Source organism: Phodopus roborovskii, unplaced genomic scaffold (assembly GCF_943737965.1).
Source record: "Phodopus roborovskii unplaced genomic scaffold, PHOROB, whole genome shotgun sequence".
Taxonomy (NCBI): Eukaryota; Metazoa; Chordata; class Mammalia; order Rodentia; family Cricetidae; genus Phodopus; species Phodopus roborovskii.
In genome coordinates, this window is record NW_026126611.1 from 8,875,450 (window position 1) to 9,019,628 (window position 144,179).

The following is a 144,179-nucleotide window of genomic DNA, read 5'->3' on the forward strand; positions in this document are numbered from 1 at the left end:
TCCTAATTTTATTGATATTCTGAAGGGGGGATCTCAAAAGCTTTGTGTATCCACAAAGAAATATACAATGCTTGGGTCTTTGGGTTCTCCTGTAACATGAAACAAATCCCAAAGACCTCTATGATCCTTTTAGAGGAAGGTTATTCAACTATTACAGCCAGCAGAGGAGAACAAAGCATATCTTGGGGAGAGCTGGTGCCGCGGAATAATCCTTCCGTAGACTGTGTGAACATACATCACTATGATTGGCTTAAGAAACAAGCTGACTGGCCAATAGCTGAACAGGATAAAGTTAGGCGGGAAAGACAAACTTTTGAATGCTGGGATGAAAAAGGGCGGAGTCAGAGAAGTCGCCAGTCAATGGCTGAGGAAGCAGGACATGCAGAAAATGAGGTAACAAGAACAGATAAGAAATATGGGTTAATTTAAGTATAAGAGTTAGGTAGTAATAAGCCTGAGCTATCAGCCACACATTGATAATTTATATTAAGTCTCTCAGTCGGTTGTTTAGGAAGTGGCTGCTGGATTTTTGGGAGGAGGCAGTCAGGACAGAAGAACTCTGCCTACAAGGTAATGCTCTGGTTTCATTCTGTGTGTAAAAACAGCATGAGCAAGAGCAATGTATGAGGGGAAGTGGTTTATTCAGCATAGAGGTCACATGTCCATCACACCAGGAAAGGAACTTGGAGGAAGAAATCATGGAGGAGCTCCATGCTGATTGGCTCACAAGCTCAACTTTAGCTAGTTTTCTTGTACCGACCCAACCCACCAATCCAGGGAATGGTTTTACCCACAGCGAGCTGGAGCCTCCCGCAAGCATCAACCATTAAGACAATCCCTCCAGACATGCCCACAGGCTAATCTTAACCAGGAAGTCCTTGGGAGACTCCTTTCTCTTGACTCTAAGAAATGTCAAGTTGACAGATAAAGCTAACAAAGCAGGGCCAACTGAACTCTCTTCCCACGGCCTGATTTCTCTCTCCAAGGTGGTCTTACACTGTGCGAGATGCAAAGTGCCTCTTAGAAAAATGAAAATTGCTTCAGGTCCCACATCTTAAATGGGGTCACGGGAAAATGTACCTATCCAAATTTACTGTGGTGCAAAACGCTGCATGTGCCTTCTTATCAGAAGGGAGTTGTCTTGCCGGGCCCCATAAGTTGATTTCGTGAGTTACAATGGGATTCAAGAACAGAAATAGTGGAAACGCTTAACACAAAATCAATGGGGAAGTTACCTCCATCAAGTGAAAGTTTCAGAACTTTCAGAGATGAATATGAATTGCCAGAATAGAATTGTTTCTAAAGGCTTGGGTTTTATGTACTTGGATGTGATGTCCCTGGGAGACTTCTGGAGGCTGGTGATTACCTGCTCCTTGGCTGTGACACATTGACAGCTACACTATAGCTACATGCCTCCTCTATGCACCCCGATCTCTACACTAGAGGGCTGCAGAAGTAAAGTCATGTGTCCCACCCCTGAATTTTATATCTCCCAGCAATGTCAAGGAGAATTGTTAGCATGGGCACTTTGCAGCTGTCTGGGGTATCCACTTGATTTGACAGGTCCTTCAACTGCTGGTAGGTATGACACGTACCCCACTAATCCCATCTGCATCCCCTGTGACCAGATGACAACCCTCTCAAGAGCAGAAGCATAGGGTAGTCTTCATTTCCTCATTCACACAACCACGTGTCTCACATGCAAGGCCACGTGGCTTGTGCTCTGTAGGCAGGCAGAATAATGAAGCCACCAGACACTTGACTAAGCTGTTTCTAGCAAATCATATTTCCCCCCATTTCCCCCCCCCTCAACTGAGGCCTAAGGTGGGAGCTCATAAGATTTGGTACAAAATAAAAAAGGATCCTAAGTGGGAGGTTTGAGTAGCTGGGGGTGGGGGGTGCAGTTCCAGCCAGCCATGGCCACAGGCAATCAAAGAGCATTGCTGTGAGATGTGGAACTGGGAATAGTTTATCACCTAGTGAAACAGGGGGAAATGAGCGCAAATGCTTTTGTTCCTTACCGTACAGAGTGGAAAGAAATTGAATAAATACCCTGGTTGCCCAAATCACTAGGCTTCATACTTGAAATGACTGAGTGAAAGATAAAAAAAAAAAAAGAGTTGTCAGAAAACCTCTTCTCTAAAATGGGCTGTTTAAGCAGCTCCTTTCCTCAAGCAAAAATACAACTTTCTGATTTATAAAGTGTATGTTGCGGTGGGAGTGTCATGGAAAAGGTTCTTTAGACTCTTCAAGGCAAGGGAGTGATAACGTCAGCTGGCTACATTTGTGGAGAAAGAGCTAAGCCCAGCGCCTTGGGCTTGACGCTTCTGCCTTCTTTCTGCCTATCCCAGAGAAGAATGATCTAGACAGTGAGGGAGCTTATTGCAGAGGGGCTGGGATGTGACAATGTGAGAGTCCTCTCGTCATGCACTTTTCCAGTGGTTATTGTGATGTGACCACACTAGCTGACTGTCACTCCCCGCCCTCCTGAGGCGATGCACCCAACAATTTTACCCCTGCTTCGTGTCTGCAGCACAGACAAGGACAGGCTGTCTTTTCTACGAGTGTAGCCGTAGCTTTTCCTGTACTTCTTCACTTGGCTTGCAACGTCCATCAGTTTCTTCTATAGACACAGCTCAGGTCCATTTCCAAGGCCAAAGTGGCCAGCAAGCTGTTTACATCAGAAGGTGTGGATGACTGGCTTTCTTTTTTTCTTACTTTACACACACTCACACTCACACACACACACACACACACAAACACACACACACACACACACACACACACACACACACACCCTATTTTACATGTTTTTCCTAGTTTCTCTAAAAAATTCCCCCAAAGATGGTTGTAGAGATGACTCCGTGGTTAAGAGCTCATACCGTTCTTGCAGAGGACCTGGGTTTTATTCCTAGGACCCCTGTTAGGTAGCTCACAACCACCTGTAACTTCAGCTACAGGTGATTCTGGCTTCATGGGGGCGCCTATGTGCACACACATGCACACATCATCATCATCGTCGTCGTCGTCAACATCATATGAATCTTTTTAAAAAATATCCTAAAAAATATTTTTGTTAAATTGTCTTGTAAATGAGAAAACAGCAACAAAAATTCCTGTGTGTAATTAAAGCTCAACCTAATGAAGAACAAATCAATGATTGTAGAAAATCTTAGCCTACCTTAAACATCTCCGTCTTGAGCAAAATCTATAGCTTTTAAAAGTCATTTAGCCTGACAGCTCTTTACCGTAAATAATTAAGAATTGGAGCGTGATGTTTAAAGGGGGGAGGGGAGTTATTTTTTCACAGGTGGGGATAAATTTCTAAGGCAAACACCATCTACTCACACCGAAATCCCACAAGAATTTCATATGGGCAGATTCACTGCTGTGGAATAAAGAAGGAATTGGTAACGCTTACTCCCATGAAGGATTTTCTGATACAGGCAATGCCACCTGCTCTAAACAAACAGGAAATTGGCAAGGCACTGGGGATGAGTGTGCAAATAGTGGGGAACAAGTCTAGGCTAGTGATTCCAAGAGAATAGGGAGGTGATACATGCCCTCTAGACCCCACTTGCCACCTAGAAGCAGTTGCAGTTAAATAAAGGCAAAAAGGCTGGAACTCCCCCTGTGGTGAACAGGTAAGTACTGTTGTTTGGAGAGATCAGAGTTCCAGAATCTACACAACACAATACTGGAGACAGGGACTGCTCAAAGAGACAACCTGACACCCACAGAAGTGTCCACCTCAAATGACTGCCCGAATACTGCTCTACACCTGTGAGAGGTAAGATTCCAGAACGCCCGGGCAAAGACAGAAAACAGCACGGTGAAAACTTAATTAAGAAAATGCAGGGTGTGTGTGGGGGTGCAGCAGACACAAACAGATGACAACTAACAAGATGTATAGGCTTAAACCAAAACATATGGGTAACTGAAATTAATATAAATGGCCCATGTGCCTGCTGTATCCAGCTCACAGCCTGTGGAGCTGCCTGTGGTGCAGGACAGCAGCAAGCCAGACTCAACACCAAATCCTAACTGACTTTAAGCTATGGTATTTGTTGCTATGTCTTCATATACGATGCATGATCCTCCAGTACCTACATTGTAGATGGCAATGGCATGTCGCCATGTCAAAGGCTTGAACATGCCTGACTCCAGTAAGGAGGCAGAAAGAACTGTATTATAAAAATAAAACCACACTATATGTTCACTCTAACAAACTTCAATGAAAGAGTTAACTTACATGTCTTTTTTCTTATTATATTTTTATTACAGTTTTTTAGCCAGGTGGTACACACACCTTTAATCCCAGCACTCGGGAGGCAGAGACAGGCGGATTTCTGTGAGTTCAAGGCCAGCCTGGTCTGCAGAGTGAGTTCCAGGACTGACTCCATAGTTACTGACAAACCCTGACTTGAAAAAAAATTAAATTATATTTTGATCACATTCTTCTCCTCCTCCAAATCCTTCCGGATCCTCTCCCCCTCCCTGACCATCCAACTTTAAGTTCTTTCTCAAAAGACAAACAAAACAATTGCAACAAAAGCCCTCCAAACCAAGTAAACACAAAGTAAACCCCCCAAAAGAAACAAACAAACAAAACCCTGCAACTAAAGAAAAGCACACACAGAAAGAGAAAAGAGAAAACCTGTGGAGTGAATTGTAAGTTGGTTAACTAAGGAACATGCTCCTGAGGCCTGCCCTGGAGTAGTTAATATACCCAGCTTCACTCCACTACAGAAAACTGACTTTCCCTCTCTCAGCAGGTGTAAGTGACAGATCAGTTGTTAACTTTTAACCTAATGGCTAGGTTTCCATTCATTCATTTTAAAACAAATACAGCAAAGCAAGATAAAGTAAAGTTAAAATGAAATACAACAAAGCAAAATAATCACCTACGCAGATAATCCATAAAAGTGTAGAAAAGCCACTAAAACTTATAAGTGCATTTACCAAATACGCAAGACACCCTATCGTTATGAAGAGATCAATTATATTTCTACATGTTAACAACAAACAACTGGAAATTTATTTTTTAAAGAAACAATAACATGATTTTATCAAAGTTGAAATATAGGAGAATAAATTCACTATGAAGTAACATCGAATTACTAAAAACTACAAAATCTTGCTAAGGGCGACTTAACAGAGAGAAAGGCCACATTGATGGGCCAAACTACAATAGTGTTGAGATGCAACCTCTCCCTAAACTAAATTCAACACACTCAGAATCTCATCAGAACATGAATGAACTGGGTAGTTTCATGTCAACCTGACAAAAGCTAGAGTCATTTGAGAGGAGGGGACCTTAATTAAGAAATCTCTCCATATGACTGGGCTTTAGGCAAACCTGCAGAGCATTTTTGTAATTAGTGACTGATGGGGGAGGGTACAGCCCATCATGGGTGATGTCATCCTGGGTTCTAAAAGAAAGCAGGCTGAACAAGCAAGCCACAGGGAGCAAGCCAGTTAGCAGAAATCCTCCATGGCCTCTGCATCGGCTCCTGCCTCCAGCTTCCTGTCCTGTTTGAGTTCCTGTCCTGACTTCCTTCCATGATGAACAGTGCTGTGTGAGGTGCAATCTGAATGACCCCTATCCTTCCCGATGGCCATGGTATTTCATGGAAGCAATAGAAACCCTAAGGTACTCCATGAGGTTGCCCTGGGTCTGTCCACCTTTTCTAGCTCTGACTCAGAAAGGAATGCTTTTCTTTCTTTCTCTCTCTCTCTCTCTCTCTCTCTCTCTCTCTCTCTCTCTCTCTCTCTCTCTCTCTCTCTTTCTAGTGCTGCCTGAAGCCTGGGTGTATTTTTTTGTCTCAGGCACCCTTATTCTTTCCACAGAGCTTCCCCATCGTACCCTGTGGCTGCCTGTCTGCACGGCTGACCTCCATGCCAGCCTCCCTTAAATTCCATCCTCTCTCTCTCTCTCTCTCTCTCTCTCTCTCTCTCTCTCTCTCTCTTTCTCTTTCTCTCCTCTCTGGCTCTCTTCCTTCCTTCCTCCCCCTCCCCCCTTTTCTCTTCCACTCTCCTTTACTGGCCAGCTGCTGAGATTTATAGCTTGCCTACCCTGGGATTCTTCTTTTAAACGTTAATAAAATTGTCTTCTTAGACTAAAAGCACAAAACAAAACAAGCCATTAAACTCTCAGTAGGCTTTTGGGTAATGATGACAAATTGACTCTATGGAACTGAAAAAGTCAGACTATTCAAATGTATTTTTAGAAAGAACTAGAAACTAATAAAGAACTTGCTAATTAATTTCAGGACAGAGATATAGCTCAGTGATGGACTACATACATGCCTGGCTGACATCAGGCCCTCAGTCCAAGCTCTCTTGAGAAAGAAAAGAAAAAAGAAAAAAACAAACAAAACAACAACAAACAAACAAAAAAACCTCACTACTTTTAAAACTTTCTAGAAAATTATAGTAATCATCAAATGAATCTTGATTGTCAGACATACATAACCAGGGAATAACTTAAATCCAAAAGTATAGCTCATGATCACCCAAATGACTTTCCACACAAGCACCAAGATGCCTCAAGGGGATAATGACTTGCCCGTCAATAAATGGTGTTAGACCTGTGTGCAACGATCAGAAGCTTTAAATAAAACTTTATTCAAAAGTAAAGCATACACCTGCACGTATTTTTGGAAGAGTTCACAATAGAAAGCTTTTACGACCTCAGGTCATGTGGAGATTTTCTAGAAAACAAAAACCACAATTGAAAAAGAAAACAGCCCAGCCCCAGTGTGAGACAAGCCCCTCTGCTTCTGGGCTGCTGGCAGAATGTCTCAGTCTCCCAATGCCCACGTGGCCCCCATACTTTCCTTCAACTGTGCCTTCCCTGACAGGATAGGCTGCACTATTGAAATTATGAGCCAAAACAAATTTTTCCTTCTTGTTTTCCCTCTGAACAGCTGGGCCACCTCTCAAATCCTCTGAAACTTACTTTTAAAACAGAAAGTCAGATAAATGTAATTAAATGAAACCACCATTATTTATTAAAACATGAGCATAAAAACATATGCCTCTTGCTTCCTATCACTACACACCAGGGTGTAAGAGTTGTAATTTTGCAAATGTAGCTGAAGGTGACCTACAACTCCACACCCTCCAGTGCAGGTACACTGTGCATGGCTATGCAGTAAATAATGAGATTTTAACCAATGGTTATATTTTAGAATGCAAAGAATACATGTAACTGCAGCTCCATTGTGGAACTCGTAGTTTGCTCTGGCAGGGTTTATTACTTTAGTACCTTATCTGAATTATCATTTCATTCAAGTTTTCTAACTTTTTAATCAGTGTCACTCATTTTCAATAGATTGTATTGAAAGTAACACTGGGAATAATATGATGTCCACCCTCTTGAAGTTTCACTTCCAAACTGTTTTGTCAAAACTTGAAAAACAAACGCGTTGACTAGAAGAGGTTCTCCCAGCTTTGCTTCCACACGTGTTGTAATATATCTTGTAACACTGAGCACATTTCCTCATCAATATGAAAATTAAACTTCAGGGAATGACCTCATAAATAGGTCCAAGGAGGAGAAGGATGCTGAGAACAAGTTAAAGACATTTTCAGGTGATCAGAGCCTGTTAAAATGCACTATTTAAATGTGTGACGTTCAGAATGAATCAACATCCAAGGCTGTAAAGGAGCTACGCCGTATAAGAAGGGTATACTGGCAAGTGCAGATCTCAATCACCTTGAAGTGGGCGTGTGTGTGTGTGTGTGTGTGTGTGTGTGTGTGTGTGTGTGTGTGTTCTGTAGGTTTAAATATTGAACATAAAGACTCATGAACAGACATGCATGCACACACACACACACACACACACACCATTTCATTATCAAATCAATCAGGACAGTATTGAATTAAACCAAACAAAACTGCTTTCCCTGCCAGGACTCCTCAGAATCCTCCATGTGCAGATCTACACTGTGATTCTAAGCAGAGAGAGGTCCATGCTAAACACAGTGTCCTCGGATTATTAGTCAGTGAGACATTTTATCACAGATAAGTGACCAGCAGTTGTATTTGAAAAAATAAACCCTGGATTATATGACTTGAAGCATAATGTATTGTCCCTCAGAAGGCTTTTCCTTTTGTTTTAGGTATGGGAGCACAGCTCTCCAAGCCATGTCTCAACCTTTGGATGGGGGCTCCTTTCATTAGTTCTGCTTCGTAAAGGTTAAAAGCAATTATTGTCTTGTTTGTTTTCTAATAGTTTCTTGGAACATGCCAGTGCACACAGCAGGACAGGAAGTGGGCATGGAAAACAGACCCTCCTAAAAGGACCTGTTCCCAGATACATACATACACACACACAAGCACACGTTTGTCTTCCATAAGTAATTATAAAGTATGCACAGGAAATTTAGCTTATCTTAAATGATTGAAATTTATTCTATAAACCTAGGAGAGTTGCTCCAGTTCATATCAGACAGACGTTCCTTTTCCCACTTATTTGATAATTTTTTTTATTTTTTTTTATTTTACATGTTGATCCCAGTTCCCTCTCCCTCCCACCCTCCCTCCCTCTTAGCCTTTCTGCCCCCTCACATGAACCCTCCCATCCCATCCCCCCCACACACACTCCACATGTAGGGCTATGCCATCCAGGTGGGGTCATGTAAATCTGTCAAGTCATTTGAAGTAGGGACTAGGACTTCTGTCTCTAGGTTAAGGGAGTATCCTTCCATGGGGGATGTGTCCGCAAGGTCCTTTTGTGCACCAGGGATAAATCCTGGTTCCACTGTCTGAGGTCCCTTAGACTGCTCAGTCCTTCTAGCTGAGACCCATATTCAGGGTGCCTGAGTCAGTCCCATGCTAGATTCCTAGCTATCAGTCGGGAGGCTGTTAGCTCCTCCTTGTTCAGGTCAGCTGTCTCTATGTGTTTCTGCAACCTGTTCTTGTCCTCTCTATATATATCTGGATTCTAGTTCAAGTCAGTGTTTAGTTATGGGTGATTGCTTCTGTTTCCAACAGTTATAGACTATCTTTGTATCTATTATTTGACAAGGCCACAAATATAAACAATGTATCCTGGGGGGCTGGAGAGATGGCTCAATGGTTACCAGCTCCTCTTGTAGAGCACCCTTCCCAGCACCCACACAGTGGCTCATGGCCACCTATAACTCCTGTACCAGGAGATCTGATACCCTCTGACCTCCACAGGGACCATGCATACACATGGTGAAAAACATACATGAAGTGAATAAAGATATAAAAAGTTAAACAATAAATAATCAATCTTACTACACGTGCCTCCAACACCCCCTCCAGATCCCCAGACAGGCACTCAACACAGCCCGCTCTTCCCCAAACATATTTTCACACGCTCCCTCTTCATTGAGTCCTAGTAAGGCCGCCGACTAGACTGGAGACTCACATGGGTGGATTGCTCTTGTGCAGCTAACCATAGCTGCCATGAGTTCATGAATGTGATAGCCATGTCCAGGAGACAGCACTTCACAGCTCTCCTCCCCATCATCTAGCTCTTCGTGCCTTTCTCCCCTCTTCCATCATGTTAGCTAAGCCTCCATGGGGGACAGGAGGATGGGAAGATGGGGGATGGGAGGGAGGGAGGATGGATGAGAGGTAGGATGTGAGAACAGGAAGATGGGACAGGAAGGGAAAGAGAATTGTTCATGCCTCTCTGACATTTCTATATGTCTTAGGATAAAAAGTAAGAGCAACTTCACTTGGTACATGTTTTGAAGGCGGTTTCTGCAGTAAAAGCCTTAGAAAACACAGTGGTTTCTTCTCCTGAGCAGGGCATATTTGCTTGTAGTTCAAAACACAAAGACACCGCCTTCTATTTTTTTTAAGGTGAAGGTAGGGCTGGTTTGTTACCAGCCCCACTTAAAAGAATGGTCCTTGCACATTTTCAAACATCAAGGCTCCTGGTACCCACATCAGGCAACTCACATCTACCCATAACTCAGCTCCAAGGACAACTGATGCCTCTCTGGCCTCTTCAAGCACCAACACATGCATGTACATACCCACACACATACAAACATAATTAACATGGAGTACATCTTAACATGGCAAGGCTACTTTGCCTTGACCTTAACCCACTTGCATTTATCAATTAATTTGGTACCACTGTGACCACTCTTATTTCAAAAGAAAAAAATAAGTTGGAACCATGTATTTAGTTGCATGGTTTCTGTCCACTGCATTGGGGAAGGTCTGGTGGAGCAGATCATGTCACAGTGGCTGCAGCAAATGGAGGGAGTTTGTGCACATCATGGGAGACACCAGGAGTCGGAGAGTAAAGAAAAACCAGAGGCCAGATAACACTGTCATAGATCCTACTCTCAGTCACCTTCCTGGACCACCTATGCTTCACCTCTTGAGGGATCTACAGCATCCCAGAACAATGCCACCACTTTGGGAACACACAGGGAACATGAGCCACTATGCAACATTTCCAATTCAAATCATAACCCTGCTGCACACGGAATGTGATAGTGTGGATGTCACACTCCTGGTTCTCAGGGTGACTGGGGAACATTGTCTACACGGAGTTTATGCTTCTTCCTAGACTATGAGTAATAACATCCTTTGTCTATGACCCAGGAGTCGTGCATCTTTCTGAAGGCAGTCACGAAACTCTAACACACGCTCTTATTAGCTTGCAAAAAGGAAAAATCTCAGGCCCCTCATATTTCCTTGACAGCTGTAACATTTACACTTGGATGACATTTTCAGGTAAATATCTTCCCATGTAGCAAGAAAGGTTTGAAGATGTCAGCAGAGGATTGAGTGACACAAAATGGAGATTGGAAGGAGCCTTGGCCCGTGCTCATATAGACAAACACTTAGTATGGGTCCCTAGAGGCTGCCCCTGTAAGGTACGACCGAAAAGTCAAAAGAATATGAGAGAGGTACAGTTTCTGAACATAGTACTTTGACTTCATGACCATGCTGTGCTCTCTTACACTAGTGACTCCAGGTCTTATAAGAAGTTGGCAGGGAGTAACTGGGAGAGTTAGTATGAGTATATTCTCCTGACCCGGGCAAACATAACAAAAAAAGAAGGAAGGTAGGGGAGAGAAGAATGGGAGGAGGGAGGGAGGGAGGAAGGGAGACAGGAAGGAAAGAAGGAAGGGAGGGAGGAAGAGAGGGAGGGAGGGAGGGAGGGAGGGAGACAGGAAGGAAAGAAGGAAGGGAGGGAGGAAGAGAGGGAGGGAGGGACGGAGGGAGGGAAGAACAGTGTTCAAACTTCAGTAGCTCTATTTGTAATGAAATAATCAAAGTGCCTGCAACATATCTGCAATTCTAGAATGGAAGGGAGGATTAGAAAGGTACTTTATAGGGACAAATTGCAAAGCACAAAGTTCTGAAAAAATAAATTCTTATGAAATTGGAGAAGTACATGCAGAATGTCGTTTATTCTTTAAAAGAGAAACAAACAAGCAAAAAACCCAAACAAACAGCTTCTGCTTTGTTCTTTAATGCAGAATAGTGCGTAGTTCCATAAAGTGGCCATGTTTTAATTCTCAGTGACTAAAAAGTGAGGAAAACGTGGTAGCGAAAAAAAAAAGATAACTTAGCAGGTTTAACTAAGATTACAGCCTTTAACATGGGGTAATTCTCCTGAATTATCTGGGTGAGATTCACCTAAATACAGGAACCCTTAAAACGGGGCAGAGATACATCACAGGGAAGGCAGAAAGATTCATAGCAGGAGAGGGAGGCCACCCCCACCATGGCAACAAGAGAAGGACATAGCCTGCCTTTGTTGGGGGCCCTGGTGCAGTCCATGACACAGAGCCTGTAAGAGCAAAGACTGGCTCCCAGGTGACGGTCATCAAGGAAAGGGAGACCCCAGCCCTACAATTACCTGGAACAGTATGTGTGAACAAAGGCAGTAAACTCATCTCTAGGGTCTCCAGAAAGGGTCAGCACAGGAAACTAGACAGTGTATCCAGCTTGTCTTCGGGTCTCCTTGGACTTGTGACCCACAGAAATATAAGACTAAATACTGGAAATGACCTAAGTACTAACAGCATGGCTATTAGTTATAGAAAAAAAATTTAAAGAATAACATAGATCCTATATTCACTCTATTAACACAGGGGTGTAATTTGTATGAATATATATATATATATATGTGTGTGTGTGTGTGTGTGTGTATACATATAGATAGAGAGAGAGAGAGAGAGAGAGAGATAGATGTAGATGTAGGTATAGATATAGATAGGTATCTTGAGGGTTGCAGCAAACATGACCCAATAATCAAGCTATGGGGATGTTGCCAGTTTTTAATTCAGGTGTCAGTTTTTGGCCTACAGACATTAGCCCAGTAAATAAAACAACTTGATAAATAATTGAAACTTTGCTATCTGATAACTTTTCAATTATTCAATGACAAAAGATAATAGAAGCCTCGTTGCCACAGAGTTTGACTAACTACTCTCTAGAGGATTTACTTAACTCTTAGAGGGTGACCATGATTTCAAGGCTACAACAACAGGCAGGGTTGAGAAGTCCTCGTTTGGATTAATCTTCAGTCACTGAACAGGAGGCCACCGTGGGTTAGTGGAGTGGCTAGGTTAACATTTGCATCTTGCCCAGCCAATGACCTCGCCCTCTGAAAGAATCTTTCTTGCTACTTAGAGTGATTGGTGCTGACTCCTCGTTGAGAACACAGCCTCTTGACTAGTCGAAACTTCAGATTTGAGTATTGTAATTCATGCTTTGGAAAAGTGGTAATATAATAATATAAATGACCATTCGATAGCTCACTGTAAGGATGTGAAGAAACTCTAAGACTGTCAATAAAGAAACAGGAACAGGGGGAGAGACCCTGTGGGGCATAATGAGTGACACAGAATGACTGTATCCCACGACAGCTCTGAATCAACACTAATAATGCCGAGGTCATTATGGGAGAATAACTCTTCACACAACTTCTTAGGACCTCTCTCACCTAACGTAACACACGGAGGCTGGTTATAGATTACAGATCGCACTGTCCCAAATGTCTCTATCTCAGGAGCAAAAGATTCTCTAGAGTCAACATTTTTACAGCCTGGTCATCCTCAGCAATGACATCAAAACCAAGATAGAAAAATGGGCTGGCAAGATGTCTAGGACTGGCAAGATGGCTCCATGGGAAAAAGCACTTGCCTGACAATCTCTGCCCAAAGGTCTGACAACCTGAACTAGATCTTGGGAACCCTGCAAAGATGGTAGGAGAGGACACGTACTATGTCATTCCCTTCTGGTTCCCATATGCACACAGTGGCACACAAGATCACGATGAATAAAAACAAGGTCTAAAAGAAATAAATAATACCGTACCATAGGTAAAATGATGCCAATAAAGGGACAGCAAAAAAATTTCAGAGGGGAAAAAAAGTCATTTTCTTACTGAGTTTGGCGTTTAGTTTTTAAAGTGCACCCAGTGGCCATAAAGGGCAAACTCAGAGCGGAGTTTCCAGGCTAAATGTCATGCAGTCTTTCTTGCTGTTTCAAAGAAGGACAACAGCAAATTCACCTCAGATATTTAAAAAAAAAAGAGAAAAAGAGTTTCTTATTTGAAAAAGACCCCAGAAAATGGGAATTACACATGTCCTATGCAACTCAAAGCAATACCTGTTTTCATAATATTTCCTTTTATACATATTTTTCTTCTGAAAATGACTCTTTGAAAATTCAATAAATGTTCATTTAGTACCTACTATGGGCTCATTTTATTTTATTTTTATTTATTTATTTTTTTGGGGGGGACAGGGTTTCTCTGTGTATCCCTGGCTGTTTTGGAACTCACTCTATAGACCAGGCTGGCCTCAAACTCAGAGATCCACCTGCCTCCACCCCTCCAAGTGCTGGGATTAAAGGTGTATGCCACTACCACCTGCTCCTTTTTTTTTTAAATAGCTTGATTTTGATATGATTCTGTTTTCTAGTATAATCCTCAAGATGAGGATCACTCCTTTAATAATTAGAAGAAATACACAATAGAAACAAAGGTTATATTACTCATAGGCTCTGGGGTACACCCCAGACTTGAGAGCCAAACACAGTAGTCAGAGGCAAATGGAGAGCCAGGAAATGGGGCCCTAAGACCGATAGCGTCATTGCGTCTAGCAGGTGTGAGGGAGTTTTAATTAGGACTTGGAGTGAGCAGGCACAAATTTCAGGAGTTCACTGAGTGACTACAAAGTCATTACTGTGCAATGTGTGCACAGCCTTGGGGATCATAAAGACCAGTGATCCCAGCCACACAGGGTCCATCTAGCTTCCCTTGAAGGAAGTAGTACCAGGGAGTAGGTACATAGCAGGCATCCACATGGACAGCACAGCCGATGAGCAAGGGAGATGTAAGGACCATCGGCATGTGTGATGCTGAGACCAGGACCTGTGTCAGCTGTGACACTGAGCCCAGCTTCCAGATGAAAGACAAACATTTGCTACAGAATCACATATCAAACCCTCACAAGGGGGCCTCACAGTTCTCTAGGCTCTATCCTACCTGCTCCCCGGGAGCTAAGAATCCTCACTGTGCCCACCCAGTTCCATCCCGCCCATGCCTTTTCCTTCCAGGTAGAGCCTATTGTGAGAAGCACCTAGCACCACGATCTCTTCCTCCACCTTCAAGTCCCTTGTGGGCAAGGAAGGACCCAAGCGTCTACAGAGCCTTCCATCTGGTAGACCAATAACTCAGTGTCAAACTCGCTGATGATTCCAGTGTCACAGATCCTGAAAAGCACCTTCATGTGTTGTCAGTGAAGAACTACCAAGCCTGGAGCTCAGCTATGGACAACTGTCCACAGTCAAGATGAACAGTTGCCACAAGAAGGACCCCAAGCATTTTCGTGACCCCTGAACCCTTTCCACTCACTTTTCCAGTGTTGACCCATAGCTGCACATCCACAATATGGACTTCCACTTCACTCAGTACAACTTATTGAAGACTATTGTTTTCACATTGTATTCATATTGGTAACTTTCTGCAAAATCAGTTAAATGCATAGGCCAATGTCTGATATTCTGTTGCTTTGGCCAATACATTTACCTTCTGGCCAGTACCACACTACCGTAACTATTTCAACTTTGTGGTAAACTTTGAAATTGGGACTTGAAGAATTTTGGGAAAGTGTGTCCTCAAACATTGCTTTTCATTTTCAAGACAGTTTAGACACTTTCTAGTTCCTTACTATTTCATATGAATTTTAAGATCACCTTGTAAGTTTCTAAAAAAGGAAATACACAGATGTGGTGATAGCTTCTTTGTACAAATAAAATAAAGCCTGTCGGAGGGTCAGAGAATGGAGATTGCCACTAGCTAACCATAGAGGTCTGGAGGACTGTACAGACAGACAGGAAGTGAGGTAGCTGGGCAGAAACAGGAAATAAGCAGGAACAAACAGGAAGTTGTTCTCTTCTCTACAGAGACTCTAAGGAGATAAGGTGTGCTGTGGCTTTCTTTTTCTCTTTGGTCTCTCAGCATTTCTCTCTATATCTGACTGGCTTTTTATTATCTATGCCAATTAATAACTCTATTTACACACAGACAATTGATTATCCCTTCATGTAATAACCACCTAAATGGTCAGTACCATAACTTTTGGCCAATCTCCATACTTGACCAAAGATTCTTAATGCGTAGGTATGAAAATTCTTTAAAGACAGAATGTCTTGGTTTTTCTATTGACCTCATTCTCTATGTATAAATAAATTACAAGGTTCTCTGTGGAAAATAAGCTGATAAATTTTGGGCAAACAATTCTTTTGCTAAGAACTTATTCATTGTCTTGGAGTTAGATGTTGAACTTGGAAATTAAGACAATGTGCTGAATGACAGAGAGAGGGGTTAACCATTTCAGGGTTATTTGGTGAAGACAAAATACATAGTCTGTGACTTATAAATGGCCTTTGGAGAGATACCTGATTCTATTTCATGGGTTTCTTTACGCCCTTCTGAAACCATTCACCCATGATGGTCAAGGACTTAGGCCAAAGAATCCATTTTACTCGAAAACAGGGACTAGTAAGCTTTCCTATGGAGAAGAACTGGCATACTGTATCATTTATCCGGCTTCTATTATGGCTACTCAACTCTGCCCCTGTAGCATTGAAGCAGCCATTGCCTAACATCAACCTATAATGACTATGTTCTAGTCTTTAAAATCTTTAAAGACATAACAACTTGGGTTTTTTTTTTTTTTCTATCTTTTAAACCTGTAAATTCCATGCTTTCTGGAATAGACGTCAATAAGAAAGGACAAGATGTTTATGTATTTGAAGATTTGGGTCATGAATCGGGTGAGCATATAGATTTGGCCACTATACAGTAGTTAATAATCTCTCTTCTACTGTTCTACTATATTGTATATGAAACACAATGCTGCCCTCTTACACATAGTGATGTAAACATTGAGGACAGGATGTTTCCAAGACCAATGTCCCCCATAGTATAAGCTAGAGTCTCAAGTACATCTCCAGACATTAAGCCAATCTGAAAATTGATGGGACCTTCCAATTGCTTGTCAGCATCTCATTTTGAAGGGGAAGGATTGCAAGAAAAGAGTGAGATTTTTTTCAGCCTGAGTTAGCTGCCACAACAACCCAAGACTTCTTCTCTAATCTGTTTCATTTGCTATAACAAAATGTCATAGACCAAGAGGCATAAGCAGCAGAAATTTATTTTCTTAAAGTAATGTGATCTACAGGGAGAATATAATTATTACCAGGACTCTCTTCTTGGTTTGTGAGAGATCTCTTCTCCTGCATCTCCATAGGGAATTTCCTTTGGGCCTCTCTGACTCTATTTCTAGTTCTAATAAGCAAGGACATCATTCATTCTGAGTTATAGTTCACCTGACTTTAACAGTCTGTTTAAAGACTGTTACCAAATGAGATCTCATATGGTGGAACTTCAATGTGCACATTTGGGAGAGAGGACACAATAGAGCCCCTAGTAGCTTCTCTCAGAAGAAACCCAACAAAACTCATTCTAAAAGCAATGCCTACAGCTGCCTTTCCTTTCCCATTACTAGTCTCTCTAAGCTTTACTGTCCACTCCATTTCCCCTCAAAGTTCACCCCAAACTGGTAAACCTCCCAGCTGAACCCCCATTCCTCTAGCCCAAAAAGCATTACATGTGCAGGTTTAAAACATAGCAGACAATATTCCTTCCCCCTTTCAGAACCTAGACTTTGTCCAGAAAGACAGAGCTACTCTCAGAGAAGTCATCATCGTGCAGATGATGGGCCAGATGTTAGCAACAGGAGCTAACATTTACACAAGACTTTACTACCAAGAAATACATATACACACATATGTACACATACACATATACTATGCCATGGCTTTGCCACTATAGTTTAGATGAGGAAAACAGGAAATCTATAAATTAAATGCAAACAATCTAGGCTTCAGCAAGTTTTGGGCTTCTCAACTCAAATACCCAGTGCTCTGATTGACTAAGTCATAGTTGGTACCAGGTACTGTTCATAAAGTTCTAGCTGCTGCCTCCCTGTTTTGAATTTTAAAAATGCTATGAAATACAGATTTGGCTCCTGCTTTCAAACATCCCTTGACCTTGGGCCTGGTGCAAAGCTGAATATCATAGAACTGTTTGAAGAGGAAGATGGCTGCCTTCTGGAGTCAGATTCAGGGGGTAAGGGAGAGACTGAGACCCAGATACCACCTCTAAAGAAAACCCAATCTACCCTCCTCCATCAGGGAAGTATCTACAAAGGTTTTTTTTAACCTCTCGAAATAACCATTATCGAAATAACCATGCTTTAAATATGTTGTCTTGATAGTTTTACTTCTGAGAAGTCTGCTATCATTCTCATCTTTTTACCTCCATACAGACATCATTCTACCTTTTTATTTTCTTTTTTTTTTTCTCTTTTTCTTATTTCCCCCTTTTTTTCTTTTTCTTTCTTTCTTTCTTTAGGTTTTTTTTTTGTTTTTTTTTTTTTGTTTGTTTGTTTTTTTTTTATTGTTGTGACAGAGTATGCCTATATAGATCCAGTTGTCCTGGAACCCCGGAACTCTCTGTAAACCAGTTTGTCCTTGAACTCCTAAAATCCCTCTGTGTCAGCCTCCTGAGTTCTAGAATTAAAGAACAAATATCTACCACCATGCCCGGCTTATAACACTGTTTTTAAAACAGATATTTTAAAGTTTATCATATGTATGTCTGTGTGTTAGCTTGCACATGTATACAGAAGGATGTAGGTACCCACGGAGGTCAGAGGAGGGTGCTAGATTCCACTAGTAGCACCCTATGTGGGTACTGGAAACCTAACTCCAGAATCCTGGAAGAGCAGCAAGCATTCTTAACCACAAGAGCCTGGAACAAGACCATTTTATATCCAAATGTAAGTTCCCCAAGGTCTGAAAAGCAGATCTGGTTCCAGTTATAAGGGAGAGAAGACAGGCCAATGGGATGAATACACAGGAAAAGCTAAACTCCAATCAAGTCTAGAAGGACCACAATTCCCTGTGTGTAGTTTAAATATAACTGGCCCCCATAAGCATATAAAAAGCGGCACTATTAAGAGGCATGGCATTGTTGGAGTAGGTACTGCTTTGTTGAAAGAAATGTATCACTGTGTAGGCAGACTTTGGGGTCTCACATATGCTCAAGTCAAGCCTAGTGTCTCAGACTACTTCCTGTTGACTACCGATCAAGACCTAGGACTCTCAACTCTAGTAACATGTCTGCCTGTTCCAACATGACGACAGTGGACTAAACCTCTGCAACTTAACTGAGCCAACCCATTAAATGTTTTCCTTTATAAGAGTTGCCATGGTCATGGTGCCTTTTCACAGCAATAGAAATCCTAAGACAGCCTGATTATTCTTGCCTCTACCGGTGTGATGAACACTAGGCAAAAGTTCAAAGTACCAACTTATAGGAAGAGGTGATGGAAACAATATAGAGGTACCCACACTTCCCCAAAACCAGTTTCCAAAAGGAAAATGGACTGGAGATGATCCCAAGAAATGGCTGGAGTCATCCCCATGGGAGACAGGCTTTGAGAGCCATTTCAGACATGCCCAGTAGACTTTTCTTAATATACTGTGTGTGACAGGCATTAGTAAGCTTGATCTGCCGGCAGCCTGTTTTATAGACACAATAGTCTGTAGGGGATAAAGCTTAGGAAAAATCCTCCCATCAAAATATTTTGTGTTGAAAAGAAATTGTCCAATCCTTCCCCTGCTGTCCTCTAGAAAAGCCTTTTATTTTCTAAAGGGCATGTTGCTTAAATCATCTCAACCAAGGCTGTGCAAAGCTCTTCAAAGGCCCTTCTCTAGCTGCCCTTGGGAGAGAATGCCAAAACACATTAGGTTATAGAGCTCCAATTTGAAAAAATGTTTCTAATTCAGACCCCAGTTTCCTTGACTAAATTCCATGGCATTGCTTCTCATCATATTTCCTCTTGGCAATATATATATATATATATCCATCCCTACCCTTCTTCTTACCCTTTGGATAGCAGTGAAGAGTTATTGTATCTCTCCAATTCATCACTTAGCTAAGACATATACAGTGTATTGAGTTATGTCCGCCTCTTTCTTCAGGCTCAAGTCCTTAATGTGATCTCTTTATCGTCACCAGCATTCTTCTGAGTAAAGATCTCAAAGTTAGGAGGCATTTTAAAAAGTCACTTAATCCAGCCACACAAGTGATATCCAAATCTTACCTACCCAGGAGACCCACAGACAAAGCTCCAAATGGTTCCTCAGCCTTCAAGAGACTCTTTTAATTTGAGGAGCAAAATTTAGTTTCTTATTATTTTGGGGGGTTGTTTCGTCTATTTGTGCTTCCATGAAGAAAAAAAGTGTGACTTCCAACTCCTTTTTTATACTCTAACAATCAAATGGAAAGCCTTCATATTGCATATATTTCTAATAAAATATTGGGAACGACTTATAAAGTCACTGAGGAGCCCTGAGACCCAGCTGATGTCAGGAAGTAAAGATGTTCTTAAGTATGGAGTGAGCAACTAGTTTAAGTGCCTGGATAAGGCATTGGGGAGGGAGACAAAGAAACGGGGTTTAAATATACAGGAGTCCAAGGGTATGAGAGAAACAACTTTGAATATCCTATAGTACAGTACGGTAATTATTGTTGACAACAATGAATTATACATTTCAAAATGGCTAGTGGAGAGGAATTTGAATGTTCCCAACACAGAGAACCAACAAATTCTTGAGGTGATGGATATATCAATTAACCTGACCTAGTTGTTATACCTGTACACAGGGCACGTATTGAAATGTCACACTGTACTCCATAAATACACAATTATTATCAGTTAAAATTGTAAGTCTATAGATAGAGCACCCACTGTGTCTAACATTGAGAATAATAGCAATATGCCTGTGGTTCTGAAATAAAGCTACTACACTTCAGAAATCACGTCTGCTGTTTGTTTTCAGAAGATGACTCAACATGTTTGGCTGACTCCGCAATCAGCTCCAGGAAACTTCATTTGTTGCTGGAAAGTAGCATCCCGCCATAAGCACTGTCCCACGAGTCCGTGAATTCTCAAGGACAGGAAACACTTGGCTAATTCTTTGTACGTGCTTCTCGAAAACCTTGTATCATATGGTTGGGAAAGGACCCCACCCGCTGACTATCAAGACCGGAAGGACCCCACCTCCACCGCCGATGGCACTGCTTCCCTCTTATATTTCTACCTCGTCCTCTTAGTGGTTTGGGGATGGCTGCAAAAAAAAAAAAAAAAAAAAAAAAAAATGCCATTATGTTGTATAGCTGGAGACAAAGGGGGCAGAAGAAAACGCAAAGAAACAATTCTACCCTTCGAACACCCTCACTGTTGTGAGGACAACAGTGGCCGGGCGAGTTTCCAGGGGCTAACGACAGGGCCGCTGTGCAGGATGGCAATAATTGAGTTTTAATGTCCTCAAGTGTTGCTTGCCATAAATCCTCTATATGTAAAACTTGAGTTTCCACTAGGCGAGATTAATGGTTAGCAGTGTGCATAATATTTATTAAACTTCTTTTTATGTTGCTTGGCAATCTGTGCTACCATCAAACAAGTTGAAGTAATTGACATTTAGCGCATCAACCCGCGTTTGACGGAGAAGCATGACATTCATGTAGATAGTAAACATTTGTCAATTGCTGTAAATGTCTCCAAATTTAACGTTATGACCTTTTCTCAGGTAAATGTTTTTGGATAAAATGTAAATAATGATTCACTGGATGTCAAATACCACAGGATGTCAGACACTGGGCAATGTCAAGTTTACTATCTTGTCGCCCTCCAGAGGTTCATAGATTGCTTGGCCTATTGCATCCTCCATGGTATCAAAACTCACTTGCTGCTACTTATTACAATTCCCTACCCCCTAACCCCACATAGACACTCTATTTCTGATTAAGAAATGTGGCTTCGTTTCCTTGTGTAATTAAATGGAACTTGGCATTTTAAAAAGCCATACTCCAGCATGGTAAAAACTGATTCTGTTACAGAGGTCTCTGAGATCCAGGACAGGAAATATGCCACAGAATCTGTGTAAGGACAAACCTTCAATTGGAAAGTAGAAAGTGGGAAGTAGGACAAACAGACTCAAAGGGTCCACCCTTCCATCTTCCAACATCTCTAACTCTTTTCCAAACACACAACGAATGCTAATGTTAGCCAAAGCATAAGGTAAGAGCCTCTAACCAGGCCACACTGTAGAAATCCACCTCACTCATCAACATGGGAAGGAAGGGTCTACCCAGTAAACATCACAGTCATTCTTTTACCCCCGTGACTGTGTTTAAAGATTTCTCCCCGACAGTTTGCCTTTCCGCAATCGTTCCCTTAGTATACAGCGAGAACAAGGAATTTTGTTGTGAACCATCCACTTGTTTCATTTTATCACTGTTGTAATTGTCGTTTGCGTTCCAGGGAAGAAGTGCTGTTTGATGGGTGGAGGGGATTTTGTTTTGTTTTTTTGAATCAGGATTTCACAGTGTAGCTCAGGTTAACTTCGACCGCCCCCCCCCCCCCACAAATCCTCCTGCCCTGACTTCTGGGCACTGGCTGTACAGGTGTATATAGATGGCTCATCCTTTTACTTTTAAAAGCATCCTAAATCGAATATTTGAAAACTGTTGACAGATTCAATAAGAGTATTATCATATTGCAAGAGAAACAGGCACACGCTGACACACTAAACAGTAAGTTTAAATCTATATAAAATGGCTTCTGAGATTCAAGGGCAACCAGGCACCTTGGTCAGAGTCCTGGAGAGGAATCTGGACAGAAGTGAGATGATGAGTTACAAAATAAGAGTCTGCAGGCCCATGATGTACTCTTGAGTTACAAAATAAGAGTCTGCAGGCCCATGATGCACTCTTGCCTTTGCGTCACTCCAGATGGGTGGCGTGACTCTGAGGGGAGCAGGGAGACCCTTCCCACATAGTGCTTAAGCTCTGAGGGAAACAATATTGTGCGCTCTTTCTTCTAGTGTCCATGGTGCCTCATCATTGAGGCTATGGAACTCTTAGAGGTGACAATTCTCTGTACCTTCACCGTAGATGTGGAGAAGCTCTGTCTCCACACATTTACAAGACCTGTTCAAAGTCACACCCGCCCCATGCCCTGGGGAAGTCAGGGCTTCCCTCACTTTCTAGGGGACTTTTCTAGACTCAGCCTCATTCACTCTCCTGTCCACTTGAGTTGTAAAACACTAAAGGTCTCCAAAAACCATCTGATCCTCACCCAGCCATCAGGATCTGAATGCAGTCTGTAATATCCCTCAGGAGTGCTGCTGGATTGCGTTCAAAATAATGGCAATGACAGTGATCCAACCTGCGTTATAATGTCTGTTACCTTCCAGACATATTACTAAGCTCTTTGCATATATTAACACGCTCAATCCTCACAACAACCCGGAGTTGAGATTATTATCCGCACTTAGAAGATTAAAATAAATAAATGGCGCAGGGAAGAGCGGGGATAGGTTGTAAATAAAATGTTCTTGGAGTTAAAGAGTAAAGTCACATTTTGATGCTTTGGAATTTCCATGGTATGAAAACCATGTTTCTATACATGTATGAAAATATATACACATATGTGCATACATGCACGTGTTGCTTTTGTTTGCATTCTTTTACAAAACACAACATGCAAAGTCTTATCCCTGACCTATCAAGTCAGAATATCCCTGACTGAAGTGTGCCCCTCTGTATTCAGATTATTCTGATGGGCACCGTACTGTTGGTTGAGATTGCCTGTCCTCTGCTGATGTATTCTGGGAGAGGGAGGAAATCATGGCCTTGTATTCTCCCTTCTGAGCCTACCAGGCTCCAACAGATAGCTCCAAACCCATGATCGTACAGACGGTCTTGGTTTATCTTGGTCCATCACGAAGCAAAACTAATAGAGATGGAGACGAACGTGAGAGAGGCTTGTTAAATGAATGTGAGAGAGGGGAAGTTGGATAGGAACAATAAGAAGGTGGTAGATAAGAGTGTTCAGTGTGCAAGGTCATGGGTGAAGTTATAAAAATAATACAATACTAATAATTAAAGTTAAAAATTATTAACTGTCGGTATACAACCAGATTTGGCAAGGAAAGTGCACTAAATATCTTACAAGATTAAAGCCTATACTTAGTTATAAAGGGATAATTTTTAAATCCTCAAGACATATTTAGATGACTTAAAAAAGAACAGAAACATTTAATACAAAATGCAGGAAAAACTCCCTGAATCTCAGAAGAAGTAGTAGTTTGTAGGCCTTGCTAACCCTAAACCTTCATACACTCCCTCCTTTTACCATCTGCTAGGAAAAAAATCAGAGTTGAGAACTTAAACTGTTAATCCCCGGCTAAGACCACTGAACCCAGTACCCTTTCAGGCTGAAGGAAACTTTAAATTCATTTCACTTGAAGGAGTTCATTGGTGACCTTTGAGAAATCAATTGCATGGTATACCAGGATAGAAGATGATCTAACTTGCCTATAAATTGACAATCTCAAAAAAAAAAATGTTATCCCTATCAAACACTGGGGAACACATCCCTGATCAAAGTTCATTGGTGGCCGGTTACTTGCTAATGGGAAGCTCTGACTCATTAATGTGAATGCAGCTGAAGAAATGAACACTGAGAACTAGGTCTCTGTACAAATACACAGTGATTTTTATAAGCTTTCTCTGGGGCTTGTTCTTTGTTTTGACTACTTGAATAAATTGCAATCTTCATTTTTTTTTTAAAGCAGTCCACTTCCTTTCCTCTGGAAAAGTGAAGGTGGCTTTTACATAAACAAAACATTACAGTTAGTCATGCAAACAAAATCTTCCTACGGTACACTTGGGGAATGTCACAACTGACTAATGAATCTACATCTCTGGATTCATGCACTCTCTCTGTGAGGAAGACACAGACACTGAACATCAAGGTTCAAAACCCATTGGCTGAACTTGGCTTCCTTATTTCTTATCAGTGCTAGTAGACGGGTCCAGGTAACCTGCAACTCCCCTCTCTCAAGATTACATCCCAGCACACCGTATCCTCAAAGCAAGTACATCACATACATGTGACTCCAATACATCACCAGTTAACAAGACAGCAGTAGCTCCTTCAAATTACTTGTTAACTGTCACTGCCAATTTCTAATGTTGGTGACATTTACTATTTGTCTTAGTTACCGAGGCAGCTTACAAAAAAAGAAAGCATGTAATTGGGGACTCACAGGTCTTCCAGAGGGTTGGCATCCATGACCATCATGGCAGATAGCACGGCCACAGGCATAAAGCCACAGCACCAGAGCAGTAGCTTGGAATTCACATCTTAAGGCACAACCCCAAGGCAGGTTTGGAAAACCTCAAAGCCCATTCCCAGTGACACGCCTCCTGCAACAAAGCCACAGCTCCTAATCCTTCATAAACAGTGCCACCAACTGGGGACCAACCATTCAAATATATGACCCCATGGGGACCACTCTCGTTTGAACCACCCCACTAACTTAAGGGATCCACCAATGGAGTGAACAATCAAATTCAGAGGTTAGATCAAAAGATACTAACAGTCCTTGTTTGGTTAAGATCCGCATAAACTTAGGAAACTACCGAAAACTGAAAAATGGGTTTGGCAGTTAATGACAGGGAGGTTTCGTAGCTTTTGGGAAGCGCTTCCATTTGTTTGTGGATTACCCTCAGACTTGGTAAACAGCCACTCAAGCCCCATCTCCTGTCCGCCGAGCCATGGGTTAAACACTGCTTCACAGGGCAGTTTGTATAAATAAGTTATGGACAATCCATTGTGAGCTTCCATCACCTAATAACATCATGCATTTTTTATGGATTGTTGGAATTTGCAGGTTGGAGGCACAGCCATTGAGATGGATAATAGTTGTGTGCTTTTATTTTATGCACTTAGCCTTCTCATTGAGGACTGCATTAATCTTGTGTTTTACAATGGTAAACGCCAAAGATGTGTCTACTCCTGTCTGGGGGAAAAAAAAAAAAAAGATCCTGTTTTGGCTTATAATGTACTTGCTTCTCCTGCTTATCTTGTGCTTAGACATTTTTATTAGTATAATTGTTTCTGGAAGCATAAACCAAGCTCTAGAATCTAAGGAACAGAAGTTCCACGCAGAAGATTTATGACCCAATATGAAATTTTCTTGCACTATGAAGCTCAGCCTCCAAAGTCAAGAAGAATTTGATATCAGAATGTTTTAAATCATTTTCTAGAAAAGATCTCTTGCATGCAAGTGCCTGGAAACACTAAGCTCCCCATAAACAGAGTTAAATTTCAGATTAATATGCATGGGTATCAGGCAGTATTGGGTGATTTAACCATCATTAGTTTCCAATTGTTACACAGATTAAATAGCTATTTTATTCTAAATGCAAACACAAGAGCACAACACAGACTTATCATTTAATTGTTTTAAATAGACTATAGTTTTGAATATTTCTATTAGGACAGTTTTCCTTAAACCCACTGCAAAAAAAAAAAAAAACCCAAAAACCAAAAATCTAGTCCATGCCAGACACCATTACACTAAAGAAAAAATATCCAACACAACAAGAGGTTTTGGGGTTTAGATGTTGACACTTTAGCAATTTCCCTGCTTATATGGGGGGTGGAGGGGACCTGAGAAGTAATATAACCCAACCAATGTATTTTACATAGGACAATCTGAATGGGTGAGTGAGGAAAAGACTAAGGCAGACAGCAAACTCTTGGTTTCTACTATGATTCACTTTTCTCCCACGCTGCATCACATGTGTAGGAAACCAAATTCAGTAGCAACTGAATCCATCGGTGTATTCTAGGAAGCTCTGTTTAGCTTGAAACCACAGACAGTATCAAATCTCTATATACAGTATGTTGGTTTTCCTCTGGACCCTATAAATTTGGTTGTGTGGTGACAGATTTAATCTTCAGTGTTTTAAAATCTGGTACCCCCCTCTGCATTGCAACTCTGGGTTACTTGAACACAGGCATAGTGATTGCTAGACAGTCAAAGTGGCAAGTGTTAGGCAGCTGGATACCATCTACAGGGTAGATATGCTGGCTAAAGGACTTATTTACTTACTTGGAGGGACAGTATTTTAATTGTGATATACAAAGCAGTGTATCGTTTCATACTTATAAACTGTATATCTTTTGAAATTTCAGTTTAGTATTTTTGGACTACTGTCGACTGCAGGAATTGATTCCTCAAAAAGCAAAGCCATGGGGGGAAGAAAGTAGTATGTTATATTATTATTATTATTATTATGTTTTATTATTATTATATTATTATATCCTTCAGTGATACATTTAATGATTCCATGATCATCATAAGAAAATGCATCTTGAATATTTTTTCAATGAAACCAATCAGCTGAAATTCAAATTGCATTGTGATGAAAGTATTAAACATTTTCTTCTCCTTTTTTTAATCATTCATGGCACTTATTTTTCCAGCTTCTCCTTCCCCAGAATTACCTTTTGAAAGTGCTGTTTCTGGAAGTTTGTCTGTTGTTTTCACTCAAGGTAAAAATCATGAATGCTTTGCTAAACTTGCTTTAAAGCTGCTCTTTCTGACCTGTGCAAATAACAACTGAGATTTGAAAGGTCTTGTTCGGATACCCCAAATCAATTGATTCCAATGTCTTATGTAAATGAATGTACAGATATCTAAATGCCAACTCACAGCAGAGAGGAAGACCTGATAAATCCTTAATGAATGCAACCCTTATTAACAGTCGATGGTCCCAATGAGAACTCTTCTTGTAATTTAAAGCAGCGCTGTAATTATCCCACTTCCCATAAGTAGCTACCGTAACGACACCGAGCTTGCAGTTCGTCATACGGGTGGCGACCCAAGTACATACATAGCTGTTCGCTTTTAATAAGTCAAATAGCATAATGGGTGTTCTCCAGTAATAATAATAATACAGGCTGTATTTATGAATGCCCAGGAATATTTACTTATAATAGCACACATTAAATAAGAAGCAAATTCGGGAGACAATGAAATGTTGCATCTAGATAAACAAAATGATCTTAGGCAGTTTGCAATTCTTGCCCTGCCACCACTATTATCGTGCAGTTGAGCCCCGGTTTTGTCAGATCATGACACCATGATCTACACTGTGAACAGAGTCACTCCCATTCATGTAGAAGAACCCTCTTGTTATAAAAGCAAGACTGGCAAATCCAAAACTGATCAGTATGTGTGCATCTGGAAACGCTATAGAGTTCTGTCTATTAGGCAGTATGACACACCAAGCGGTGGCTTAATTATGCAGTGTCCTTGCTTTAGGTAAAGTTTCCAATACCTCATGTCAAAGCCTGAAGTATCGATAATGAGGTGATTTGTAGAGAGTGATGACGGTAACCTTTTACCTTTGCCGTATCTCCAAAGGTCATTTGGTTTTATGGACTTTTACAGGCACCCATTTCAAGTAATTGTGTACTATATTTCAGTGGAATCAGATGTATAATGTCAGAAGAAGAAAAGATGCCCCAGCTGAATTTGCCCTTCGTCTTCTAGACTGAAGGTCACCCCAATACGTTCTTCACATGGACAGTGTACTCCAAGAATTATATCCTGAATACATGTTGAATGACAGGAAACTGAATAAATCTGGTTAGTGGCCCTCACGTTGGCCCTATAACACAGCATGTTTTTCTATTAATCTACTCTACAGTTGTCTGTTTATTGACCTGAATCCTCCTCTAGAATGAGCAGCTTGAGACCATGACAGTGACGTATTCCTTATGATCCCTTCATCTTCCTATTTAGATTTCCAATTGGACATAGTGCCTTGCACGTAGTAGGCATGAGATGCACATTTGTGGGTTTAGGGTCCAGTCAGGAGGACATACTCAGAGTGGAAGGAGGGAACAAAGAAGGAAGACAAGAAAAAGTTCTTCCCTTCACTCCTTTTTAAAATTTTAACCATTTATTTTATTACTTTTTAATTATGTATATATATGTGCATTTGTGTACAGTGGTCCTCAACCTTCCTGATGCTATGACCCTTTAATACAGTTCCTTCTGTTGTGATGATCCCCCAACCATAAAATGTTTTTAAAATGTTTTTGTTGCTACTTCATAAATGTAATTTTGCTACTGTTATGAATTGTACTGTAGATATCTGTGTTTTCCAATGGTCTCAGGTGACCCCTGTGAGAGGGATGTTCAACCCCCCTCAAAGGGTCTCTACCCATGGAGCCTGTCCAATGGACATGCATATGTGAGTACTGTGTCTTCAGAGTCCAGAAGAGGGAATTAGATCTCTGTGGAGCTAGATGGTAGCAAGTAGTTTTGAGCTCCCCAACGCGGGTTCTGGAAACAGAATCTGGTTCTTCTCCAATAGCAATGTGTATTCTACAGCACTGAAACACCTCTCGAGCACCCATAACCTCTTGACAAGCTATGCCATTTAATCCTTGTGGCATTAGCAGAGGTGCACAGGCGAAGGAAACCGCAACATCTAGATGCTTATGTTCACTCCGAAAGTAACGGTGTCAAGAAAAGATGCCAATTTAGAGAAACTTCCTCTGGTTACAGTATATTTGGAGTTCCATTGAATTAAGTTAATCAAGCACTCGACCATACACATCATTTTTTAATAATTTTGAAACACTAAAGTAATGTTTATGAAGTGCCTGGTGCAGATCTGATAATATGCTACCCACCAGAAGAAATGCAAAGGAAGCTAACAACCATCCATTCGCTCAGCATTTATTGAGGATTTAGTAATGTGCCAGATGTGCTGGATGCTTTCCCTGCCCTTGAGATAATTACATTGTTTCTGCAAAGCCAAAGCATACAAGTATGAAAAATGCCATGAGAACAGGAGATAAATAGAGACATTTTGCAAAGAAGGTGATGTTACCCAACATCTGATAAGTGCTTCCTGGCAGTCAGGCAAGGTACTAAGAATTGTACTTGTATTTTATTTAATGTTCACTACTTTATACTTACTGAGTTCCCCACATTACAGCTGGAAAAAAAAAAAAACTTAGCTCAAAACAGTTAATTAGCAAACTGTCTCCATTCAATCACACTGCTAGTACAAAAGATCATGGCCCAGGAGTTTACAAGCAATAGTAATATATCTCTTACTCTTCTGAAGGCTGGGATGTCAACAAAACAAGACCCCAAGAGATTGCACATTTAGTGAGAGCCTTCCCTGCATGGATTCCAAGGGAGCTCTCTAAGGTCTCTCTTATAAGGGCTCTCATCCCACTCATGAAAACTCCACTTCCTTGAGCTGATCAGTGCTCAAAGGCCCTACTTTCTAAGGCCATCACTGGGACTCAGGAGGAGGCGCGTGGCCATTCAGACCAAAACATTGCCCAAGTCATCCGATGGTCTCCAGTGAATGATCTTCAAAACTCTTAAGTCCATGATCATCAACCTGTGTTTCAATTTTCTGCTTCCCTGCCTAAGTTTTTAGAGGTACATTCTCAAAAAGAAGGACTCCATCTCTCTTAAAATTGTAAGAGAAATTTCAGGAAAGAGAAAATAATCTAGACCTTATAATGTTGACCTGACCTTCATGATTTGAATAGATGAAAGTAACAATATCAAAGTGCAAGCAGAGACTTCTGCAAACATCAGTGAAACCATCCACAAAATGACAAGCTCTGGTTGGGATCAGATAATTCAGTAAAACTGAAACTTTTGCTCAATAAATCCAAGAAGGCTAATATATAGAATGCCAACCTGTAGCTCGTAACCTACCATGACAACTCCTTCATCTTCTATGCCCACTTACTTTATAAGTTCCATTACTTTGGCATTTAATTGCCCTGCTACCCCCCACACACATACCCCTCTACTATTCAATCCTCGATTTAAGGCTTTACAATTTCTTTCTCTCTCTCTCTCTCTCTCTCTCTCTCTCTCTCTCTCTCTCTCTCTCTATTTCAGTTTTCCTAAGCATCAAAGTATGCCTGATAATAAGACAGTTCTAATAATCTAGTATGAGTCTACATGTCACAATACATGCGGAATAGCTACCTCGGTGCCTGGGAAACAAGACAGACTTATAGGAGAAGCAACATGTTTCTCTTCTACCTTCTTAGGTGAAGTGTCTGGGCCCTGCGAATTAAACTGACATTTCAAAAATTAACTGGAAGAGAAAAGAGACACCTAATGCCATATATAGCCACTTTTTTTTTTTTAGAACTTTTCTATATCTATATTCTCAATTTCATTTAACTCAGAATAAGCCATATGCCAACAGAGCAAATTTGGACCCAAGCATCTAGTCCCCTTCCAACGGAATGTTTGCTTTGCCTTAGTCTTATCTATCCCTTTATGATCTGTCTCCTCTATTATCCATATGCTAAACTAAGGCTAATGCTCCTTTACAAAATACACCCTGACCATTTAGGTCTGTTGACTAAATTTTCTCAATGATCTCTTTGCCTGAAGAGTGAAATCCAAACAATCTTGTCTGAATGCCCTTGTTTGCCCATTAGTAGATTACCACTAGTAAATCCATTTGAAAACTAAATAAAGCCTCTCCCATATGTCAGGAACTAATCTACATTTATAATGGGGGCAACCGCAAAACCCATGGCTCAAAATCTAGAGCTCACAATGAAGGTTTGGACCCCAGACGAGAACTGGGATCCCCAGCATGTACAGAAACCCAGAGGAGGCTGGACATGCCAGCAGAGAGCATGAAGCATCAGAAGAAAAAGGATCCCAGGTACTCACAGCCCCAGCATTTTAATAATTGACCAAAGAATACACGAAGGAAGCTATGGAGAACAATCAACAGAAATTAAATGGACTCAAAAGGAAACCTTAACCCAATCATGAACAAAGCAAGCCAATGATTAACAGGGAGTTGTGTACCTCAGTGCCATGGGTGTAAACCCAACGGGCATAGTTTTCAAAGAAGATGGCAGCTGAAAGGCTGCTCTTGAGATATTTCAGCAGGTGAAAGTCCCCATGCACTCAAGAGATGGGTTTCTTTTACGCCAAAGCTTCCTTTATGAGAGGATTTTCAACCATGGTTGCTTTTATAGAGTTATTCTTAGTGTGTTTGAAGAAGTAATGATGGCCGGAGAAAATGACAATTAGGTCAGGAAAAAAAAAACGGTGGAGCTAAATGATGTTGAGAGTCAGCTGACTTTCGCTGTTGTTGTTTTCAATTTCAAACATGGTGCAGGCTTACAGCTATTCTTAAGGAGAGATGTAGGAGGAAGATTAAGGGAGATTAAGGAGTCCTGGCTATCTCATAGAAGAAACAAGGGTTCCTTGAGAAAAACAAACAACTTGTATTAGCATGTAAATTTCCTAGATACCTGAGTGAAACTCAGAGAATAAGCCACTCCCAAGCACGCCTTAAAACTCTGACACAAGCAGGTAAAGTGCTTGCCATGCAAGTGTAAGGACCAGAGTTCAAATCCCCAGAGCCCACTAAAACCCTAGCACAGGAGCTCATGTCTGTAATCCTAAGGCTTCCACTAGGAGATAGGTGGTGTAGACAGGAGAGGCTCCAGAAACTCGTGAGCCAGTGAGCATAAAATACGCAGCAGAAAAACAGCAGAGACCCTGCCCCCCCCCACACCAGGTAGACGACATTGATGCCCAAGGTTGACCCCCTGACTTTCACATGTGTGCCTTTGCGTGTGCTAATGCTCCTGGACACACTCGCACAGGTTTTAAAGGGGGATATAGTGAGAACAACGTAATACCAGGGGAATGATAGGGCAGAGGAAAGTGGTTTGAGGTTCAGGGAATAGCAAATCCTGGGGAAGCACATAGATGGGGGGGGGGGAGGGAGGACAATTGATAAAGCTAGATACTAGAGGTTTTTATATAGATGACTTGGGTGCCACCTTCAAGTTAGAAGTTGAAGCTGTTTGGCTGTAGGTCTCTGCATCTCCTAAGGGAGAAAGGATTGTGGGAACCAGAGCAGTCAAGGACACCAGGAGAAAACCCACAGAATCACCTAACCTGGGCTCATAGGGGCTCCTGAACTGACAACCAGGAGCCTGCATGAGACTGACCTAGGCCCTCTCTCTAAAAGTTACAGGTGTGCGTGCAGCTCTGACTCTTTCGATTACTTTGGGGACCCTGTTCCTCCTACAGGGTTGCCTCATCCAGGCTTAATAGGAGGGGATGTGCCTGAGGGGCAAGAAGGAAGATTGACAGCACAGGGATTTTTATGAATGGCATATGCTTTTGGTATATGGGCCTCACTTTGTCCTGGAATTGATGTAAATGGTCTTAATAAGGCCAGCCTAATAAGATTAGTATTACACTTAACCTCTTGCAAGGTTCTGGGAACCTTTACAAGGTGAATGCTGTAGTCAAGCATTTACTTTAGCCAGTGTTAGCCAGCACGTAACGGGCTAACCTTCCCAAGAGCTTAAACTGTTGGCTCCATTGACTGTGTTGTCTAACTCTGCCACCATCCATTTGTAAAAGATCAGTTGTCTCCCACACCCACCCATCCACCCCGGAGGAGTAGTTAGTGCTGTGACTTCAAATGCTGAATAATCCCCATGGTTCTAAAAGCAAAGGGGAAAAACAGAAGCAAACTTTAGGAGTAACTGATGACTATGCAAGGCGGTGCCAGCCCAATACTAGAGAGGCCATAGAGTGAGGTCATGAGTTCAAAGTAAGCCTGGGCTACAGACTGAGATACCCAAGACTCTGTATCACAAAAAGAAAATGAGAAACTGTATTGTAGGGCCAAGGGTACAACAGAGACTAACCCTGGGTACCGTGCTGAGAACTTCCAAAGCTGCTTGTACAGCATTGATTTGGCTAACTAAACAATGAAAAGTTTTAATTCCCAGATTCAGCATAATCCAGACAAGACATCTGACAGATAATTAATTTTGCTTAAGCTAACCCTGAACCTGAGTGGCACTTCTGTCCTACCTTTCCAAATGACCCCAAACTGAATAGGTACAATGACATAAACCCAAATAATGATTTAGTAGGGCAATTACCAGAAGTTTACATTGTTTTTCTCCTAAATTGGCTACACAATAGTTTTAAATTTGCAGATAAGTGAAAGTTTATTAATTATGCAAGACAAGTGAGCCACACACCATCATCTGATGCAGTGAATTGAAACTCATCAACACTCAAATTCAGTTATGTAGGCACTAGCATATTTGACATGCTCAGAAGCATACATGCACATAAACATGCACATACACACACACGCACGCACACACAGTGCTTGTCTTTAAGGATAGACGCACATATGATGTCACCATGGGTGTGCTCATACACTACAAATGCACACAGACACCAAAGCGTTGAAGAGCCGAGTTCCATCGAAGCATCCGAGGGTGCACTGATGGTCACAGCGGGAGAGGATGAAAATAAACAAATGGATACTTTTTTAATTTGCAAGTGACAAGATGAAGAATATTGTAGATTTTCCCCACCAGACTGTAACAATATTAAGGTAAATCAAATTTTGCACCTCATTTATTTAACAATGTCGCTTTTCAGTTGCTGAAGGTTTTTTTTTTTTTTTTTTTTTTTTGACTCTCAGAATATAAGGCTGCACAAATTTCCCAGAATTTATTTTTGTAGAGAAAAAAAAAAAAAACAAAAAGTTAGTTCTTGAACACCTAATTATAATTTATAATTGGCTATGCTTCTTTTCTTTTATTAAGTGATCATTTATGAAAGACTACTTCATGATCAACTAAAATGCCGCTTTGGAAAGACTGAAGAAAGCGAGGGAAAAATGTAATCACAATGTAATGTAATCAGAATGCTTAATTAACATGCAATCATAAAAGAAGGAAATAGTCTCATAGCATTTGTACCCAAAGCCAACAACGGAACTCTATCTAAAAAGAGACATATGCTTTATAAATATGTTAGTGGTTACAGCATTTTTTAAAAAAGCATTTCCCCAATCATTTTTTTTATTTTAAATAGAAAACGAAAAACCTGGCATAGAATTGGGTATTGCAAGACTATCGCCTCTGTTTGCCAAGCCAGTTCAGCTACACTGAAGTTTCCCGGTTTCTACTTTGACATGGAGAGACCAGGATTCTCCTCAAATGTCTCCATGCCAACACGTCGGTCTAGTTTTCTAAGGTGCTCTTGTGTCTTTCTTGTGGAGTTCTGGAATTTTCTTCTGTTCACCTGATATAGAAGATGCTTAGCTCATAAACCTGCAGCTCTACGGGACAATAAAAGCAAGCTCATCAAGCCGAAGAGCTGCCCAGAAAGCAATTAATAGTGCCACTAATGTTCCATCTGTTTAAAATTGATCGGGGACCATGAAAAGAGACTGGCGTTTCACTAAGAAAAATAGCTAGTCATCAAAAAAATTAAATATTCTAGATAAGTTGAAAAGTAAAGAAAATAATACTTTAAACCTGATGCGCTGAGAAAATGCCAAGTCTAGAAACGACATTAGCTCTAGATTACTAGTTTAAAAAGAACAGAAAAAAGGAAAATATTTTACAGACCCTGGGAAATGAATTTAAAAGTATAAAACATTAATTACTGTGGCATAGCTTGGAATGTAAGTTCCATTTTAAGTAACATCATTGATCATGGCACAACAAAACTGGAAGCTAAACAAGAAGATGTAATTTAGATTATAAAATTCTTGCTTTAATAAAAATTCCTAGGGTTGGAAAGATAGCCAAGTGATTGAGAATGAACATGTCTCTTATGGGGCACTTGAATTTGGTTCCCAGTACCCACTTTGGTGCCTGTAACTACAGACCCAGGGAATCTGATGCTCTCTTCTGGGTTTAGGGTCACATGTGCTAACATGTATATACCCACACAGAGATACACACATGTACATCTAATTTTTAAAATAAAAATTTCTAAATCTAAAAAATTGTGAAAGAATGCTTATCTTATACACACACACACACACACACACACACACATATATATAGGTTTAATTTTTTTCTTTTTTACAGTATTATAACTACATGTAATTTTGTGTATATATATATACACACATATATAATACATTTCATGTGTAATTATATAAGTATAATATCCCTTATATGTTACATGGGGAATAATATATAACTATATATGAAATGATATATTGATTACATGTAAATACATTTCTCTTATACTACATATCAAGTGGCATTACAATATTCCCTCTTATCCCTGGTGCACAAAAGGACTTTGCGAACATATCCCCCATGGAGGGATAACTGCCTTAATCTAGAGACAGGAGAGAAGCCCTAGTCCCTACTTCACAGGACCTGTCAGATCTACATGACCCCAACTGGATGGCATTCCCCTGCATATGGAATTGGGGTGGGGGGATGGGAGGGGAGGGTGTTTAGAGTGCATGTGAGAGGGCAGAGAGGGTAAAAGGGAGGGAAGAAGGGAGGGAGGGTTGGGGGGAGAGAGGGAGGGAGAGAGGGAGAGGGAACTGGGATCGACATGTAAAATAATAAATTAAATTAAAAAAATGCTTTGACTCCAAAATTTAGGTTGAAGGACAAGTTACTGGGGAAAAGGATTTCTATTTTTGTTTCCACAGAAAATGAAAAGATGTGGATTCCTTCCAGACTAATGTGGTTTGATCACGCCAGACCGCCTGAAATAGAGTACAAGCTGATCCTACATTCAAAACAGCTGGACAAAGCAGCCCTACAGACTACAGCTAGGATATCTGAATCTTCTTCGAATCCCCCAAGACAGCGCCCCTTACCAGCAGGAAGTAGTTTGGAAAGAACGACGCCCAAATTCCCAAATATTGTGTATAAATGTTTGTTTTCATTTAATTGGACTTTGTTATATAAAATTAAATAAAATAAAAAAAATAAAATAAAAAAAACAATATTCCCTCTTAGTTTTCACATTCCATTTTAATTACATTCTGTGAATACGATGAGTATATCCACATTCTCCACACATCCCTTTCTTACAAATGATGCCTGAACTACTGTCTGAGCAGTGGATTTGGGAAGCTCGGGGTAGCCTTGGTTATGAACTCACTTCTTTGGTCATTACTGTTTTACTCATTTCTTCTCATTTTCTTCGAGTAGCTGTCCCTACGCTTCTTGAAAAGCATATATTACATTTATTATTATTTTGCTCTTTGTATTTTTTTTATCATTTTATGTTTCTATTTCTTGGTCACCTTCCTCTCACAACCCTTTAACTCTTTTAAATATAATTACAATAAATTCCCTTCCACGTCTATTATTTTTATTGTTAACTTTTGATTTTGGAAAAATATTATAACGATATATATATATATACATATATATTTGTGGGAAACGTTTATTGTAAAGTATAGTATTTATGGTATTGTGAAGCTCAGTGTAACCATCCTGGTTTCAAAGGTAATAAGCCCCAATCTAATCATCATTTTTAATTAGAATCAGATATTTTGTACCATATGTACTTTGGTATAAAATATTAATTACATTAAAAATAGAATCACATTTACACTGTTATCCCTGAAGATAGAAAATTCTTAATATAACTATATCCATATAGTGTTGCATTTTCCTTATATCTCAGAAAGTGTTATATTTTGTTGGGCTTTCATTAAGGTCCATGGAGTGCAATGGTTTAAGTGCTCATAAGTCTTTGCCACCCATCACTGTTCTCCATTTTTCTATTTGTTGTTTGAGTTGAGTGTGCAGTCATTCTGACAATCATTTTGGTCCAAGTGCACCAGGTAACATAATTTTTAAAAAAAAATCTCTTGGATAAAAATGCACTGTGTCTTTTTACTGATAATTCTAATTTTAATCTGTAACTATGAAGTTCCTGCTTAGCTTCATTAATCTCATAACCATACCCTTTTCCCCATCACTTAGAACCCCCCTTTTCCATGCTAACACAAACATGCACCTATAGCCAATGTTTCTTGAAAATTATTGGATAGATCTACAAGCCTGGTCAAGTTTCTATATTTTGTTTAGAACAATTAATTCATAATGCTAAGTAGCACAAAAATATGTATACGATCTTCAAAGTTTTGTGTGAAATGTTAGAAGCCAGTGGTGATTTATCAGTTCGGTGTTGGGGTTGAGTTTAGATGTGTGAAAATGTCTTAGCTTTCACTATTGTTCTGAAGCTCAAGCTTGAACACTCTACTCCAACAAGAGGGCTTGATTACATGATCATTATATGATCACCTTAGGAACGGGCTGAATGTCTGAATGCATGCTCTTTTGTCTTATTCTTCCCTTTGTAAAAGGATGAATGAGTCGGTGCCTCAACTGCTTCGAAACATTCTAACCCTAGTGTTCGTTTTTAGTATCTTTATGAATCAATGTGTGCTCACATATGTGTTACGGTCATATTCAAGCCTCAGACTGTCACCTCTGGCTAGTGACAACCTTCCCATGCTTTTCCTAAATGTCCTTCACATGGGACTTGTAGTCTCTAATGCCTATCTTAATTTCTGATGTGACCAAAAAGTATTCATTATCTTAATTTTAAATTATAAGCATATTTAGAACTGCTTAAGCTAGTCATGAATCACCTGTTCCAGACCTAGACTCAACCCCTGCTCCATGAACTCATGGTGCTTATAGATAAATGACATTTCAAATCACAGACTGAGCCAGGGGGAGTGCATGACCCAGATACACTTGGATGTCATGTTTTCTAGAACTTTTCCATGAATATAACTAGAAAATAACCTCTTAGATAAAATATGCCAGCATTTTACTGATAATTCTAATTAAATCCATAATTACAGAGTTTCTGCTAAGCCTCATTAATCTCACACTTTTATCCTTTCTCACAACACTGAAAACCTTTGTCTTCGATGACAGTAATACAAATACTCATTTTATTTCTCCTCCAACATGCAACACTTAGAATACAATTACCACTAAATTGTTTTACTTCCTTTTGCCCTATGAAAATATATCTAATGTAAATAGATTATTTAAAAAAAAAAAACTTTAGGGGACTGGCAAAATGGCACAGGGGGGAAAGGGCTTTCAGCCTCCATGCACGCCTAATGTGACTGGGCCAGACCCCCAGAACCATGTGGTAGAAAGAGAGAATTGACCCCTGCTAGTTGTCATCTGACCTCTGCAAGTATGCTGTGGCACACATGGCCATGCAAGTACACACTAACACACACACACACACACACACATATACACACAAAATAAGTAATTCCTATAGGTGCAGGAATTATTGCCCCACCATTTCTAATCATTTAAAGGGTCACTTGCCAATTAATCGTTTACAGACTTACCTTAATTCGTTCAAAACCTACTTATCAAAGTTTTGTATGGGAGCTCATCCTACACTCTTAATGGAAACCCCAAAGTGGAGACTTTCCTTATTTGGAACATTTCCTAGTGCCTCTGCCTAGGAAATTTCACAATTTGTAAGCCATTTTTACACTAATTTGTAGCTCCATGTTTTCTCAATCTCCAGTATAAATGCACAGTCTCTATTGGCAAGTGGTTCTGTTTCTTTTCCCCGATAAGCAATGCATTCTTTCCAGATTTACAAGCCGTAGCAGGCACAGCTTAGAGTAAGCATTGGAGAAATCAGGACTGTCCATCGTGCAGGCCTAATTTCTTCAGTGGAAGGAAATGAATGATACCTGTCACTGGGATGGTGATATGAAAGTCATGGGACAGGCAGGCGATGCTTTGCTATTCTATTAGGAGCCAGCCTCCATCTGACTTTCCCCCACATCCTGTGAATTGCTTAGCACCCATATTCCTGGGACTCCTCTCTCAGTGAGTAGAACTCATCCTTGGGAAAGAGCCCCCCCCCCATGTGCTTTGCATCTTCCATCGATAGAATCCATCCTTATGCTGATTACAAAACCTTCGTGGAGGTCCTAGCCCTGAGTGCTGTTTATCAGCCAGTAAGCCCCCATTCTTGTTGTAAAGGTCAGTTTGCAGCTTTGAAAGGGAATTTCAATGTCACCATCCCTGAAATGTTGTTATGGGAATCATCATGAGGACACTCACACCCAACAAAGTTCATCCGTGTTTAAGTGTATAAGAGAATTAAACCATGGTATCAGACTCTAGAGTCTGACTGTCCAAGTCCAGTACTGGTGTTTCATTCTCGCCTCTCCTCAGGTCCCTGTGATGCCTACGGGGACCCCACAACAACAAGCAAAGATTGTTCTATTCCTATTAAGAAACAGAGCTGTGAGGAGGGAGGGGGGATTTGGGAGATGGCTCAGGGGATAAAACCGGTGCCATATAAGCATAAGGACCACGGTTCGCATCCCCAGCACTCATATAAATGTGTGATGCTCCTGTGGCCCTCCTATCATCTCAGCACTCATCCAGAACTCAGTAACAGGGAACCCTAGAGCAAGCTGGCTGGCTAGGCAACCCAGCAAGTTCAAGACTCAAGTGAGGACCCTGCCTCAGTGTATGAGTTGGAGAGAGATTCTGGAAGACATGCAAGGCCAACTGCGTATGCACACACATGTACATTAAACTCCACACACATACTGCCACGTACATGACAATAGGTATACACTCACGCACATACTACACAAAATAAATAAATATAAATTGTAGGCAGACCTTTCTGTCCTGCCAGCCAACTCCCAAATAACCACACAGAGAGTTCTTACTAATTATAAATGCTGGGCCAGTAGCTTAGGCTTTTTACTAACTAGCTCTCACAACTTAAATTAACCTATGTTTCCCATCCGTGTCCTACTACGTCTTCACCACAGGAAGGTCATCTTGCTTCTCTCTATATCGTGGTGGTTCTGCCCCTTTCCTTCACAGTGCTCTCTCTGTCTGGCTCTCCTGCCTAACCTTTTCCTGCCTAGCTATTGGCCAGCTGGCTCTTCATTAAGCCAATGGGAGCAACACATCTTCACAGTGTACAAAAGGATTAGTCCATAGCAATATGTAAATAGAGTGGGGGTTTCACAGCTCCCTCCAATAGTCAGTGTTTTGTTTGTTTGTTTGTGTTTTAGCTATGGCTTCAGATTCTCCACCAAGCCTTGTGAGATGTGACCCCAGCTGTGCTGATTTTCTCTCCTCCAGTCTTGCTCCCATTCATCCTGTTACCTCAACCACAACTCCAACAAAGCAAGAGGAAATGGAGGACACCAAGAAAACAAGACCTTCCAAACCACCTGCGCGCGCACACACCTGAGCTCACAGAGACCGTGGCAGCGGGCACAGGACCTGCATGGGGTCCTAGAGCTGGAAGAAGTGGACACACCCCACCCCTAATCCAGGAGCAATCTCCAAGTGATAACCACTTGCAAATAAAAATGTAGTTTCCTTCATGGGAGTCTCACAAGGGAAACAAACTATCCTTAGAGCTGACTGCATGCCCAGCAGTAGACTGCTAACAAAAAATTAACTCCAAGGTATCTGTACGGGGTTGGTTTGGGGTAGGGTTGTTTTTTGTTTTGGGGGGGTTGTTTTGTTTTGTCTCACTATGTCCTGTCAGGCCTTTCTTCTTCTTCTTCTTCTTCTTCTTCTTCTTCTTCTTCTTCTTCTTCTTCTTCTTCTTCTTCTTCTCCTTCTCCTTCTCCTTCTCCTTCTCCTTCTCCTTCTCCTTCTCCTTTTCTTCTTCTTCTTTTCTTCTTCTTCTTCTTTTCTTCTTCTTCTTCTTTTCTTCTTCTTCTTCTTTTCTTCTTCTTCTTTTCTTCTTCTTCTTTTCTTCTTCTTCTTTTCTTCTTCTTCTTTTCTTCTTCTTTTCTTCTTCTTCTCTTCTTCTTCTTCTCTTCTTCTCTTCTTCTTCTTCTTTTCTTCTTCTTCTTAAAATTTTTATTTTATTTTACTTACATATTTTTCCCTCTTTTTACCCTCCAGGTCCTTTGGGTATATATTATGATTTCCAGTTTAGTGTTTTTATGGGATTCCTGATTGTGTGACTGAGTAGGTCTCTGTATCTACATCTGTAGTGTGTGTGTGTGTGTGTGTGTGAGTGCGTGCATGAGTGCGTGCGTGTGTGTGTGTGTGTGTGTGTGTGTGTGTGTGTGTGTGTGTGCATGCGTGCCATTTCTTGGGCTCTTTTCCTTCTGTTTGTTTGCTTTGTCCTGTGTCCCATGTGTTAGTTTTTGTTTTATTATATTTTATTGTTATTATTCTTTCGAAGCCTGCTTTTTCTAATGAGAGACAGAAAGGGGATGGATCTGGATGGAATAGAAGGGGGAGAGGATCTGGGGAAAGTAGAGGGAGGGGAAACTGTAATCAGAATATATTATGTGAGAAAAAAACTATTTTCAATAAAAGGGAAACAGAATGGTGAATATACTTGTAGAAATTAAGCCCTTAGAATATGATTAAATCAAGTTGCTGTGGTGAAGGCCCTGTGATTAAATTTTTGAAGCTCATATGAAACAAGAGACCAGAAGAATTCACGAACATACACACACACACCACACACACACACCACACACACACACACACACACCACACACACACACACACACACACCTCTTGTTTCTTAACAGGTGATACCATGCACACCTTGAGACTTCATGTGTACCTCCCCTGACCCTGGTGAGTCAAAGCAAACTGGTTTTCATCAAACTTGGCAGTCTGTGATGTCATGTTATCAGCAGCAGGAAACAGCAGGGAGTCTGCTACCATCTCTTGAGTGTGTCCCAGCACCCAGTGCAGCCTTTGAGTCCCCAGGGAGTTTCATTCTCAGAGCCCCGCCCACTACTGATACTTTCTGTTCCTTCACCCTTGGGGCAACCGGGATTCTTCCTTTTCATGGATTTGGCTATATCTTTCTCAGTATTTGACTCTAACTATACTCTGTAGCCCTGTGTATTTTAGGTTGCGGTGGGCCTCCCTGAATCTGCAAAGGCCACGAAAATGACCAGCAGAAGTGCACTTCCACAGACATGTTCACACCATCCAGAACAAAAGGAGATCTGGAAGATTCCCTCACACAGATACTACCATTGATTACAAGTATCTGAACAACCGACCCCATTTGCTGCCTAGAAGCCGGAATCCATGTAGTTGTTCTAAGACACTTGTACTCATCCAATTCCATTTCTGGTAGTCATGTCAAAAGGTGTATAATTTCCACTCTGTCATGTTTTGACCAGAAGCATAATATTTAAGATTTCCTCAGCCCAATGGCTACTAAAGTCCAGATAATGTGACCTTGTGTGATGCAGAATGTCCCATAGGTTTAGAAAGGTCTATCTGGGGTTCAGAAATCATGTTCTAGACTTTTATTTTAACTAGGGATATGTGTGGATGGGTGGGTATAGATGGATGGATAAATGTGTAAGTGCATGTGTATGGGTAGATGGGTGTACAAGTCAGTGTGGATGTGTAGGTGGATGTGTAAGTGGGTGTGGATGGGTGTGGATGGGTGGATGGGTGTTAAGTGGGTGTGTATGGGTGGATGGGTGTTAAGTGGGTGTGTATGGGTGGGTGGGTGTGTAAGTAGGCATGTATGGGTGGGTGGGTGTATAAGTCAGTGTGGATGAGTGGGTGGGTGTGTTAGTCAGTGTGGATGGGTGGGTAGGTATTAAGTGGGTGTGTAAGGGTGAGTGGGTGTGTATGAGTGGGTGGGTGTGTAAGTAGGTGTGTATGGAGGGGTGGGTAAGTAGGTGTGTATGGGTGGGTGGGTGTGTATGGGTGGGTGGGTGTGTAAGTAGGTGTGTATGAGTGGGTGGGTGTGTAAGTCAGTGTGGATGGGTGGGTAGGTGTTAAGTGGGTGTGTAAGGGTGAGTGGGTGTGTATGAGTGGGTGGGTGTGTAAGTAGGTGTGTATGGGTGGGTGGGTAAGTAGGTGTGTATGGGTGGGTGGGTGTGTAAGTCAGTGTGGATGGGTGGGTAGGTGTTAAGTGGATGTGTATGGGTGAGTGGGTGTGTATGGGTGAGTGGGTGTGTATGGATGAGTGGGTGTGTATGAGTGGGTAGGTGTGTAAGTAGGTGTGTATGGGTGAGTGGGTGTGTATGGGTGAGTGTGTGTGTATGGGTGGGTGGGTGTGTAAGTCAGTGTGGATGGTGGTTAGGTGTTAAGTGGGTGTGTATGGGTGGGTGGGTGTGTATGGGTGGGTGGGTGTGTATGGGTGAGTGGGTGTGTATGGGTGAGTGGGTGTGTATGGGTGAGTGGGTGTGTATGAGTGGGTGGGTGTGTAAGTAGGTGTGTATGGGTGAGTGGGTGTGTATGGGTGGGTGGGTGTGTAAGTAGGTGTGTATGGGTGAGTGGGTGTGTATGGGTGAGTGGGTGTGTATGAGTGGGTGGGTGTGTAAGTAGGTGTGTATGGGTGGGTGGGTGTGTATGAGTGGGTGGGTGTGTAAGTAGGTGTGTATGGGTGAGTGTGTGTGTATGGGTGGGTGGGTGTGTATGGGTGGGTGGGTGTGTATGGGTGAGTGGGTGTGTATGGGTGAGTGGGTGTGTATGGGTGAGTGGGTGTGTATGGGTGAGTGTGTGTGTATGAGTGGGTGGGTGTGTAAGTAGGTGTGTATGAGTGGGTGGGTGTGTAAGTAGGTGTGTATGGGTGAGTGGGTGTGTATGGGTGGGTGGGTGTGTAAGTAGGTGTGTATGGGTGGGTGGGTGTGTATGGGTGGGTGGGTGTGTATGAGTGGGTGGGTGTGTAAGTAGGTGTGTATGGGTGAGTGGGTGTGTATGGGTGAGTGTGTGTGTATGGGTGGGTGGGTGTGTATGAGTGGGTGGGTGTGTAAGTAGGTGTGTATGGGTGGGTGGGTGTGTAAGTAGGTGTGTATGGGTGAGTGGGTGTGTATGGGTGAGTGGGTGTGTATGAGTGGGTAGGTGTGTAAGTAGGTGTGTATGGGTGAGTGGGTGTGTATGGGTGAGTGGGTGTGTATGGGTGAGTGGGTGTGTATGGGTGAGTGGGTGTGTATGAGTGGGTAGGTGTGTAAGTAGGTGTGTATGGGTGAGTGGGTGTGTATGGGTGAGTGGGTGTGTATGAGTGGGTAGGTGGGTAAGTAGGTGTGTATGAGTGGGTGGGTGTGTAAGTCAGTGTGGATGGTGGTTAGGTGTTAAGTGGGTGTGTATGGGTGAGTGGGTGTGTATGGGTGAGTGGGTGTGTATGAGTGGGTGGGTGTGTAAGTAGGTGTGTATGGGTGAGTGGGTGGGTGTGTAAGTAGGTGTGTATGGGTGAGTGGGTGGGTGTGTAAGTAGGTGTGTATGAGTGGGTGGGTGTGTAAGTGGGTGTGTATGGGTGGGTGGGTCTGTAAGTGGGATGCTAGAGCTCAGAGAACGACTTTGGAGCAGACCTAGACTGTCAGGTTTGCACAGCACCTTAACAACTCTGAAGAAGGTGTGATCTCATCAGTTTATTATTTGGTTGTTTGTTCGGAAGGAGACTTCAAGTCTTCTTATTTTGTCTTTAGGTCATTTGGGTCCCCAAATTGTACCGTCATCCCCTTTTAAAGGCTTAAATTTTTAAAAATGAAAAAATATTATATTTTTAAACAATTTTTTACATGTCTTATATATAAATCTTGCCACAACTTAAAGGAGATATTTAAAAATTAAGTTCATACCTTGGCAATTTCTATTCATAGGCTGAGGAGAGCAAAGTTTTATAAATGGAAGACTTTTAAATAAATTATAATTAATTAGCTATGCAAATATATCAAATAAATTTGGGTACATAGTTAGATGACTAATTACAGTTCAGAAAGGTTAGAAATTTTAATACTATTTTTTAGCTTAGTTAATATAATATTATAATTGAGGTTGCTTTGATCACTGGGAATGTCAGAGACAATAATTTTTCAAGCTTGGCTGATTTTGAAATCATATGGTTATGAGTATTAACAGCTTAATATAAAATGTGGTGCTGTCTGAAAAGTTAAAAGAAATTATTTTTGTCATAATAAGCTATATTAATTTAATTAGTTATGTATAGGGCTATATTTTTCATTTGAAAATGAATGCAGAGTGGTACTTGTTAGATCTGGTTCTTGAAAGAAAAAAATAAGTCTTTGATGTTTCAAATACTTGCATAAGGAAAAGATTTGCACATGTAAATTTTATTATCTCATAGTTTGTTACATGTCCCATAATTCATATTTTCATCAAGTAAGCATTGGCATGGGCTTAGCAACTTCTTAGAGACTGCCACTCTTGGAGTTAGCTTTCATAGGTTCTTTCCCGGTCCATTACAATTACTTCCTGCCTTGTCTCTAACGTCTGGGCTCACTCACTTCAGCTTAGCCTCTACCCAGGCCCCCAGACAGTCTTTAGTGACAGCACTCTGTAGCCAGGGTTTCGTGTTCTTACAGGGTTTACTATGGTGCTTGTTCAAAACTGGAGGTTCACAAGTCATTTCTCAATAATAAATGTGTTTCTTGGGATCACTTTGAAATATCAACCTTGTACATGTATTAATTTGATTCCCCCCCCCAAACTGAACAGCAAGGTGAATAGGTATCAAGTTCTAGAACTCTTGACTTTTGAAAATTAAAAGGTGAGCATAAAGTTGTTCCACACTCCTAGCGGTAAGTAGGGCATGTCCCTGCAGACGAGGCCATTGGTACAATTGCTCAGCAGGCAGCACGTGCCTTGACCTCCTAACTGACTGACATGGGTTTGGGGGTCTTGGTCTGTGGTACCTGAACACAGACACAAAAACTAATGTATGTTTGTTCCTTTCCTACAAAATTATCACAATTGTAGTGTCCCCAACGATACATGCACCAGGAACATCCAGAGATGACCCTATTTGGGAAAAGGATTTATACAGACACAAAGAAAGAGTCTCAATATAAGATCATCCTGGATAAAGGAAATCTTCGATACAATGGACCGCCTCACAAAAGACAAACTAGAAGATGAAGAAATATGGGCCTTATCAAGAGATAGGTTGGAATTACACAGGCCAAAATAAAACAAATGTACGGTTTGTGTTGCAAATGTCCCCCAAAGGCCCATATACTAAAAGTTCAGACACAGACCTGTGGCATAAGTAAGTGGTAAAAGCTTCAGAAGGTGGGATGGAGCCTTTTAAAAGCAATGAGCATGCGCTCTTGGAAGAAATAGAAGAAGCCTGGTTGATCCTTCTCCCTCATGTGTGTGTCTGTGAGCCTGTCTCTCTCTCGCTCTATCTTCCTCAGCAGCAATGACATGAACAGACCTCTCTACCCAACGTTCCCACGGCCAGGATGATGCAAAAAGGCCACCACAAGCCCAAAGTGGCACGGCCAAATGACAGTACCCTGAAATAGGCTTTTGCTCTGTGTAACTGGACTGTATCGGGGGTTTGGGCATAGCAACGCAAAGCTAGCTAACACAAGCAAACACCAAAGATTGCCGGCAACCACCAAATAAAGTACCCAGAGACACGGGGAAGAGATTCCCCATCACAGACCAGAGACAACCGACCAGTCCTGCTGACACCCTCATGTTGGACTTCAAATCTTCAAAACAGGCTTAAACACAGAGAGGCAGGCAGGGTTGGGGGAAGAGAGAGACAGAGCAAAACAAAACGCCTTCTGTCTGAAGCTGCCACCTTCGTGCTAATTTGTTAGGCAATCCCAAGAATGCTCCAGAGAGGCCTCCATAGCCAGGCCCCAGATACTGCTCTAGTGCCTTTCCCCACACTCGGTCATCACTTTACTATGTTTCTAACAGTCCCTGCTGCTCTGGGGCCTGGGAGACCCTTTCATGTTCCTTCTCCGTGATTTAAGTCAAATGAGTGTGGAAGGTTGGAACCTCCCTCATCTCTCACTGCTACCCCTTCGGCTACCACAGCAGCTCCCTTTAGTGCTTTCAGTGTGGGCTGAAATTACTCCAGCAGTAGCTTCTTCTCCAAGAAGAGCTTATTTTTTTTTTTTTTGACAGATCCAAGGAGGGACTTAGAGTTAGCAGAGCATTAGTAACACACTCCCGCTTGACTAAGCCACGGTGTCCAGGTGTCTGGTCCACCGGCATCGTGTGTTGGCCTCACAGTAGTACTTTGAGACGACTGCCCTTTCAATCAGTCAACTTGGACAGAAGTAGATTGCGCTCTCTGTATCTTGATTGGCCTTCCATAACCAGTCGGAAGCCTTCTGAACAAAACGGAGGCCTTTCGGTAGGAGGGGACCGCCTGGATCCTGCAATCTAGCAAGCCCTGACTGAGCCCAGCAGGCTTCCTTCCCAGCAGAGTTTGAAGCTGAGGCCATTCCAACTCTTTTATGCTGAGTTCACTTTTTAAACATGTCTTTAACTGAAATATAATCTTAACAGTTGCTCTTCGCCCTTTCCTTCATCCTGTCCGTCCCCATTACTCTTCTTCAAACCCTTCCATGGCCCCTCACTCTCAAGTTGATAGCTTCTTTTTCTCTGGATATTATTGTTCTGTGTGTGTGTGTGTGTGTGTGTGTATGTGTGTGTGTGTGTGTGTGTGTGTTGTGCATGCGCACACATGCACACAATCTGCTGAAACCATTTTTGTTGATAGCACAAGCGTCAGTCTCAAGACTGACCAGTGCACTCTGTATTGGACAATGAGAAGGCCCAACCCTGGGAGAGGCTAGTTCTCTTGGCTGACTTTCTAGAATGTCCTACAACTCTTGGGATTACAATACATATGAATGATTGCAACCATGTCAGTGAAGCTCTACCTAAGTCTCATCCTGGAAGGGACTCTGGAGCAAGAACTGTAAGCACCACGGCTTTGAGCAGTAGGTTTTGTAGCTCCCACAGTCCGGCGATGATTAAATTGCTGCTGAACTTCCAGTTGAGACACTGGAAAAGAGGCAGGAATAAGACCACCTGGGCAAAAGGCAGGAAGAGGACCAGATATCTGAAATGAGTCTTTATATACCCAAGTGTCAACATACTTCTAGGAGCCCATTGCCCGAACGCACTATAACTTGATCTTGTACAATGTCGATACTTTTTACTCTTGGCCGAAAGAATTGTTTAAAACATAGAGGTGGAGGGGGAAAAAATCCATTTTAAATTATCTATCAGGGAGACCAGCATTTCTTTGGGTCAATCGTCCTACAAAATCATGTTCCTCCCTCTGGGAAATTCACATTTAAGATAGAACTATTCAAAATTTGACATTAAACTTACACTCTCCCTAAAGAGAAGGCTAGTAGAGTAGCTGCTGGTGACTGATCCTGTCTTTCCAGAGGACTGAAGCATAGCTGGTGGTCCTGTTATTCCGAATACATCTTTTTTTTTTTTTTTTTTTTTTTTTTTTTTTATTGGCTGAAGTTAATCAGACAGGACTTCATAAGATCTTGGCCCGCCAGTCAAAGCAGAAAGTACAGGAGGTGTTGTCAGCAGGCACCTGTGTGTCTGTTTTTAAAACATCACGGCCAGGCAGGACACCGGGGACCAGGGGGCGGGCACAATGGGCACATAACTCAACTGTGACCTGTTTTCACTGTCACAGATCTGAAAGGCCTTCCAAAATACCTCTTCTCTGGGATTTTGGAAAACTAGTACCAACTTTCCTATGATACTTCTCAGGCTCCATTGTCTAGGATATGCATAGTTTTTTTTTTTGTTTGTTTGTTTGTTTGTTTTTGCCCATTGTCTCATCCCTGTATGCTCTAGAGTGCTGGAAATAATACAATGGGGGAAACACAGAATGCAACACCAGCTTAGTGCATTGACTTCTCTAGCACTAAATCACCTCTGGGGCCTCCCTTAATTCTTCCAAATGATGATTCTAGGCAATTTTCATTTAAAGTATGAGCTCTGTATACCACTAAACTGGGCAGTGGTGGCACACGCCTTTAATCCCAGCACTCTGGAGGCAGAAGCAGGCAGATCTCTGTGAGTTCGAGGACAGCCTGGCCTGCAGAGCTAGTTTTAGGACAGCCAGGATTGTTTCACGGAGAAATACTGTCTCAAAAAAAAATTATTATTATTTTCCTGTATAGATGTCCTTTGCTGTGGGATGACAGTTCTAATGATACTTGCACATTTCTCTCCTATTTTTAAAAAGTGTTTGCTTTCATGCTGCCTCCTAATGGATCTTTGTCAACAGAAGGTGCCTTTAAATTCTAATAATGCAAATCCTGAGAGTCAGGTAGAATAATAACAAACTGTACTGTACCTGTGATGACAAAGGGGAAATGAATACATTCATCCTGGAAGACAGGTCCTAGCCAGCCTGGTGAGTGACACCAGCGTCCTGTAGTACAAGTACACAGTGCTTTCTACAGCTGGTATTTTCACACTTGATGATTTAAAGATAAAATAACCTTTGTTTGAATCCCCTGTCCTTTTCTAAACCCCAGATCAAACAGCCCTCACGGTTTGGCAGGCTCACTTAGAAAGCACTAGGATTAAAAGTAAACGTCCTAGCTTGTCTAAATGAATGGTGAAAACAGAATATTTCAATAGATGTTCATTTGCTTTCTTATTTGCTACCAGAACATTCATAGCTGTTGTAAGAAATATGTCTTGGGGGGGGGGGTGCTGCTTTGGGTTGCCCCTCTTCTCCTCCATCTATTAAGGCAACGGGGGTGTAATTCATTGTTGGGCCCGAAGGAGCTTCTCTGGGGGCAGCACACTATAGAGGGAGGCCAGGGATGAGTGAGCAGGGCACATGGAAGAGCAGCAGGGCAGGATGGTTGGAAGTGCCTTCCTCATCACAAATATGTGTCTTCAATATTTAGTTGTTGTGGCAGGAAAACGCCAACAAATACATGAACTGTAAACCATCTGGCTTGAAATATGTTCAAATATGAATGTTCATCTTGAAAAAAAAATGAAATCTATGGAATTCTGGCATCCACTTTGACTTTTGAAAGATTCACAGCCTGGGTGTGCAAAGGAGGGATTTCTAGACCAGTCTTCTTCAACTTTACATTTTCCCGAACTCAGAAGTCCAATCATTCAGCTGCCTAGGCAGACTTGCCTTCCATTCTGAAACTTTAATGAAAGCCGCTGGCTGCCAGAAATTTCCTGTCACTGTGTCTGTGTGGGGATTTGTAGGGAGCCCTCTCATGTGTTAAGCAGAGAAACAAATGTGCTTCTGTATGTATTATTTAACACTAAGTGGTGTCTGATGTGTCCTGGGCATGGCAAGATGAAAGAGGTGAGTCCTACCCTTAACCAGATTTCTCAGCCAAGTGGTTCAAACCGAGACGCTTAGTTTAGAGCAAGAAATGATAGATTAGTAACTCTGTAGTCCTGCGTGCTGGCAACTTCGGGAAACTTCACAGCAGGTCTCTCCCAAGCAACTTCAAGAATGGCTTTAGAGACAAAACTTTGCAAATGTGCAAAGATGAAGATGAGAACTCGGGGCCCCACTAAAGCTGAAATGCTCTGCCCCCCTCCAAAAAAAAAAAAAACCCAGAGAGGCTTTCAGTAGGCCCCAGGTGTGATCGCTGACCAACCAGGATGCTTCAGTTTGAAGCTTTAGTTCTTGCGCAGGCGCCTGCCACCTCTCCATCTGTACTGCCAGAAAGCCAGACCGCACACCAGTGCGGTGATCTCAGCACACCGTTCCATTTAGAATTGTGACCATGGGATGAAGGAAAGAGTTAGGACACGGGTGAAGGAAGGAACCTTGCACTTAGAACGGTGAACTAAACTGGTGACACAAGCCACTTAAAAATTATAGTAAGAGAATTTCGTGCTTTCTGAGATTAAAATGCAACACACCCAATTTGGCAAACGTTGGGTTATTATGCGTTAATTACTCTTTATTTTAAAAACAATGACATGTTAGTACATACCCTTGTAAAACATCTTCCTCTAGCCTACTTTTCTTTTCCTTTGGAAGCAGAATTTATCCAAAACATGATTTATGCAAAACAATTTCATAATTTCCACCAATAAATGCTCCTTGAAATAAATGTGTAAGGATCGGGGATTGAATATGTTTGCTTTTTTATTTTTTTTTAAGTTTTCCATTTCTTTACATCTCAATATTTAGATGCTGACATGCGCATTGAGAACAAGGCTAGAAGATGTTTAACTCTTAGAAGACCACCTGGCAATGCTATTTTTTAGGCTGTATCTGTGGGGAATCTGGATTTTAGCACGCGGCAAGAACTACCAGGTGATCAGTTCTGCCCTTGAGGATCAAAGAGCTTCTTTGTTCTTGTTACCTGACCAGCTAAATGACTGAAAAGAGCTAAAACACAATGGATTAAATTAATCCTGGGGGCATAGCATGGCTAATACAGAGCTTGCATTCAGATATAAAAGCAATTAATCTACCTTTGTAAACACTGCATCTTCCATTTTAGAAGAACTGTCAGGGCTGCTTGGTCAATAGAACGCTTGTCTAGTGCCAACAAGGCCCAGCGTTCAAAGCCTAGTGCAGCGTAAACTGAATAATGAACATCCAGGACTCTTCAACTCAACCTTTCATTTGTGGCCTTTAGGAAACATTTGAGATCCAAAGCTTATATGACAAGATATATACATATATACTTACATACATACCAGCTGTGTTCCAACCATCAATGTTATTATGTATCTTAACTGTAATATTGTATAAAGAGCACAGAAGGCTAAAAATCTCCAACTCTTGTATTCACTGAATCTGAAACTGAAGATAATATAAAATCTTGTATGTATTCCTTCTGAATTAGCATTCACAGTCTAACTGAGTAAGGTCTCTAAAATATGTAAATCCTAAACATTCCAAAAATAACAAACCATTTAATCATGGAAGATTATTGGCTTAAAGATGCATATGAAGATCTTATAGGGTTTTAAGGTTTTTTTTTTTTTTTAGAGTTTGTTGTTGTTTGTATATGTGTTTGCCTCTGCGTGTTTATGCATCATGTCCAGACAAGAACCTAAACAGACCAGAAGATATTTCAGATCCCCTGAAACTGGAGTTACAGGTGGTGATGAGTCACCATGTAGGTGCTTGGAATTTAACCTAGACCTTTTACAAGAATAGTAAGTGCCCTTAACCACAAAGCCATCTCTCCAGCCCTAAGATGCTACAATCTTTACACTCACTTTGCTCATTATTGAAGAAGCAACTGAAGATCCTAACTTACATTCTGATGTCACGCAAATGGCACCCAAAACACCAATGCCTCTATGTATCTCTACACATGCATGTGCATACACACACACACACACACACACACACACACACAACACACACACAAATTCTTTTAAAATTTCAACTTTTTTTCTGAGAAGTGAATTTGATAATTGTTTTACTGACACATCCAAAAAAGCAAAAGAAAGAGATAGATTTCTATTTACAATCCCCCAATATGAGGGGGCCACCTGGGGGAACAGGCAGCAAAGCATATGTTCAGAAGGCAAAAGGAGCAAGGAATAAAATATAGGCCAGGACCTTTACTGCAGATTTCACACAGGGCAAGGCCCCTCGAACAGCTACGCCAGGCTAAGATCTGATGGTCTGAACAGTTTCATCAGGCCCTGGGTCATGGGATGGTTCTGGCTGTATACCTGGTTCTGGGCTGACTTAGTACAGAGAAATTGTTCTGGTATATGAGAAATTAATGGCAGAGATGTCTGGGTTTACACATGAAGAAATATTAACAGGCAAGGTGTTAATGTTCAGTACAAAGTTGCTAGTTCTACTACCTATTAGGAATTAGCTAACTATTCTAACATGACAAGCTCTCTCCTTCACCACAAGTCTATATAAAAAATCTATGTTTACACTGTAAATAGTTATAAATATAGAGGCTAGGATTTTGCCTCATCATTCCATAATAGAGAAGGAAAGAGAGAGAAAGCACAAAGTGGAACTGAGTGTGTCCTTTTAGCAACTTGACATTGGCCTATTGACTTATGGAATTTATTCAGTCACTGATCACTGGCTTTCTCGATACCTTCGTGGAGGCCTTGCCTTTCAACTCTGTGTCACTGAAAATCCAAGTTCCAAAGAGTATGGGGGAGGGACATTAACACTACAGCAAACCTCACTATTTCAAAACATTACAAAGTGTATAATAAAATAGTGAATAACACAGCAGAAGTATTTATTTAGTTTTCAATTATTATATTGGAGAAACAGCATGCCTGATCACAACTAACCATTTATTTGCTTGTAATTGATCAGTTAAATGGCTTCCTATAACTTAAATATGCCTAATTTGTAGGAATGTTGTTTGTATCTCTGTAGTGGTGTTCTGATACTCGAATCCATGTATTAGTATTTCATGTGGTGATGGTTGAAAATAAAAATGCTAAAAAAGAGAACTGGAGTCATCTCGATATTCCTTCAGTGACTTCCTTCATTGGCCTTCTCCCTACAGTTGTGTGCAATGCTTGTCATTTCCTCTTAGAGTCAGTGTGTGAGTTAACTGGACAATAAATACACAAAAGTTCTTAACTAATTGCCTAAGCAAATGCAAGTCAACAGAGGTCCACAGCTATTACTCTTACTAGGTTTTGAATTTTCAAAATTTTCGTTCAACACAATTGAACATATGGACCCTATGAAAACACACACGGGCAATTCTTCAAATGATTCAAAGATCCCATTTAAGTACTTAAAAGATTTTTTGATTTAATTTTCATTTATCTGTATGTGTGTTTTACCCGAGTGTATGTGTGTGTACCACTTGTATGCCTGATGCCCTGAGAAGCCAGAAGAGGGTGTCTGATCCCCTAGAAACGGAGTTACAGATAACTGTGAGCCACCATAGGGGCACTGGGAATTGAACCTGGGTCCTCTGGAAGAGCAGCAACTGCTCTTGACTGTTAGGCCATCTCTCCAGCTCCCTACCTAAAAAATTTTCAATGAAAATGTCTAGGCCAGAACTAGCCAGAAAACTATACCACTAAGAAACCTTTGTCTTAAGATCACAGTCACCTTATTTAATAACCAAGCCTTACATAAAAGTCAGAGAGTGACAGGCTTTACTTGGTGGTATTGTTTTTCTTCATCCTTGGCTGTCAGCAATGAAACACGATCCATGAAATTCAGCAAACCCACGTGGAGTTTATTGGAGGGGTAGTGTTGGCTAACTGAGGAACAGAGATGGAAGAGAGAGAAGGGGAAGGAGGAAGAAGAAGGGGAAGCAGAGGAAGAGGAGAATAAGGGACGATCAGGCAGGAGGCGCTCACTTAAAAAGGGAAGCTTGCACATGCGTACAGAGTCCTTACACAGTCATGCAACACAGGGCCCTCTGAGCTGTCTAAGTATCCACCTGAATGCCGATGTGCATACCCTGCCAGTTGCCAGGGGGCAGGGTCAGCATAACGCCCTTGGCTCATCGGTGAGAATCACATGTGCATATACTCACACTTACATACATGTGCACACGCACGCACACAAGCACACAAAAAGGAGTGTACTCTATGCTCTCATCAACACCTATTATTTTCCTTTTTGGTTTTTTCGAGACAGGGTTTCTCTGTGTAGCTTTGGAACCTGTCCTGGAACTCACTCTGTAGATCAGGCTGGCTTCAAACTCACAGAGAGCCTCCTGCCTCTGCCTTCCTAATGCTGGGATCAAAGGCATGCACCAGCACTCCCCGGCTATAATCACATTTCTTAAGCTTACAGGAGTTTTCCTATCTGGAAATTTCAGAATCTTTTTCACGATATTCTGAAAACTGGCTCAGTCCCTATTGACTTAACTCTCCTTCTCTAGCCTTCTACACAGGGCTTTTGGAAAGAGCGGGAGAGGAGAAAAGACTTAAGGAATATGGGGGAATGTTGGGTGGAAATTCTTTGCTATGCCCAGCAGCCTTCATAAATTAGATTACCTCTCAGCTTTGCACACAGACTTATTGCCATCCTGCTGTAATCATGGAGAAGATGAATGGGGCATGGGCACGAAGACAATTTAGGGAAACGAGTTCCTTTTCCTCTGAATGCTTTGAAGAAGGGAATCATTAGACAGAGACTTGTATTGACCCAGGTTATGAAGCATGTCAGCTTGGTGATGTGTTCTTGGCACTAAGTCCCTAATTACAAATTCCTTGAGAGCTGCTCCCAACAGGTGCTCCAAGACAGAAGGATGAGACAATCTGGAAGAGGGCCCCGTGTTAAGCACACAACACACACTCAGATACACAGGGAGGGAAAACGTGTCGGTGGGAAGCCAAGTACCATGACAGTGTGCTGGACAGTGAATGAGAGCGTGTCTGCCGCCGTGGTTGTGAGTATCATTCCTGTTTGTTGTCTTTGAGTGCCATTCATTCTTGGGGTGACATTTCTGAAACAGTTGAGGTCTGGAAACACAGCCCAGATAGGAGACTAAAAACCTGTTGGCAAACATTCATTGACCATAGCTAATTTATCCTTATAGGACCATGCAAAGTTGCTTTCCAGTTCAGTTCATTCTTAAGTGTTCAAGTCAAGTAGTTTGTTTTGCATGATGTAGAGGTGTATCTCTCTAGCAAATTAAGTTTTTGAATTAGCCTGTGGAGTTGTCATTTTTTTCTAGAGTGCTTTAGCGATGATGTCTGCCTCTTCTCACTATGGTAAATCCCTGCGGAGAGTCTGTGCTTGTCAGCAAACACTATGGAGTTGACCCCATGTTTAACAAAATTAGTCATTTCTTCTTATTTGTAATCACTGCTAAAAATCTAACCTGTAAGAAACAGATGTATGGAGCGACTCTGATGAATGCTGACAAGCTCTCCACTTCATTTGAAAAGACAAAGAACCCCAAGCCATCCGGAGTGGGGAATGGTGGAGAACTGCATTGACCATGTCTCCTTTCATCACATCCTAGCTCTCATGGCTGGCAGTAAATTTCTATCTATTTATTGACACGTTCTGTTGGTATGCTGAAGAGGAGGCTTACTTTTATACACGAGTTATTCTGGGTGTAAGTAGACTTCGTGACAATCTGCTATTGTTTCAGAAAAGAAAGTGTGTTCTAGTTCTCCAGGCTTCTGTGTTTTCACTGTCTCTCCTTTATGTCTCTAACTTACGGACAGTCTACATTGGCCTGGGCCCGAGCATCTGCAGTGTGTCTGAATTTTAACTGCATGCTAATCCTGTTACCTGTCTGTCGAAATTTCATTTCACTGGTGAGAGGAACAAGTATGGTAAGTCACTAAAATATTTTCAGTAAGCCCAGTTGTTGTTTCTTGCTCACATGAAAGCTGGAGAGACAGCCCGGCACTTATGAGTTATGCAAGCCTTAGGACCTGAGTTCAAATCCCAAGGATCCATGTAAAAACTCAGAGAGTATGAGTGTGTGTCTGCAACACCAAAACTGTTGTGAGGCAGAGGCAGAAGGATCACCTGGGACTAACTGTCCACCAACCTAACTCTAAGCTCAATAAGGGCCCTTATCTCAAGGGAATAAAGCAGCCAGTGATAGATAGGTCAACATAGTGTTCTCCAGCTTTGAACTAAACACATGGAGATGCATGTGCACACATACATATACACATGCACCCATACTCGATATGCATACCCCATGTTCACAACCATACATACTTCACACACACACACACACACAAGTGTGATTGGGAAACATGTACTTTCCTATGAAATTCCCAGTAATTTGTGTTTACACTATTTAAAACTGAAAGTCGGTGCATCCAATTTGACTCTGGCTTTTGCCTTGACACTGACTCACCATTCAACCCTTTCCCATATGGAGATGTAAGGGTTATGACGGTTTGAACCACAAGTATTTCTGACTGAAGGTAGATAAATAAAATATTGAGGCAGGCATTCCCTAGGAAACACCAGAGTTCCCAGCATAACCACAGTCATAGGACCCAGATTGAATCTGGTTATGTTAACTGATCAGTGCTAACACCTTTGCTAATTATATTTATTTCAAATGCTAATTACCTGCTTTCCTCTGTTAATGAAAGCAACATGCAGAAAAGTAAGATCGTCGGTCACCTTTCTCAGAAGGAACACCTCATTGTGGAATTATATTAGTCATAGATGTAGAGTGATTTTCTTTACATAATTAAAAATAGTGTACAGGTCACTCAAAACACATGGGTAGGGGTGGCAGTTATTGCTTCTGTGTTCTGTATTAACAAGCTGACTTGTTATGGCTACAAGGTTTATTTAAGAGCTTTGAGTTATAGCCAGAGATCTAAGAATTACAGCATTTGGATTGAACTGAAATTCAAGAAAAACAGCTAAAAATCTCTTGTTTTACCGTGATCAAGTGCCACTACATTTTAAGTCCTGTGTTCCCACCTAAAGCAACGTAGGGGTCCGTTGAGCCTGAATCTTAACCTCTTAGGTCTCTTAGCATGTTAGCAGCGCTATGTCCACGCCCCCAACTCATTTTTTTATTTTGATATTTCAGTGCTGCAGAGGACCATGGGGAAGGCAACTAGACAAAAACCTCAAGTTCCACAAACTCATTGCCTATGGGATAGCTGTCAGTGCAGGTAAGAGCTTACTAATTGTCTAATGGGTTTGGGACTGTCTAATGTCTCCCTAGGTCTTGTTTTAATCTCTCCCAATCTTGCCTCTAGATTAAAACAAACCAAAAAAAAAAAAAAAAAAAAAAAAAAACTTTCACCCTTTATCTGACCAAATGAAACTTCGACTTTATTCTAATCTATACTCAAATGAGTTTTTCTATAATAACGCCTCAATTATCAAAGGAACGTTAGTGAGATTTCCTTTTGTTTGAGAATAAGTGGCTTGTTTGTAATGCAAGGATAGACACCTTTTTAAATGGGCATTTTGCTGTTCGTATAATCCAGAACTAAAATCGACTTCTATCCAGAATCTCACTCATACAACGGGAAATTGGCTACTGCCATGTAACAAATGTTAGATACAGATAGGGTAGTGTTTGCCTTTGAGTGGTGAAGACCCCTTACTCTTAGCTCTGACAGTAGAGGCAGAAAAAGAGGGGAGGAGGAAAAAATGAAGGCCATGTGAACTATGCTATGAATAGTATTGAGTTAATGAACATAAAAGGATCATGAAAATACAGGGTGTACGGTCGTATGTTACTGTTTCACTTTTCATTTAAGTAGAAATTAGTATCTATGTTAGACACCCATGAGGAATTAAAAATGAAAGGGGAGGCAGTAATCAAGTGACTTGTGGTTTTGCTGGGAAACAAAGACATTGGAATAAATGGCCATCGGAACGATAAAGAGTTATGATTCAGAACTCTGTCTCTCAAACTAATTTAACTATAAAATGTTTTCCTCATTTGTTTTTATTCTCTCATGCATAAAAAAAAATAGCAGAGTAGAAGGAACACTCAAAACAAATGTGAATTTAATTAAGCAACAAGACATGACAGACGGTGCCCGAGTGCCAATTAACACAACTTTGGGTGTGCAGTGAGACATGTGGAGAGGATTCTCCCCATTGATTGTCTTAAACGCCAGATCAACCCAACTCAAGATCTGCTTTCCAGAGGCTCTTTGTGGTTTGTGAGGAAATTAGTGGAAGAAAATATCAAGAAATAGCTAGTAGTTAGAGGGTTAGGGACAAGGCTGGTGTCTCAAGGCCTGCAACACTGCAGAATTCACCTGTGTACTTAAGAGCCCTTGAAGATGAGTGACAATGCCAGTAAATAGACACCAGTGTGGAAGTAGAAGTCATATCCACACATTGGAACTATCCAAAATCAGAATAAGTTTCCCCCAGAGGGCACCAAGCTCCCCACAGTGGGTGGCTTCCAGGCACAGGCCAGGAGTCTGGAAGGAACTCTAGGAATCTTCAAAATTCCTTATTTTTGCTTTAAGAGAGATTGGACACAGTGAAGAGGCAAGAGGGATCTTGTTTCTATGCATAGCTTAAAGACTTAAGAAAGTTGTAAGAATATAAAGGGGGTCAACATCAAAATTCATCAGCAAAGGACATAAAGGCTACATGAAAACATGAGTTGGAATGGCTTTCTTCTTAAACCTTTGTACTCACATGTCAATAGTATAAATGCATAGGCAGTATACACCGATTGTGTTTATAAGCATTTGAAACCCCTGTGATCAGCGCTGTTCCAGGCTGGTGTGGAATTTAGTGTTTGCCCAGGATCAAGCAACCAACTGCTTTTTCCTGGCCCCTCTGTAGCTGGCTGTGTGAGCTCAGAGTTGGTCTCCAGAACTCTCTGGAATTCGGAGAGCAGCAATAGCATTATAATTTCTGTACCTCAGTGAGATATGTAGAGTAAACCTGCTCGGGAAACTGAAGGATACAAGGTCCTTCATTTACTTTTGCTGTAATTGCAAATAAATAAGGTCAAGTCCAAGCCCTGGAGCGTGGCAGATGGACTCCACAGCTGATTTGCCACACCCTCATGGCCTTTTTCCCTGGGGTACTCTCCAGAGTCCTGCATGCCTTTGCTCAGCTAAAATCCCCTTGCCTCCATGGTCCTCCCTGAGTAAGACACTACCATACCAAGGACCCACTGTCTGCCTATTCATCCTGGACGCCATACTCCACCTACGTGCCACACTCCCTACACAAGAGTAACAACAGTTCTGTGTCTGAGAGCATCTGAGGCATGGAGCATCTCTTGCATTTAAGCAGTTCTGGTCACTAACGTAACAAGACTGCACCTGATTTGATCTAACCGGGGTGAGTTGCATCTAGACCCATGCAAGGGAGGATGGAGGAGTTGGTAGGAAAAATTAAGAGACACGAATACCCCAGCTCTGGGCGGATGAAGCAGAGTTGGAGGATGAATGGATTCAGAACCATACTAATCATTCACGATTATAAATTCACACTCTGCTGCAAAGAGGAAAAAAAAAAAAAACCAGGATGTTCTTTCTCCCTCTTCCCCTCAAAAATCTCCAAAGGGCATTAGTATTCTTTCCAACCCACTTCTCTTGAACTCCTGCTGCTCTGCTCTGTTCCTGAATATCTCCTGGGGCTCACCCCAGCAGGGTCAGAGCTGTATCTCCAAGCAAAGTACCTTCATCCAGTATTCCATGGCAACCAGCTCCGCTGCTGTGGTTTCTAGCTCAACAAAGGCAGGATAGCGGAAAGAAAATTCTTTCCCTCATCCAGTCCTTGACAAAGCAATTACTGCATTTCACATTAAGTAAGAAATGTGGCTAGCAACTGTGCTTTTAGAGGGGAAAAAATGCTAAGCTCCCAGTTTCATAGCTATACTTTGCTTTTCTCATCTGTCCTTCTGCTCTATTCACGGGGGAGCAGCGGCAGTGTCCCTGAGCTTATTTTATTAGCCTCGCCCATTATGCTGCTTTTCAGATAGCCAACCGGCTTAATAGAGGTGTGTAACCTTGGAAGAAATGCATCCACAGAGAAGTGTGCATGCCAACCTCTAATTTCTCATCCGTTCCCCTAGAAGTTGAACTGCAGGCTCTAATTGGTCGGATCATTAAAGGATGTAATTAGAGACTGGTGGATGTAGGCTAGGGAGAGGAGGGAAGAGGTAAAACAATGCTATCTCTAATCAAGGGCATCATGGAAAAGGCAGTGGCAGGAGCTGTTTCTTCCTGTCTTCCTGCTTGCCTGTCTGTGATAAGCAGGGACCCTTCCAACCATGAATAAATCGTATTCAGGGACCTTAAGCCCACTGGTATAAAAATCATAGTTGCACAGCCTTTGCGTTCTTATTAATGTAGATCTTTCTGGATTCCCTGCTCCATGGCAGACCTTACAGACCCTTCCAATTGAAAAGCAGTACCTTGGAGCCTGGGTTTCCATCAACGGAGGTTGTAAATTGTGACCTACGCAGCTCTTTCCGCAAATTCTGCAGCTTGTGTCTGCCAGGTTTCAGGGGTGTAAAATTACCCTGAGTGCAACTCCTGATGAGTTGCTAAAATTAGTTCACAAACATCAATAAACAGAGCAGGGGCAGGTTGGGAAGAGAGGCTACAGAATAAAGGTACTGAGAAAATAATGATTTGGAGCTCCCAGGTTAGAGATGGCCCCAAAGGCACAAACACCTCCGGATCTGACCTCTAACAAATTGCCACCAACTAATTCACCACTGCCACTAGAAGGACTCAGAGAACCAACAAGGCTCCACTTGGAGTCCTGCCTCCTAGGTTTTAATGTGATTTACAAACACACAGCTCACAGCGTGCCAGAAATGGATCGGTTCTCTATCAGACCCAGCATTGGCAAGTCAGACAGATTGTGGCTTCAGAAGCATGAGGGAGATTCTCGCCTAGGTTTCCATGCCAGCCTTAATTAAGGGGTGACTAACTCCAGAGCCACTGTTACCTCTGACAGGCAGACAGAAGGGTATGAGAACTGACCCCATTCCAAGATTACCCTCAATTATATCGCTTTTGATCTTCAGGGGGAAAACTAAGATGGAAAAGAAGGATGTAAATGGCAGCATTGCCAAGATAGCTGGTATCTTGAAAAGTACTTGGGTAAGAAAACTCAAACTGCAGGAAGACTCATTAAGAGCCTAGTACATTTGAGTGGGTGACTGAAAGAGTGATCTTGAGCTCTCGCCGGTACACTGTAGGGTACACCATGGGGACTCCACAGGGGCACACAAGGAGCTCATTTTATGTCAGTGGTATTGGATTCTCCCATTTAAACCATTCACTGTGGAGTTCTGGAAACAAATTCACATGTGGATTTCACATCCATAGATCCTTTTTTAAGTGAAAAGCCTTTTCAGTAAGCTTCAGAGAAATATACAGGCATCACATGACAGAAGAGAGCTAAGATGCCATGTGAAAGTATGGCTACTTTTTGTCCAATCTATCCATTTGACAGTTGAGAAAATTGAGGTAGAGGTAAATTAGGTAATTGAAAAGCATCCATTTCAGTATTCTTTCTGATAGAGACTAACACCCAATCTCAATGACTGTGAAGGAGAAAGATCAGTCTACATTAGCATTGTAAACCCATTTCAGAAATAACTGTTGCCAGACCACAATGGTTTCATTGTCTGAAAGGGAACAGAGGCAATGCCTTTCCTGTTACCTTCAGGCCCCAGCAGTCCTGAGTTTAACCACTCATTGATACATTTCTAGTTTTCAGCCTAAATCAACTCTAAGGGGAAAATTAAATGTTTACACAATCAAAATGGGCTCCGGTGGTTTTTGTCCCGAGGGTCCCTGAGATAACTAAGGTATTAGAAATTTAATCTCCTTTGTAAAACCAAACCAAGATGGAGAAGGCAGAAGCAAAGAAACATTTTAATATAGAAACTTTAAAGTACATGAAAAATATGTGCAATATACTTCTAGCATAGTCCCTTAGAGGTCATCTCTTGAGAGGTGTCTTGGGTTTCTTTGTCTACTTCATTCATGTCTTCAGCTCAAATAGAAGACACATAGCAATAGATTTGAATCAGTAGCTACATGCCCTAAACACATACTTTAGTTTAATACTCAAGTGGAAACCAACCTAATAGGAAACAGATTGTGATCGACAACTCATTACAAGAGAGAGGAATATTAGAAAAATGGTTTCTTCCGGAAAGTCCCATAATACAACACGAAAATCAGTTTCCAATCCTGTGCAATGGGGATGCCCCCAGTACCTGTCTCCACAGAAGGAGAAGAAAGAAAGCAATGGGCAAAGAAGTGAGTGAAGAGAGGAATACAATGGAAGCAAACGCTTCGGATAACTGCGGTGATGACCTCAGACACCAGCCCTTAGCTTTAGACACAGGGTCCTAAAGCTTTGCCACACTTCAGCCCCCAAGTAAGACCATCAGAGTTTGATCTAAGTCCGCAGGAGGGACTATTCAGAATACATAGCGAAGTTAGTCAAAATAAAGAATAGAGCCTGTGTATGTCCAAAGACTGGCCTTGAGGTCACATCAGCAGGTTTTTTTTGCTCAACCTCCGCCATTGTCCTTTGAATATTAATCTGTAAAATGGGGCTTCATGCCTGCAAACCAAATCAGGTGACATGCCAGCAGCATTGTCGACAGCATCTGGTATGCAGTAAACATTCCGTAGAGGTTAGCTATGAGAAATACAACCTGACTTTAAAAATTATCTCCATTGTCAGAAGTTTAGAAACTGGGTGATCTGTGCTGAATTTAGCAAGCAGTTCCCATTTCACCTGCACCACGGTGGAGAAGGTTGGTGCTGGGTGAGCCTGTGTCTTCTTGCATTCCTGGGCTGAGCAAGAGACCCCTTTACAGACAGGGCCGCATACAGTGACAGAGTCTGGGTATTGGTAATTTCCATTCCTTTATGGAAACACCTGATACTGGTTATTTTATAAAGAAAATGGACTTGTTTATGACGTGGAAATACTAAACAATGTGGTATGACTTCTTTCAAATGGCCCGGGGCCATACTGCATCAGGGAAGAAAGAATTGTGTCCGAACCATACAGAGAGAGAAAGACCATTGTGACACCTGAAGCCAGAGCACAGGAAGGGCCAGTGATGGCCTCCCTTTGGGACCAGCTCTTAATGGTCTTGTCACTCCTTGACATTGCCATATCAGTATTACCATTTGAACCTTAGTGGGGACAAACTACATATAGACCATTACAGTATCTAAGGAGAAAATACATTGTCTATTGGATGTAAACCTCACTGAACTCATAATAAAGATGAGAGCTAAAGAAACACTGTCACATGCTTTCCTTTTCTTTGGGGAGCTGCACAAGTGTGCCTGACCTAACTTCCAACTTAAAGCCTGCCTAAAGAAAAGTACACCAGAAATACACAGCAGTAGATACACATCTCCAATCAGGGTATACTCAGTTGATTTCCTGACCCCTGTCTTTCCATAATCTCTATGTCATTTAGCAAGTAATTATGAAACATGCACGGATGCTAAGCAGTGTGTCAAGCTGAGGTTGCAAGGAAGGACAAGTCTCGGCGAGTCAAAGTCCTTTGGAGACATGCCAACATAAATAAACGTTCAGAACGGTACTTACTGAGAAGCTGTAAACAAAACATCCTGCATACGCCCATGCATGTACGCGTGTGTGCCCAACTGAAAAACCTGTATACAAAACAACTTTTGAGTTGAGTCTTAAAGCGTGACTAGAGAGAGCTTTGCCATTTGGAAAAGGAGCTGATTTTGACAGCAGGAGCTCAGGCAACAAACAGAAAAGAAAACTCTGCTAAATAGACGATGGCGCTTTCCAAATAGTTGCATGGCTATTACCACAGGTGCCGAAGTAGCAGCGGTATTCTGAGGAGTCTTGTGTGTGTGCATTCACACCCGTGCCCATGTGTTGGCCTGAAGTTGGCATTGGGTGGCTTCCTCAGTGGTTTTCCACCTTATTTTTTGAGACAGACACTCGCCATGAGCCTGGGTTCACCGTATTTCTTGGATAGAGTGGCTAGCCCAGCAGTTTCAAGTTTCAGCTTCTGCCTCCCCCAGCCATAAACCTGCACTGCTGTGCCTGGCTCTCCTTATACAGGTGCTAGGGTCAGACCTCAAGTCCTCGTGTTCACATGGCAAGCCCTTTGCCCATGGGGCTTTCTCCCCATCCCCAGGACTGCCAGCAGCTGCTTAGTTTTCATGTCCCTTCATTCTGCCCACCTCCAGTCACAGGAGACAACCACGGAGGATACTGTAGCACACCCACAAAGTGTGTAGACTTAGTAGCTGTCTCAGCTGCCTCCCGTTGCAGACCCAGAAATTATAAAAGTGGGAAAATAACTATCTCCTGCATAATGAATCCTGCATTCACACTTGAGTCTGATCACAAGGGTGTGTGTCAACTGGTCACCCACCTTCGTCTCCATGGAGATGATGCTGGCTGCTGGCTTCCCAACAGAGTTCCCAAGCTAGGAGAGAACAACATGGGTGCAGAATCTTCAAGCCAGACCGTACTTGAACTTGTCCTCTTTACCTAGAATATAAACATCATTAAGTCTTAGAATTAGACAGCACACTTTACCTAACCGCACAGATAGAATATGTTTGGTTCCACAAATACTGGCTCATTTAAATTCTGTGAGAATCGTGTGTGTGTGTGTGTGTGTGTGTGTGTGTGTGTGTGTGTGTGTGTGTGTAGATGTATAAGTGCATATATGTATGTACATATACACATATATGTTACAAACATGTTTTTCCCCACCGGCCTGGAAGAAATCCACAGCTTTTTATTTATTTATTTATTTTTTATGGAAACAAAAATAGAAATTCTTTTCCCCAGTAACTTGTCCTTAGACTTAAATTTTGAAATCAAAGCATGTTTTAAATATGTAAATTGGAATAATTTTGCAGCATTCATAATCAAGGGAACTTCCTTAGCAACTGACCAATTTAAACACCAGTGTATATAGTATCCAGAATCTTTTTGTGCTTTCCATCTTTACGTGGGTTGTTTTGTTGTTGTTGTTACTCTATTTCATCTACTTTTATTTTATTTATTTTTTGAGACAGGGTTCCTTTGTGTAACTTCGGCTGCCCTGGCATTCATTCCATAAACCAGGTTTACTTTAAAATTACAGAGATCCGCCTGCCTCTGCCTCCCGAGTGCTGGAATTAAAGGCGTGCGTCACCATGCCCAGCGACCATCTCCAGCTGCTCACACACACCATTGAATGGTTAGCAGCTTCTTGGAGCCGGTTTTTTGCCGCTTATGCTGTGCCAGGAAACCTCCCTTAAAGGAGCTGCGCAAGTCACTGCTTGTCTCCAGCCAAACAGAGCCCAACCGAGAAAAATGCTGCTGCCAAGAAGCCTTGCTTGTCTCTGTTCTCTTGTTTCTAAAACCCCCTTGTAAGCTTTTGTCCAGTTTTAAGTGAAAGTTCTCCGGTCCATGTTGGGCGCCATTTTGTTACGAGCAGTTTTTCCCCCGCTGGCCTCGTCCCTCAGCCGCCGCGCCAGCCCCAATATCTCACAGAGACGCTGTATTGGACATTATTCTGTTGGCCTGTTACTCGCATTTCTTACTGGCTAGCTCTGTCTTAAATATTAACCCGTTTCTATTAATCTAAGTGTTTCCTCGTGGCCTTATCTTACCCGAGAGAGGATCGGGACAGCTGTTCTCTTCATCCTCCCTCGTGAATCTCCCCGCTTCTACTTCTCCTTGTCTCTTAGTCCCGCCTACCTTGCTTTCCTATTGGCCAGCAGTGCTTTATTCATTAACCAATAAGAGAACCATATTTACAGAATGACACCTCCCATTACATATTAAAATATATGAAGAGAAGAACAGGAAATATGTCTGGGAAAAGTGCAAAAGAGACTATCTCCCTGGTATCAACCTATATGTCAAATAAACATATATTTCTGTGTGTGATGCATACTACTCTGGGAAAATTCTTTTTTACTTCTTCAGGAAGCTTTGTATTCCTATACCCATCAGTACTACCATTTTTCCTTAAGAATTGTATTGTCTCTGTAACTGTCTTCTTAGCGACCCTATTGTACTATGACGACATACCATAACCAAAAAAGCAAGTTGGGGAGGAAAGGGTCTGTCTCCATCACTGAAGGAAGTCAGTGCAGGACCTCAAATAGGACAAGAATCTTGAGTTAGGAGCTGATGCAGAGGCCGTGGAGAGATGCTGCTTACTGGCTTGCTACCAATGGCTTTGCTCAGCCTGCTTTCTTACATAACCCAGGACCACCATCCCAGAGGTGACTCTATTCACAATAGGGTAGGCCCTCTCACAGAAATCACTAATTAAGAAAATACCCTATTGGATCATAGCCCAATCTAATGGAGGCGTTTTCTCAACTGAGACTCCTCCTCTATGTCAAGTTGACATAAAACTAGCCAGTACAATTACCATGTCTCAATATCATGACTTAACGTTACTTCCAAAATGATTATGTATTTAAATCAAGGTGAATTGAGATCGCTTTATTTCTTAATATAATCAAAATATATGTTGTAAGCCATACTGCCACATGCCCTACTCCATCCAAGACACAGGGAAAGAAGTACAAATAAATCACTTTTCCTTACTGATTGCCTAAACCAGAACAGAGAAACTTAGGGTAGCAGCGTGGTGTTTTGGAAGAGCATAAAGGGATGAGTTTGACATAGCCTATATCTGATGTCTCTTCATCCTCAGTGATCCATATTGTCGCGCACTGGTTCAACATGGAGCGTTACCACCTGGGTCAGGCCAAGGATGCTGGCGGACTGCTGGCTGCACTTTCCAAACTTGGCGATGCCCCAAATGAGAGCTACCTCAATCCAGTCCGCACCTTGTATATGGTGAGTTCTTACATGTTTGGCAGGCTCGTTTCTGCAGAATCATTCCCATCCCTATACCAAGAGTAATAGATCTCAAAAGCTTTACATAAAAGAGCTAGATAAAAGAGGTTTGTGCCAAATGCTAATATCAATTTCACCTTTCCTTTTTAAAAGGTGGTTTGAACAAGGAGAAAACATACTCTGCTTTAATTTATACTGAAAGTATATACATGATATTTTAAGAATTCAAAAACCTGTTAAAGCAGTAATGTCATGAATTTTAAAAGCAGCTCCTGGTAAGATTTCCTTCCCTGATGTTAGATTCATAAAGTATACACCACCCAGATCCAGAATGATAGATTGGACACTTCATTTTCAACCAGCAGATTGTTTTCTAGATCTGTTCTGTGCACCTTTCATTCTGGCACGTGTGTGGACAGCTGGTTTGCCAAACAAACACTGACCAAAGAAGGTCATTTCTAAATGACAATCACATGGCTAGTGACTCCATTAATGATAAAATCTAAAGGCACAGAGTATCAGTGTCTCTGGGAAGAAAAAATAAAATCAGCCACAGCATCCTAGGATAAAAGGTAGAGGTAAAGACCTTCCTCTCTCCCTCAGCTCACCCTTTTATTGGTTCATACAAATATTTTTCTATGTACTACCATATTGGAACAAAGACCAGTTGTTTTTTTTTTTTTTAATCTAGAAAAAAAATAATTTATTTTCCAAGAAATGTTTCACATGCAATCACTAGGGGTCTCTCTGTCTGACATTACCTAAGCCCTCTCTACTCCTTCTCCTTTATGTGAGAACAGGATTTCAGATTCAAGTTAGGAAGAGATTCTTCCAAGTCAAGGCATTGATTCTGTTGTGAAGGCTTACATCATCAGGCCACTAATAAACCGAATTCCCTTTTCTTAACTGACAGCAATTAGAAGCACATATTTCATAGCTACAAATCAAAACTGCAGATGCCCTAAGCGTTCAGGAATGCCTTTAATGCCATTTTGTTGAATCTCGGAATTTATCTGGCCACCTGTTTGGGTCTACATTTTCCCCTACTAAGGCTTTACAAAATTCACTGCTCACCGGAGACTCAAGAATAAATCTCAACATCTTGAAGAGACCATGCAATAAATAGTATTTATTATAAACAACCTTTAAAGCAATTTAACAAGCTAATTAAGCTACTTCAAACACAGTTGTTTTGGAATTTTAGAAGCAATATACTATGTAAGTATTGGTTAGTCTCAGAAGCCTCTAATTTGGGTATGTGAAGGGATGATTACCAATAACTCAAAACACACATTGAAGCAATTCATAGGTGAGGCCGTGGAATTACTTTAGACTATTCATGGCAAATCTGTTGGTCCATAAATGTATCACAGGGAAACAAGAAGAAATCCACTTTAGTAGGGGAAAAAAAAAAAAGAATAATTTGAAATTAACACATCAAATGCTATAAACTGACTTCTAAAGTTCTGAGTGTCCGTACCCCCCAAAAAATATTTATAATGTTTTATGTATACCCTCTTTCCATTTTATTCCATGCTTCTATTCTGTGCAGAGAAGAAAGTAAACAATGGAGAAGTCCCTGTCCAAATTACTTCCAAATCTCAAAGCAGCCTAAATTAATGAGGTTTTACTGACAAAAGATATAGTGTGAGTTTATTGAGCTGGTAGTTGGCTCAGTGATAGGAACACTGGGCATGAATACTAATGACTAAGCAAGAATATGGGAGCTCACAATAAAAAGTAAATACACTGCAATTAATATCCTTAAAGGCTATTTAACTGTCCTTCGCACTCCTGGGTCAGAGTCCTGCCCTTTGGGAAGTACCCACCAGATAAGAATAGCTGCACCCTTATTGACCAGAGAGGATTTAGCAAGCCTTATTCCAAGGCCCCCTGAGGAAAAGTGAAGGAAATGCAAGTCATGGTCCTTCCAATTAAAAAGCTAGAGCAAGGCATACCCACCAGGGGAACTGAGCGTGCACTGGCTTTATTAGGAGTGCCCCTAAGGGACCTCTCCCCCCCCCAAAAAAAGTGTTTATTAATTTTAAGATGCAATTAAGCATGGCCAGCCACATCCTTAATCTTAAAAATTAAAATCTTCAAATTAGAGCTTGGTTCTGCAGCCATCGTTCTTCAAATGCTTTCTATGCTTTCTGGTAGCAACTCAGAATGGTAGCTTTGACGAGAAAATTAACTCATGCAAAGGGAAAATACGGACTTACTGGCCCAGTATCCTTATAGTTTGAGCAAAGCAAATATTCACGGTAAGACAGGGAAAGAGGAAAATTTTGCACAGCTGGTTTCTTGAAACGTACATGGACCTTGTTGTGGGGTCCTGTGCACTAGAGCAAAGCAATCTAAATTGCTCTTTGCTTAGGTGCCCTAGTACTGATCGTGATCAAATTGCAAAAAAAAAAAAAAAAAAAAAATCCAAGGTACTAACTAATTTGGTGGTACTTGCTTCTCCTAGAGCACAACCACCGAGCTACTAATGACAGTTTCGGGGACTACTGGTCTGGTGATCTCCCTGGCTTTGATCTTGATTATGACCTCTTCACGTGAGTTCATCAGACAGTCCTCTTACGAGCTGTTCTGGTATACACACCATGTTTTCATCGTCTTCTTCATCTGTCTGGTCATCCATGGAGGGGGGTAAGTCCGTGTTACCCTCAGGGTGCTCAGACCTGTGTCTCTATGTATACGCATCCCCCGACTATTGGGAAATCGTGACTAGAGCATCGGCGGACATGGCTGAGCAAGTATTTTGCCAAGTCCGTTGAGTGCCTGCTGAGAAATGGTATAGCTGGGTGGTGTGGCTGGTCTGCTCTTAGTTTCTTGAGAATGCCCCACACTTACTTCCACAACATCGCACCAGCTTCCAACCCCACCAACCATGAGTGAAGGGTCAATCTCCCTTGCATCCCGTCCAGCATTTCTCGTCAGTTGCTCCCTCAATCTTTGCCTTTCTGGCAGACTTAAGATGAAATCTCAGAGCAGTTTTACTTTGCATTTCTCTGATTGCTGAGGATGTTAAATGCTCTGGGATATTTCTCATCTGTTTTTAGCTCTTCTTTCTCGATCTCTCTGTTCCGATCCATAACCCATTTTTTTTTTTAAACTGAGTTGTTTGTTTAACTCTGGTTTTTTAATTCTTTGTACACTGTGGACATCAATCCCCTATATGATGTATAGATAGCAAACATTCACTCCCATTCTCTAGCTTTACTGTTACCTTTGTCAACTGTTGGCCTTAATTCTTGAGTGAGAGGAGACCTGTTCAGAAAGTCCTTTCTTACACTGATGTCCTGCAGGATTCTGCCGATGTTGCCTTATGACAGGTTCAGTGTCTTCAGATTTCACACTGAGGTCTTTGATCCACTGGGAGCTGATATTTGTGCAATGTCATACATATGTATCTAGTTTCATTCTTCTACATACAGACACCCAGTCCTCCCAGCATCCATCACTGGAGATGTTGTCTTTCCTCCAGTGTGCGTCTTTGGCAATTTTGTCAACTACAAGATGGCTGTAATTGTGTGTAGTTATGCTTGAGTCTTCTATTTTGTGTCAAAGATCTACATGTCTGTATTTGTGCCAGTACTATGCTCTTTTATTGCTGTGGCTTTTAATGTACCTTAAAATATGGTATGGGAACCCAGCATTGTTCATTTTGCTCAAGATTGCTTTGGCTAACTAGGGTCTTTTGTGGTCCCATATTAATTTTAGGCTTTTTTTTTTCCTGATTCTATGAATAATGCCATGGGAATTCTGATTAGAGTTGTGCCGAGTCTGTGATGTGAAAATGGTCTTTTTTCACAATATTAATTCTATTAGTCCATGAGCATGAGAAGCCTTTTCCATTTTCTATTGTCCTCTTCCATTTATTTCTTTAGAGATTTAAATTTTTCACTGTAGAGTTCTTTCACCTCTTTGGTTAAGTTTATTCCTAGACATTTTTGAGGCTACCATGAATAGAAATGTTTTTTATAGTCTCTCTTCAGCTTATTTGTTATTAGTATATAGGAAGGCTACTAATTTCTGTAAGTTGACTTAAGAAATCTCAGTGTGGTTCTGCTTTTAACATGGACAATCTTCCTTCAACCATCATAAGCCACATCCCTTGTTTTGACCCACAAGCGGACCCCAATGGTCAGTAAGTAACTTTCTGAAGCTGCTTTTGTGCACAAATGATATCTCACAAGGAGAATGCTGGAGGGAGTTATGAAAAGCTCACTGAAAGGCTTATTTGGGGATAAAGACATTTTTAATCTCACCTTGACATATTCTGCAGCTACTATTTGCATCAAAAGTGATTTGCAAATTCCATATAAAATGCCAAGTAGATGTAGGATTCTTGGAAGCCATTGAAGCTCACTAATTTACCTATTATGCAATGGTACAGACAGAGAAATTTTAAACTTTTTACTTTTTTAAATAACGTGTATGGAATAATCTAGAACTTCCTGTGGATAGCATGGGTGAAATGGATGAAGGTACCGAAAGTCATGGTGTCCACAATCTATCTCCCATTTATCATTCACACACCTTAGGTGACCATCATTTGTGCCCTGGGGATTTACAAATATTCTTGCTCTCCTGACTTGAAAGAGTGTCATCAAGCTTGGGTGACTTATAAGGAACAGAGTCGGAGGCTAATATGTCACTTCTAGGTGACAAGAGACTGTTCCCAAAAGCATTATTGTTCCTTCACAGCCCCTCCCCCCATGCCCTGTAATACCAAAGGAGACCACCACTTGTCTCTGGGATATGGACGTGTCTCAGTCTATGAGAACCCAGTTTCTCAAGAGAAAACGATGCATCTTCTTCACAACCACCTAGGAACTGAGCAGCTCCCAGACTCCATTACCTCAATGCCTGCTCCTTTACAAGTCAGGAAAAGTCATCCTGAGAGTTGATGCCAAAGCAATTTGCAAAGGTCAGTTAGCCATGCATCTGTAACAAATGCAATATAGTAGGATTACAGGACTCTTTATCCAGTGCTCCGTTCATTCGGGATTCTCTTTCTACTTTTAAATTTATCAATCCGGCCTCAAAGACACATTTCAAAGTGACCTGTTTTGACCTTGTCAAATGCTAAGCCCACCAGTGGTCACTGGGGGGAAAAAAACCATTATTCTGGGCACTTCTTTTGACTTATTCACTTGAAACTTCTAAGCACTCAGAAACAAGCTAAGAAGGGTAGAAGTTAAATCAATCTGCAAAAGGAACCAATCGTACAAAGTTAGCCAATTAGCCCAAATCAGCAATCAGAGCGAGATGAAACCTAATTAAATTCAACAATCTACAAAAGGATGTGTTCAAACAATTTCCTTCATTATGAATTCTCTAATATAGACACTTTCAATGTGACACAGGGTACCACAGAGGGGCACTGCTTTTCTGGGATCTTCAAAGTTATCCAAAGCGTTTTAAATGCCTATTTTTAAAGACACCGAGGGAAGTGAGTGACAGCCCAAGTTTCAAGAGATGGGAGTGTTTTTCTGGAACCCACTGCAGAGTATAAATTAGTGTAAAAGGCACCGCACAAAATCAGCTTGACATTTTTATGCTTTTTGTTTTGGTGTGGTGTGTGTGTGTGTATGTGTGTGTTTCTAAGTCGGATTGTTCGAGGCCAAACTCCAGAGAGTCTCCAGCTGCACAATGTCACCTTCTGCAGAGACCGCTATGCTGAATGGCAGGCAGCTGCCTTGTGTCCTGTACCTCAATTTTCTGGCAAAGAACCTTCGGTAAGAATGAACCCAGGAGCTTTTTAAAAAAAAAAAAAATAACTGTCCCCACAGTTAAAATAACGAGAGCTTTTATAGGCTTGAAAAAAGAACCGCCCATGTCACCACTACATGAAGCCAACTCTTCATTAAGTGGGCTAATGGAGAAATCGAGTTATGGATAATTTTAAAAGAGATTTACTGCCAAAAGCACTTTATTCGGCTTGGAAATGTGTTCTGCTCGGGCTTAAATATGGATGTCTGATATTGCAGGACTTCATAACAACAGAGTAATGGCTGTGAGGGAGCTAGCCTGGTGGCTGCCCACCCTCGGCGCCACCATTTTCCCTCTCCCTGTCTCCTGGGTGTCTGAGAGAACCCAGCCTCTTCATAAGTATACCTTCTCTCTCTCTCCAATCAAAAGAATCGCAATCAACAGAACTAGGGGTGTCCAACTGCTTTTGCTCTGATGAAACTCAATTTTAGCCAAGAACAGGTTTAATTAATTTAATGGTGGTGGCCACAGGTTTGGAAAGTAATGTTTGCTGGGTATGCAGCAGGCATTGCAGGCGGCGATATCGCGGTAAACAGGAATAACTGGCGTCCAAGCCTTTGGTTTACCTGGGTGAGTGACACGTGGCAGAAAACAAATGAAAAGGCTACATGCACAGGAGGAGGAAGCTGAGGCTGCAGCTCATTTGGTAGAATGTTTTCCTAGCATTCACAAAACCCAGAATTGGAACCCCAGCACCACAGAGACCAGGCACATGTCTATAACGGCAACACTCGGCGTGTGGGAGCTGGGGAAATCATCAACCACCTGAAGGTCCCCCAAAGGTCTAACCACCCTGGAAGACAGGAGGCCTTGTCTCAAAACAAACAAAACTGGAGAAGAACTAGGAAGCAGCAAGTGCCCAGAATGTGTATCATTTAAAATGGAATAATAGACTCTAACAGCATATAAACTGAGGGTTTGGGAAATTAGACAGTGACATCGGAAGAAGATAAATAATCATTTTTTTAAAAAAAAATTCTCAAATGCACTAAGTTCAGTGCCAATTTTAAGGGAGAATCTGCTGGAAGAAATGTTTAAAACTGAAAGATGTGCCCATTAGACTGTGGTTCTTTTAATGGCTGGTATAGATTGTCTCTGTTTTAAACTCAACTCTCGGTAGCCACTATCTGGCCTGCATATTAATGAAGAACATGAATACCTCTCTAAAATTTTCAGCCACAGCATCTCCATTAAAAAAAAAAAATCAATGCTCTCCCACACTTCATGAATACAGACCAGGCCTGCTCAAGCAGTGTATGTTGGCATTAATTATGATTGAGGGGGAACTTCCCCATCCCTCCCTCACTCCCCCACTAAACCTCTTCGAGCACCCAGACTCACAGCTTCACTCTTTCCCATTATTTTTAATGGAATCTGATCCAAAGAGCGTGTAGACTGCGCAATTACTGCTTGGCTGCACTGTACAATATTCTCTCTGATGTCTTATACATGCAGAACCAGAAAGGCATTCCAAGGACACCGAGGGGTCCTGTGCCTCACCACACCCGACCTAGCACCACTTAACGAGACTCTATTCAGTCCTCTTTGCCTCTCTTTCCTGGGGCATTTTTAATGAAGATTTTCTCTGTAGAAATATTCATCAGTGATGCAATGCTGAATCAGAGAATCTTTTGTCTATCACCTTGCATAAACTGTGCAAACAAATCCCATACCCTCTCCCCCCCCCATCTCACAAGCACACATGCCTGCAGATCTGAGAGCTGCTCATGCAATCAGTCTGTCTTGGTCCTCCCTAACCAAGGAATTAGTTCATTTTCCTATAGTTCATAATCATATGACTCTGCTGGGGTTTTTTTTCTCACTTTCTAGGAATTATGTTAATGGTAAGAGGAAAATTTGGACCAGGGTAGGGTCAATCCGTAAACAACATCCATCAAGTGGTATGTCCCATGCTTGCACATCAGTACACAAACACAGACCTCAGGCATGGGAGTCCTACCCAAGGAGAGGACATTGCTATGAAAATAGTGTATTCATAAGCACACACATAAAATAAAATCAAAGGCAGCCTGCCCTCATTTTCTGGTGGGAATAAAAATGGAGGTATCAAGTTTCATCGTTGTGCTATTAAACCAACATGTCCTCAGTTCTGCTATATGCATTCACTGCACTGTGATTTCCTGAACACTTTTGGAGTAGGTAACAAGAAAGCAAAAAATCCATGTGGGTTTTCAGTACTAAAGAAGCTGACATATTAAACAGTCGGGGCCCTTTAAAAGATGGAGAAAGTGAGGTTAAGTGTGTTTCAAATGGTTGCCTCTGATACAAAGGGCATCCCTTCCAAGCAAACCACATGATGAAAAATAAAAGCTGACTTTGTGGCAGGCTGTGACATTCTTCCCCACATCCTATGACATCCCTTCCCAGTCTCTGACCCTCTTCCTTTACATGGTCCCAGCATCATTTTTAATCTCTGTGAATAAACCCAAAACATTCAAGAGCTTGGCAGGAACTTAAATAAGAATTTTCTCCAAATACAAAATTTGGAAACGTAGGAAAATACAAAATTCAAATGTACAAAAGCCCAAGATGTGAGCTGGGGAGACAGCTCATCCAGTAAAGAGCTTCTCGTGCAGGTATGAGGACTTACATCCAATCCCCTGAAAACCTAGCACAGTAGAGTATGCTAGTGTTCTCAACACTGGCAGGTGGAGGGAGCCAGTTCATTGGGGCTCATTGGCCAATCACCTCTGTCTAATCAGTGAATGGCAGGTCTCAGTGAGGGTTCCTATTTCAGAAAACAATGTGAAAGGTTCGCACACACACACACACACACACACACACACACACACACACACACACTGTGATAGATGTATCTGAAAATACAGGATAAAGGATGGAAGCATGCTCTCTCCATCTATTAACTCCTGTATGCTAATTCCAACCGCTGGACCATTTTCCTAATTTCACTTACTGGCTGTATCTCACCCTCATTCCTGAACTTCCAAGGGACTCTGGGAGTATCACAGTATAAATAAGCCTGCCTATCTCCTTCTGGAGCAATTTATATAGTAGAATAGAGGTAGAGCCAAGGATTAATGGCTTACATTCTCCTTCCTGACTAACCATGGAAAGAAAAATAAGCCATTCCATTTCATCAATGTGGAAAAACCAGAGGCTATGGCTGATTTGACACCACCAAAATGAACTATGTGATGTCTAAAATGTGTGTTTTCAAATGGATATGGAAGATTATTTGTGAAAATACACAGAAGCCATGTGAATGTCTTTGCAAATCTTTCTCTCATGGAGAAAGAATTGTTGCCGTCGTTTCTCTAAATAGCCAAACCACTTCTTAAAATACTTTCTGGTCTACTCAAGCATAAGGGAGCTATGGCTTCGTTTGCTTGGTCCAGCTCCTGCCTCCTTTCTCTGCTCTTTCCTCTCTGATCAACTCCACTGCCTCACCCCAGCACCAGTGGACAAAGGCTTTTATCCTCCCCGCTATTCTAAACACGTTGCTGAATCCCACTGAGGCAGAAAAGTGTAAGTGGGCCAAATTGCATTGTGTTGCCCGAGTAAATCCTAGTGTTTATCAAGCAAGCAAGAGGCCCCCAGGAAAGACAGAGAAGGGCTGGGCTGATAGGTGAAGATAAAGTACCATGCAAACAAAGCCAGGACTAACAAAAAAAACAAAGAAAGGAGGGAGGGAGAGAATTAAAAGTAAGAAAGGTAATTCAAGAGAAATAAAAACTGTATCAAAAAGCTTGTGGTCTTGGAAATGGAGCCAGACAGCCAGTAAGGAAACATTGAGTACTGAGCATTTAAAGAAGGTGCAAACTGAAAAGGACACATGCCTTCTCTACTCCCAAAGTCTTAATGAAGAACTTAGGTCAAGGTAGCTTTAGAATGGCGAGGAAATTTAAGAACATTTCCCGAGCCTTGAAGTCCAATGAGGCTCTCTGAGATCCAGCCAAGCCTCCCTAGGCAACTCGAACCCATTCCCAGAAACTCAGAGTTCCTTTTATGTTCTGCTTTTTCTATAAGATTCAGGAAAGATTTCAAAACACCCCTTGACAACTAAAATTCAGTAAGCTCCAGAATCTCTAGTGTCTTATAAAGCAAGCCTCAGGATCTATTCTGGTGTTAGACAGGAAGTAGTGGGACTCTGTTTCCGCTGTATCGTTAGTTAGTACTCAAGCGAGGCAGCTGAGATCCTGCAAGAACAGACTATGCCAGATCCACCTACGCCCATATCTTCACCACATACCTTACCACAAGGAAGGAGTGGCTTGATCAGGCTAGCCTCAGTTTCTGTTTATTCTTCTATGAAATGAAGAGGCTACAACATATCAATATTTGACATCCACCATGTCAGGGTTGTTTGACATTGAACCACAAAAGTTACAAGTCCCCATTCCTTCCTATCTACTGGAGAAAGACAAGAAAGGGCTGCCAAAAACGGGTCATCTATAATGAAGATTATACTCAAAAAAGCATAGTAAGCATATAATAATAACATTTTAAGCATGAAAACTTTCCTTATCACAGCTCTCCAGACAATTGTTGATGTCTTTATTCTGATCTTCTGAGATTCCAGGTGTTAAATAATCTATCTAGCTTGATTTTGTTTTCATTCTATATAACATTGTGGGGGAGGACAGACCCCTTAGTTGTGAGGCTCTGTTGGCCCCCAAAGTTACAATTTAAACTCCTTACATTGGATGAAAAATGCTTTTTTTTTTTTTTTTTTTTTTTTAAGCCCTTGACTTTAAGCTGGGTTTGGGAGCATTTACGACCCTCTCACACAGAACATAAACACCAATCTGCCTTTCTTATTTCTTTGCAAATTCAATTATTTCTAATTACATAAAGGCATCATTGATCAAGTAAGCATAAAAACCCAAAGAGGAGAATTTAATCTCCTAAATAAGACTGTAGACTTTAAGGAATAATTAAATGTTATCATATGCAGTACACAGAGACATCTTCGTTGTTGATAGCTGAGCCAATGGTAAGGAAGATATCTTAGTCCCATAATACTATAAATTGATGTGGTTCAAATTAGAGATTTTTGAATGTTCATCTCTCTCTCTCTCTCTCTCTCTCTCTCTCTATCTATCTATCTATCTCTATCTCTCCCCCACCACCACAGGCCTGGAAATGGGCTTTGGGCCCTTTAATCTTATATGCATGTGAAAGAATAATTAGGTTCTGGCGATTTCAACAAGAAGTTGTCATTACCAAGGTATGTGTGTAGCTTTATGTCTGAATAAAAGCCTGAGTGTAAATGAAAATTTTTATTAGCCCAAGTTTTTAATTTGCCATTTTTATTGCAGGACTGCCTGTAATTTAGAGGCTCGTCTCAGGTTCTAATAATTGCTTGTACTGGAGCATCTTTCAGTATGACCAATTCTGCTAGAGATAGGGTTCAAGGCTCCACGCTGGTGCAGAGAATGCTGATGAAAGCTTACGGCGTGCCACTGGAGTTAGCTATATTTCTCTTTATCATTGCTTCTCTCTAGTGTGGAAAAGACAGGGAGCTACTAGGAACACTGACCATGGTAACTTCAGATACCAAACATGCCAGTATCCACACAGCTGCAAGCAAGCACAGTCTTACCTGGGAGTACTGAGCTCAGACTTGGAATGAAGTCACAACAGATACAGGCTATGAAGGGTTGTTGGCGGTTTAAGATGGACCGGGGTAGACATACATAGTGCTGTACCACATTTAGTGCCATGCACCATGATGGGACTTCCCCATCTTGCTGTTCATCCTAATGGCTCTTTAATTTGTGCTTCATGCTGGAGGATGATAGGAACAGATACGCATAAAAAAGCATCGCCCACAGGTTGACAGAAGTACAAAGTATTCTACTGTCCTAGTTGGGATTTCTATTTCTGTGACAAAACACCATGACCAAAAAGCAAGTTGGGAAGAACGGGATTGATTTGGCTCACACTTCCAGGTCATAGTGCTTCACCGGAGGAAGTAAGGATAGGATCTCAAGCAGGGCTGGAACCTAAACACAGGAGCTGAGGTCAAAGAGGGGAGCTACTTACTGGCTTGCTCTCCATGGTTTGCTCAGTTCTTATAGAACTCAGGACCACAAGCCCAGGGATGGCACCACCCACAATGGGCCGAGAAAATGCCTTCCAGCTGGATCTCACCGAGGCATTTCTTCAGCTGAGGCTCCTTCCTCTCGGATGACTCTAGCTTGTGTCAAGTTGATACAATACCAGCCAGTGCATCTACCTACTCGCAGGCATTAGCTAGGATAATTGTAAGAGAAAACTGCAACCCTTCCCTGTCTGATTGAAGGAAGTGAACAGGCGAATGCTCTAATGTGTTTCTATGTTGCTGAGTTCAGCATATCACCACGGGATGTCAATCCAGACTGGAACATGCATAGGAACCCACACCTGTCACTAGAAAGAGCATTTTGCAGCTCCATCAGAGGCAATGTCACAAGGGAGAGCAGTAGCCCGGAACTAAGATTAAAATGCTGTGAGGGGCTCCTCCCATGGAAAAGTGTTATCCCAGTATTCACACAGAGGGACAGAGGGTTGATTTTCGTATGCAGTTACTATAAACCACGTGAAAATGTGCAGAGATTTTTTTTTTTTTTTAAATGAAACAATGGTTATCTACGGAGGGCAACTGCTTCTGTCCTCAGATACGCCTTTAGCGTAAAGTCCTTGTAGAAGCTCGATAGGACTGTACCAAAATCTCAGACCCAAGACAGTGCTTAGTAAAACTCAACAAATAAAACGTTTTTGGGGCGAAGTGGAGGATAGGTCATTTTTCCCTTCAGTATTAAGAAAATTGCAGGGTTCGTTCTCAAAAGGTTGTGAAAATATGCCAAACATAACAAATTATTGCTGGGTTGTTTTAGTTTTTTAAGTGAAGATGATATGGCAACTATTTTAATGAGCTCGAGTAAAATCATGGGCTCTCCATTCATGCCCGCTTATACTCAATCAGAAATGGTGAGCTGGATCCAGAGAAGTTTGGTCACATGGGGCGTGGAGTCACGTGCCTGTCACGTTGCCTTCTGGCGCAGTGATTAAAAGTCAAGCATAGAGCCCTGCACGGGTAGCTCTTTTATTGCTCAAGTTGCAAGCCGGGGCATAAAAACGGCGACGAATTATCAATGGTCTAAGGAAATGATACCTTAAAACAAACAAACAAAAGGCAGTTAACGATTTTGCAAGCCTTTGATGGACTAACCACTGCCCTTGTGTTGCCTGAGTGAGAATCCCGGCCGCTGTCTCCCTCTGATGCAGGTGGTGAGTCACCCATCTGCAGTCCTGGAACTCTGCATGAAAAAGCGTGGTTTCAAGATGGCACCTGGGCAGTACATCTTCATCCAGTGCCCATCCGTCTCCGCTCTGGAATGGCACCCCTTCACTCTCACCTCAGCTCCGCAGGAGGACTTCTTCAGTGTGCACATCCGCGCCTCGGGAGACTGGACAGGCGCATTATTGAAAGCCTTTGGGGCAGAGGGACAGGCCCCCCGTGAGCTCTGTAGCATGCCAAGGTGAGACTCCCCGAGTCACTGTTATATTTAAGGTCCAATACTTCAAACGGGAAAATATCTAAACGCACCAATAATTGTCATATATGGCCACAGCTTTATACCAGACTGCAAGCTTGAGTTTGTTGGGGTTTTTTTTTTTTTAAGTCTTCATAAAATGTATAATTTAAGAGAAGCAAGTACATTTATGTAAAAATAAATAAATGCACAAAAAAAGTAGGCGATGATCCAGGAAGAAAGAACAGTTTCCTTTCCAGATCCAAAAGCAGCTCTTGTCTAATTATACACAGCCTGCCATGAGTCAGACAACCCTGGGAGCCCTCTCCCGATTGCAGACAGGGGTTTCAGACTGTGTTTGCAAAGGTTGGTCTCCTGAAGAAGGATGCTCTATTCTGGTCATTGCTGAACTTAAACTGCAGTGCTCCTATATGACTGCATGTATATAGGTGATGTATAGGAGACTATTCATCTCTGCAACCCTATTTTCAAATGTGTAGTAAAGGCACTGAAGTCAGGGATTCTTCGTGATGCCACCTGTCCTGCTACTCTGTTCAGAAAAGCCCTAGCGTTTGACCCAAGACCCTGTGTGCATGGTCATGCCTGGGCTCCTTTAAGTGAACAAGAAGGTCAATCCCCACTCCTATAGGATCATCCAGTAGTCAGACTAGCCAAACCAGTGAGCTGTTGGCTCAAATAAAAGATCCTACATTGATATATAAGATGGAGAGTGGTCAAGGAAGACACTTGACATCAACGGCTATCTTCTACATGCATGCACAAACACATATGTGTGCAACACACATGTAGACACATACCTAGAGGAATACACACAGTTACAGCACATAATACACACACACACACACACACACACACACACACACACACACGGAAGGAAGGGAGAGAGAGAAAAAAAGAAATTTGAAGGAAGGAAGGAAATGTGTCCAAAAGATACCTATTCCAATTGTAAGGGATAGAGAAATGTAGCCCACCCTCCCAAAATAAAAACAAATATTAAAGCGCCAAGACTTGATGTATAGGAAAGGAGAAAAACAAGAAATACACTCTAAAGGAGGCTAAAAGTGAGGCCTTACAGATTTCTGTAAGACATGAAAAAGAATCATCTCAAACTTAGACCTGCCCTCAGTGTATCAAAGTGCCTTGCAGGTTGATGTCAGAATAGATCAGTTCCCGGTCAGGGAAAGGAGGCTCTCAATTATAAACAATTAGAAAGATATACATTTTTTTTCTGTGGCCTTTGGGACACAGGTATCCCCTGAATTTAATTGATATATTTTAATTAGTTTCAAATAAATCACTGATTACTAATTATAAAAATAAACAACAATAAGATGCCTTAATCTGTGGGTAAGGTTTCTATCTATCTACCTATTTATCAGCTATATAATTATTTATAAAAATGATCTACAGTGGGCTGAGACACTAGCACTTTCTGGTTAATGGCCTTTTAGTTTTATTCTTCTATTTCCATATATCAATATGTAATTAAGCCTTATTAATTAAGATTAACTCAAGGAGAGTTCATTTGAATTATTAGGAGGTCTGGGATATAGAATATTTTTAAATAAATCCATTTGAACTTTCATGAACACATATTTAAAGCCCAAATGGGTTAACCCCCACCCCACCATGCAGGTGACAGGCTCTCCTCGGGGAAACAGTTATGAATGACTTAGAAACCTTTTAATTAGCATATCTTTGTTCATATGTAAATGTGTACTTTTAGAATGGTTGGAGTTGCTTAATACATTCTGCCTACTGAAATGCTCTAAATATTCTTTTTACAATTGATTCGACCAGTTGTATTGAACAGGGGCAGGCTTGGTAGTCAGCAAGGCACCAGATGAGCAGTGAGTAAAGACAGACCTGCTCCCGACATTATTAGACCTCCGGGTCACCTGCTCCCGACTTCCATAGACCTCTAGGTCAAGATGGACATAGCTACACCATGAGCAGACACACAATATAAATACTAACATTACCACAACAGAGGAAAGCTAGATGAGAGAATTTCACCTAGTCATAGCAGTCCAGGACGTCCCTAGAGAAACGGTGTTTAGACAGGCCCTAGAGGAAGGGTACCACTTAAGCAAGTAAAGAGAGAGGAAAAGATGTAACAAAGTAGTCCAGGTGGAAAGACACTATGTAGCAGAAGACAACGCTACTATGCATTTAGGAAATAGAAGAAAGGTCGGCATGGACAACTGGAGAGAAGAGATGGAGGAAGAGTCCAGTGGCCACTGCATATAAAAACGGCTTATTTATTCACAGAATATGTTTTATCGTTAAAAAGAAAACCGCTAAGCAAATGCAAAACATTTCCTGCCCCTAGGATGTTTTTAAGCAAATGTCATATAAAACAGTGAGTTTTATAAGTGGTACATAACTGACAAATTATTTCAAAATTATATTTATTCCAAATGAATCACCTCTATTAGACTAAAATGATAGGAATGTATGAAAACATGGCCAGGATTTCACCCTGAAAAGGAAATGCAGATCTTCCAAGCCACCTTGGAGAGTCTCCTTTACTTTCAGCTGGCAGGGAAGGGAAGGAAGTCAGGGAGGCAGCCAAGGAAGGTCTCAGAACTAGGAAAAAGAGCAAGCCTCGTTGATGAGGTGAGCCACAGCAGATGAGGGCAGGCGTTGCCTTCCATGAACAGCACCTAGGCAGGATGTCCAGGTGGCGTTCTCCCTGTGAGGTGGGGCCCTGGGTTCTAAAGCTTACGCCAAGCTCTCCAAATAGAACAGTGTGTGTGTGTGTGTGTGAGAGAGAGAGAGAGAGAGAGAGAGAGAGAGAGGAGAGAGAGTGTGTGTATGTGTGTATGTGAGAGAGAGTATGTGTGTGAGAGAGGGAGTGTGTAAGAGAGAATATGAGTGTGTGTGTAAGAGAGTATGTGTGTGAGTGTGTGTGTGAGAGAGAGACTTGCGTGTGAGTGTGTGTGTGAGAGTGTGTGTGTATGTGTGTATGAGAGAGTATGTGTGTGAGAGAGGGAGTGTGTAAGAGAGAATATGAGTGTGTGTGAGAGAAAGACTCTATGTGTGTGTGTGTGTGTGTGTGTGTGTGTGTGTGTGTGTGTGTGTTAGCGCGCACACGCGCACATGTTTAACTCACCTGTGAGTTGGATGCATACATAACTCCACATGCTCCTGAGAAGGCCAGGAGTCGATGGCAGGTTGCTTCCCTGACTTTTGCTTCTCCACACTATTTTTTTGTTTTTCGAGACAGAACCTCTCATTTGCCCAAAACTTGCCATTAGGATAGACTGGCTGGCCAGAAAGCTCCAAGGACCTGCCTATCTCTGCTTCCCCAACACTGGGCTTACAAGCTTGCTACCACACTCAGCTATGTGTATAAGTCCTGGGAATTAAACAACCTGCGATCCTCCTGTTCATATAGCAAACACTGATCCAACCAATTTACCCATTCCCCCTCCCCCAGTAGAGAATCTTTATATTCCCACCAACCTTTGGGCCTGCATCTGCTGACAACCACCGGCTTGGGATGTCTTTGCATTCTAGAGTAAGACACTCTAAAGGTCAAACGGAACTACTCTGTGTTCCAGGCTGGCTGTGGATGGGCCCTTTGGAGGCTCTCTGACAGACGTGTTTCACTACCCTGTGAGCGTGTGCATTGCCACAGGAATTGGAGTCACGCCCTTCGCCTCTCTTCTCAAGTCCCTGTGGTATGAGTGCTGTGAGTCACAGAGCCTGCCAGAGCTGAGAAAGGTATGGAAAAATCATTAGTTCACCCTTCCATGGAGGGAAAGGTTCAACGCCCGCCCTTTTATCTATCACCCACCAATTCCAGGGGAGGATTTTAATTAACTATGAGGGATAAACTCAAGGATCCTTAACTATACTTATGTTCTTTAAAATCTCCATTCAGGATTGCATTTATGAGCAGGGTTATGTCTAATCTTGTTAAAGATGACAAGACATAAATTTTATTGCTTCATTACCATTACAGGACATGTAATTGCCCATCTCAATAAAATGTGGACAGGCTGCAAATGGCTATGTGACTGGGTTGCAGTTAGTCATATTAACAGGCAGGCTTCCCCCTTGTCTCTTTAGATCCATTCCATGGTTACAAAGAAAGGTCCAATTCCATCTTCCTTCCATGGCCTCAACTAGTAGGACGTGTTAGACTTCTCACAATGGTCTTTCCAGCCAGCACCAAACCCCCTTAGTGATTTCTTGTATGTCCTTAGACTAGGTTTCTCTATTCCTTTGTCCTATCTAGTATGAGACACCATATCATGCTTTGTCCCTGACAAAGTGAAAGGAGCCTTCTTTTACATCCCCTAAAAGTACGATAATTGAGTCTATAAGGCAAACAGCAGCAGACAGATTAATAGGAGAAAAGACACACAAATTTATTGATGTGTGAAATGATGGGAGTCACACAAAACAAAACTCAAAAGAGAGGCAAGATGGATGAGGCTTCGATAGCTTTTTCGTTGCAGGCCACAGGTCATTTTATAATAAAAAGATTTTTAGGAGAGATGAATGAACCTGAACAGCAAATACTTGGAACAAAACTCACTGGCGCTCTGCCTATGGTGTCAGCTAGGTGTCCCTGAGACTGAACAGTGAGACTCATGAGGGGAGTTAAGAGACAGATCTTCCCTCCTCTCAAGGGGAAAAGGTGGGACCATTGAAGGTCAGGGAGGTCTTGGTTCCCCTCAGCTCAGCAAATCATCATGCTAATATGTCACACTCTGAGTCCAAACCCTCTTAGGGCCAGCATCAAGTCCTACAACACAGGTGGCAGGATGGCTCCTAGTGCTGCAAAGAAACACTACAACTGGCAGCAACACTGGGGAAAGGTTTGTTTCACTTACAGTTCCACATCATAGTCCGCCATGTAAGGAAGTCAGGGCGGGAACCCAAGGGAACCTGGAGTCGGGAGCTGAAGCAGAAGTCATGGTGCTCTGCTTACCCGCTTGCTCAGCCTCCATTTTTTTTTTTTTTTTTTTTTTTTTTTTTTTTATACACCTGGGACCACCTGTGCTGGGCTCATCGTGTCTATCACTAATTAAAAAAAAAAATACACAACAAAGTTGCCCATAGGCAAGTGAGAGCACTTTCTCAACTGAGATGTCTTCTTCCAAATTAACCCTAGCTTGTGTCAAGTTGACATAAAACTAGCCAGCACACCCTGGTAACGTGGAGCGTTGAAATACCCTTGGCAAGTTCAGACCTGGTCCTGCCCTTCCCATGTCTGCTCTGGGTAGCCTTTGGTTACGGTTTCCCACTGAACCAAAGGAAGACACTGCGGTCAGTAAGTAGATCCCATCCCAGAGTGCAGTCATTACTTTTTCTTATTGCTCTGATCAAATACTTGACAAGAAACAATCGATGGGGCACTTATTTTGGATCATGATTTAGTCCATTATGGTAAGGAAGCTATGGAGGTGGGCGGCTCTGAGACAGGAGGAACATGCAAGGGCCATTTGCTCAGACCTTAGCAAGAGTACAAGAAGCAGGACACAGCAATAAACCTTAAGCTCCTCCCCCAATCTAATTCTTGCAGGTAGGTCCAACCTCCCAAAGACCCCACAACCTCTTACAACAACGAAGGGCCAAGTGTTCGAGCACATGAGTCTGTGGGGAACATTTTACAATCACACTGCCGCACAGTATATGTGTCCTATTGTAGGACACGATCTGCTGAAAAGAATTTTGTGGCCGTATATAACCTGAGAGATGGATGCTCCTTCATCATGCCGTTCTGGGAGATTCACACTGTCTGCTACCCTCTCAAACAGAGTCTGCAGAAAAGAATCTCAGGAAGTCCTGGCCCACCCACTCTTCCACAGAGCCTTTCTTCATCTTGGGAACTGTGTTATGTGACACGCTGAGAAAAATATGACTCAACTTCCCCACTAAGAAAGAAGAGTAAAACTAGCTTCTTCATGAGGTCCAAAGTGACAGGTGCTTGACCTGTTTTTCATGTGATCTTACAGCTGGGGGATTGGGTGCTCCAACGCATGAGCCTGTGAGTAACATTTCATACTCAAGAAGACAACACAGTACAACCATCTAAGTTCCTTTTCCCGTTACAGACATTGATGCTTAGAAAGAATACAGTGACCTTGCTAAATGATGCACTGACAATCAAAGGCAGAAACTAGATCCTGGTCCATCCAATCCAATTCTTTCTATAACACAGTCAACACATAGTAAACATGATACCACATGCCCTTGCAACCCAAGTGTATACCACTACAGGGTCTCTCTCTCTCTCTCTCTCTCTCTCTCTCTCTCTCTCTCTCTCTCTCTCTCTCTCTCCCTTTCCCTCTCCCTTTGTCTCTCTGTGAGTGCGTGTACACACACTCATGAAGTGCACCTGTAATTTAAGTTTCCAGCACAGATGTCTACATACACAACACGAGTTATCAGGATCAGAGTAAAGAACCAAGTACCAGCCCTCAGGCATCTCTACCTTTTTATTTAAGACAGGATTTCTCCTTAGCAGGCTACTGATCTGTGAGCTTCTAGGTATCTGTTTGTCTTGCTGGGATCACAGGTGCATGCTGTCCTAACTGGTTTTTTATGTGGGTTCTGGGGATCTGACCTCAGGTCCTCAGACCTAAAAGGCAAGCACTTGACTAAGAAGCCAGCTCCTCATCCCCACTGCTTCTGATCAGAGAAACTCTGGACCCAAAATCCTGCTCTCCCAGAGGCTCTGCCTGATTCAGCTATCATTAAAGAAACATGACCCTATTGGGCTTCCATACACCTCTTTGGATTGGGATTCCTATTCCATCCAATGATGAAATAAGAACCCATATATCAAACAGGGGCTACTTTTTTTTAAAGGCAAATAATGTGAAATACAGAACTACCGTGCACAAGTGTACAAAATTATATAAATATGAATCACATCCATAAAGATATAAACAGATTGCTAGTACTACCAGAACAAAGATTTATGAAGAATTTTCTACCCATCCAGTATAGACCTGGGCATTTTACATATCTGATATCACATATCTCTTGTAAGCAATTGTTTATTTCCATTTTACAGAAGAGAAAACACATGCCCATCCCAAAGCAAAAAAGATTGATGCAGTTGTCTTATTAGATTGCCTTAATTAAAATAACTAATACCCTCACTTTGCCAATGAAGGACACAAAGCCCAGAGAACAAATGAACAGTAGGACTAGAATTCAAATGTAGGTCCTTCTGATACCCAAGCCGCCCAGTTTCTGTTTCAATTGTCATGGATTATTGTAGGATGTATGGTTGGGAGGCGGTGCCACAGTGTGCCTGTGGAGGTCAGAGCATACATGTTAAGAATTGGCCATCCGAATCCACCAGAGATCCCAGGGCTAAGACCCAGACCATCAGACTCCAACTACCAGTACTCTTTGCCATTGAGCCATCCCTACGGCCCCCAGCCTGTCTTTCCTTCTCAGACAGTTGAGCAAAGTGAGCAGAACAGCAGCTATTTTGAAGGTTCGGATCTCAGAGCAAGACCTCCTTCACCGTTCCCACGACACCTGAGTCACACCATGCTTCACACAGAGAAGGTAGAGCGCATGAGTCTCTGTATTGCTTGCTCACTCAAGCAACATGTCCTCAGCAACTACTGTAGGTCAGACTCTCATACTGACATGCCTCTCAAATCTACCACGGGGACCCAGCTTGTGGGGGTCCTCTTTCCCTCTCAAGGCCTTTTGGACACCATGCCTAGAGGAGAAAGGGGCAGATGGGGTGACAGAAAAGCTTTGGCAGTCCAAGATCACAAATGGGGGATAGCCCTCCGGGAGAGAGATTTCAGTGTCTCAATTTTATCCCAGACTATGTGGCATATGTAGGATTGGGGATCCTGGAGACAACCCCTAATCTGCATTCAGCAGCACGCTCCTATCACAAGGCTTAGTATGTGGCAGTGGGCTCCTACAGCAGAGCTCCTAGCACAGGTCAGCTCAGCAGGGATCTGTGCCAAGGGTCAAGACAAAGCTGAATCAGGCATCTGGTTAGAGACAGCTTTTAGATAAGGTCAGTCCTCCAGGTCTAGGGACAGTCTCCAGATAAAGACAGGCAGAGAGCAGGAGGCCTTGCTGGGGAGAGGGTGCTCCATGCTGCTGAGCTATTGAGATAAACCGCTAGGCCATGGGGAGGCTGCCACCGCTGAGCAGCCAGCAATGTCTTCCAACACCAGCTCACATCTGACTTAAACGGTCGTCTCTTCTTCCCGCTCCTCTTGCCTCTCTGCTGCCCTACTGTATTACCCTTCTCCCTTCCTGATACTGACATTCATGGAGCATCTTACTGCTTTGGACATACTGGGAGCTCCTTAACCTTGCTCTCTCCTCCTTAGTGAATATGTGGTACGTGTCTGCAGTGTGAGCCAGCACCAGAGTGTGCGATTCTAATGTCCTCCTCAATGCTCCCAGTTAGAGGGGGCGTTCCCGGGCTGTTTGAACTTTAGGCTGAAAATTATGCTTTAGACCTGACTCTGAAGAGTTGACCTGCCCCGTCACAGGGTTAGGAACCGTCTGTCCTTTGAACCAGGTGTGTGTGTGTGTGTGTGTGTGTGTGTGTGTGTTATGGGAGGGTGTGGGAGTATGGGGTGTATATATGTGTGCTTGTGTGTGCACGTGTGTGTACATGGTATGGAGGGAGTGGTTGTGTATGTAATATATGAAGTGTGTGTGTGCTTGTGTGTGCATGTGTGTGTATGAATGTGGTGTGTGTGCATGTGTGTGTGTGTGTGTGTGTGTGGTGTGTACAGCTATCACAAGGCTTATGTAACTAATATTTGTCAGAGCCACCTACATGCTTTTGAGATATAAATACAGTTCCCTCACAGAACTGTCAGCGTCTATATAATTTTGAAAGTGCTGCAGAACTGAGTGGTGTGTATTTATCTAACAGCATCTTCACAATTTTAGGTCTAGGCTACAGCTTCCAGATTGTTCTCTCTCATAACAAGAGGAAAGGAAAGGGAGCATAGAAATGCAGGGCTGAAATTTGCAGTGTGAATCGTTAACTGCAATTAGGTAGGAGTTTTTTTCTCCTCTAGATGCAAAGTATCCCCTTGGCATAAAGTTAGACATTTCTATGTTCAAGCCTCAAGTTGTAACTCCACAGCAAAAAGAAACTGTTGCAACTTTTCTCCATCTCTCCTCCTCCTGCTTTCTTCCTCCTTCTTCCACTGGCCTTTTGAGAAAGGGCTTTTCACTGTGGCCCAGGTTGGCCCTGAACGCTATGGCCCAGGCTAGCCTCGAACACTTAACAATCATCCTGCTGCTGCCTCTCGCCTGCTGAGATTACAGGTGCAGGTCACTATGACTAGCCACACGGTAGCTTCACCCCCCCCCTTTACCGTGTACATCTAAAATTCTCTTAGGTAGAGGCAGCCCCATAACCAGTAGGGAACAGGTTGATTCCCGGCAGGATAAAGGAGCACTGTCTATCCGATGCAAACATTTAAAAATGTCTTTGTTTCTGACTTTAAAGATACAAAGCGGGTTGGGCAGATAACTCAGAGGATAAAGTGCTTGCCACACAAATGTGCAAATGTGCGGGCTTGAGTCTGAGTCCCCAGCAGCCCCAGAAATCCATTGTTCTGTAAGCTCATTGTTCCTACTGTGAGGCTGAAGGCAGAGCAGAGAATCCTTGGAACTTTGAGGGCCAGCTAGCCAGCTAGTGACAAACAAGAGCCCTGATGTTACACAAAGGACAATGTCAAGACGCAGACCTAAGATCTATCTCTGAACGCCCACCGGTACATCTGCACTCAGACACACAGACACCCACGCACTCACCTACGCATGCGCACAGGCACATCATCCACGATAACAATAATTTAAAATAAAACAGATGGGTGGGGCGGGGAGAGTGAGGAAGGCACAAATTGCCCAAGGAGGAAAATTAATCACAAACGGAAGGGTGGACTGATTGGAGAAAGTGAAAAGTTGTGCTGCATTAAAGAGATAATTTCTGCCCAGAAGTAAACGTGAAGGTCACTACGGTGAATGGAGAGGAGAGGCGTGCCCCTATGTATGGGTGAGGGAAGGTGGGTGAGAAGCTTCTGGTACAACATGGAGGAAGCCATGTGCTGAGAGTGTAAATGCCCTGTGGTGATAAAAGTCCTCCGACTCCTGGCTAACAGCTATGATTAATTCTACATCACACTCAATTTGTGGAAAGAACTCTTAAAAAAAAGTTAGGACAGTTTGCTTGTGCAAACTGTCAAAATGATGAATGAAATAGGTGTGTGTGAATGGGGAGGGGGGAAACATTGCTGACATAAATATATTGGCTTACACATTTTAGTTCTCCTCAATATGGTAGCCGCGCACGCGGCTCGGAGGGAAGTGCCAACTGGGAGATTTGGTTCATTTTCTTAACTGCATCTGTAATCTTCAGAATACAATAAAATAGATTATAGAAAAGCTGAGATAATCTAATTCCTTCATAATTGTCTCTCTTCATCAACTCAATAATAGATAACAGTGATAATGGGTATTTATAGTGTGTCCTTTAAAAATGGCCTTTGGGTTCCTAACCTAATATAATAAACAGATAATTCAAATAAAAAGACAGCACAGGCCAGTGGGAACGAGGGAAAGAGGCCAAGAAGGACAAAAATCCATACTCTACTTAAAGATATTAATAAAACAAAGAGGGGCCTGCTCCCTTTCCTAATGAATGAAAAATGCTTTTAATTTAATCCGTTTACTTTGAGAAATTATTTACTTACACTCCCTTACACTGAAGCTCTGGCTACTCCTGGAATTGATCACCTCTCCCAGCCACAGAAATCAGCAATCAATGGAGCAGGGTGGCTTAGGCCACATACGCCTCTCCTAAGCACACAGAGATGCCTCACTTTCTTTAGGTGGTCTCAAAAGACCCCAGTACTCCATTAGGCCTTTCCCTTGTCCTATGGTAAGGGAACTGTCCTAGCACTTACAGTGCCTTGATTTATTAGCCATACTATCTTTGGTGATTATTCTCCTTGTATAAGAAAATATTTAAATAAAATATGTGATTTTTAAAAAAAAAAAAATCTACCATTGTTGATATCACTTCTCAAATTAAACATAGCCTGGTAAGTCCGCAAGGAGTCTTCATGAAGCATGTCTCACTACACCTTTACATAGCAGACTTGTACATGACTGGAGTGGCTGTTCTTCCATAATGTATGTGTGCATACCAAGGAGAGAGGGGGCTGTGTCATTTGTTTTGGTTTGGGCCTCCATGGTAACATGGCTTGAAGCTCTGGCAGCATCACTATCTAATGCTCTATTTCATTTTATTTATTTTTGTTTGTTTTTGTTTTTGTTTTGTCTTTTGCTGAGAGACAAGGTTCCACTCTGTAGACTGGGCTGGCCTCACACTCACAGAGATTGACTTGCCTCTGCCTGCCAAGTGCTGGGATTAAAGGTGTGTGCCGGCGCATCCAGCTATATCTCGTTTTATGTCAGTGCCTTTGAGTATCCATAGAAGACCATCTAGATAATCATTCCACCGCTGGCGAATGTTTCAGTTAGGATTACTAGCTATAATTAGTCACAAAGATGTCCAGTCATGGGCCAGATGACTGAAGAGATAGTTGTGCAGGATAATGGCTTTAAGGAGAAGAATCTTATGGATGTAAAGTGTCTGACAATGACTGATCTAGTCTTATTAATAGCATTTTAGAAAAGTAATTTTATAATTGTATTGCTTTAAAGCTGTACATTTTACATATTAGAGAGTCTCATACAGAAGAAGAAATTCATTCTTCTTTTTTTTTTTTTTTTTTTTTTTTTGTCTTTTCTACACTGTTATATTCATTTAGAATTACTTCGAAAATAACAACAGCAAAATAGAACCTGGAAGGTAATAGCAGCTATTTATTGGGGAGATGGTACATTTTCTAAATGGCATTGCAGTCTCTTTCTTTCCAGGCATAAATGTTCTTATTTTTCACAGTTGTCACTATGCAGAGTCCCCATCCCAGAAATGGCATGGAGCTTCTCTTTGTTCTGTGTTTTGTGCACAATATGTAGACAGAGGTGTGCTGCCTGGATGCAGATGGCAGATCAGAATGCTACCCACTGCCCTGCTCCCTGGGAAGACAGAGATCAAGGTAGCAAGATCAACCCCATCCCCGCTGTACACACCCATGGAGTGCTGCCACACAGATTTAGCACACTCACAGAGCCCGGCATGCACTCTCCACAGTGAGGGGATGCTCTTGAAAAACTAGGTCATTTGATCCACACGGAAGTTTCAGTGCTAAGACTGGTCCTCAAAACCAAGGCTTTACCCTCTCTCTCGATGGCCATCTCTAAATTTCTTCAGTGAGAAAAAAGACCAAGGAAGGCCAAGGTCCCTGTTTGCTCTGCAGTGTAAATACATTGTAACTATCCTTTTCCTGTCTCCAAATGACATGAAGAAACAACCGTAGTAGGAAACATAGTAGCACTGTGGTATCCTTCAGACATTAACCAGACCCTTCAAAGGGCCATATTCTTTATTCTCGCAGCAAGCCTCATGAGTGATGCTATGTGTATGGATGTTTTTATCCACATGGTAAGAGATTCTTTGAACTAAACAACATGCCCCAGTTCCACAGCGCCTCCATGGTGAAGCCAGGATTTCCAGATGGGCCACAGAACCCCGGGGAGCCCATTGTATTTTGTGGCTGTGTTCTGCTCATTTCTATGCCAGTTTCCACCTGAACACTCTCACTGGAGAATCCGTGAGGCCAAGTAGAAAGATTAATTAGCAGCTGTAGCTTTTCTATTTTCTGGAATCCTTCATATAAAAACCTTTTGCAAAGATCCATCTCCTACTGACGACTCTAGATCATTCTGACCTGTTGCACATGAGCTACGGACCTTTACAGAGGAGCTCAGGCTTTGGAACATGAAAATAAGTTGAGGTAGGACAGAGAACACTATTATGAATAGCTCAGACCCAGATTTCCATGATGGACATAGCTGAGCTGGATCAAACTGTTAGTGCCCCCCCCAAAGGATGGGACTGTACACAGGCCATGTGCACAGAGAATCCCGTGGTCCCAGAATGAATTCCTAAAACGCCTGAGCCTACACTGTCTCTACAAGAATGTGGGCTAGCTTTTGTCACCGGGAAAGTTCAGAACATTATTTGGCTGACTTTCTGCTTACTACAATCGTTTAACCTTGGGTATTTTAGACCTCTAGTATCCACTGTGGAATTCTCAAAGCCATGCTTTTCACAGGCAGCTGATTGCAGGTTTGTTTTATTTTTGGAGACTAAGGTGGGGACGGCCCAGATCACAGAAGCCGCAGCCCATTGTTTCGGACACTTGTTCTTCTACTGACCACGTCCTTTCTCCTGGGCCAAATGCAGGGGTGGAATTCTAATGGCTCTTCACAGTAAGTGTCCCCACCATTGGAAACATGAAAGACAGGCAACGTAAATACCCCTTTCTTCTGTTCAAAGTCCCCTCTGTCTTTTGTCTGCCTGAAGCATGTCTACAGGGCCAATGCACTTCCCGCCATTGTCTCTTGTAGCAAAGGGGCCAATGTCCCCATAAGTCAATTGTGGAGGGGAAGACTCACAAGGCATTGACAGGGAAGCAAAAGCATGAAAGGCCTCACAGACTCGTAAGATCATGGGCTCACTGCTATGCCATGAGAAAGAAAGGGTGGGAACAATTCCTATTGGAAAATACGAAGATTAGAGTGTGGAGAAAGCTAAGTAGTGGACATTTTTTTCAGGTAAGGTCGGAACAGGCTCTGAAACTAGAGTTCTTTCTTGTTCATTTTTTTTTAATTATTATTTTTTGGAACACTGGGCGAAAAAGCCGTTGAGTGCCCCAGAGCTTAATGATGTCTTATGGGCGCCTGGGAGATAATGCTGAGGGAGACGTGGACTGTGGAGGGGTCGCTCGTGAGGTTTCAGAAGGGAGCAAGGGTGTAATTAACAGCTGGGCCATCCCTGTCATGTTTTGGCTAAGGAGTGTGATCCCTGGTCATGTGGAGTTGAAGAAGCGGCTATGATTGTCAAAGAGGTGTGACCCTACCGAGGTGGGCCCCTGCTTCACTAGGACAGTGGATGTTGGTCGCTGGGGGGCTAAGGAGTCAGCTGCGATTAGTAAGAGGTCAGAATCATTTTCAAAATCTTCTGGGAAGTGTTTCCTCAGGGTCAGCCCACAGAAGCTGTGGTTTGCGGTGGGGTGGGGTGGGGTGGGGTGGGGTGGGGTGAGGGACAAGGCTGCATCTCAAGCCTGCGGCTGAACTTGGCAGTGCATAAGGGTCATCCACCTAGTACTGATTTTGAAGGCATACGAAATGCAAGATTGAGGAGCCATAAAAAGTGTGTGTGTGTGTGTGTGTATGTGTGTGTGTGTGTGTGTGTGTGAGTGTGTGTGTGTGATGTATGGCTGGGAGTCTCTATATATTTTGGAAAGTTTCTACTGCATTGCATTTCCATACTGCCCCTCAAATGGCCTTTAATTTTTACTGTCTCCCCATTTTCCCTCCATCAACCTCCTCCCCCATCTCCTTCCCCACTTGATCCCTCCAATTCTAGCCCACCCATCCATCCATAATTATCTGTTCTCTCTCTCTTTCCTAATGAGATCTATTGGTACCCTCCAGTCCCTTACTCTATGCCTACCTTCTTTGGTTCTATGGACTGTAGCTTGGCTACCATTGATTTAACCGCTAATATACACATATAAGTAAATACATACCATATTTGTCTTTCTGGGCCTGAGATACCTCACTCAGGATGACCTTTTTCTAGTTCCACCCATTTGCCTGCAAATTTCATGACAGTGTGTTTAATGGCTGAGTAATACTCCACTGTATTAATGTACCACAATGTTTTTATCCACTTTTCTGTTGAGGGACATCTAGGTTGTTTCCAGTTTCTGGATATTATGAATAAAGGAGCAATGAAGAGGGTTGAGCAAGTGTCTTGTGGTAGGATGAAACATCCTTTGGGAAGATGCCCAAGAGTTGTATAACTGGATCTCGAGGTAGACGGATTTCCATCTTCCCGGGGAACCTCCACACTGATTTCCATAATGACTGTACAAGTTTGCACTCCCACCAGTAACGGATGAGTGTTCCCCTTATTCCATATTCTGAGCTGGTTATTTTTACGTCCAGTTCTTCCCTTTTGTAAAAACAGCATTTATAACTTGCTCATATTTTTATAAAGCCCACCATTGAGAGATTTTAGACTTTTAAAAAGACACTAAACGTTTAAAGCATTGGAATTTGTAAATACTATGGAATCTTAACTACAGACTATGTAGTTAATGTTCTACATTATGATGCTAACATGAGATCTTAGGGATAAGGAAGCAAAGGTTATGGTTTAACAGTGAAATGTTGTGTTGGTAAGAGATTGTCTTGGTTAGGCTTAACTGTCAATTCCACACAGCCTAAGTCATCGGAAATGAGATGCCTCAATTGAAGATCTGCCCAGATGGGGCTGGTCTGTGTCCGTCTGTGAGGAACTGCCTTGATTATCGATTGGTGTAAGATAGCCCAGCCCACCATGGGCAGATGATACTGGACTTTATATAAAAAGGCTGTGTAAGCATGAGCCAGAGAGAGAGCCTAAGAGCAAGCCAGCCAGCAGTATTCCTCCAGTTTCCTCTCCACAATCCTGCGTGGGTTCTTGCCTTGACTTGCCTCAGTGATGGGCTGTGATCTGAACTTTGCCACCAGAGTCAGTATTGGGACCTTTCCCAGATCATCTTGTTTCTACACTGCACTGACTACCACCTGGTGGGTTCTATGCTTTATGTACCACTCTCCTCCTCTGCGATGCAAATTCCATAGGGATGGGCATTTTATATGTATGTCTATCTGTCTGCCTGTCTGTCTTTTTCCACTATCATTGTTCCAGAGTGTAAACTGGTTTCTACCCATAGTAATCCTTGTGTAAGCATGTGTGAGCCAGTGAGTAAGTAGCTAGGTACCACCTTCTGCTCGTGAGGCATCTTGGAATATCCAGCAGGAGGCACTCTTGGCTCTATTCTGCTTTGAAGCTACCTGGAGGGACTGTGAACTACACACACCAGGGAGGGATGGCAGCCGGAAAGATAAGTGTTTTAGGGGGGGTCATTGTGCCTGAGGTCTAAGGCAGTGGTTCTCAACCTTCCTAATGCTACAACCCTTTAAGACAGTTCCTCATGTTGTGGCTAAAATTATTTCAGAACTGTAATCATGCTACTGTTGTGAATCATAATGTAAACATCTGATATGCAGGCTATGTGATATGCAACACACACACACACACACACACACGAACACAAAGGGATCGCTACCCACAGGTTGAGAGACACTGGTCTAAGAGTTCATTTCTCCTTGGATTAGCATTTTGAGCTTTCCTCTGAGCAGGAGCCATGCAAAAAACATGCAACCTCTGAATCTGAGAGGGAGGTCTTAGATTCTCACCTCCTGTCCTCCTCCTGAGGGCTAGCCTGGCAAATACCTGCACAAATCTGAAGAGAGTAGGCAGGACACTCAGCAATGGAAAACATTCTGCGATTTTCTCTTCCTTGTGATACTAATTAAATCTAATTTATAAATCTGATTATGTGATGGTGAGCTTGCGCCATATAATGGAGAGAGGGAGGGAGGGAGAGTGGGAGGGAGGGAGGGGGCGGAGGGAGAGAAGTAAACACTGACCATTGGAGGGCATGTCTCAGTTGGTAACACAGCAGACAGCACCCTGGAGTGGGGACCAGCCCCTGCAGATACTGTTGAGCCCCACAGATGTCCCTTTGGGTGGACAGCAGTCGGTAGAAGCGTGGGAATACAAAGAACCCAGAGAACTAAGAGATTTGTCTCCTGTGGTGTTTCTTCTAGATACAATTGTCAGAAACTCACAGCATAAAGCTAAGCCTTTCTTTTAGCAAACCCAAACTGCTTCTTGTCACCTGCCATTTGCTCAACAGGGAGAGAATGTTTTAAAAATAAACAAACAAAAACAAAACCCTTCCCAGAAACAATTTTCCTGCATCAGTTGACACGCAGGCAGGCACCGCCTCTCCCCACCAGCTCTCGAGGACACTGATAGGTCTCACTGAGAGGGAATTTCTGTCTTGTGAGACTTCATTCTGCAATTATCATAATCTCCATTCTCCAGAGGCTGTGACTGGAGGAGTGGATTAGTGCCCAAGCCTTTGGGAGGTCTCTGGAGAAGACGGTTGAAATCTCGAGCTTAGGTCATAAGTAAAGATGAAGGGGGCTGGTCTGGCAGCTTATCCCCTTTGGGGAGCAATGAAAGGCACCGTGAGTTATGATTATTAATCTTGTTCAGAAAAAAAGGACCAATCAGAAGTGTGGAAAGTTGATCCCCATCCAAAGAGGCTGGCACAGCCCATGGAAACCCTGACTCCTTGGATTCAGTCTGGGCCTTTTCAAACACAGTGGGATTTTTCTTTTCTTTTTTCAAAGGAAATCACAGTATGGTGATTTCACTGGTTTGTTCACTGGTAGAGAAGAACGTGTGATTTAGCAGATCTGCCCATTTGGGCTCAAGTACTTTAACAGACATAAAGTAGCCTGCGATTATCAGCACATTAAGGAAAGGAAGACAGACAAGCCTCCTGCCTTCTCTCCTGACAGGTGTACTTCTACTGGATCTGCCGGGAAGCTGGGGCTTTTGAGTGGTTTGCAGATCTCTTACTTTCCCTGGAAACACGGATGAGCGAGCAAGGGAAAGCTCACCTGCTGAGTTATCGTATATTTCTCACTGGCTGGAATGAAAACCAGGTATCAGTAGAACCCAGGGTCTCCAAAACTCACTTTTTTTTTTTTCCGAGACAGGGTTTCTATATGTAGCTTTGTAGACCATTCTGGCCTTGAACTCACAGAGATCCACCTGCCTCTGCCTCCCCAGTGCTGGGACTAAAGGCATGCACAGTTAAGAGTGCTGACTGCTCCTCCAGAGGACCCCTGGTTTAATTGCCTCTCTTCTTAAAAGAACTGAATTCGATGATGAGCAACGGGGTTATCAGGCAGCACCAAAGAAGTTCTTAAAAGGGAGAGAAGAACAGAATCAAACTAGACTGGAAAAAATTAGTTAAGATGTAGCAATAATAATAATAATAATAATAATAATAATAATAATAATAATAATAATAATAATAAAAGATCTCTGTCTATCTTACTGTGAAAAGGATAAACATGTTGGGTAGTAAATAACAACCCAGATATTAGGAATCTTAAAGTTCGGATCTGTCATTTTAAGAGTGGCATCGGTAACTATGATTAATTGGCTGTATCATCTGTTGAATTCCTAATTGGTTCTGATTCTATGCTGCTCAGAAAAGAGAGAGAGAGAGAGATTCCCCGTTGCTTCTATCCGGCCTTTCATATTGAAAAGCATGTGAGCCAGAAAATTACTGTGGATGCATGATTTACATAGAGAGTTCTCTCTCTTAAGGGATTCTCAGAAAGCAGGCACTATGAACCTCCTCATCTGAAGCTGAGATGACCTTGTGCTTAGGCAGGTGTTCTGTGAGTCATTATAGTAATGGAGTATAAAGATTGAGTTTGGCAAAAAAAAAAAAAAAAAAAAAAAAAAAAAAAAGATGATGCCAACACACCGACTATTCCAGTACTGATAAAAAATACTATGATGACTGGTGCATCGGAATCCACTTGAACTCCCCGAGTATTGGTGTTAACAACACCATGATACTAGGTTATGAAATGTGTGCTTTAAACAGTGCTTTCTGTAGATGATATATAGATGGTGTCATTGATGTATACTTTCAAGGAAAATATGTTTAAGCCAAGGAGCTTTGTACAAATCACCAAATTTAGAAATGACTGCTCTCTCTCTCTTTCTCTCCCTCCCCCCACCCGCCGCCCCTCAACTCCATTGTTACCTTGACTCTGTACTTCCGTAAATGAGGAAGACTCTGGCTGAAATTCAAAAAGTGTTGTGAATTTTTATGATCTTTAATCAATTCCCCCTCTAAATATTTAACCCCCTGGGATGATTTGAATTGTAGGTTTCTTGGGAACTAGGCTTGATAGATCTTAATGGAATCGTATGGTGTTAATTATGTTTTCCGAACAAATATTTTCCCTATCCAAATGGGATTGTTGACTGGTGCTCCATTGGCGAGGCACAGACGTGGCTTTGTCTTTAACTTCCCAGAGCCTTGCTTGCTCTTCTACTTCTGAGGCAAATTGCTTCCAAGTATCCACTTAGCCAATCCCCGTCATTTGGCATTTATGAGACTTGGATTCTCTATACAGAACTGCTAAGTGGATTGGGTCAACACATCCCTGTCCTGCCCTATCTTTGCCCCTTTCGAGACTAAGATATGAAATATCTTTTTTTTCCCCCCAAATGAAAGTAAATTGAAGTTAATAGCCTCTTAAGCTTTCTCATGGCATGTCAGAAATTCTTCATACTTCCAGATTTCAAACAGGAAATCACTAATCTCCCGCATGTAAGAGAAAGAAATTGCTGGTACATTCTGTCAGTATCTCGAGCACTGAGAGGCTGTTTTAGAAATAGCTGATTCTTAAGCTGAATCCAACAACCTCAAAGTGGCAAATTGACAAGAACAGAAGGAACAGATGGGAGAGGTATTACGAAGGGCAACTCAAAAGAGTTTGAGATTAATTGAACAGGGGGCTGAGAAATATGGAACAGATATAATTCCAAATGTTTAAACACCAGAGATTGGGCGTTCCCACAGACATAAGTAAGGGAGGCCTTTCTTCCCCAATAGATAAAACGGTAAAGTCTTAACAAGTACTTTCGGGATCTCCTTAGCCCAACCTGTTTCTAGGTGAGCCTCACTATTTTCCTGTTGCCCCAGAGCTGTTGACTGATGGACGCTTATGCATCCTGCTGTGTGTGTTCAGGGTTCCAAGTCTGCTGCTCCTGGCGGTTCCTCTTGCTGACATGTCAGCCCAGACCCTCTTTCAATTTCCCATCTGCGTGCTGCATGGAGTCCTATTCCCAGACTCCTTTGCAAGCTGAGCACGGGTACCTTAAGGTCAGACTTGCTGGACAGCAATCCCCTGTAGCCTGGCATTCCAAAGGCCAGGCGGCCCCGTCCACTGGTCTGTCAGGGCAGACCCTGTGACCTGGCTGCCTTCTTAGAATAGGAAAAGAACCATCCGGGCAAGTCATGCTCAAACAGGACGCCGCGGCGTGAGAGAAGTGTGGCAGGGGTGTAAATTCTAACTGGCACAACTATCAGGAGTGAGAGGCTGAGAGAAAAATTGGTACGTGGCCTCCAGAGCTGGTGATGGTTCTCGGGATGCTGCAGAGCACACACCCACCTGGAGCAGGAAGAAACAGGTAGCTTCTAGACTTCACAGGGGCCGAGGCCAATGATCATACTTCAGGACACGATTAGAAGGATTGACATGCCCCAGGCTCTAATTTACTGGGCCTCTAAGTGCACAAGGGATGGGCGAATTCACTGGGTTGGAAGTCAGTCACTTACAGATCTCCATCCAGACCCCTTACTCTTCTGTTCCCAGCATCCTACCACATCTTTGTCAAGTGTATCATCTCCCAGCACTTGAACCCAACAATATACTGTTGGCTCTCTACAGCTTTGAGTCCTCAACCAACTGAGGACTGATAATGTTTGAATATATATATATATATATATATATATATATATATATATATATATATACCTTGAAAATGTATATCTTCTTATTTATTTGCATTATTCCCTAAATAATACAGGACAACAGCTCTTTACCTAGTAGTTGTATGGCAAATAAGGCTTTATAGACCAAACAGATGACTTAAAGAATATGAGAAGATGTGGGTAGGTTATACACAAATATAACCTCTGCAGGTTTGAGCTTCTGCAGACTTTGGTATCCAGGTCATCACAGTAGGCATATCCAATTGCAAGACCCAACTTCCTCCTGGGCATTTCATGGCACTTTAGTATGGAAATGCCCCCCTCAAGTCCTCCGGATTTAATATTAAATGAACGGGGACAGCAGCTGATTTTTGAGAAGTTAGGCAGAAAGAAAACTAACTTGTTCAGTGTTCTCCCTTAACCACATTTACTGTATTCCTCTCATCCTTTCAAAGAAAATCATCCTTTCCAGGCTATCTCTTTGCATGTCTGCTATGTACAGAGAAGCATTTTGTCCCAACAAGAATGAATGTAGAGACAGATAAGAGATGATACTTGCCCTAAAGCACAGCATCGGAGGCATCTGCTAAAAAGCATTTCAAGCCCTGATTTTTTTTTTAAAAAAAATATTTTAAATGTACAAATGATGATAGTGAGTTCATCTTTTTATTTATAGATGGTTCTTATGGTTTTTTTAATGTCAACTGATACTATGATTTTTAATTCAGGCTATTCACATAGCTTTACACTGGGATGAGAGCCTGGATGTGATTACAGGCTTAAAGCAGAAGACCTTCTATGGGAGGCCCAACTGGAATGATGAATTCAAGCAGATTGCCTACAGTCACCCCAGGTGAGCAAAGCCTGTTTTTTTCCCTCTGCCTGCCAGGGTCCCCCCTGAAGCCCAGACAAGCTGTCACTGTGGGGGAAAAAAAGTTAATCTGCAGTCAGAACTGAGAGTCCAGACCCAAGACAAAGTATTTACCTTAGAAAATATGTCTGTGACTGTATTGTATTCCAGGAACCACACAAACCTCTGTTTAACTGCCTGACAGACTCAATGATCGATTATGTTGAAAATCTCCACACTAAACCTCAATTTCTTAAACAGTATTTCTTAAACAGCATATGCCTCCAAAAAAATCTTTTGAACACAGTTAGTCTTTAATTACCCAACTAGAGAATTCGTTTCTATCATCTCTATAGTGTGTCTAGCATGTCTAGCAGAAAAGCAAAAAGAAAAAGTTTTCTCGGGCAAAGCAAGGATGTGACGTGATGCTAAAAGACCCATATCTAGAGCCAGGTGTTTAAGGACCTGTCCTAGCTCTACCATTCCTGCTGGTATCCCCAGGCTCTCTACCTACCCTGTGCTGACTCAGTTTCCTCCTCTAAGAGCTGTAAATAACAGCACTTGGCTCCCAGGCTTCTACAACAATAACAACAACAAAAATAAGTGAAGTTTATGAGTGCTTGAAACAGCAACATTTCACTGCTACCATTGCTATGGTTTTCATCAACTCAATTATTATGAGTACTATAACTACATAACAAACTTGAATGCATGGAGGGCCTTGCCTTTGGGGCCACAAGACTAGAGTACCTGAGACTCCTGATTCTAGAGGCTTCTATCTGAGTGACAAGGTAGCTTATTTTAGCTTAGTTTTTAGTGTTATTCAGGGAATAAATTCATGCTCAATGCTGTCTTCTTGAGTTAACACAGGCAGTGTTGAAGAACTTGGTAAAATTTAAGTCACTAAGACAAAGAGTTACCCAACCTCAAGACTAGGTCTTTCTTTGTCCTGACCTGCATCATCTATGCCATGCACTGATACTGTCTTCATATTTGAGGAAAGACTACAGTGGGGTAAGGAAGTGTCCCATGTGAGCAACTAGAGACAAGCAAGGACCAATGCTGGGAGGCAAGGATTATTGTTCCTGTCAGTCATTATTCAAGAGGCCAGTGAGTGGACAAGAATCCCAAGCAATGGCATTTAGGTCAGGTGACAGGGAACATCTACAAATCATTGTAAGACCTTGAATATGATTCCTAGAGAAAAACCACATAGAGGAATAAGCCCAAGACTAACAGAGGATCACCCTTGTTGCTTGAGAAAACAGACTATATTGGGCCTAGGATGGAGGTAGAGATGGGTCTTTTAGCATCACGTCACATCCTTGCTTTGCTGTGATGGGAGATGTCATTCTGTAAATTTGTTTCTCATACTGGTTAATGAATGAAGCACTGCTGGCCAATAAGAAAGCAAGATAGGCGGAACTAGGAGACAAGGAGGAGAGAGGAAGTAGTAAGGAGGAGTCAACATGGAGAGGCTGGGGAGACGAGATGCAGACCCCATTCCCTCGTAAGATGAAAGCACGTAGAAATATTAGATTAACAGAAATGGGTTAATACTTAAGACAGAGCTAGCCGATAAGAAACTAGTACCTGGCTAACAGCATTATATCAAATACAGAGTCTCAGTGTGTATTTGGGGCTGGTGCGGCGTTGGGACAAGACCAGCCGCAGGAGGAAAAACCTACTCCTTACAGATGGCAGTTTTTGGGGGGAGCACTGTTTGGAGGAGGTCAGTTTGATTCTGAACATTTTCTGAAGGTATGACTTTGTTGATGTTGAAGCATGACCCAAGTTAGAATGAACCCCCACTCACTCGTGAGCACGGCCATGACTGTGAGCGTTACTGTGTAGTAGACAAGGGACCTGGGAAGCTTCACTTAAGATACTTCTTAAACATTCAAATGGCCAGCGGGCGATGCCTGAAGCAGGATTTCAGGTGAGAACTTCAGCTAAAGGTATCGGCATGTAAAACAACACTAGAACAAGTGATCAGAAGAGAAAGGCAAGAGTCCCAAGATACACTGAATCCAGGGACTGAGGAACCGTAATCTCTGTGTGTGTGTTGCAAAGTTTAATACACATTGCTCTTACCCAGCTTAGCAATCATGCCGCTTAGGGCTTCCGGATTTTTATCTGCCCCCTTTACCTATAAATTAAAATCCACTCCTGTGTCCCTGACAACATCTCCATCTCCATGATTGCCTGGGCATTTTCTCACTGTCCCTCCTTCGTAGGAGCCGTGCTTCATTAAGCTCTCTGTAGTATCCTACCTAGGACCTTATTCTGCTCTGTGGAGTTCTTTTATGGTTAATTGTAAATCATCTGTTGGTCAATTCAGCTCCTTTTTTGTAGTCTCACTATATTTTCTCTGTGTCAGAACTTTGCCATTCTGTCGTTATTTGGCTGCCTCTGTGTCTGTCTGGCTTTATTGAGCCAGCTATCTTGACAGGCGTTGGGTGAGGAGGGAAGTGAGGAAGTCGTGATCAGATAGCATTCAAAGCCCATGAGCATCCAAACATAGTATCCTTGGTCCATGTGAAGCCACTCTGCTCATGCTTTGAGACAGGCTCCCTGCAAACTGAGGGTTCATCTTATGCTCTGATAGCCTGCCAGGGAAACCTTGCACCCAAGACGAGAATGTTCTGTGATTGGCTCAAGACTACTGAGCACATGGGCAGGGGAGAAGTGTGCAGAAACTTGTATCCATCCAAGAGGGGCAGAATTCTAACAAGAAGGTCAGGAGACAGCTTGACTTCTAACTGAGGAGTCAAGGGCAGCTGTGCAGGCTGGCAACCTAGCTTTTCCTCCATGGACTCAGCTTCAGGAGCCTTGTCAGGGCTGCCCACCTGGGACAAGTGGCTTTGGGACTCTTTCCTGTCATCAGTCCTGGCACTCACTTCTTCCTGTGCTTTTGTGTTGGCTCTTGACGGTGTCCAGTTTTGATTCTGGTGCCGAGCACCATCTTGTCTCCAAACATGTGCGTCCATCCCAACAACCCCCGGCTCAGGCATCTCAGAATTCAGGTCCTTTCAGCCCCCAATTCAACAGCGGGCACTGGGTCGCAAACTCTGAAGTGTCTCTAAGGTCTGAGAGAAGTGTCTCTCACCTTATACCTACCTACCTGTCTGGTTCTTGTCCAGAGAAAATGGAATAATTTCATATGAAACTCCCTTAAAAAAAAAAAAAGCTAATATGTAGAAATTATCGTGTTATACACTGATATGTAAAGCCTGGATGGTTTTGCTCCCATTTTCTCATTTGGGAGAAAAATATAGTTTTGGATAAATCTGTATCTTTAGTTTTCACTGATCACAACATGAACTTTTCACTTCCTGGCTCCATGACAGAAATGACTGGGGATGATGGGTGTTATTCTATAGCCACACACCCACACACCCCTAGTTTTTTTGGACAGGGTCTCTCTTGACTGGCCTAGAGTCCCATGTTCCAAGAGCATTGGGCTGGCTGGCCCGGCCAAGGGATCTCAAAGACTCATCTGTTTATACTTTCCCAGCACATACACCACCACGCCTGACTCTTCAGTGAGACAACTCCCTAGCCCACCCTCAAATTGCAGGCTTTTGAAACACACATCTTTAAATTCATGTCGCTAGCTTCAGTCTTCAGCATGATTTTCCTGCGTAGTGTTTATCTTCGTTGTAGCCCAATGGAGAAGGGCCTTTCAAGTCGGCCTGTTTTAAGCATCCCTCTTCACTTGGAGGGGTGTGAGTCAGAAACACAGAATGTCAAGAAGTCAAAGGCAAAATCAGACCTAAGAAATCCCTGCTCAGAAAGTGCTTGTTCTGTAGAGCCAAGAAGTAGCTCTGTCTCATGTTTGTAGAGACTAGAGAGTAGAGGATAGTTCTAGCTAAGCTGGGAAAAAAACTTTATCACTTTCATTTCCCCCTAACACTGTTGTCAGGGACATGTTCACCGCGTACCAGAACCCCCCATCAGAGCATACAGTTGCCCTTAATTGCTAGCTGCATTTCTCAGCATGGTAGCTGTGCAAACTCTCTTTCTCTGGTGCATTACATCACCTCAGAGCCAAGATATTACTGCCTACTTCCTACCTGAAAAGATAAAAAAGATTTAATATCAGATTTGTAAAGCTTGAGACTCTGGAACACACTGGCTTATTAAATAGCTTCAAGCATCAATATAATTAATATTAGATAAATCCATGCAAAATCAATCATTATTTCATCTCTGGGACGCCAGGTCCCTGGAACACGGCGAATCTGTAGTGTGAAGCCTGGCATCGCCCTTCCAGAAGACTTTTAAAATGACCTCCTTAAAATCATCTCTTTTTTTGTTTTTCTTCTGTGTAAAAGGAGATTTATGCTTAATGAAGCTTTTAATGAAGAAATCACAGAAGGAGAATGCCAATAAAATCTAATTTTTAAACAAGAAAATCTAATATTGAGAAGTATTGCAATTCGCTGGCCTTTGTCCAGATAGAAATGAAACACACAATCCAATAACTGCTCTGCACAAAGGACAGACTAACATTAATTTTCTTCAAGATGGTTATTAGAGAGATAAACAGTATGTTCTTCCCTTATTATGTCATGGAGATGTTCGTTCCCAAGCCCACTCACAAGGCAGGCTTGTCCGGCCATTAGCTGGTATCTTTTGGCAAAGATGGGTCAGGAAGAATTGCTGGATTTGTTAGTGGCCTCAAAAGATTCTTTGTTCCCAAGAGCCTTTGAAGTAGGCTCTCAGCCATTGCTATTCACAGGCACAAAGCTAGGCATTCTTAGCACAAACTCCTGTAATCACATTTACCTGTTCACTCAAAGCTAGAGTTTCTTCCTGTCCTAAGAAAGAGTTGAATCAAAAGAATTGAGGGGAGAGGAGCGCAAAAAGAAAAAAAGAAAAAAAAGAGACAGAAAGAAAGAGGAAAAATTTTACAGGACATGAAAAACAGCACCGAAAGTAAAGCTTGAAGGGAAGCAGATCAAAGAGGATTGAGCAAGTTCTAAAGGAGCCAGAAAATTGCAAAAATAACAGTAATAGAGAAACAAATTGATGGCATCAAAATGAATACAAATGAGGAACAGGAGAGACAATTTTAAAATAGATCAAAGACGAGGAGCAGAAAAGAGGGGAGTATATTCTGCTGCTTTTTTTTTATCTGTAATTAATTTTGGTAATTATACCAGTTGATTTACAAAAACGTGAGTTTTTGTAAGACAATCAACAAATACCAAATGAGTACATATCTAAAGGGGTCATTCCTTGTTGTGCCCAGACTCTCAGGCATGTGACAATTAGATCGTTTATACAAGTGCAAAAATGTATTTCAAGCACACAATGCAAGTCACCCTCCCATTAAAGTTCAGCAGGGTAATTAATACATGCATTGACACCTAGGACTTATTAATCTATAGAAATGTGTTTTGTACAAATGGAAGCTGTGTTTCACTTATTGTTAGCATTCTCAAATGTACAGAAACCAGAAATCATTCTCAAGAAGACAGGCAGAGTGAAAATAAATATAGCGTTGTCATATCTAGCTATTTTGTGACAAACACACATTGTACATCTACTCACCCTTGTGGATCTGCAGCTCAGCTGTTCTTAGTTAATTGACTAAGAGGCTTTTCCATGGGGCTTCAGCCTTTGATCTTATACTTCAGGAAATATTTATAGTTTGCTGCTTTTGACTTATCTGTTAATATCTTCGCCATGCCTTATAGGTGTGAACTTTATGTAATTAATTACCATTTTAAAAAAACTTCTAACATTTCCCCAGTCTCCAAAACTTCAATAGGAGTGATTCTTTAATAACTGAGAAGAATGCCATCATTTGTTAGGACAGAGGAACCCAACCCAGACATGATGAAGGTGTCCATGAGTGGGGGCTTCTAATCCATATGACAGGAATGCGCTTTAGACCTCCCATTGTTTTCAGAAATGTAAAAATTACCTTTTTGCTAAATTGAGTAAATGTGTCCATCTGGAATCACATTTGCTTGTGTACACACCCTTCAGTTCTCATTTGTACATGCATATGTGCAAAAATGTTGTTAAGTGATAATTTTAGGAAATTAGCATTCTGATGATAGCACACAAGGTCCTTTATCTAACAGCATATCCTAAACAGTCATTATATGACTAAAATGTTCAGAGCACTCAAAGAAATAAATTTAAATGTAAATCTAGCACATGATAAATTATAGCTTAATAAGAAAAATGAAGCTACCATCATGGTTGATGGGAAACTGTCCCCATATCTAAATGGTACCTTTTCCGCCAGAGGGCATCCAGCTCGCTAGTTAGTAAGGGGACTAAGGAACGAAGTAAATAGCAGATAGATTCATTATTCTGAAAATGTACTTTGATGACTATTCCAGAAAATTTAACAGTAATGGAAACATATATATATGTTTCCATATATATATATATACACACATCTTTACGTGTCTTAGTGGAACACGTAAATGAAAAGGCAGGATGGAGAAAATGGTCCCATCATTCTCTGGAATACAATACTATGAATCAACTACTTCCCTTCCTCCTTTGACTTTCTCTCTCACTCCTACCCTACTAAGGGAAGCAGCTTCATCCTCTCATATCTACTGGTAAGCATGAACATGCAAAAGAGGAAGCAGAGATGAGAATCCTACAGCTCTCCTGAACACACAGCCCTGAGTGTCAGGAAGAGACCGTAGTTGGAAGGTGGCACAGAGGAGAGACACACGTGGGTTTTGTTAAAGACACCTGCAGCTCCAAATGAACACCTCAGTCATAAGAACGCGGCATGAGTCCCATTTCTCACTGCTGTGACCAAGAAGCAGCGCAGAGAGGAAGGGCTTATTTAGGTTGGTGGGTTGCGGTTCATCGTGGCGGGAGGGTCAAGAGGTGGTTTCTCACATCGCACCCAAGGTCAGGAAGCAGAAGACGAGGAATGTCTCCTTTGTGTTCCGTCACCTCTCCCATTTCGTCTTCCCTCCTCCTCAGTTAACTTTCCCTGAAAATACCCTCTGACCTCCCCGCAAGGTGTGTCTCCTAGGTGATCCTAAATCAACTTGACAGCCAAGATTGACCACCGCACACTCCGAGCGAGTCAGTGCGGCTAGCTGCTGGGCATGGCCTGAGACATGGGGCAGGGCACTGGCCAGCACAACTATCACCTGTAGTTATGAAAAAGATGGCGTTGTATCAAAGTGTAATTGTGTGATAAATCATGTGGAGGCATTTCTAATGAAAAACTGGGAAAGATGAACCAGAACTCGTGTGTCCACTGTCTGAGACAGCTTGTAGCTCTCGGTGCCTTCCTCCTAAGCCTTCATAAATCCAGAGGAAGCTTCTGTTTATCGATTTTATTTGCAGAACACACTCAGGGTATAAAGTAATTTGACTTTTTTTTTTTTAAACAGGGTTTAGGGTCTGCCCCAACAGGGTTATAACTTACCAAGCATAAAAGCCAACACATAAAAACAAACATACAATTTAAGGAGAGAAGGGCTCATGCCAGCAGAATCTGCGAATCTGGGGAGGTGGCGGGATTACTCCCAGGCACACCCACACTCCCATCTATCTGCTGGGCTGAAATCTCTTGGTGGGTGATATTTTGGATGCCTTTCATGCATGGCATTGCTCAACTGTTTTGAGAGAGGAAAAAAAAAACCACATAAACCCCACAGAGACGGGCATAGTGGTTATTTAACAAGTGCAGGGGGTAGGTAGGGAGCAGGAGGAGAACCTTCTTTGCTATTTATCTGAGATCAGAATAATAATGTGAATGCTAGCCATTGTTTTTTTTTTTTTTTTTTAAGCCTCTGTGAAATCATCGAAGTCGGCCACTCAGACTGGTCAATCAATGCCCTTAATGCTATCCTCCACCCGGCCCCACCCGCATGAGCAAGCTCTGTAGCTTGCAGGCTGTAAACTGGAGGGTAAACGGTATCTAGTGTTTTTATATTTCTTTTGCACAGAATCTTCTTTTTTTAAGTCTCAGCAATTGTGGATAATTAAATTTTTATAGAAGAATTTTTTTTTCTTTAGCAATCCCATCAGGGCTCGGCTGTACTTGTCCATTGCCTCATAAAAGGGAAAGAAAAGCCTGCCGCATCTGTGCCTTAACTATTCCGTGCAGATTCGCTCGGCTCCCTGGTTTATGGGACACATTCATGACCAGGAAACCCCATACTTGGTCTCATAAATGCCAAGGTTGGTAAAAAAAAATCAAGGTGAGGGCTATGCCTTCCTTGGGGACAGCAATATGAAGAGAGATGCTGAAGGGCTGACCTCTGTGTCACAGCCCAGGGTAGGTAATGAATAGCCTCTGTGAGGCTTTCTGGTGATTGCACAGCCATGACAGCTATGCACCCTGAGTTCAGAAACATTTGCACTCAGCTGTACAGTGCAATAGGCATGACTTCAAAGGGGCTGGAGAGCCGTGAGTCACTGGCGATACCAGTGATGCGCGTGGCAGCCCACAATCAGACTGCTTTGAAGCAGGGTCTTAAAGGCAGGGCATCAAAAAGTGCCCCCAGCTTCCCAGACAGTGACTATGGCTACAGAAGAAAGGGCAGTCACAGCCTGTTGGGGATAGGCCAGTGGCAACCTCTTTGGTGGCATTGACACCCATAGCGGCACCTTTGAAAACGAATGCCAGCGTACCTCCGGGCATCGTGCCCGATGCAAAGCTGTGACTCCTCATTGGGAAGGACCTCACCTGACCTTTTTCACTCAGACGTTTCTGTCCAGAGCTCAAAAGACCAGTCCCTTCATTCTCTAGCTGTCTCTGTGTCTACAAGCCATTTCCCATCTTCTTTCTGTTCAGCTCTATGAAGCAGGTGAAAGTCCTGTGTGATGCTGATATCTGAGAACTAACGGCGACAGAGACCACCACGGACCCAGTACAGGGCCCAGGCAGGGCCTGCCATGCCTCGCTTCATCCTCAGACAGAAGCTGAGAGTGCAGAGGAGACCCTGAGGGGAAAGGTCTCGAATGTTCCTGATTGCATAGCCAAAGCAATGGGGCTCCGGGAGGCCAGAAATGTGCCCCACACTTACATCAGTCTCCTTAAGTCTTAAGTTTGCTTCCTAGTTCCATGAACACCTGAAAATTGCCTCAAGTCAAATTATTCAGTACAAAACATTTTTTTTTTTTGAAAAACAATAATTTCACAAATTAAGTCATGGGGAGGATATCTTTGAAAGTGGCACTTAGACATTTTTAATATATTCTCGTTTGTAAATGAAACCATTTGGTGCGTTCCTTTGAAGCCAGTTGGAAACGTGATTAAACCATCGCGTTCTACCATGGGCATCACGGCCCTGGAGCACGTGGCTAAAACGGGACTCTGATATATGGCAGAGAACCATGCTACTGTATAAGGGAAGAGGAGTAGGGCTAATCAGACACTAAAGCCAGGTGGAAGGAACAGAGGCAGTAGGGCGGGCTGGCCCTAGATCTGAAGGATTTCTCTGAGTCAGTATGGCTCCTAGGGCCATCTGCCTCAATATTACCTGGCTCCATACCAAACAATACTCTTCATGGATCCCAGCCAAAGAATCTGCAGTTTAACAATCTGCCTAACGATTTTACACACAGTAAGATGGGTAGGTGCTTCTGATCCAGACTTGAGTAACTACGTCAGCGCTTACTGGAGACTAGGAAAAGAAGCCACCACAGGGCACACAATAAGACTGAAGACAAGGAAGGAGAGCTCTGTGTGGTCTTTGTACTTTCCAGTAGGGGTTGGCCTGTCCTGACTGCAAGGGACCATATGAACCCCAGAGCCAGTGCCCTGCTTATGCAGGAGCAGAGTCAGGAGGGACAGGAGCACTATTGTGAATCAATGCAAAGCTATTTCTTCCACACTATTTTCTGGGGTGCAAGGGTCAGAAATTTCAAGGTTTGGGAAACTGTGTCTTCAACAATGCTTTGCCCCTCCCTTGCACCTCTTCATCTAAGCCTCCTTTGCAAATTGAACTCTAGTGGGAGAAATAAATCAAGTTGTTATTGCTTCAATATAAATTTTATTATCTATAAAAATGGCAAGGTTGAACAAGACATGAGTCATAACTAAGCCTTTTTAAAAAAAAAACTTTTTGAATATACTGTCTTACTTTGCTTTCATGAAAACACACAATGTAATTGTTACCTTTATATTATATATGCAAGACCTCCAGCCCCTCCCAAAACCATGCAGGCAATAATCAACATGACCTTCATTCCTTTAGCAAAGGCATAGTCTTTGTCCACTTAAGCCAGGTCCTGGGATGTGGAAACTGAGTCAACCTTCCTGATCCCCCTTTTCAGGGAATTTACACTCTATCCACAGATCCAAGAGGGTGCTCACCAAAACCCACTGTATCACACACCCCTGTTCTATCATCACATCTGCCTCCAGCCTCTGTCCTCTTGGGTCCCCGGCTCCTGTGATCCTGGGAATTGTGAGTCTCTAGAAGCCTTAGTGGAAGCAATGTGCTGGAAGCAGGAAGGATGCTAAGAGGCAGTGGACACAGAATGAAGGATGCTAAGAGGCAGTGGATACTCTGGGAAGGATGCTAAGAGGCAGTGGATACTCTGGGAAGGATGCTAAGAGGCAGTGGATACTCTGGGAAGGATGCTAAGAGGCAGTGGATACTCTGGGAAGGATGCTAAGAGGCAGTGGACACAGTCAAGAATTAAGAAATGACCTTGCCACCATGTCCGCTTCCTAGTTGCCTAGGCCTGCCGTGGCTTCCTACTGGCCTTGCCCGGATAACACTCTCTCCTTTTCTTATTGCGCCTGCAGCAGCAGCATTGGCGTGTTCTTCTGTGGGCCCAAAGTCATGTCAAAGACCCTTCAAAAGATGTGCCGTTTGTATTCATCAGCGGACCCCAGGGGTGTTCATTTCTATTACAACAAGGAAAACTTCTAGATGCTGGAGGTAAATTTAATGCACTCTGCCAGCGGCTGCAATCAAAGAGGTGGAGAGTCAGGAGATTTTTTTTTTCACCCTCAAAGGGCCAAACAGCAATCATTTTAGACTTTATGAATAGCATGGTTTTAGCCTAATCTACTCAACACACTGTGACGCCAAGATGCTAAAGTAGCCACAAAGGAGAACACATCAGAATGAACTAGCTGAGGTCTGTCATCCTAAGAATTTGTTTCTGACCACCAAAGGTGAATCTCATAACATCTCTTCTGTCACGAAATTTGTATTTTTGATAATTTAAAGATGTAAAAGTCAGGGTTGTGCATATAGGTGACTGGTCAAACACTTAACCAAAATGGAGAAATCATGGGTATTTAAACTTAGGATGTGGACTAGATTGGGCCTGAGATATGTAGACATAATGCTAATTAAAGCATGATTAGAACTGGGGAGAACTACTACATGTTTCTACCTTGTACGACGTATACATAGAAACTAAGTTGTGTGTTTGCCTTTCCTCTCTTCTTCCTTCTTTCCGTCTTTCCTTCCTTCCTTTCCTCCCTTATTTTCTTCTCCCTCACTTTTAAAAAAATAGTTACAGCTCAACTCAACTTCCATCCCGTAAAACAGCTGGGAATGCTTTTGAATTTTCTCCGATTTAGTCTTTCATTGCCCTGTTGCTGGTAGCTGGCTGCAAAGTATCCCTCACATCTTATTCTTTTCTCCAATTGTGCTAATGTTTTATAATCACTCCATCAAATATATCAAGACTGATTTGAAAATTATTGAATCCCAGACAACAAGTAGGTGTGTTAGTGGCATGTTAAATTTTCTGTTCAGGCTTTCTATCAAATTATTGACTTCAGAGGGCTCCTTTGACTTCCCTATGCCTGTTAATATCAGTGTCCCTGCTTAATGACAAGCCATTGGGAACTATACCACACCGTATTTTCTTGGATCCTAGTAATACATCATTTACAATTGAACAAAAGCATTGCTGGAATTAAGACAGATCTTGTTTTCCGAATGTTTCTTATCATTGTGGACTATGAGAAAAAAGTAAACTGGTCTGACTTGCTTTGATTTTTTTTTTTTTACAAAATCTGGCAGCTACTTAAGCTTTTTCATGTATTTCTAAAATACAAAGGCATTGCCTGCTTTCTATTATGAAATTATTTTTAAAATTTGAGTATGAATTCTCTCATATTCAGTTGGGAGTACTCATATAGTTGGGTGTATTCAAAAATATCTCACACATGATTTCTACTTCCTCTGCTTTGGAATTGCTCAGTATCTAAAAGTATCAGATAGATCGATAAGCAGGTAGGTAGATGCATACATTCATACATACAGGCAGACAGACATACAGACATAATCATTTGAACTTTAACTGAACACATCGAGGCATTCTATGTACTTATTTTCTCATTTAAACTTGATTCAACCATTATTGCTAGAAATTTCTGTAGTCAAATCTAACTTCTAGCCAGAAAATTAAATACATTAATTTTTTCCACTTAGTCATATTCTTTACTACTTTTCTTTCTTTGCCTACTTAAAAATAAAATGTAGTGTTTGGTCATCCCATTTTGTCTAATAAAATAAAACATTTTCTGGTAGAATATGAAAAATCCAATTACTTGTTATTTCTGGAGGTATTGTTCAACTTTTTAAAACATATATACTATGAGATTCTTACCTATCCAAACGGAAAAAAATATATAAAAATATGATTTCTGTAGTGTTGCAATAACCAGATTAAAAGGGAAATGATTTATTCAAAATAAAAACATATCACAAAAATTATTCAAGCTAATTAGATACATCAATAAACATAAATGGAAAGACATTTGCAAATGGGTACAAGCAGTATTAACTACATTTGAATAGTAAACATTCTGAAGATATCAATTTATCCAAAATTAATTTCTATGCTAAATGAAACGCCAATTAAATTAAAATTTTCTTGATTTTGATTTTAAATGGTATACACTCTAAAAATTAATTTGGGGCCGTATAGGAAAAGAGAGAAGCAAAATATCTGATGGAATCTGGAAAGGAAAAGGAAAGAGAAAAGAAGGAGGGGAGGGGGAAAGAGAGAAGGGGAGGGGAGGGGAGGGGAGGCAAGGGGAAGGGGAGAGGAAGAACAGACAAGAAACTTGGGGAAGGGGAAACTTCCTTGTATGGAAGAAATCGCCCGGCAGGGGGAGCCCCTCGGGCAACCAAAGAGGAGAGCTTCATTACCAGCAAGTGAGCAGAGTGTGTGTGGCCACAGCCTCACAACTTCCCTAAAGACCCTATGCCAAGAAAATTCTCTTAAAAGTACTAAGGTACCTTTTGGCCCCGTGAAATTAACTTCCCAACATGAAGGCAAAATACAGACTTTCCAAACAGAAACGAACGTGGCATGCCCTCCCTCTCTAGAGTAACTGCCAAAGGATATGCTTACTTTAGGAGGGAGGAGGTTGAGTTTACCAAGACACAAGGAGCCAAGACGAGCAGAGAAAAACAAAACAAAAAAAAAAAAAAAAACAAAAAACAAAAAAAAAAAACTAAAAATATGTTCTGTCTGCAAGGGGCAATAAACAATTAGTCATGAATAATTGTGTAGGCCAGAGGCATCGATATCTGGAGACACCCCACCCCCACCTCATGTTTTTTGAGGCAGGCTGTCTCACTGAGCCTCAAACTGGTGATTCGGCCAGGCTGGCTGCCCAGCGAGCTTTGGGATCCTCCTGTCCTGGAGCACTGGAGTGACAATCACACACCCCAGTGCCTAGCTTTTCCACACGCGGGGGCCAAGGGAACCCAACTCACAGCTCTTTACTGGCTGAGCCAACTCCCCGGTCCCCAAAAGAATGTTTTAAAAAGATAAAAGTAAAATATTAGGTACCCTCCACTTGTAAGCGAGGAGGACACTGGAACTACTGTTTGTAGCCTTTGTTAAGTGCTATAAGTAAATGGGTGCGTGTCCTGAAATGGCCCACTGCGCGTACCACAGCGGTTTTAGTTGAACCGAAGTTTTTCATTCCTTTCCCGGATGATCAGGGAATGTGCAAAGTTGCGTCTCTGCTCTAACTTGCATTTGAGACTTTGGGTCTGTTCCATTTCCACTCAACTGGTCTTCACGGGCTCTACTGTTCCTGAAACACATTCAGTCCCCTTCGGGTCTCTGCAGACATCACTGTGGCATTTTTTTGTCATCCTATGGCTGTGGTGAGGTATGGAGCTCTCTCCTTTCTCTCTACTTTATTAGTTACTTTTTTTCATTTTTGGCCTGGATGGTCAACTAACTCTTCTTTTATCTCTGAGACTCAGAGTGCTTTGGCAAACAGTCCATATCATTCTTTTTGCTCTGCTCTGCTGTGGAGTGGGAAGGGATCTCCTTCACCTCGGGGACATTTTCTTACATTAGATCTTTGAATACATCTTCATGTCCTTTGTGTCCTCCTCTTAGAACCGCCAATTATTTTAATAATGGATCCTTTTCCATTCTGTTAATTATTCTAATGATTATAATCTCTCTGTATCTTTTATTTACATCATTTCATCCAAATTTTTACTGGATCAAATTGTTACTGTTGGAACTCAAACTGGTTCCTGTTTTAGAAAACAACACACAAATATGTGGTGTGCTATATAATATCACCAGTAGAATCTGGGCAGTATTCAATGATGGTTTGTTTTTGTTTTTTTTTTTTTTTTTTTTTTTTTTTTCCAGTGAAAGCTATAAATCTTAGTATTCAAGTTCAGTTGAATAAACAAAAACTATAAATAACCTCCTCTCTATTCAGGACACATTATACCACAAAAAGAAAATGAACAGACAAATACAACCTCTGCTTTCCTCGTTCCTTACATTTGGAAATTTCAGGTTTGGACTTGTAATTAATCTTTCAGCTCTGTCTATTCTGTCTTTACAGTTTGCAGATGTTAAAATCGGCTATATAAAGATGTCACTTTCAGCCTGGATTTCTTACCCTGGGCCTCGGTGTCCCTTTGGCTGTTTATTTTGTTTCTTTCATCGTATCTAAAAGTATGTGCATACTCTCTCTCTCTCTCTCTCTCTCTCTCTCTCTCTCTCTCTCTCTCTCTCTCTCTCATCTCCTTCTTCCCCTTTCCTTCCTCCTCCCTCCCTCCTCTGTCTTCTTTACAAAGACATAAACTGTACCGGACTTCCCGTCCCCATTCTACACCCTGCAGCCAACAGTGAGTTTTCCTGCCTTCATCCAGGCACAGGGCTGTTCTAGTGAACCTCCCTTAGGAAAGGCTTTCTGAAGCTCTCTCCTGACAGCGAAACTCATCTCTCTCGCTCTTGCCTCCCACAACTGCACATGCGCAGCAGGAAGGAGAAAGGTAAAGGAAGGAAACAAGAGTCTCAACAAACTTTCCCACTCAGGACTTTATGATCACCAATGAAACGCCAAAGAAATAAATGAGTAGAAGCCACATTTCTGCTCCCACTCTGCTCCTGAGGGCTCATCATCTTTCTTTCATATGGTGTGTGTGTGTGTGTGTGTGTGTGTGTGTGTGTGTGTGTGTGTGTACACACGCTCGAGGCTGCAAACTCAGTGCACATGTGGAAGCCAGGGGTTGACTTTGGGTGTCTGCCTTTATGGCTCTCCACCTGATGAGACAGGGTCTCTCATTGACACTGGAGTCCCGTTCATCAATGCTATGAGACTAGCTGGCCCACAAGCTCCGGGGATCCTCCTAGCTCCATCGTCGCAATGCTGGACTAACCAGCATGCACCACTGATTTCTACACTGGGTCTTGGGGTGCAAACTCATGCCCTTGTTTGTATACCTCAATCACTTTGCCAATGGAGTGATCTCCTCAGCCCTTGCCTTTCTTCTGTTAGTCGTTTTTCTTAACACGGTGGCCAAAATACCTGACAGAACCAATCCAGCAGGTGACTTACTTTGTTGGCACACGGACCCTGAGATCCTCCATCCTTCACCCTGGGGAAGACGTGGTGGTAGAGCCTGATGCTCCATGGCAGCGGGCACTTTGGGCAGCAAGCCTTCCCATGGAGCAGAGCAGAAAGCAGAGCGAACATGATGGGGCTGGAAGTTGGTATAACCTTCATGCCCACCACATCCTCCATGAGCGACTTTCACTAGCCAGACCCTACCTTCCAAATGTCCCCCCACCCTCAAAATAGCACCACGGGCTAGGAAGCAAGCGTTCACGACACAAGCCCGTGGGTGACATTTCAGATTCAAACCATAACATGTTTTTCAGCTGTATTAGATTACATTTGTCCTTCATCTTCTTTATTGGTCAGTGCGTACAAAGCTCTGAGGGTGAATGCCCACCGCATTCTCTTTATAGCGCACTAACAGGATTATTATCTCCACAACGGTGGCTATTTTCAAGGCCCACACAATGGCCTCCCTTCAAGAAGGAAAACGCAGCTCTATTTTTAATCAGCTGCTGAAATCAGTGGCCAGTTTACTTTCAGGAGCAGTTCTATTGACTTCTGTGATGTTAGGCATCTCTTTGCCTCCATCTCAGATAGCTTTGCCCAATTTCAGAGTGTTACTGTGTCTTCCAACTTGGTCCTCCTCTCTTTATCTGTCTATTCTCTTGACTTCAAGCCCTCACACACCATCTGTCTGCTGATGAGACACAAAAGTAAAACTCCAATGTAGACATGCCCCTTGAATCTCCTTGACACCCCAGCTGTGGGCTTTAGCACAGAGAAGAACAGGCATCTCATGTTTGAACATGAAGACACAAACTCTTTTGTCTTTCCGCTTACAATTCTGCTCTTCCTCCGGTTTGTATTATTTCTGTTTCTGCTACCATCATCTGCCAACAAGCATAAACTAAACACATTAAGAACTTCTAAGTCCTCTTTGTCTCCCCAGATCCCTCAATAGTGACTCCAAGTCTTGTCCAAAGCCATTACCTTAATATGTTATTTATTTCTGACTTCTGATAACTATTTCAGAAAAGCGTAAGTTGTGCATTTGTGGCTTACGATAAGTATGATCAAAACTTCTAAGTTAATACTATTAATCTGTCTCATTCAACTTCAAGCAACCTGCTCCAACAAGCAATGTCCGTGCACTGCATTGGCACAAGTAAAGTCCTTGTTTCCAGGCTGGCCAGCCTTCTCCTTCTCCGAGAATGGATGGATCATGGCTAAATATATTTTCTCCTATATGAGTAACTCATTCCTGAATAATCTAAAATGTTTTCTTATACATCTAGTAGCTATTAACACATTACTGGTTTCTTTTTAATAATTTTTAAGATTTATTTAATGTAGATGGTATTCTGTCTTCATGTACATTTGCATGCCAGAAGAGGGCATCAGCTCCCATTATTATTATTAGATGGCTGGGAGCTACCATATGGTTGGTGGGAATTGAACTCAAGACCTCTGGAAGAGGTGCCAGTGCTCTTAACTGTCGAACCATCTCTCCAGCCCCTAACTCATTACCATTTTATCTCCTCTCCTTCCCTTTCTTTCCTGTCAACTCTTAACATTGTTTTCCAAATGACTTTTATGAGAAAATCCACAGCCCAAGATGACACAGATTGAGGAAAAGAGTTGTAGAACAGGTAGAACAGCTATCCTTAACCCATTCCAACCAACAAATAAATCACTGGAAAATAAGTTAAAAATTGTCTCAGCGAAGAAGGGATGAAAAGAGCCAAATGCAAGTGTTACATTCTACACCAACTGACTCACTAGATAGGTGCGTAGTATGAAGAATGTCCCTCCAAATGTCCTCATCCTGATTCCTATGTGATATCATACTGCAGAAGTGAATTAAGATTCTAGATAAAATTATGACTGCTTTGAAACTGTTCCATGGGAATGAAAGATTAGCCTTGATTAACTAGACTAGCCAAATATCATCACTGGGCCGTTACAAATGACAGGAGACATGGAATGTTCAGGGTCCAAGAAGGAGACGTAACAAGAAAAGAAGGGTTGGCTACAGAGGCAAAGGTTGCTAAAGAATGTGGGAAGCCTCTAGAAGTCATAAAAGAAAGGATATATGTTTTTCCGCTAAAAGATGCAGAAATGAGCATAGCCTGTGATTTTAGACCAGCGAATGTGGGAAGCCTCTAGAAGTCATAAAGGAAGGGATATATTTTTTTCCTCTAAAAGATGCAGAAATGAGCACAGCCTGTGATTTTAGTCCAGCGATATTCATGGTTGACCTAAAGCAAGTGTAAGATTTAAATTTAAAAAAAAAATGTGTTATTAAAAGCTACAAAACAAAGATTTTTGTTATAATATCAATGGGTAACATATAGACCAAAAGTAAGGCATCATAGACACATCAATTCTCTTCCAAAGAGCCTGTAAATTTCAATCGAAGTCCTACAAGGGCTTTCAGGAATCCTGACAGGCTAACTTTTTACACATACATAGAACGAAGAGAACAACAACAGACAAAAGTCGAGAAAGGAGTCCTCACGCTTCTCTATGGAAGACCACGTCATGGATATTCTAAGCTGTGTTGGCCACATATGGCCTTCGTCATATCTATTCCTTTGACTTTGCTTATTATTCAATTCTTTAAGAATGTAAATCATCCTTAGCGTCAAGGCTATATCTAACCAGCAGATGGACTGAGCCCATGGGCGATACTTTGCCTATCCCAGAATTAGAACAACATGGATACAATTCACAACCCTGAAAAGAGTGGGGAGCATTGTGGAGGAATACATATGTAAAGGAACCACACACACACACACACACACACACACACACACACACACACACGCACATGCATACACACATATGCATACACACATATGCATACACACATATGCATACACACACGCATACACACATCGCACGCATACACACATATGCATACACACACGCATACACACACACACACACACACACACACACACACACCTTTTGACAACTGGAACTGGGAAGATGGTCTTTGCGACTGCTACTGTAGAGATACCGAGGATCATGAGAGATTTATGTGGACATCTACACAAACAAATTCGATAAACTAAACAAGCGGACAGATTCCTAGAAACATGCAAACTACCAGATCAGAAGGAAGGGGGAAATCTGAGCAGAGCAGTAATGAATCATCAGTAAAAAAGATCGTCTCTTGCTAAAGTAAAACTTGTGACTTGATGGCCTTACTGCCAAATTCTACCAAACACCTGAAAAACTAGTATACCAATGCTTCTCAAACTCCTCTCCAAACAGTATAGGTAACTGGACACTCCCAAACTCATCTCACAAGACCAGCATTACCTTGATACAAAAACTAGGCAAGGATGTTACAAAAATTCTATAGATCGTGATATGTGTGTGTTATATAATATATATGGAAATCTACTATAGAAGCTGTATATGTATATGATATATATGTATATGAAGTATATATATACATATATACATATATTTATATGTGTGTCGGGGTATATATACAGGATTTAAATGCAGTTACCATATTAATTGGTATGTATGTTATATGCTACCAAATAAAACCCCAGTAACAGGAATGGGTTATATATTTTTGAGTTGTTGGCATAAGCACTCCTAGAAACACCTCCTCCACAAAAAAGTTACAGGTTATTGTCAATGCTGCTGATTGTCCTCCATTACCTTATCTCACCGCATGACAAAAATAACCCTCAGAGTTGATCAAAGATCTACGCAGAAGACCTGAAACTGAAAGATGCCCAGAGGAAAATCCCTGGAGAAAGTTGTAGATTGAGTCTTAGACATTATTTCCGGAAGGACTCCATTAGCACAGATGATAACAAAAATAAACAAACAGGACCACATCGCATCAAAATAGGAGCTGAGAGGCAATCCGCAGACTGGGAGAAAGTATTTGAAAATCCGACATCCAATAAGGCACTGGCATCAAAGCAAAAGAATGGAAACGGCACAATAGAAAGGAAACAAATAGCTTGCTGTTAAAATGGGTAAAGAACCTGAAGGAGCATTTCTCACAAGAAAAAAAATATATATATATATATGCTTGATTAATAGAGACACTAACCGGACTGGGAGGCTAGCCCAGCGCGGATGCAAAAGCTGCGCAGCAAGCATAGAGCCCAAAGAGCTGAGACAGCACATAGGTACATAAACATTAGGATTTGCTGGGAGCCGGCCACCTGGGTAAACTGGGCAGGCCAGCAGGCAGCACACTGTGTTGGAGGTGGCAAGGGGCTTTATCAGGAAGACCAGAGCAGGAGCCAGGGCTCTTCCGCAAGGCTGGAAGGTTCCCTGACTCCTGTAACAATGGTAAGAGATCAAATTCTCAAAAGAGCTCAGTTCTTAGGAGCAGAGCATCTGGGAGCCCTGGGACACAGCTGGCATCCTGAAGATAGAATCCACGGGATGAGACGGGTGGGGATGTTTAAACACTGTCCGTCTTCCATGGAATCCTCCCAGGAGCTGGGGATAGAACCAAGCCTTCCAGTGACTGGGAAGGCAGACCCGGCCCCTCTCTGTGATCTCTGGGAGGTCTCCGAATGTCAGGGAGGGCGCCTCAGTTGGCAACACTGTCTCTTCTCTTGCCCCTCCCACCTGTCCACCCTGGGGCATCAATTATTTACTTCATACTTGCAGCACATTCTCCTGACTCAGAGCCCGGAATGAAGGAAGGGTCGCAAAACAGAGCCCTGTCGCCGTGCTTTTAAAATGCTGCATCTTTGTTTTTAAATTGCTTGAGTTTTGGAAATGCCTCCCCACCCTGGTGCTTAATGCTGTGCATACAGCGCAACAGCAGAGTGAGGAGAGAATTGCAGCCGGTGCCAGTTCATCCACAGGCATTCATCCTTTTCCCCCCTTGGTGCCTGCACTGAGCCCCAGGGTAAGCTGACACCTTTTTTTTTTTTTTAAATAAATTACGCTTCATTTTCTCTTTCGCCTGTGTGTTAAGAACCCTGAAAGGAATGAGCAATGTCTCCAGCCCCTGATACCAGCTGCCGTGGCAGTGACAATTTCCCACAGATTCAGAATGATTGTTTTAATGGGGCTGTGGCGAAGGTAGCAAGTACAAAGACAGTGTGATGCCAGGAAGAGCGGTCTCTCTCTTCCCCCAGCCCTGCGCGCCACATGATGTAACATTTAGCTTCTGGCTTAACGTGGCATCTCTGCCTGCCTTTGATTTATTCCCGCTTTTGTAAATCACAGAGGTATGTTACCGGGCGTGCGTTTAGAGCCATTGTTATAGTTCATTGAGGAGCAAGGGCTGTTACCCTCACCAGAGGACAATCTCACGTGTATCAGGGTGAGTGACCCAGAATAAAAGAAAGGAATTTTTTTTTCCAAATGAGAGCAGGAATATAGATGTTATGCCAGGATGAAATTGTATTTACCTTGATTGAAAACTCTTTTATTATGAACATAATTTAGATCAGAATGGAAGAGGGAACTGTTGGGCTCCCTGCCTGGCTGGCAGTGTTGCTGAGCACACAATCACTACAATAATGTAAGTGCATATGTAATGACTGTGTTATTGTGTTTATATTCGAAAGCATCATGTCCCATCAAAGGAAATGAAAAATGTCTTCGTGGGTCTGCTCAGTCAGCTTCTTTAGCAGAAAATGCTTGGAGGTGTGGAATAGAAACGTGTGACCAAAATACAGAGCACAAGAGAACTCGGCTGGCTTTTCTGATGTGGGAACCGTGGAATACGGACCAGACCCTGGCCCTAGGTGCAGTCAATATCCAGGCCTCTACTGTGATGCTGACCAGAGTGCCCCCTGAACACAACTTACCACCTCACCACTATGTGACGTAAAATGTTTCAGGAAACAGGAGCACTGTCTCCAAGGACCTTACAACACAAAGTGGGCTAGCAGAGCAAACACAGACAGGCGGTTAGACCCACAAAGGGTCCTGAGGAGAGGGGTGAGAGTAGTTGCTGCGCAAGCGCGAGGAGCTGAGTTCAAATCCCTAACACCCACATAAAATGCCAGGCGTGGCTGCTCAGGCTTATGACTTCAGCATTATAGGAGATCCCAGGAGCTCACCGGCCAGCCTGACTAGCCAAAATGGCAGGCTTCTGGTTCAGTGAGACTGTCTCAAAGCATTTGGTGAGGACGATAAAGGAGGACACTCAGCAGCTTCCTCTGTATACATGTAGTCACATGTATGCATTGATGTCATGCATGCACATGCCAGACACGTGTGTGTGTGTGTGTGTGTGTGTGTGAAATGCATATAGCTTCACTGCAACTAAGAATTTTAAAATACCAATAAAATTTGCTTAAACCTAAGCATATATGATCTTCAGAATTACTCTCGTTCCCAGAGGTAATTCTGAAATTTTTCTGAGACTCTCACAAGCAAGACCATACATTTTTTTTTACAGCAAAACCACATTGGCTTCTGTGCAGAGTCTGTGGCTGATGGAGGGTTTTGTCTTCTCGGCCATAATCCTATCTAGAGCCCTCGAGAGTCACCATAGCATCTCACTTAAGTTCCCAGCAACCCTTTCAAATGTGACTTTAGAAGCCACCAAATGTGTACCCACGGCCTCTGTGAGGACGCTTAAGGGTGACTGCTTGAGAAGTCTACATTCAAGCTCCTGAACCTGAACCACCCCCCTTTTCCTAAACATCACTCTTCTAACCCTTTGCTTAAGCCTATGCTACAACTCTCTTAATTAATTGATGGGAGATGCCATTCTGTAAATATGGTTCTATTATTGGTTAGTGACTAAAGCACTGTTGGCCAATAGGAAAGCAAGATAGGCGGGACTAGGAGATGAGGAGGAGAGAGGAAGAAGTAGGGAGGAGATTCAACATGGAGGACAAAGAGAGTAGAATGCTGGTCCCTCTCTCTGGTAAGATAAGACCACCACGTGGAAATACTTAGGTTAATAGAAATGGGTTAATATTTAAGACAGAGCTAGCCAATAAGAAATGCTAGTAACAGGCCAACAGAATTATATCTAGTACAGCTTCTCTGTGTGCTATTTGGGGCTGGTGCGGTGGTGGGACCAGACCGGCAGGGAAACATACTCTTAACAATTAATCCTAACTTAAACCTATGCTGCAACTATCTTAACTAATCCTAACTCTGCATCTTAAAAGAGACCAATGTCACGAGTATTTTTTTTAAAAACTACAACTTTTATAAACAAATATTTTTCTGTATTTAAAAAAATATGTAAACTTTATAAATCAAATGCAATACTTAGTTTGATTCTGGCTTAAGAAAATGATCTATAAAAGATGTTTGTTGTCTGGGGCAGGAAACAGGAACATTTGAATGTAGTTGAATCTTAACTGATATTGGGAATTGTTCATTTCATCCAGAATGACAATAATGGTATGGTTATGCAGTGAGTGTCCTTGTTTCTCACAGGGAGGTGTTTATTGAAATATTTAAGGGTAGAATATCGTGACTTACATAACATGATCTGTAGGTTAGGAGACTTTCCAGTCCAAACAAGGTCTTAGAGAATGAGATGCAAATAGGAACCCTTTCACAAAATTTCTGGCACATAGTAAATCATTACTGATATTGGCTTTTATCATTATTGTTGTTTTATTACTTCTAAGCCGTCATCACGGCTTCTCTTGCCAGTTGTATTGCTGTGCAGGCTGCTACCAACGACAGTATGGAGACGTAAATATGGAATGTCCTCTTTGGTTTCTCTTTAAGCAGAAAAGGCTGTATCTTGGTGATGAATGCTCTGGATGATGCACAGGTTTTAGTTGTTGTTTGTTTGTTTTTTGTTTTTTTCCCATTGTTGTTTGGGGAAGTTGTTGTTGCTATTTGGCTTTGTATTTGTTTTGGTTTCTTGTTTTGTCTGAACACAGACTCTTCTACAGCACCTAGACCAAAGTGACAAATGCTATTCTTGTCCTGGAGCACAATTGCTTAGGAGCTGAGCTGACCAGTGAGGTATAGGGAGAGGTCATTGTCTTCCTGGGAAGGAGACCCACATGACCTAATTAGGAGACTTGGGAGCAAATACCAGGACTATGTTATGAGTAGTTTCCCCCCCCCCTCTCCCAGCCCCAGCCTGGTCCCACAGCCGACCAGCCCGAATAACACACAGAGACGCTGTATTAGATATAAAGCTGTTACTAGTGTTTCTTATTGGCTAGCTCTGTCTTAAGTATTAACCTATTTATATCAATCTAAGTACCTCCACGTGGTCTTATCTGACCAGAGAAAGAGTCCAGAGTTTTGCTCTCTTTGTCCTAAATGTTGAATCTCTTCTCCTACCTATCCCCGAATCTTCCTTTTCTCCTAGTCCCATCTATCTTTCTTTCCTATTAGCCAACCATGTTATTTCATTAACCAATATACCTGCTGATGTTCATCTGTCTCTGTTGTAAGTTAATTCTCCCTGAATAAACATCTATTCATCCTATCTGTTTTTCCTGATCCTTATTAAACCATGATAGGCCTGCCTTCTCAGAGTCTGCCTCTGGTTTCCATGAACTGTGATGTAAGACATTCTCTGTCTTGAGGGCTGATCTCCAAAATATACAAAGAACACAAGAAACTAGTCACCAAAACACCAGATAACCTTATTAAAAAGTGTGGTACAGAACTGAATAGGGAATTCTCAATAGAGGAATCCAAAAAGGCTGAAAGACACTTAAGAAAGTGCTCAAAATCCTTAGCTATCAGGGAAATGCAAATCAAAACAACTCTGAGATACTATCTTACTCCTGCCAGAATGGCTAAAATCAAAAACACCAATGACAGCTTATGCTGGAGAGGATGTGGAGAAAGGGGAACACTCCTTCACTGCTGGTGGGAGTGCAAACTTATAAAGCCATTCTGAAGATCAGTATGGCACTTCCTCAGGAAAATGAATATCAGTCTACCACAGGACCTGGCAATTCCGCTCTTAGGCATATACCCAAATGATCCACATCCATGCAACAAAGACATGTGCTCAACTATGTTCATAGTAGTATTATTTGTAATAGCAAGAACCTGGAAGCAACCTAGATGCCTCTCAGCTGAAGAATAGATAAAGAAGATGTGGTACATTTACACAATGGAGTACTACTCAACAGAAAAACAAAACAAAACAATGGAATCTTGAAATTCACAGGCAAATGGATGGAACTTGAAGAAACCATCCTGAGTGAGGTAACCCAGTCACAAAAAGAGGGACTTGGTATGTACTCACTTGTATATGGGTTTTAGACATAGAGCAAAGGATCCCCAGCCCATAATTCACACCTCCAGAGAAACTGGGATACAAGTAGGAACCTAAGAGATTCATACAAGGTCCCTCATAGAAGGGGAAAGGAACAAGATCTCCTGAGCATATGGGGGGGGCACAGTGAGTGGAGAGGGAGTTAGGAGAAAGAGGAGGAGAGGAGAGCATGTGGGACCAGGAAGATTGAGTCAGGGGACGAATAGATGAGAGTTTAAAAAAAAGAGATACCATAATAGAGGGAGCCATTATAGGTTTGAAGAGAAAACTTACTACAGAGAAATTCCAGAGACCCACAAGGATAAACCCAACAAATATTCTGAGCAACAGTGGAAATGCTACCTTAAATGCCCTTCCCTGATAATGAGATTGATGACTAACTTATCTGCCTTCCTAGAGCCCTCATCTAGTAGCTGATGGAAACAGAAGCAGACACCCACAGCTAAACACTGAGCCAAACTCCTGGAATCCAGTTTCAGAGAGGGAGAGGTGATAGGAAAAGGGGTCAAGACCAGGCTACAGAAACCCACAGAGACAGCTGACCTGAGCAAGGAGGAGCTTAATGGATCCCCAGACTGATAGCTGGGAAACCAGCATTGGAATAACTCAGACCCCTTGAACATGGGTCTCATTTAGAAGGCCTGGGCAGTCTAGGGGACCTCCAACAGTGGAACCAGGATGTATCCCCAGTGCACAAAAGGACTTTGGGAGCACATTCCCCATGGAGGGATACTCCCTTAACCTAGAGGCAGGAGGGAGGGCCTAATCCCCACTCCAAATGACTTGATTTTGTTGATTTCTCCTGGAAGGCATCACCCTCCCTGTGGAGTGGGGGTGGGTGGGATCAGAGCGGGGTTAGGGGGCATGGGAAGGAGGAAGGGAGGGAGGGAGGTAGAGGGAACTGGGATCGATATGTAAAATAAGAAAAAATAATTAAGAAAATAAGTAAAAGTCATATTCCTGGCCTGGGACAAAAAAGAAATTCTGTCTCTGTGGCAAGAGCCTGTGATACACCTAAAACTGGTGGGTCGATTTATCTGATTCTGAAATGCAAAGTAGAGATCCATGTTGTCCCCGCTAAGCCACAAACTCCAGCATCATAATAAAAACAGCATTATTCTTTTTTTTTTAAAACAACATTATTCTTTCCATCTAGTTTATCATTTGTTTTAGTGAAGATACAATGTATCCATTTCCTCAAAACTCCAAAAACCCAATGTCTAATTTTGCCTGTCTGTGTTCTCCCCGGTCCTTCAAGTACCAAACACTTGTTCTGTCCTATGAATATTGAGAATAAACTCCTGGACAGGCCAGAATTCTAAGGGGAAAATTGATTTGTGATTTCTGTTCTTTGTGTTTATTCTTAAGTTCAATAAATTGGATATGACTAAATGTCGATAGGACTGGATTTTTCATGAGCCTTGCTGATAAAAAAAATATTCAAGTTGGAGAACATTCAAAGTAAAGCTGACAAGAAAAATAAAAATGCCACCAGGTCTCCTAGGCATTCTCAGTTTTCATCTAAAAAAAAGGAGTACAACTAATAAGTAATAAAAATAATAACAAATAAAAAAACCACACTTGTGAGCAATTAGCAGGTCCTGTTAGCGATTTCTTTGTGTTTGATTTCTTTTGTTTTGAAGAAATATTAAAGTAAAATTTTAAGTTGGAATGTGGTATACAAAAATACTGGACAATACCCACCCAGCAGGTATGGTGAAGCCCTCCTTGCCTAAGAATTTCAATACTCGCTATATGCATCTTCTAGATACAGACATTACTAAATGATTAAGCATGGGTGTGGTTTCTGTGGGTTTGTATGAGAACAGAAAATACCTACACATAGGCCAATTAGCTCACATGTTGTCAATGTGGTAACAAACTTAATAACAAAATTTATTGCTTTAACCATTTTTCTGATGGCTTATACCATTCTACAAAATATATGCATTATATAAGACTGTACAAAATATATGCAATATAAAATTGACTATCCTAATAATTTTATGGGTACAGTCAATGACACAACAATAAAAATACACTATTGCACAGCCATGAACACTTCTACCTCCTGAAGACTTCATCCTGCACAGCTGAAACCCAGAACCCAATAAGCAGCAATCCCCACTCCTTTCTCCTGCTGGCCCTCTGCTACCTTCAACCTGTGTTTTCATTTATGAATCTCAATACTCCAAGCACTTCCTACAAATGGGACCATGCAGTCTTAGACTTTGGAAGACTAAAGACAACCATTTTAAGTGGCATCTTCGATATCTTCTATCCATCATTTGCAGCTGCCTTGCCAAGGGTTTGTTTTCCTGATAATTCACCCAGGAACAGCACAAAAACCAGGTTTCCCCGTTCAGAGGAACACATCTTTCCACTGCATCAATCTAGCAGTTACCATGTTAAATTAGGTCTCTCTGGCATGGCCTATTCTTATTGAAATTAAAATCACAATGTCAGAACATTTCCAATCTTTCATGGAACAGATACTGTGTGTGCACCCCCTTCTGTAACATCCTGCATGTGTTACTGACTTAATATAGGTAGACATACACACACACACACACACACACACACACACAAAATATTCTCTAAATCCGGAGAGTCTAGAGGCCCCTGAAAGATGAATGGTAAGAACCAGCTTCATAAACCAGTCAACAGAGAAACCTTTGGAAAGTGTCACTGAGTTACAATAACTCAAGTGTGACAGAAGTGGGCCTTGACTTAGGGACTGAAGAGATGGCTCATTGACTAAAAATACTTAATACTTTTCCAGAGGATATGAGTCTGGTTCTTGTACTCATAGCAGTGCTCAACTGTGTGTCAACTCCGGTTCTAGGAGATCTGATAGTATCTTCTGGCCTCCATGGCTATCAGACAAATATGTGGTACATAGAAACTCACACAGTCACATTTACCCATTACAAATAATAAATAAATCTTTTTTTAAAATGTGCTAGCTCAGGAAGCATAGAAAAATATCCTATATATTCTACATTTATTGTTCGGTATCAAAACAAAAATCTTAAATTGCATACCTCAGTTCAATGATCTTACTCTACCAGTAGAGATGTCAATCCCAAATCTGAATGGGATCTCAAGTCAAGTGTTATTCTTGAACATAACCAGTTCACTTTAGTTTAGAAAAGGGCAGAGAGAGAGAGAGACAGATACAGAGACAGAAAATGGATGTGAATAAAAGAATGAATGTCAACGAAAATGAATGGCGAGATCCCAAAGGAAAGAGATCTTCATCGGGAACAGTCATAACTCTTACATACATTACTATGAGAATCAGAAGTCAGCCCATCTTGAACCGTAGACCTGAAACAACCTGGGGTGGATTTTATAAATCAGCCATGAGAAATCACGTCCTGGAATCAGTGATAGATCGTTCAAACCAACACTACTACATACACTAGTCTGTCACTGATTTTTGGACCTGGCACGTGTTAGCTTCATTTTGACAAGTTAACCTTTTCAATTCCTCATATGCTATTGCATAATCAAGGTAGGAATTTTCTATGTTTCTTGAGGTGCTGAGAGATATAACAGGTTTTGTTATCACTTAAAGAATTAAATGGCTGGAAATATAGCTCAGTTCATTAATTTCGTGATACACAAACATGAGTACCTGAGTTCCCTAGCACCCTTACAAAAAGCTGGACATGCTGGTACATGCTTGCAAACCACAGTGCCCTAGTGGGCAGAGGTAGGAAAATCCCAGGAACTCTGTGGTCAGGTAGCCTATCCCAGTTAGTGAACCCCAGGCAAAGTAGATGATGGCTATGCAGTGACATCTCGGGTCACCTTCCAGCCTCCACATATACCTGTGCGGGCACACACACACCCCCAAACACACACACACAAAGAAAAATTAAAACTTGAGTCTCATCGCTCATCATTGTAAATTCCATTCTGTTACCATAAATACTGCAGACTTGGTAGTTTATAATGAACATAAATACTCACTGTCTCCTAGAAACTTGAACCTCCAAGATTAGGTGACTAATATCTCTCAAGAGCTTTCTTGTTGTGTCACACCATGGCAGAAGACAAGAAACCAAAAGGCAATAAACTCCTTTTATACCATCACCAATCTTGTTCAAGAAGGTAGGGTCTTCATGACTTAATAATCTTGTAAAGGTCCACCACTTTGTATTATTATAATGCCAGTTAGATTTCCAAAGAGTTTTGAAGAGAGTAACATTCTATCTGCAGAAGACTTGAACTACATGAAAGTGTTAGGTGTCAGAAATGGCATCTTTATGTGACAAATATCAGACCACGTGGGCATGATTGCTTCAAATACATAGTCCACTCTCAAAATGCTAGCAATAGAGCCTTGAAGCACAACTCCAGAAAATTCATGCCTCTTGTAATTTACTTCAATTCTACTTTTCTCTCAGCAAAAAAAAAAAAAAATCTAAATAGTGAAAACAGGAAGTAGTCTCCATCTGGAATCCAACCCCTAAGATGTTCCCAGAGTCATCTAGCCCCAACCGAATTTCTACAAAGTGAGTTATGACAGCGCACAGAGAAAAACTGGGTTTCTTAAATTAGGTAAGTGTTCCATCATGGTGAGCACTTTCTATCTATGTGCTGAACTGTCTACCATAACATTTATGATACCCATCATCCAACAGATAGCTGACTCCATGGAAGATAAACCATTAACAACTATACAGACTCATTTTAAATTAGGCTTGAAATTTAAGTGATAAGGCAAGTGGCATCCATCTAAACTCCAAAATAATTTCTCTGGAAGATTTTAAAGATAAGAGGATTCCCAGTATCTGAATATGTAGACAAGATGATATAAGGAAGAGATTTGTAGGTTCACCAAGAGCCAGGATATGTTTGAGGATAAACAGAATTCTGTAGGAAAAGTAGGCTGCCATCTGAGGTAAAACAGCAGCAAGCTGTTACAGATAGCTTTTGCATTTCAGGAAGTGTAACATTAAGAAAAGGGAAGGAAATGTGGATGAACACGATATCCAGCCTATTCAAGATTTAATAAATAAAGCAATCAAGGGAGAGATTGAGGTCCTATATGAAAACGGTGAGAATAATAAAGTGAGCTTGCCTTAACCTAAGAACTAATGAATTCAAGGAATGGTGGGGAAAAAAAGTGATCCATTATGCAAAACTGCTTCCCATAAACACTGAAGACTTACCAGACCAAATGGCCATATGGGAACCCTTGGCAACCACTGAGGGCTATGATATAATTAGCATGAACGGAACCAGCTAGTCTCTTGCTGCCAGACAAAAGTTGTATATGGGAACGACACGTTGCAGACATACAAGAGGGACTGTGGCTTTGTGCTGTAGGATTTCATAAGCAAAAACTTGTGGGGAAAGGAAATAGGATAGATTCACTTGTGGGCGGAAATGTCATTCTCAAATTATCTAGGTCAGGGTCTGACAGACTATATATATATCTGGTCCTCTGCCTATTTCTGTATAATCTTTAAGAATAATATGTATAGTGTTCATGGTTGAAAAGTATATTTCATAATGTCTTAGTTACTTCTTACATGGCTATGACCAAGTAATTGACAAAAAAAGAAAGAAAGGAAGGAAGGAAGAAAGAAAGAAAGAAAGAAAAAGCAATCTAACGAAAGAAAAATTTTGGCCAATGGTTTGAGCAAATAAGGAAGTGAGGAAGAGTTGAGGAGGCTGGTCACATTACATCCACAACCAGGAAGCAGGAGCAGACAGGATGTGGAGTTGGGTCAAAATATCCTCAAGTGTCCACAGAGGACAATACCCCACCTAACAGTCTGCAAAACTTAAAGTTTCCTGATCCGGTCTTTAATTGAAGATGTGTGCCGGGAGCTGGAGGAGTAGTTCATTGGTTATGAGTATTAGCTGGTCTTGCAAGAGGACCAAGAGGACCCAGGGTTGGTTCCCAGGACCCACACGATGATTTACAACCATCAAAAACTCCAGTTCCAAAAGATCTCACACCCTCTTCTGCTCTCTACAGGCACCAGGCAGGCACATGATGTACACATATACATACACAAAACAAGCACATACCATGCCTCATCATGGTGAGGGGACAGACTTCATTGACTCCCCGTGGGAGGCCGGTAATTACCCTCTCTCAGGAGCAAAAGGGCATGTGAGGGGAGGGGAGGGGAGGGTGATGGGTGCAGGAGGAGGGGGGAGAGGGGGAACTGGGATTAGTATATAAAAATAAAATAAAAGATACAAAGAAAGAAAGGATACACCCATCCTAACCTAGATAATAAAACAGAACCTCTAGAGTATAAAATTGCCTTAGACTGTTTCTCAGGGTTGTTTTGATTAGTTGCCTCCAATGACAAGACATTTTAAAACTTTGGGCTCTCCTGAATCCAAGTGATGATCTGGGCAGGGTGTGACTGTGAAGTACACCCTGTAGACAGTGATCCAGAATGAATGTGAAAAATAAATAAATAAATAAATAATGATTGGAGCTTTACTTTAGAGAAGACAGCATCATGGGAAAATGACATCAGTTTTTTTCCTTATTTTACATATCGATCCCAGTTCCCTCTCCCTCCCATGCCCCCCAAGCACCTTCCCATCCCACCCCCCCCCCACTCCACAAGGAGGGTGATGCCTTCCAGGAGGGATTAACAAAATCTATCAAGCCATTGGGAGTAGAGACTAGGCCCTCCCTCCTGTCTCTAGGTTAAGGGAGTATCCCTCCATGGGGAATGTGCTCCCAAAGTCCTTTCCTGCACCAGGGATACATCCTGGTTCCATTGTCAGAGGTCCCTTAGACTGTCCAGGCCTCCTAACTGAGACCCATGTTCAGGGGCTCTGAGTCAGTACAATGCTGGATTCTCAGCTATCAGTCTGGGGATACATTAGCTACCCCTTGTTCAGGTCAGCTGTCTCTGTGGGGTTCTGTAGCCTGGTCTTGTCCTCCCTCTCTGAATCTGGATTCCAGTTCAGCTCAGTGTTCAGCTGTGGGTGTCTGCTTCTGTTTCCATCAGCTACTAGATGAGGGCTCTATGATGGTGGGTAAGTTAGTCATCAATCTCAAATCAGGGAAGGGCATTAATGGTAGCCTTTCCAGTGTTGTTCAAATTGTTAGTTGGAGTCAGTCTTGTAGGTCTCTGGACATTTCTCTAGATTCAGTTTTCTCTTCAAACCTACAATGGCTCCTTCTTTTATGGTCTCTCTCTCTCTCTCTCATCTATTCCTCCCCGACTCAATCTTCCTAGACATCAGTTTTAAAAAAAAAACTGTAATAAAAGCTCTAAGAAAATGCAAAAATTGTGATCAAATACATGCTTGAAGTCTGGGCTGGGGCTGGGGGTGAGGGTGATGCAAGCTATGAAGGAAAAGACAGGGAACATCTTCAGTGAATACAAGAAAACTCCATATAATTTATCAGTGAAGTTTAGGAAGGATGTTTCAGATGGTGTCTGAGTGAAGAAATAGTAAGGGAGAAATGTTGTACGTAGCAGAACAGACGCAAATGAAAGCATTCATGGGCTAAAAAAGAACGGGCATGTTTCTGAAGACCCCAGCTCAGTAATAAAATCTTCAGCAGAAATAGGGGAGACAGGAAGACAGTGAGAGAGGGAGACGGTAAGATCAATCAGCCAGTGGCTGCAGTGTAAAAGGTTAGTGCAGGTCTAAAGAGGAGAGACCAGAATGAGGCCATTTATGGAGAGAAGGCTTCGTGACGCTCTGCCTTTTAAAATGACTTCTGAAGCAGACCGGTCACAGGTACAAAAGCAAACCTCCAGGAATAAACTAGATGTTCTGGGCTGAGTCAAGAATGTGTTCCATCACATATGCCTTTCCAAAAATAGAGTAATCGCTAGAAAGAAATAAGCTACACCCTAGGGTTTAGAGGAAACTCAGGAGTGTACTTTTGGGTCCAGTAAAACTTGTATGGACTGATCAGTTTAACAGAGAACTGGCAAGCTATTCACAGAACAGAAATCCATGGGTAGGAACCAGGAATATGGTGGCCTGTACATTTATGCAGAAGATAATATATGTATTAAGGCAGGGAAATTTCTGAAAGGGAGAATAAACTCCCTAACACTTTTTAAATTTTTGTTGTTAGTATATTGGCTGCTACCTAATAGTTCTAAAGAATAAAGGAGAAAAGCAGAATTCAAAGGCATCTTCTATTTAAATGCCTACTAACTGGGGTTGAGATGGCTCAGTGGTTACGAGTTCTTTACGTTCTTGTAGAGAACCCAGATTCAGGTCCCAGCACCTACATGGTGGATTACAACCTTCAGTAACTTCAGTTCCAGAGGCTCTACAGGCCTCTTCTGGCCTCCGTGGTCATCGGGCACACATACGGTGTACAGACAGAATCACAGGCAAAACACTCACTCACAGAAAATAAAATATTTTTTTTTCATTTTTAAACAATTAGATAAATACCCATGAAGATTTTTATTAGATTCCATTAAAAACCATGAACTGCATATATTTATTACCAAAGCAACAAGCGTTCATTATGAAAAGTAGAAAAACAAAAGGACAAAGCCAAAGCCATCCAAAATCCATCGAGCCAGAGACATTAACGTTGTCCAACACGTCGCTGGGACCAGACGTGCAATTCAATTTGTTATCTTATTTTAGAGGAGCGCTCGCTCTGGCTCTGGCTCTGGCTCTGGCTCTGAAAGAGAAGGGGCAAGGAGGGGCAAAACGTTTTAAATTGTTCCAGCTCACACATGGCTGCGAAGACATAACAAGAGACTGTTTATAATAACATCCCCAGGTTTGCACACGACACTACGTTCTTTTTAATAATGAAATATTGTGCCATTTACAGAGAGGAAACTGTGAAATTTTCACAAGATGGCATATGGGAGCAGGAAACTGGCAGATGAAATTCCTTATAGGCAACTGTAAGAGAGTGCACATTCAAGGGAGTTGTGTATAATACCAATTATGCTGCAAGATGATGGATTCCCAGGCTTCAAGCATATCTAGAACACACAGCAAGCTGTCATTACAGACTATACACCGAAGACAGCACACTGATTTCACCAAAAGATAAAAACTGGTGCAGAAAGTAGTAAATCTACAGCTAGAATATTCTGTACATCTAAAGCCCTACTCTGACAATGCCAAGAAGCAATCAAAGTCACTAAAGAAAAGGAAGACATATACCTACAAAAATCAGTGCTAATAATTGACATGCTCCAATATACAAAAATCTAACTGAAATATAAGTATGAAAAAGTATATAGAATGACAAATTCCTGAGTAACACTTCAGCTAGGGTCAATGGACAATAGAAGGTTTAAGACACCTTAAGATGGTATGCCTATTTCTCATACACGTGTGTTCATATATCTATGTATATGAATTTAGAAGTACATTATAGCTATAGTAGAATGTAGATATGTGTATGTGTTGTGTTGAGTGGATGTAAAATTCTTGTCATACTGTTAACTAGGTCCATAACCTAGAAATCAGGAGCTAGTGATCCAGATGGTAAGAATATAACTTGTCGCTAACCCTGGGGACAGACCTTGAGGTGCAAATGAAAAGGCTGTATAGCAAATGCACCAACCAAAATAAGCATGTAGACTGTCTTTTCCTGAGGAATGCTGCAGGACAAATAATGTGGGATGTTTACAGAAAGTATGTGAGGTCACTCTGTCTGAGTTCCTGGTATTAGGTCTCCATGAGGGAAAAAAGAGAGAGAGAGAGAGATGTGTCTTATTCTCAACTGTAACCCTACTTCTGCATAGTATGGGTTTATACATAGTAGGTATTCAATTAATACTTCTCCAGTAGAGTAACAAGTTGATGAATAGTCATGCCAGAGAGAGAGAAGGGACTAGGAGTAGGAAAAGAATACACTAGAATAGAAGGGGCAGACACGACTGTTTCTCTGCATGCTACTTAAACCATCCAACAAGTACTGATTGACTGCCTGCTTATGCTAAGGTAGATTTTTTAAACACTGAGGGGTGGTGTCACTGTCAGAGGCAGTGGCTGCATGGACTCTGGACATATCCCTGGGTGCATTTCATTTCTGATATCCACGTAAGCCAGGGTGGCTCTCTTCCTCCTCCCCACCGCATACTCTTTTGTCCTTGCTTGACATTTGTCACTGTGAAGATTCCCAGATGTGGTGACACTGTCCTGCATCGTCAAAGGACTGGAAGAACTTGGGGAGAAACCCAGAAACTAAATATCAAAGTAAAAAAAAAAAAAGAGAGAGAGAGAGAGTATAGGAGTTTATGGACATAAATTGTATACAATTGTTAAATGGTACACTGTCAAGCAGATTAATTAGTTAACATTTAGAAAGAGCAATGAAGATGAAAATTGCCAAATAAGGGCTTCGTACATCGAGCCAATACCTCGTTTGTTATAACTTCCCGACATAAGAAGTCCACCAATTGCCGAGACAATGGAGGTGCCCAAGCTGGAATGCACAGTTTGCCTTGGGTCAGGGATCCCAGTGTGGTAACTAAGATTTTTGAGTTGAAGCATTCTTTCCTAAGCGTCTGTGAACTCATGGGTGTGGATCTGTTCTGTCCCAAAGCCCTCTGTGTTTGTTGGCCAATTCTGCTGATGCTACCAACCCCAAAGATAACCAAAGACCCCCACAGTGAGAGGCAGCTTAGGGCCAACTTAACGTCTTTATAAATAAATCTTGCTGGATTTTTCCAGCCCTAACATGGATGTTGTTAAAATGGGATTTGGTTAGCATTCCTCAGATACATGGTATTCTACTCTTGAATAATACGAATATTGAACCACGTGCATACTCTTGAATCACAGCACGGCCCGAACCAGGACTCAATACAAAGCCACCTCTAACCCAGCAAGGCACAAATGATCCTCGGGATGTAGGAGTCAAGGGAGGGAGAATGCCAAATCAGAAAACACTTTGCTCTGGTACCCAGTGGCATGTGAACTCGTAGCCTTTTGGCACAATGCATCTCTAGAAACAACCGAGTTCTGTTTATTTGGCGTGGTTATGCTTGTGTAGCTACAGGGTGTTGTTTTATTTTTACTAACATTTGTTTCTATTTATGTAAGTTTTATAACCTCTCTTTCTTCCAAAAGAAACAGAGATAGTTTACAGATTGAAACAATATGGATGGCTAAGATATACAGGAATAACATAGGAGAAACATTCCATTCCTGTGGGGGGAACTCATCAGGTACATTATCCTTCAGTCAAAACAAAACAACGGGACTGAAGTTAAAGCAGCAAAAATCCTGGGTTCTAGCCCTGGCTGGCTGTGTGGTCTTGTTCAGTCTTGATTTCATTGGCAACAAAAGTTCTCTAAGACCTCTCCAACATGGTTTTTGAAGTGCTTGAAAAATGTTCTGGCACTCATGTGTCAGACACTGTAGAGTAGGGAATGTAGCAAATCCATAGAAGAGGCTAAGGTGTAAAAGGTGAATAGGGGGATTGACCATAAAAAAATCAAAGACAGGGGTTGTGTATAAGGAACTGGCCGGTTTGTAGGAGCAAGGTGAGTCATTGGCGGTCTACCCCTCTTGACTAGAAAAGTGTCATCACTTTGGAGAGAAGGCAGAAGAAGACAGGGCTCTAAGCTGGTGTGTGGGCAATAGGCTAGCCTGCCCTGTGGAGTTTGTGATGATGGGAAAACCTCCAAGGCAAAGTATAGTGTCGTCATGTCTGGTATGAACTGGACCTGAGACAAGAAAAGAAACCAGGAGATAAATGTGCTGAGGTCATGGGTGTTTCTGTGAATGAACAGCTGAGGACACACAGGGAGTGTAAAGGGGAGAGGCAGAGAGCTTTGGCCCAGAACTAACCAGAACCAGCCAGCAAACAGCAAACGAATAGCCCCTGCGGCTCAGTGAGTTGGTACAAGCATTTGCGCAGTGAAATGACCTGAATTTTTCCTCTTCATCCTTATCTGACCTCGTTCATGTTTTCCCAGAGAGAAAGCCTGCTCCTACAGAGTGCCCACACAAAGACACAAAGACCAGAAACATTGTTTCTGACAGAGTAACCGTGAACAAGACTGGCTCCTGTCCATTTCCTTTTCTTTCTCTTGCTTTTTTTTTTTTTTTTTTTTTTTTTTTTTAGACAGTGTTTCTCTGTATTGTTTTGGAGCTTGTCCTGGAACTCACTCTGTAGAACAGGCTGGCCTCAAACTCACAGAGATCTGCCTGCCTCTGCCTCCCGAGAACTGGGATTAAAGGCACGTGCCACCAATGCCTGGCTTCGTTCTGTGTCTGTGACCTCTGCATCTCCTCCTCTCAAAATGTGCACAACCTGGTCTTCACGATCAGACAGGTGGGGCTCGGGATGTTTGAAGCAAGCGAATTTTACTTACATCTTCGCAAGCCTGTTTCTATCCATTCCAAGTCCCTCCTACTCTTAGGGCTCAGTGTCAGCCTTATAAAGCACATTGGTCAAGAGTTGGTGAAGTTGTTTTCCTATCACAAATCTAACTATATCAATCTCTGTGATCCTTCCCCCTAAATGGGGAACTCTGAGACAGGCATACAGTTCCGGAGCTTTCTGTTATGTAATGGTCACTTCTTGCCACATAGTAAATTCCAGACCAATGGGCTACACCAGCTACACACACATTTAAAAAAAAAAAAATTTACTTCTCTTTTTCCCTTCCCCTCTTATTCTTAGCAACAAACTCTTAGCAACCAGAGACAGGTGTTGCAAATGAAAGAATAATTAATTTCAGTGAAATAAAAATTGAATGATATTTTTGTGTAGAACATAAATGTTATGCTTTTGCAGACTGTAATATGCCATAACATATAATGCATAGCATAACTACTAGCCAGTTCTATATATGTTATATGTAAGAATGTACAGTTAATACATTAAGACACATTTCATATATAATGCATGCATTGTGATTGAGTGGTTTCCACTGGTGTGTGTTAAGATACATATCTTAGCAATCCCAAAACATAATGTCACCCAAAGTTGAAACAGCTTTTCAAAAATAGCTATTGATAGTCTTATCAATGTAATCTATGCCAGGCCAATGTCTCTGATGAGATTGATAACATAAATGTGGCAATAATTTTGCAGAGGAAAAGAGATATAAAATGCAAAATAAAGGATCAATGGAGGCTGCAAATTCTGTAAGGCCTTGGCTTCACAGAGACTAACTCTCTGGCAATTCAGTGATACAGATGAAGCCGCCCCTTCTGACGTTTCCTCCCCTCCGCTCAGTTGTTTGCAAACTAAAATCCATCTCAGGTTGATGAGATGCCCTCCACATGAGCTCCAATACAGAAATTCCCCCACCCCACCTCAGCCCCACACGTTCAAGAGAAAAAACAAACTGTGTGTATTAAACGTGGGCCAGAAGAGGCAGAACGAAACTTCATTAGCAAGAAAGAAAAGATAGAAGGGAAGGGAAAAGAAAGTGTGGGCTCTGAAGAGGCCTCTAACAATGGAAGTGCTGGCGTGCCCTCCACATTCTCTTATATCACTTTATATCACTTTCAGAGGATATAAATCTCAGGCCTTTGCGTGGAGAAGCGCCCGCGTTAAGGGGGACTTCATAGTCTCCTCTGTTGAGCATCGTTTACACAACCTCCGCTGTAATGTACCGTCAAACTTAGGCATCCTTCTGTGCTCTTCGGAGACTGGCTGCTAGATACCCTGCAAAGCGAAGAACACCAGACTGCATACTGCCAGTCCCCCACATGGTGAGGAAAAGCGCAAACCGCAGAATTCAAAGTACGATTTTTTTTTTTTTTTTTGTGGAATCCACATCATTTTTTGTTCCGTCATGAAGCTGAAAGCTTATCTGGAACGCCTCACGCTGTAAGCACTCCTCGCTGAAACGCTGTCTTGGGAGGTTATGGAGCCTTTGGGACGTGTTTCCTGGATTGTACACACAGGCCACTAGCGGGCCTTCATAGGCTCAGATCCACCTTGGGTTCGGGCCTGGCTTTGTGTTCCCTGGCCCTGCCTTCATGTGAGTGAGGAGCTCCAACTGCCATTAACACTGTTCTCTCTGCCTTCCCGGCCTCCCTCGGTTAAGTTGCTCCTGTCTGACATTTTATCTCAGTGATGAGAAAAGTCACCGATCGGGCTAAACTGGCAACCGCCTGTGTACAGGAACGCTTTCCAACCCTCAGCCCAGTTCCTGAAGGTCAGCGTGTGTCTTGCTGTTAGACCACTGACGCAAACGCACAGAAACAAATGCAGGCTAATCAGACCTAAGAGAAAGGCCTTTGTTGGAGAGGGCGGGCCACTGGAGAGGATGAGAAATCAGGAAGCTACCCAGCGGAAATTCATGAGAAACAAGAAAGCCTAGAGAGACATACCATAAGACTCCAAAGACTGGGAGGTTCCAAGTTCAAAGCTGTACTATCACCATGCTTGGGGGCCAGACGCATAAGACAGGCTTAGCACCTAATGGAACACTGAAGGGCAGGGACTTGGGAGAGTCACTTTCAGTGTCAGATGAGGGGACTAGTAAGCTAGGCACCCTAGGGCTTCTCTGTCCCTCCTCTATTGGCATTTACCTCCTGGAGTCGCTGAACTGTACCTCTATAGAACAAGAGGCCGGGACTCACCTTGTACCTATTATGCTCATTGATAATCTACCCAAGTTCACACAGTATGACGCTCATCCTCTCCTATCTCCGCCCCTCACGAGGCCTGTCTTAGGGCCATTTCTCATAGTCTCCCATCTTTCTCTCCGTCCCTCGGCTGGAGGTCCTCCTATTGCTCATGCTCTGAGGGGACAAAGCACTGTTTTAACCATTCAAATTCAGTTGTTGCCCGGCGGTTCTGTGAGGGCTCTTAACCTACGTCACACGAAGTATAATCTTACCTCCTCATAAATTTGGCTAACAATTAACATATTCTTTATAATGGGTTTTAAGCAATTAATAACCTTATTTCCCATCTTTGACTTTGGAAGAGTTTTAGAGTGACCCCTAGATGAGGCTAGCCTCTCCTGAGCAGAGCCCAGTGGCTGGCCTTGCACTGAGCTCCATTGAGCATTTTCATCAGCTGATTAAATAAAATTGGAAGGGAGGCCCTGAGCCTGGGTAAGATGGGGGAGAATATGAGCAAGGGTAGTGAAACAGAGACATGCACAGCACTAACGACGAAACGCCCTTCAACTCCGTCTCAACAGAAGAATAAACTGCAGATTACTGTTTATAGTTCAAAAACCTTACTGAATGCCTGCCAACCTTGAGCTTTACCTGTGGTTTAAAGGCTAGTAATGGGGAGATACAAACGAAATTGGCTCCAGATTGAAATCAGGCAGAACTAGATGTCTTACGTTTTTGGTTGTGAGCCTAGCCTTTAACAGCTGAGCCATCTCTCCAGCCCGGGACTAGATCTCAACAGACATAAAAATAGGTACATTCTGCAGGTGTGCCAGATAAACAAGAAATGATAGTCAATGGAAGTTTTTGAGTTCCCATGATTCCTCCGTCTACTCTAGCACAGGCCATGAGTGTGACCTCACCCTCTGTTGAGTGGATGAGAGAACAAATGAATGCTGTGTTTTCTAATGGGAAAACATTTGGGTGGGAAGGAAACCTCCTGAGCTCCCATCCCAACTATTTGCTGCGTTTTGGGTCTGGGGCAGGTTCTATGACCAGCCCCTTCCCTTCAGAACATAGCGGAACTCATGTATTGTTTCTCCTCGATGTCGGTATCATGTCTGGAACATTTTGCACTACAAAATCACTTTCATTAGGCAATATTTCTTCTTCCTCTTTCCCTTGAGACAACCAGAATTGACATGATTTATATCATTGCCAAGAGTTGGTATCTTACACTTTTTATGTATTCTATTTCTCACTCATGTACATCCCCCTCTTTTAACTGAATCTAGGTCACTGCTTCCCTTAGGTTGTTATAGTTCTTCCTCTGGCTTCCAAGTTGAAAGCAGGTCTTTTAAGCCTTCTAGAACCATTTAAGTCTATATTATTCTATTCCAATTCTTACATATTTGAAAGCTGTGCCATTTCAGGATATGGTCTAGAGAAGAAATTCCTATTGTTTGCAACGCTCTGTATCCATGTTGTTAGTAGTCAGGCATTTGCACTGGCCTGCTCTTAGGGTCCTGACAGGATGCACCCTCAGCTGCAGCCACTGAGAGCACCAGCTGTGCACATCCACTCCGTTCCCTTTTAAAGGTCAGGCCTTGCCCACCTCCTCTCCCTCGCTGTCTGTCGCTCTTGATCTCTCACACACCCTGCTTTTCTCTCTCTCTCTCCCTCCCTCTCTCCTTCCCCCCCCTCTCTCTCTCTCTCTCCCTCTCTCTCTCCCTCTCTCTCCCTCTCTCTCCCTCTCTCTCTCTCTCCCTCTCTCTCTCCCTCTCTCTCCCTCTCTCTCTCTCTCTCTCCCTCTCTCTCCCTCTCTCTCTCTCTCACTCTCTTTTCCTTTCACACCACTCTTGTCCTCAGGGTCTAGTCTCTGCTCTCCTCTCTGCCCCTTCTCTCCCCTCTTCCAATAAACCACCCATGTGAGACCTGTTATATATCTTGACTCCTTCCCACTGTTTTTTAAATAAATTATAACACATATGATTACAGAAAAAGTATTTGTCAAATAAGAAAAAACAAAAAGATGGGGAATAGAAAAAAAAAAAGAATCCCCTATTTAAACAGCGATAAGAGTGATGTGTTTCCTTTTTAAAATTCCAACAATAAACATTCCCATGCTCAATTTGGAAACATTGGCGGATCCCAACGAGTCCTAGAAGGATTTTCAGAGTTGATTATCTTGGCTCTCCTGCCAGGGAATCAAGAATCTGCTTCTCAGTGTTTGCAACTGGATACGCCAAGCTGGGATAAGTGAGCAAGGTAGTCCACGTGATGCCTCCCAAAGCACATGATGCACCAACAGCAGAAATGTCCGCTGTAGTCCCAGAGGAGGAAGAAGAGAGAAAATCGGTACCCTAGAGCAAGGGCCACTGCCTGCTGAGAGTATCACTGCCAGCTGGATTCGGAAGGCAGAGGCCTTTTGCATCCACATGCCCGTCTTATCCAGGCATTGGTTGGCTGCAGGACTGGGAGGTCTTAGGAGACCCCAGCACTCATTCTACCTTGGATGTACCGTTCACCCATTGTAGAGCA

The 144,179-nt window shown here is 42.1% G+C and overlaps 1 protein-coding gene across 1 annotated transcript; it reads left to right on the forward strand.

The window, feature by feature from the left end:
- The first annotated feature begins 55,388 nt into the window (after positions 1-55,388).
- On the forward strand, positions 55,389-112,971 carry Nox3 (NADPH oxidase 3). The gene is made up of 13 exons (XM_051206033.1): positions 55,389-55,436; positions 56,016-56,111; positions 56,224-56,334; positions 57,570-57,654; positions 67,176-67,321; positions 69,792-69,973; positions 72,939-73,068; positions 78,219-78,311; positions 80,354-80,607; positions 84,189-84,351; positions 98,215-98,361; positions 101,951-102,075; positions 112,832-112,971. Exons 1-13 carry the CDS (start codon positions 55,389-55,391, stop codon positions 112,956-112,958), a joined length of 1,707 nt encoding a protein of 568 aa, XP_051061990.1. The 3' UTR covers positions 112,959-112,971.
- The last annotated feature ends 31,208 nt before the right edge of the window (positions 112,972-144,179 follow it).

Bases quoted from the DNA above. Each gene is read 5' to 3' on its own strand.
- Nox3 (XM_051206033.1), top strand. From the start codon at position 55,389: ATGACAGTGTGCTGGACAGTGAATGAGAGCGTGTCTGCCGCCGTGGTT. The intron at 80,608-84,188 runs GTGAGACTCCCC...TCTGTGTTCCAG, and splicing joins GAGCTCTGTAGCATGCCAAG to GCTGGCTGTGGATGGGCCCT. The intron at 84,352-98,214 runs GTATGGAAAAAT...CTCTCCTGACAG, and splicing joins GCCTGCCAGAGCTGAGAAAG to GTGTACTTCTACTGGATCTG.